Source organism: Ovis canadensis, chromosome 6 (assembly GCF_042477335.2).
Source record: "Ovis canadensis isolate MfBH-ARS-UI-01 breed Bighorn chromosome 6, ARS-UI_OviCan_v2, whole genome shotgun sequence".
In the NCBI taxonomy this organism is placed as follows: Eukaryota; Metazoa; Chordata; class Mammalia; order Artiodactyla; family Bovidae; genus Ovis; species Ovis canadensis.
Genome location: NC_091250.1, coordinates 114,420,356 through 114,546,250, shown reverse-complemented (window position 1 = coordinate 114,546,250; position 125,895 = coordinate 114,420,356). Strand labels below are relative to the sequence as shown.

Sequence of the window (125,895 nt, the reverse complement as noted above, 5' to 3'; positions counted from 1 at the left end):
TTTTCTTTTATTTTTTCCCCCAGGTTAACTTGGCATTTTATTTCATTTTGCAATTGAGATATAGTTGACATATAACATTGCATTAGGGGTGTGTATGTGTGTGTGTGTGCACTTAGTTGCTCAATCATGTCCAGCTCCTTGTGACCCATGGACTCTAGCCCTCCAGACCCCTCTGTCCACAGGTATACAACATAACAATTTGATACATGTGTATATTGCAAAATGGTCACCACAATCATTTTAGTTCACATCCATCACGGCACAGTTACAAGATTTTTTCTCATGATGAGAACTTTCAAAATCTACTCTCTCAGCAACTTTCAAATATGCAATAAAGAGAAGTGAAATGGCATTTACAAGGTCATCAGTATATACAGAATGGCAGTGCTGGGTCCAGAGTGCAGGGTTTTGAGTCCTATTTTGTTATTCATAACAGCACACTAAAGTTTTTTTTTTTTTTCCTTATAAAAATTAACCCTAGGACTTCCCTGGTGGTCCAGTGGTTAAGAATCCGCCTGCAATGCAGGAAATACAGGTTTTATACCTGGTCAGGGAACTAAGATTCCACAGGCCACGGGGCAACTAAGCTCATGCTCCACAGCTACTGAGCCTGCGGGAAACGGACCCTGTATTCTGCAACAAGAGAAGCCTCTGCAGTGAGAAGCCCACACATCACAGCTAGAGAGTAGCCGCTGCTCACCATAGCTAGAGAAAACCCGCATGCAGAAACAAGGACCCGGTGCAGCCAAAAATTAATAAATAAAATTTAAAAAACTGGCCCCAGTGCTCAGGCTTCCAAGGATTGCTATTATAAACTTAGAGAATACCCTGTCTTTTGCCTTCCTAGCAGTCTTCATCTTTCTGTGTTTTGGTTTAACATCTGTACCGATGGTAATTGATAAGCATCATGAAAACAGAGACAGACCATATTTGTCCTAATTTCTTTCTTTCTCACCCAGCACATGGAAAATATTGTGTCAAGAAGTCACTAGATTAGGTTCAAAGGTATAAAAGGTGGCAAGAATTGTAATCAGATAAGACATTTGTGCAAAATGAAACTATTTGGAGTTTTTTCCTAGTCATTTTCCTTATGAAATAACAGGGTGATGTGCATGCTAGTTTATAAATTGTCTTGTTTTATGGCTTAACCACAAATTATGAAAGATTTCTCATATTAGTAAATATCAAAAATAAGCAATACAATGTTACTGACTATAGTCAGCATGTTGTACTTTGTACCCCCATGACTTATTCACTAGAAGTTTGTGTCTTTGGACCACCCTCATTTGCCCACCTCCCGCCTCTGGCAACCAACAATCTGTTTTCCGTATCTGTGAATCTGGGTGTTTTCGGTTTTGATTTGGTTTGGTTTTTTAGATTCCACCTGTATGTGAGATCATATGATATTTGTCTTTCTCTGTCTGACTTATTTCACTAAGCATAATGTCTTTAAGTGGATATGTTTACACACACACACACACACACACACACACACACGGTTTTCTTTATCCATTCATCTGTCTTGGTTGTTTCCATGTATTGGCTACTGTAAACAATGCTGCAGTGAGCGTGGGGGTGAAACCCACGTACCTTTCTCATGCAGAGCAATTTAGTTCCATCTCAGCTTTCTAGTCCCGAAAACCATAGTCCCAAAGATGCTGAATGGGTCTCGTTGTTGTTCCGTCTCTAAGTTGTGTCCGATTCTTTGCAACCCCATGGACTGCAGCACACCAGGCTTCCCTGTCCTTCACTATCTTCCCGGAGCTTTCTCAAACTCATGTCCATTGAGTCGGTGATGCCATCCAACCATCTCATCCTCTGTTGCCCCCTTCTCCTCCTGCCTTCAATCTTTCCCAGCATCAGAATATTTTCCAATGAACTGACTCTTTGCATCAGGTGGCCAAAGTATTGGAGCTTCAGCATCAGTCCTTCCAATAATACTCAGGGTTGATTGGAATGGGTGTGGAACTCTGCTATTAAGCAAAATAATGTGCTTCCCATGTAGCTTATTTTAAAATTACTTTAAAGTTATGATAAATTAAAAAAAAAATTTTAAATCTTTGCTGTAGCTGTTGACAGTTTTTAGTAGTCTCAGTTTCCCACTCTTGATATTATGCTGTATCCAATATATTCCCAGTGGCTAAGGTTCCCTCACACCAGGCCAGTTCCCTTGTGTGTTAGTTGCTCAGTCATGTCTGAGTCTTTGTGAGCACCACCAGGCTCCTCTGTCCCTGGGATTTCCCAGGGACTAGAATGCTAGAGTGGGTAGCCATTGACTTCTCCAAGGAATCTTCCCAACCCAGGGATCAAACCCTGGTCTTCTGCATTGCAAGCAGATTGCCATCTGAGTCACCAGGGAAACCTCCTGAAATAAAAACCTCCTTACATGCTACTTCATGCTAGAAGCAAATTGCCAGAGACAAGAAGGAGCAACTCTTCAGAGGAGGCTGAGGTTGGGGAGAAGACAAGTATTAATAGATTTACAAATTGACAAAGCCAAAGACAGCAGAAGAGAATTCATTTCACTTTTCCAGGGTATGTAATGATTATCCACGGAGCAGGCAATGGCACCCCACTCCAGTACTCTTGCCTGGAAAATCCCATGGACGGAGGAGCCTGGTGGGCTGCAGTCCATGGGGTCACTAAGAGTCAAACATGGCTAAGTGACTTCACTTTCACTTTTCACTTTCATGCATTGGAAAAGGAAATGGCAACCCACTCCAGTGTTCTTGCCTGTAGAATCCCAAGGACAGGGGAGCCTGGTGGGCTGCCATCTATGGGGTCACACAGAGTCAGACACGACTGAGGTGACAGCAGCAGCAGCAGCAGCAATGATTATCCACACATTCTATCTGCCGTGGCTGCTCTATCAGAGTCAGCTGTTGCTGCTTAGTGGCTTAAACAACAGTCATTTCTTCTACTCAAGAGTCAATAATTTGTGGGACTTCCCTGGTGCAGTGGATAGGAATTCACCTGCCAATGCAGAGGACACAGGTTCAATCCTTGGTCTAGGAGGATCCCACATGCTGCAAGGCAACTAAGCCTGTGCACCAAACTACTGAGCCCGTGCTCCACAACGAGAGAAGCCACCACAATGAAAAGCAACTAGAGAGTAGCCCTTGCTAGCTGCGTCTAGAGAAAGCCCATATGCACCAACAAGGACCCAGTGCAGCCAAAAATGAATTAATTACTTTAAAAAAAAAAAGAGTTTATATTTTGGCCCTTCCCTGGTGGCTCAGATTGTAAAGAATCCACCTGCCAATGCAGGAGACTTGGGTTCGATCCCCGGGTTGGGAAGATCCCCTGGAGAAGGAAATGGCTACTCACTCCGGTATTCTTGCCTAGAGAATTCTGTAGACAGAGGCGCCTGGTGGGCTACAGTCCAGGGAGTCGAAAAGAGTCAGCCACGACTGAGTGCCTTTCATACTTTGGGTAGGATACTCTGCCTCTGTTCATGACGTGTGAACTGGGGAAGCTCAGCCAGGGCTGGGAAACAGTGCTGTCTCTTGGCTGTGGTTCAGCCAGGCCCGAGCCTAAGGGTTTGGGTTCCTCTCCACATTAGCCACGCCAACAGCTGCTCGGACTATCTCACCGTGGGGTTGTGGGTGTCCAGGGCAAGCATCTTGAGAAAACCATAAGGAAGTGAGTGATGTTTTTATGATCTAGTTTTAGGAGTCACACAGCTTCACTTCTGCTGAACTGTCTTTATTGAGGAAGTGGCAAAGGTTCGCCTGGTTTCAAGAGAGAGTGGACACAGACTCTTACTTTTTAAAAACAAAAAAAAAGGAAGAAAGAAAGTTTACTGCATCCAGGGAAAACAAGAACAACTTCTTATTTAAAGAACTCCAGACTCTAACTCGGCAGTCCCCAAGCTTTTTGGCACCAGGGACTGGTTTTGTGAGAGACAATAGGGGTTTTCCTGGTGGCTCACTTGGTCAAGAACCCGCCTGCCAGTGGAGAAGACATAAAGAAATGTGGGTTCAACCCCTGGGCCAGGAAGATCCCCTGGAGGAGGGAATGGCTACCCACTCTAGTACTCTTGCCTGGAAAATCCCATGGATGGAGGAGCCTGGTGGTCTACAGACCATGGGGTGGCAAAGAGTTGGACAAGACTGAGCGACTAACATTAATTTTTCTATGGATGGAGGTTGGGGGGATGGTTTGGGGATGATTCAAGTGCATTAGTTAGTGTGCCCTTTATTTCTATTATTACATCAGTTCCACCTCATACTATCAGGCATTAGATCCTGGAGGTTGGGGACTCCTCCTCTAACTCTTAACAGAGTGTGGCCAAGTGCTTGAAGAATGCAAGAGACAGCTACTGTTGTAGCCATTTTGGAAAATGCAATCTGCCACAGACGCCTCGAAGTGCTCCGTGTCGTGTGTCTTGGGTCAGAGCTGCAGGCCATCTGTTCTCAGTAAAGTTCCTCTTGGAGGGCTGAGGCAAAGCGATGGCACGCTGCCCAGCCCGGGTTGTCAGTTATAATGGCATAAATTCCATGGTACCAGCTAAGTCTTCCTGGTGACATTGAAAAGACTTCAGAGCATAAACGTGGTTGAAGCTTATAACAATGGCCTATTCTTCCAGAGATTCTCATTCAGATCTACGGTGGGATCCAGGAGTCTGAATTTTTTTAAGGACAGAAAGTTTTTCTTTCTTTAATTTTTATTGGAATATAGTTGCTTTACAGTTAGTTTCTACACTACACCAAAATGAATCAGCCATATGTGTATATATATATATCCCTTCCCTTTTGGATTTCTTTTCCATTCTGGTCCCACAGAGCATTAAGGACAGTTCCCTCTGCTGTACAATAGGTTCTTATAGTTATCTGCTTCGTGCATGATAAGTGTATATGTCAAACCCAATCTCCCAATTTCTCCCACCCACCCCCTTTCCCCTTGGTGTCCATACATTTGTTTTCTACATCTGTGTCTCTATTTATCCTTTGCAAAGAGGCTCATCTGTACCCTTTTTCTAGATTCCAGATATATGTGTTAATATGCAATATTGGTTTTTCTCTTTCTGACTTACCTCACGCTGTATGACGGTCTCTAGGGAAAAGGACCACACGTTTTCCTTATTCAGGCTGTCCCTCTGCTGTGAGACCAGTACCCTTCCCAGTCGACAGTCACTGAAGGAGCCCAGATGTGGTAACTCAGGTACAGACCATGCTTACAGCACTGGGGTTGAAGTTCTGAGCTAGGGTACCCTGTTTTACCCTCTGCTTCCTTTCTCAGTCCTCTCCACTTAAGTTTTCTTTTCCATTTCTGCTCTGAGTCCTATGTCCTGGCAATCTGGTTCTCTCTGTAGGGACAAAACCTCTATTCTATTCTGTTTTACTCCTATTCTATTCTATCCTATCCTATCCTATCTTGGGAACAGGGCAGAACACAGTATTGTCGTTGCTCAGTGGCTGAGTCGTGTTAGCCACTTGCAATCCCATGGACTGCAGCACGTCAGGCTTCCCGGTCCCTCTATAACAAGTCATTTTTTGCATTTCCCACAATCTCATCCTCCCTTTAATCAGTCTAATTTTCTCCACCCTCTACAGGATGTCGAGGTTTTCATTCTAGAACGGCTGCTTTCTGCTCTGAATTGCTGGGGGGCTTCTCCTGGGGGAGGTATTTTTGCAGTACTCTAGTAGAGAATGTCCCTAAAGACTTCTGAGCTGGAGCCCGGTCCAGATCATCTTACCACCTGATGAAGGTGACCCCCAAGCTTTGTTCTTACTTTCTTCTGTCTCAAGCTTTCACAGAACCTCTGCTTCAGACCTAGAAGTTAAGTTCCATTCCGCCACAAATTTCCATGTGGCAGCAGGTTCTAAAACTGTTACCACTAATTTTTTCCAATATTTCTTATTGAGGTAAAATACACATAAAATTCACCACTTTAAAGTGCACTGTTCAGCAGTATTAAGTACATTCACACTGTGGTACAGCCATCACATCGCCCACCTCCAGAACTCTCTCCATCCTGTAAAACTGAAACTCTGTACCCAAGTTACATTCCCACCAACTGTGCCCAAGGGTTTTCTTTTCTCCACATCCTCACCGAAGCTTATTGTTTCCTCTCTTTCCGACTGATCTGATGTGTGTGAGGTGATGTCTCATCGTGGCTTTGATCGGGATGTCCCTGATGATTAGTGTTGTGGAGCACCTTCTCACGTTGGCCATCTGTGTGCCTGCTCTGAAAAAAAAAAGTCTATTCAAGTTCTCTGCCCATTTTTTTAACTGAGTTGTTTTTCTCCTTCCAGATACAATGAGTTCGGAATCTTTCAGTCTGGCCTAGAACAACCCAGGAATGATGGGTGTGGTAGCACTCCCTATTTGGTGGGTGGGCCACTTCCTATTCGGAAAAGGCAATGGCACCCCACTCCAGTACTCTTGCCTGGAAAATCCCATGGATGGAGGAGCCTGGTGGGCTGCGGTCCATGGGGTCGCTAAGAGTCGGTCACGACTGAGCGACTTCACTTTCACTTTTCACTTTCATGCAATGGAGAAGGAAATGGCAACCTACTCCAGTGTTCTTGCCTGGACAATCCCAGGGACAGGGGAGCCTGGTGGGCTGCCGTCTCTGGGGTCGCACAGAGTCAGACACAACTGAAGCGACTTAGCAGGAGCAACAGCCACTTCCTATTTGGCATGTTCAATTTCAGATAATACTGTTTGGTTGTTGTTGTTCAGTCGCCCAGTCATGTGAGATGCTTTGAGACCCCATGGACTGCAGCATGCCAGGCATCCCTGTCCTTCACCATCACCCAAAGTTTGCCCAAGTTCAGGTCCATCACATCGGTGATACCATCCAGCCATCTCATCCTCTGACACCCTCTTCTCCTTCTGCCCTCAATCTTTCCCAGCATCAGGGTCTCTTCCAACGAGTCGGCTCTTCTCATCAGGTGGTCGAAGAACTGGAGCTTCAGCATCAGTCCTTCCAATGAGTATTCAGGGTTGATTTCCCTAAAGATTGACTTGTTTGATCAACTGGTTACTTACATTTAAAACCACACCGCTTATCTTCTTCTCATTCCTCTAGATGTGTCTGATGAAGATACATTAATACTTTTAAAACCTCTGATGATTTGTTCAAACCAAGAAATGACTTTCTTTCCCCTAAATCTGAAAACAAAAGTATTTCTTCCAGGACAAAAGAGGACTCTTCCCTATGAATTTACAATTTTTACTGACAACAAATATAGAAATTTCTGGTGACTAAAATCAGCCATTTTTCAAGGTTTCCAGCTTTCAAAAGCATGTAGGTCCAAACTCTGAAAGGCACAATCAAGAAAAGCTAAACACTAATGGATTTAACTGAGGGATGTGAAAAAAGGGAAGAAATTCACGATAATTTGTTTTCCAGCATAAGCAGCCAGCTGGAAGGGAGAGCCACTAAGCAAAACGGAGATTGGAGTAGGGTGAGAAAAGAGTTTCAAGAACAGGAATACTGCAAGTTCTTTGGGGACTTGTTGAGTTTGAGGTGAAACATCCAAGGGGAGTCAAGAGAGCAGATGTCAAGAGTTTATCAGTCAAAGGAGAGACTCAGGAGAGAAACACAAATTTAGGGTTCCATGACACTTGAAGCCACGGGAATGAATGAGATCAGCAAGGAAGAGGGAAAAGAGAAGAGGAGGGTTGAGGGCCAGCACTGAAGAACTCCAAGATTGGGAAATCAGCTGGAAAAGGAAAGGATAGGGACTCCCTGGCAGTCCTTGGTTAAGACTTCACCTTCCAATGTAGGGGGTGTGGGCTTGATCCCTGTCAGGGAGCTAGGATCCCATATACCTTGAGGCCAAAAAGCCAAAATATAAAACAGAAGCAATATGTAATAAATTCAGTAAAGACTTTTAAAATGGTCTACATCAAAAAAAAAATCTAAAAACAAAAGGAAAGTTTAGCAAAACTCAGAAGAAACAGCTTGTGTAAAGAGAGAGTAAAACCAAGGAAGATAAAAAAGGAGAGTGTTTCAAAAGTGAGAAACCAAATAATATGCAGACACTCAGTTTGAGTAGGTGGTGCCAGTGGTAAAGAACACTCCTGCCAACACAGAAGACATAAAGAGACACGGGTTCAATCCCTGGGTCAGGAAGATCCCCTGGCAAAGGAAATGGCAACCTACTCTGGTATTCTTGCCTGGAAAATCCCTTGGGCAGAGGAGCCTGGAGGGCTACAGTCCTAGGGTTGCAAAGAGTCGGACACCACTGAAGCAACATAGCACGCACACAGACCTTTTGGAGAGCTTCTCTCATTTTGCAGGAGCCTGGGAAAGGACAGAAAATTATTTCCCCTGGAGCTGGCTATGGAAGGGTAAACATCTTGGGGTAGTGAAAGTGCTGGATCTTTCCTTTGTACATGTTGAGGGTGATAAAGCCCAGAACAATGAATGGGGCAAGGGGAGGAGGTAGGAGGGAGACAACGAGAGGACTAAACCGAAGAAAACGTCCCTTGGGTCCCTCAAATGAACTCAGCTTTGTTGGCGTGGCTCACTGTCAAGCCCCAAGGGCCCACGCTACCGAATAATCACTTGCAAAAGACTGATTGCTCAGTTATCTGCATTTCTTTAGAAATAAACTATCATCATTCTGGCATTTTACAGGATATGGCTGTCATCTCAACCTTGGGTCATTTTTTAAAGACGTGCTGACCTGCATTGCTTTCTCAGAGCTTCAGCCAAGAATATCATTCATGGCAGGATGGGAGGCGGGGGATGGACGGAGGCAGGCTCTGTCCACCTTCCCGGCAGTGTGATCAGGAATCTCACAGAAAGGATCCTGTCTTCTTCATTTCTTTACCCTCTTTGGAGCTTCGCAGATAGCTTGGCATGCAGGAAGCACTCCACAAATAATTCATTCAGCAAGTATTTACAGAGTGCCTATGATGTGCCTCTCTGTGCCTCAGTTTTTGAGCTCACAAAATGAGGATAATATTAGTACCTACTTCACAGGGCTGATGTAAAGATATAATGAAAAAATATATATAAAATGCTTAGAAGAGAATCGAACACATGGCTGTTCAGTTGCTAAGTCATGTCCAACTGTGCAATCCCGTGAACTGCAGCACACCAGGCCACTCTGTCCTTTATTATCTCCTGGAGCTTGCTCCAATTCATGTTCATTGGTAATGCCATCCAACCATCTCATCTTCTGTTGCCCCCTTCTGCTCCTGCCTTCAATCTTTCCCAGCATCAGGGTCTTTTCCAATGAGTCAGCTCTTGGCATCAAGTGGCAAAAGTACTGGAGCTTCAGCTTCAGCATCAGTCCGGTTCGGTTCAGTTGCTCAGTCGTGTCCGACTCTTTGTGACCCCATGAATCGCAGCATGCCAGGCCTCCCTGTCCATCACCATCTCCCGGAGTTCACTCAGATTCACATCCATCGAGTCTGTGGTGCCATCCAGCCATCTCACCCTCAGTCGTCCCCTTCTCCTCCTGCCTCCAATCCCTCCAAGCATCAGAGTCTTTTCCAATGAGTCAACTCTTCGCATGAGGTGGCCAAAGTACTGGAGCTTCAGCTTTAGCATCATTCCTTCCAAAGAAATCCCAGGGTTGATCTCCTTCAGAATGGACTGGTTGGATCTCCTTGCAGTCCAAGGGACTCTCAAGAGTCTTCTCCAACACCACAGTCCAAAAGCATCCATTCTTTGGTGCTCAGCCTTCTTCACAGTCCAACTCTCACATCCATACATGACCACAGGAAAAACCATAGCCTTGACTAGATGGACCTTAGTTGGCAAAGTAATGTCTCTGCTTTTGAATATACTCTCTAGGTTGGTCATAACTTTTCTTCCAAGGAGTAAGCGTCTTTTAATTTCATGGCTGCAGTCACCATCTGCAGTGATTTTGGAGCCCCCCAAAATAAAGTCTGACACTGTTTCTACTGTTTTCCCACCTATTTCCCATGAAGTGATGGGACCAGATGCCATGGTCTTCATTTTCTGAATGTTGAGCTTCAAGCCAACTTTTTCACTCTCCTCTTTCACTTTCATCAAGAGGCTTTTTAGCTCCTCTTCACTTTCTGCCATAAGAGTGGTGTCATCTGCATATCTGAAGTTATTGATATTTCTCCCGGCAATCTTGATTCCAGCTTGCGCTTCCTCCAGCCCAGTGTTTCTCATGATGTACTCTGCATAGAAGTTAAGCATGGTGACAATATACAGCCTTGACGTACTCCTTTTGGAATACAGTCTGTTGTATTTGGAAGCAGTCTGTTGTTCCATGTCCAGTTCTAACTGTTGCTTCCTGACCTGCACACAGATTTCTCAAGAGGCAGGTCAGGTGGTCTGGTATTCCCATCTCTCTCAGAATTTTCCAGTTTATTGTGATCCACACAGTCAAAGGCTTTGGCATAGTCAATAAAGCAGAAATAGATGTTTTTCTGGAACTCACTTGCTTTTTCCATGATCTAGCCGATGTTGGCAATTTGATTTCTGGCTCCTCTGCCTTTTCTAAAACCAGCTTGAACATCAGGGAGTTCACAGTTCACGTATTGCTGAAGCCTGGCTTGGAGAATTTTGAGCATTACTTTACTGGCATGTGAGATGAGTGCAATTGTGCAGTAGTTTGAGCATTCTTTTGCATTGCCTTTCTTTGGGATTGGAATGAAAACTGACCTTTTCCAGCATCAGTCCTTCCAGTGAATATTCAGTGTTGATTTCCTAATGCCCAAGAAAAGTTAGTCGCCTTTGTTATCATTCTTGTCATTTGCCAAGCATTATTTGAAGCTCTGGGGACACAGTAGGTTAAAAAAAAAAAAAAGACTCTATCATCATGGAGCTTAAACTCAAATCTGCCGTTATAGAATGAGCAAATAACCTTTCCAACAATTTCTGTACAGGAATGTTTCCCTTTGTTCTTTCTCTAGATCTCTGCTCACTCCCTCCAAGTTCCCCTGTGGTTCAGATAGTAAAGAGTCTGCCTGCAATGCTGGAGACTCAGGTTCAATCCCTGGGTAGGGAAGACCCTCTGAAGACAGAAATTGCAGTCTACTCCAGTATTTCTGCCTGGAAAATCCCATGGATGGAGGAGCCTGGCAAGCTACAGTCCACGGGGTCACAAAAAGTCAGACACGACTGAGCAACTAACACACACATACTGCTCACTCCGTACAAGTTCTCCCATCTCTACTCATTAAAAAACAGAAGAAAACAAAGCAGAAATTTCCTGTGAGACTCTCAAATGAGTGATTTCTCTGGAATGGAAGGATTTGTTTTGGCGGCATGGCAAGGGGCCAGTCACTCTATGAAACTGGAGGGAATGCCCCACTCTAGGAGCACCCGCAGTGATGGGCTCCCCTCCGCTCAGCCAATGTGCCCTGAGTGTATTCTGTGGACAGGGGACATGGCATCTGCTCTCAAGGGCTCAGACAGGAGCGCAGCCTGGTCACCACTGCCTCGGCCTAAGCTGTCTGCCCTGCCAGAATTCAAACAGGTTTTCCAATATAGGATGAACTTGTGCCGTCTGTAGTCAACCTGCATGAAGACTGCAGAAATCCTGATTTCCCAAACCCCACCTTGCAAGAAAATACTCAGAGGCGTAAGCAGGGTGGGTAGGGAGGGGAGAGGGAAGCTGCACTTTAGCACACTTACTGGTGATTCGGAGACATGCCGAAGTGTGAATATTGCTGCTTATTGGGTTAGTGGAAGTTTGACTCTGCTCTGTGGTTAGTCTCATTAACTGTAGGCTTTGCATGCTAAGTCCCTTTAGCCATGTCTGACTCTTTGTGACCCCATGGACTCTAGCTCGCCAGCCTCCTCTGTTCATGAGATTCTCCAGGCAAGAATATTGGAGTGGGTGCCATGCCCCTCTCAGGGGATCTTCAAGACCCAGGAATTGAACCCAAGTCTTTTACACCTCCTGCATTGGCAGGCAAGTTCTTTACCACTAGCATCACCTGTGAAGCCATTCTGTATGCTTAATCCCAGGTTACTTCAATTTCTGAGCTCTCAAGTCTTGGGTGAATTACATGAGTGTTCAGTTCAGTTCAGTTCAGTCGCTCAGTCATGTCCACCTCTTTGCGACCTCATGCACTGCATCAAGCCAGGCTTCCCTGTCCATCACCAACTCCCAGAGCTTACTCAAACCCATGTCCATTGCATCAGTGATGCCATCCAACCATCTCATCCTCTGTCGTCCCCTTCTCCTCCCTCCCTCAATCTTTCCCAGCATCAGGGTCTTTCAAATGAGTCAGTTCTTTGCTTCAGCTGGCCAAAGTATTGGAGTTTCAACTTCAACATCTGTCCTTCCAATGAATATTTAGGACCAATTTCCTTTAGGATGGACTGGTTGGATCTCCTTGCTGTTCATGAATGTTAGTTCTGTTTATGACAGCTACCCTGCTTTTGGTTTTTCAAAGCACCTTACCAGACGATAATTTTAAAATGTCACTTCATTCATCAACATCCAAAGAAAAGTTTTGAGATTTCATTTTTTTTGCAGATCATAAAGATGACTGTATTCACCGTCATTCCAACTTCTCCCATCTTTCTTAGTTCCTTATTCATGCACAACAAAATTTTCCTATACTTACTGGTTTAAAATAACAATCATCATGTATTCTACCTCATGGTTTCTACGAGTCAGGAATTCAGGCAGCATCAATGTGAACAGCTTATCTTTGCTCCATCATATCTGATATCTTATTGAAAGACTCTAAGGCCAGGATCTGGAACAATGTGAAGTTCATTCATTCGCGTATCTGGTAGTTGATGCTGGCTTGTTGACTGAGGGCTTTGTGACTGTTGGCCAGAGCACCCACATGTGGCCTCTCCATATAGCTTGGTCTTCATCAAAATACGGTGGGGCTTTCCTGATGGCTCAGATGATAAAGAATCCTCCTTCAGTGCAGGAGACCTGGGTTTGATCCCTGGGTTGGGAAGATTCCCTGGAGCAGGGAATGGCTACCCACTGCAATATTCTTGCTGGGAGAATCCCATGGACCAAGGAGCCTGGCGGGCTACAAGCCATGGGATAGCAAAGAGTCAGACATGCCTGAGTGACCAATAATTTCACTTTTGCAGGGATAAGCACGGAGGGTGAGACAATCATTTATATGACTGAGCTTGGAAGACACGTGGCATCACTTCCACTGCTGCTCCACAGGTTGAGCAGCCACAAGCCTCTATCCAGATTCAAAGAGAGGGACATAGACCCCTACGTGTGAGATGAGATTATCAGTCACATAGTGTGAGAAGATTATGACAAGCCTGTGGATTTTTATCTTTGGGAAATGTGATCTGCTATGTGCATGTACTTGGTAACAGGAACTTGTGATAAGATCCTTTCACCTTATGTCAATAAACTTATCCTTGAGCACTGACACATAATTAACGAGGTTTGTTGCTATTCAGTCGCTCAGTCATGTCCGGCTCTTTGCGACCCCATGGATTGCAGCACACCAGGATTCCCTGTCCTTCACCATCTCCCGGAGCTTGCTCAAACTCATGTCCATTAAGTAGGTGATGCCATCCAACCATCTCATCCTCTGTCATCCCCTTCTTCTGAGGTTAGACCCCACAGAGGTTAAAACTCTTCCAGTGTGATACTAGAGCATCCTGCTTGCATGTACCACATGGAACTAGAATTGCCCTTCTGTCGGTCTTCCCTGAGAAAATGACCTAGACTCAGGAATTCTGTCCTGCTCACTTCTGCATTCTCAGAGCTCTGTGATGCCAGCTACATGCCTGGCGTTGATCGTCCCACCAGTGCTGGCTGACCCAAAAAGCTGACCAAGCACGTCCCAAGTGAAAAAAGAAGTGAAAGTGTTAGCTGCTCAGTTGTGTCCTACTCTTTCTGACCCCATGAACAGTAGCCCCCCAGGCTCCTCTGTCCACAGAATTCTCCAGGCAAGAATACTGGAGTGGGTAGCCATTCCCTTCTCCGAGGGATCTTCCAGACCCAGGGATCAAACTCAAGTCTCCCGAATTGCAGGCAGATTCTTTATCCTCTGAGTCACCAGCCCAAGCACATACCCAGGGACCAAGCAAATCAGGGACACACACAGAGAAAAGAAAGGGAACAAGGTATTTTTCACCATTTGTCTAAGATTTGGCAAATTAAAAATGCATTTGAATTTCTGCACATATAAATGCTGGGTCATTTCAAAAAGTAAACATTTATTTTGAACTAGATTTGGTAAGACAGAGAAACCATGATCTTTTCAGGGCTCAAGAGCTTGCAAGATTCCATCTGCAGCTCCGTTTCTTCACTATGGTGTGGTTACTTCCCCCCCATCCATCCCTACAGGCGAGATGCCGTGGAGGGGATGGCATTCTCATCACTGCTCCTTTCCTTTAATCCCTCCTACCATCACACGCACAAGGCCTTCTGGCTGGATTATGCTTTTCTAAAACACTGGCAGCTATTGCAAGGAATTATTGAATTTAATGGACAGGGAGAAAAAAAGAAATGATTAAAACGTGTATAAATTTATAAACCAAGACACATAAAATACTTTTTAAAAAAAGTAGAGGTTGTACCTACTGGGATTTATTTTGTACTTTAGATTTTGTCAGAAACACAAATCTTCAAGATAGATTGACAAAAATGCAAACAAAACACAAAGCCAGGAGGAGCATACAGCCATCGTATATAAGCCATTGTGTCTTTATACAGGGAGACAGTATAACTGGGGGTCCAGAGAGGGAAAGGAGACTGACTTTTCACACTGCACTCTTCTATCGCTTTTGAATTGTGTATATTATCTTTCCAAGTAAATGACACAATATTTAGAAAGAAAAATAACCGAAAGGGACAGTAACTGAAGAGAAACAGGATTCACTTAATCAGCAGAACCAACCAAACAAGGCTTGTCAGCAAGAAAGTAGTGCCTGGGTCAACAAGACACAGAGGAAATACTGGACAATTTGACATCCTTGAGATGAGAGGCAAGACAGAAGGCCGGGGTGGGGGAGGATTTAGGAGGAAGCTGTGCAGAGAAATGGCAACCCACTCCAGTATTCATGCCTGGAAAATCCCATGGACTGAGGAGCCTAGTGGGCTACAGTCCATGGGGTCGCAAGGAGTCAGACATGACTGAGCAACTTCACTTCACTGTGCAGAAGTCATAGAACGAAACCATGTAAGGGAGACGGTCCAGCCCCGAGGTTGCGGGGCGGGGGTGGCGGGCGTATGTCGTATTAACGGAAAGAAATACACAGCACGCTGAAGGTAGCAGGTCCAGAAAAGCTGAAGGTAGCAGGTCCAGAAAAGCTTCTCAAGGAAGCTGACAATTGAACTGAAATCTAGAAGATGATTAAGAATCAACCAGCCAAGAGGGACGGGAAGGGCAGTGCAGACAGTGAGTGAAAGAGCATGTGCAAAGGCAACGTGTGCAGAGAGCACAGACGCAGTTCACACTCAGAGCCCACACACCCGCTGCCACCAGGGAATTCAGATTTAGCAATCAGAATGTTCACTCCTCCCTCTGCCCAAGAGAAACCCTCCTCCACAGAGCTAAACTGTGGTGGGGAGCTGGCACCAATTATGTATCAGGGGAGAACATCTGATATAAATTGTGTGAGTGATAGTCACTCAGCCACGTCCAACTCTTTGTGACCCCATGGACAGCAGCCTGCCAGGCTCCTCTGTCCATGGGATTCTCCAGGCAAGAATACTGGAGTGGGTTGCCATTTCCTTCTCCAGGGGATCTTCCTGACCCAGGGACTGAACCTGGATCTTCCACATTGCATAACGCCTATGATTTTCTCTATTTACTCACTGGTATATCTAGCATAGGAGAGAGAAGGAGAAGAGGGTGGCAGAGGATGAGACGGTTTGATAGCATCACCGATTCAATGGACATGAACTTGGGTGAACTCTGGGAGATATTGAGAGACAGGGAAGCCTGGCGTGCTGCAGTCCATGGGGTTGCAAAGAGTTGGAGACGACTTAGTGACTGAACAACAACATATCTAGTATTATTACCTCCATTTGAAACTAAAGCACAGATAAGAGAATCAACTTCTCTGTCCTAGATTATGCAGTTAGTGAGTAAAGGGTATTTGGGGGCACTCATTCAGGTGTACAGGTATGATTTCATCCAGGCACAGACTTCAATTCCTTTAGCTCTAGGCAATCCTCTCCCATTGGTTCAGTTTTCTCTCTGTATCTCAGAAAAACTGACAGAGTTTTGTGCTGAAGAGTCAACAAACAACCATTTAAAAGATATTCCTGAAGGCCTGATGCATGAGACAGGGTGCTCAGGGCTGGTGCACTGGGATGACCTTGAGGGATGGGATGGGGAGGGAGGTTGGAGGGGGGTTCAGGATGGGAAACACATGTACACCCTTGACTGATTCATGTCAATGTATGGCAGAAACCACTACAATATTGTAAAGTAAATAGCCTCCAATTAAAATAAATTAATTAATTAAAAAATATTCCTGGAGACTTATAGTTAAAATCAAGAAACTGGGAAAAGGGTCATCATAAAAAAGAAGAGAGTTCAGTGAATTTCTAGATGTAGAGTAGATGAGAAAGTGGTAGTTGAAGAAAAACTAGGGGAAGCTATATTCTAGAATGCTTGTCTTCTACGAAGCTAAAGAGTGGTGGGAGATGCTCTTTCCCGTAAAATCCTGAAGACTGTTTCAGAAATATTGAAAACAATGGGAGATGGGATTAAGACATGCACTGTCATCAGAAGCAATAGCTGAATGAAATAACATGAGATTTTCCTAGTGCTGAAGGAATGAGGTTTTAGAGTGAAAGGAACCACGCAGGACCCAGCACAATGAAGGGGGGAATAGCTACAGCTAGACACCTGAGGTTACAAAACTTCAGAAACATAAGCATCAAAAAGAAAATTCTAAAAGCTTCCAAAGACACATTGCTTCCAAGGAATAAGTACTAGGTTGACATCTCAGTCACATCAAATAGTAGAAGACCATGGAGCAATGCCTTCAAAATTCCAAAGGATATTTGTAAACAAGAGTGCATATAACATACAAACTTGGCTTTAAAATAATAGTAAATGAACACTCATGAATCTTCCACTTCACTGAAGACACTATAAACCAGGCCCTGTGACACACCTGCCAGCTCCACCATGGTCCTGCTCTTTCTTTCCCCACCAGAGATAATCTGAATTTTGCACTAATCATTTTCTTTATTTCTATTATAATTTCACCGCATATGTGAGTTGGCCCATAAGGAAAACTGCACCGAAGAACTGATGTTTTTGAACTGTGATGTTGGAAAATACTTGACAGCCCCTTGGAAATCAGTCCTTGGAAGCATGGAAGGACTGATGTTGAAGCTGAAGAAGCTCCAATACTTTGGAGCTGATGTGAAGATGAGCCATCTGATGAGAACTGACTCATTGGAAAAGACCTTGAAGCTGGGAAAGGTTGAAGGCAGGAGGGACGACAGAGGATGAGATGGTTGGTTGGCATCATCAACTCAGTGGACATGAGTTTGAGCAAACTCCAGGAGTTGGTGATGGACAGGGAAGCCTGGTGTGCTGCAGCCCGTGGGATCACAGAGTCGGACACAACTGAGCGACTGAACTGAACTGATGTGTATTTTGCTGACCGATATAAATTTTGGTTTGGAAATATTACTATAAAACATACATTCATTATGTGAAATTTCTATAAATATCTTCTTATCATGTGTACTCTTTTGACGTGCTTTTTCCATGTGTTTTTGAGCTCACCCGTGTGGGTGTTGACCTCTGAGGTTTACCTACTTTCACTGCATTATAATATATTTGTCTCATAGTACTTAAATGATACTATCTTGCTTTTGGCTCGTTGCCTGGTAGATTTTTATCTCTCCCTTGACTTTTAAAGTCTCTGTGTATTATGTTCCTGCAAATCTTGATGAGAACATGTGGTTAGATTTATCAGTTTATTTTAAATGTCTGATCTGATCTTTTTTGTGTTATAATTGAGGTATTTAAAGTGAGTAATACGTCTGAGGGAGGGGGGAATCTGCCATCTTATTTTCTGCTTTCTATTTCTCTCTCTTTCTTTTCCTTCCTTCTTGTCTTCTTTTGGCTTCTGTCTCTCCTTGCATCTCATTCCTCCTTCCCATTTAGGACTTTTCTTTTAATTTATAATGTGATAATTTATTACATGTCTTTTCCAGTATTCTGGCCTAGAGAATTCCACGGACTGTATAGTCCATGGGGTCGAAAAGAGTCAGACACGACTGAGTGACTTTCACTTTCACCTCACTTTTTCCCATAAATAGCTCAATTACATTCTCCGTGTATTTAACAGTTCCATCTGGGGCAGCTCATACCATACAGGGCAAAGCTGCAGTTTCTATTTTTCATTTGTGACTTGTTCCCATTAGAGGAGGTGTTTCCTCTTTTGCTCCATCCCTGGCTCCTTCCTCAACTCACCATGACAAGGCACATATAGCTCAGATGCATCCATATTGTTTTAAGTAAGGAGAGAAATATAAAGAAAAAGAGGATCTGGTCCCTCCCCTCAAGGGGCTTATTATTTAGCTTGGGAAGAGAAGACTAAGACGCATAGAGCAAATGGAAAACAGCCCAGAAGACACACTAATGAAGTGCTGGAGCAGATGTCGTCTCCGTGTGCTGGGGGTTGGCGGGGCGGGGGGAGAGATGGAGCTGTGTATTAGTGGGCTGAGGTTATAGGAGGGGGTCCTCTCCTGGCTCACCTACTCATTGACTTGCACCTTCAAGGGGACTTTTCTTCATCTTTTATCCTCAGAGTTCCTGCAGCTTCAATTTCTAAGGGGAATTTATTTTAAATGTAGTTATAAGTCTAACTGAACTATGAGGTATGAAGGAAAGAAAAAAATTTTTTTTCAGATGTAGAAAGACTCAAAAAATGAACTTGCCAGACTTCTTGTCTTAGGAAGTCCCATTCAGTGTGATCGAGCTAAATGAGAGCGTGAACCATGAAAAAGGATGACTTAGACTCTGAAACCTCCTGAGAAGAACTAAAGGAAAGATTCGAGTGAATAGAAACACAGCAGGTCTAGAAAACAACTGGGTTGGCTGAGCGCCAGAGAACTGATGCTTTCAAACTGTGGGGCTGGAGAAGGCTCTTGAGAGTCCCTTGGACTGCAAGGAGATTGAACTAATCAATTCTAAAGGAGATCAACCCGGACTGTTCATTGAGGGGACTGATGCTGAAGCTGAAGCTCCAATACTTCGGCCACTTTATCCAAAAAGCCGACTCACTAGAAAAGACCCTGATGCTGGGAAAGATTGAAGGCAGGAGGAGAAGGGGGCAACAGAGGACGAGATGGTTTGATGGCATCACTGACTCAATGGACATGAGTTTGAACAAACTCTGGGAGATGGTGAAAGACAGGGATGCCTGGCAAGCTGTAGTCCATGAGGTCGCAAAGAGTCAGCCTGACTTAGAAACTGAACTACAAGAACAAACGAGAACAACTGGTCCAAATTGGAACAAGAAGATGGAAGGTTTTAGGAAGGAGCCCTCCAGGTACAACAGAATTCCCAAGATTTGAAACTGGCATTGAGAAGGTGATTAAAGTGCATAAGAAATACAGGAATAGAAAATTCAGAGGAAAAAAATCCTGACTCTTCAGTTAACTAACTCTGTGACTTTTTGCTAGTTGCTTAACTTTTCTACCTGGCAGTTTCAAAACTCATAATACGAGGTTAATTATAGTCCGTCTTTATAGAGCTGTCATGAGAACTAAGTTAGTAATTGCACAGTAACTACAAAAGAGCCCAGCAATTAATAAGGGTGCATTAAATGCATAAAGAAAAATGAAGTTTGGCTCTGCCCTTAAAAAGTAATATAGTCATAATAATGTTAATATTGCTTTAAAAAACTATTTAGATACAACAATTGGGCAATATACACATTTCTGAATTATGGGCACATAATAGGATGTAAGTTGTATCAGTTTCAAAAATGGAAAAGTAAAAACAGAAAGGACAGAAGCTGGGAAACAGAAATGGGAAGGAAGGCAGGAGGGTATGGTCATGACAAGACTCCTCTCACAAAAGGCAAAATTGGGAAATACGGTCACAAGTAGAGAAAACCAAAAACAAAGGTCTACATACAGCATTTAAAGTCACGAAGGAAGGACTTCCCTGGTGGTCCAGAGGCTGAGAATCTGCCTGCCGGTGCAGGGGTCACAGGTTCAATCCCTGGTCCAGGAAGATTTCACATGCCAAGGGGCAGCTAAGCCTGTGTGCCACAACTACTGAGCCCGTGTGCCACAGCTGCTGAAGTCCATGCGCCCTAGAGCCCGTGCTCCACAGAGAAGCCACCACAATGCCCACGCACCACAGGAGAACGGCCCCCATGTGCTGCAACTAGGGAAAACCCACTTGCAGCAAAGAAGACCCACCGCATCCTCCTCCTCATCATCAGTTCAGTTGCTCAGTCATGTCCGACTCTTTGTGACCCCATGAACCACAGCATGCCAGGCCCCCCTGTCCATCACCAACTCCCGGAGCTTACCCAAACTCATGTCCATTGAGTTGGTGATGCCATCCAACCATCTCATCCTCTGTCACCCTCTTCTCCTCCCGCCCTCAATCTTTCCGAGCATCAGGGTCTTTTCAAATGAGTCAGTTCTCTGCATCAGGTGGCCAAAGTATTGGAGTTTCAGCTTCAACATCAGTCCTTCCAGTGAATAATCAGGACCGATGATCTCCTTTAGGATGGATTGGTTGGATCTCCTTGCAGTCCAAAGGACTCTCAAGAGTCTTCTCCAACACCACAGTTCAACCACAGCCATTAATAAAAAATTTTTAAATAAAGTTATGAAGCAATGAATGCAGAAATTTAAAATAGTCCTGATGCTATATCGAGAGTGGAGAGAAGAAGGAAACTGGGAATGTGTAATCCTCCATCATGCAGCAAGCCAGAGATAATGTCTAAAATTATTAACCAAGAAAGAGTAGTATATTTATGAGAGATATGAAGATAAGCCCCAAAAAACTAAAAACAGAAACAAAAATGATTGAGATAACATGATTTTGCTCTATGGAACAAGATTGCATCAACTGAAGGGTGGAACAGAAAGCTGCTACTTCTCTGGTTATAAAAACCTTCTGTATCATTTGGAAAAGTTCAGTTATTTGTATGATCTTCACTAGTGGCTCAGTGGTAAAGAATCCACCTGCCAATGCAGGAGATGCCGGCTTAATCCCTGGGTCAGGAAGATCCCCTGGAGAAGGAAATGGCAGCCCACTCCAGTATTCCTGCGTGGAAAATTCCATGGACAGAGGAACCTGGCAGGCTACAGTTCATGGAGTCACAAAAGATTTGGACACTACTTAGCCACTGAACAAAAAAAGTTCACTTTGAAAAAAAATGAAAATGTTTTTGAAAATATATATTTACAATTTTTCTTGTAACAATTTTGCAGTTGTCAGATTCTTAAGTGGTTACTGTAATTTGTTATCATTAGCATCTGAAACTGTTCTCAAATTCCTTCTTTTTTTCCTTTGGAAAGATGTATATGTATATATATGGCTGAGTCCTTTTACTATTCACGTGACACTATCACATTGTCAATTGGCTATATCCCAATACAAAATAAAAAGATCAAAAGCAAAAAAGATAGAGACTTTTATTCAAGCCAACCTGAGGGTTATAATCCAGAAGATAGTCTTTCTTTCTTTGTTTTCAATACAGTTCCAGTTTGGGGAGGCTTTTTTTTTTTTTTTTGGTTGTTTTTTGCTTTTTTTTATGACTCCTTGAAGATTAAATTTCTCTCTGATGCTGGAAGGAGGTTTTGATGTTGAACAAATATTGGTAAGTTTGAAGGGGTACAAATTACTAGCTTTCCCAGTGAGTCCTCAAGCTGCAGTCTCTCCATTTTAGTTATTTATTCCCTTGGTCTCTTGTTCAAGAGCTGGCAGATTTGCACAAAATTAAAGCTTTCTAAACCCTCTAGAAACTTCCACCACAGCTGTCATTTCTCTTATATGCGTCAGTTTTCTTTCTTGGTTGAGATGGGGAGGAAGTTAAGAAGAATCAAAGAATCAAGGTTTCCTTGATACTGGGAAGGAGGTTCAAGATCTTGCAAGGGTCCTCGGACTCAGTAACAAAGCTGGGTCTTTGCACATCTGAGCGCAAAGGGACGCCAGTGAAACCAAGGACACGGCTCAGTTCCCGGGTTCCTACTGAGCCATCACAGGGACCAAGGACACACTGGGGCAGTTGCACCTCCTCTTCAGTGTGCTTCTGCCAAGTGCCAGGCAAGCCTGTGATAAAAGACATTTTCACCTGTTGAGATAGAAGGAAGTCATTCTGGCTATGCATGAGTTAACTTGAATTTTATGCTAAGATATCCTGTTTGTGGCCTATCAAGGATACACCACCGTACATCTGTTTTAATTAGTATAGAAAAGGGCACGCTAATCAGAAGTAAAGAATGTCTGTGTGAAAAATATAGAGGGTGGGATGATTTGGGAGAATGGCATTGAAATGTATACTATCACGTAAGAAACGAATCACCAGTCTATGTTTGATACAGGATACAGGATGCTTGGGGCTGGTGCACGGGGATGATTCAGAGAGATGATATGGGGTGGGAGGTGGGAGGGGGATTCAGGATTGGGAACTCATGTACACCCGTGGCTGATTCATGTCAATGTATGGCAAAACCAATACAGTATTGTAAAGCAAAATGAAGTAAAAATAAAAAAAATAAATAAATAAAATGCCGCTCTTCCTGGAATTCCAGTGCTGGTCCTGCTTTGAGGATAAGATTTCCTTCCTAGGTGGCAAGGCCACACTGACTGGCTGTATATGTACTGATCAATGTGGGTGATTTTTTGGGAAATCTTGAAGACATGTATGGGTTTCTCTGGTGGCTCAGATGGTAAAGAATCTGCCTGCAATGTGGATGACCTGGGTTCTGTCCCTGGGTTGGGAAGATCTGCTGGAGGAGGGCATGGTAACCCACTCCAGTATTCTCGCCTGGAGAATCCCCGTGGACGGAGGAGCCTGGTGGGCTATGGTCCACAGGGTCACAAAGAGTCAGACACAACTGAGTGCCAACGCACCGCACGGATATGTATTCCCAGGTTGGTTTGTTTTTGTTTGTTTTCTTTGTTTTTGTTTTGTTTGTCTGGGCTGAGTCTTCTTGGCTGCACAAGGGCTTTCTTTAGTTGTGGTGAGTAGGGGGGGGCGGCTTCTCTCTAGTTGCAGTGGTCGGGCTTCTCACTGCGGTGGCTTCTCATGTTTCAGAGTATGGGCTTTAGGGCACATGGGCTCAGTAGTTTGGCTCACAGACTTACTTGCCCTGATGCATGTGGGATCTTCTTGGACCAGGGATCAAACCCGTGTCCCCTGCACTAGCGGACAGATTCTTAACCGCTGGACCACCAGGGAAGTCCCATTTAATGTTCTTTGTTCTGACAAGATACAAAATTGTGCTGGAAACCATGCTTTTCTGGAGCAGCATCTCAGAGCTCTCTGGGAAACTGACTTCTGGGCTAGTCTGTAGTTGGGCTCAGATAAAACTCTTTTGGGATTGTTCATTGATTATTTTCATTGACACTGTTCTACCACAGGTAGAATCTTTGCAGCTTCCACTTCAGTGAGTCTGGAGGAGTCCCATCATTTGATATGATTTTTGTCCACCCTGAGCCACACACCCACTTCCTATTTCAGACAAGGCCAGTACACAGTTTTAAAAAAGATGAGATGAAAAGAGATCACAACCTTATCCAAGTCCCTGGTTCTAGACATTAGGAAGGGCTGTTAAAACCCCTGTCTCAGTCTCTTGTTTCTTATTTTTTATGTTTGCTTGGGGAAAGGCGAGGGGGAGTTGGGTAAGTAAGTGGGTTCTGTTACCTGCAGCCTATACACGGCCTCTCCCTAAGGAGAGTTGCTACATTTCATGAAGAAAGTTGGGCCTGTCTACAAGTCTACAGCCACTGAGTATGGAGACCGGATTCCCCCAAGAAAGGGAGAGTTGTCTTCTAGCTATAGAAGGACAGGCATTTAACCTGCAGTTGGAGCCCCTCAATAAGATACAGGGAAACAGATGTCACAACCTCTTCTATAGCACTTCCTCATTTATCATAAAACCATGTTCTCAATTGCAACCTTCTGGAAATGTATATCCACCAGATATAAACTGACAGATTGCTGGCATGAGCTGGGGTGAATGCATATCTAAGCACAGAAATATATTTCCACAGAAACTGGTTTTGTAATATTGATCTTCTCCTCATTGGTACATATATACAATGGAATATTATTCAGTCATTAAAAAGAATGAAATAATGCCTTTAGCATGAGCTTCCCTGGAAGCTCAGCTGGTAAAGAATCTGCCAGCAATGCCGGAGACCCTGGTTAAATCCCTGGGTCGGGAAGATCCGCCAAAGAAGGAATATGCTACCCACTTCAGTATTCTTGAGTTTCCCTGGTAGCTCAGCTGATAAAGAATCCACCTGCAATGCAGGAAACCTGGGTTCAGTCCCTGGGTTGGGAAGATCCCTCAGAGAAGGGAAAGGCTACCCACTCCAGTATTCTGGCCTGGAGAATTCCATGAATTGTATAGCAGCCCATGGGGTCACAAAGAGTCTGACACGACCAAGCAACTTTCACTAATGCCATTAGCAGCAACATGGACGAACCTAGACAGCATCATATTGACACTGTCTGAAGTAAGTCAGACAGAGAAGGTGAAATATCATATGACATCCCTTAAATGAGAAATCTAAAAAGAAATGATGCAAATGAACTTACTTACAAAACAGAAAGAGATTCACAGACTTAGAAAATGAACTTATGGTTGCCAGAGGGACAGGATAGGTTAGGGACTTTGGGAAGGGCATGTACACACCACTATATTTGAAATGGATAACCAACAAGAGCTATTGTATAGCACGAGGAACTCTGCTCAACGTTATGTGCCAGCCTGGATGGGAGGGAGGTTTGGGGGAGAATGGATGCATATATATGTATGGCTGAGCCCCTTTGCTGTTCACTTGAAACTACCAAAACATTGTTATTGGCTATATCCCAATACAAAATAATTTTTGGTGTTAAAAAAATTAAAATTAAAAAAATTTTAATAATAAAAAGCTATTTTGATTTTTTTAAATATATTCTTCATTTCCTTTAACAAGCGTGTTGTGAATCATCTGGTATTTATTTATTCATTTTCCTTCCCCAGGAAAGGAATAATTATGTGAGCTGGACCCCTCTCTGAGCTGCACTAACTGTGCCGGCCAGTTCCTCCTCAGTCAGAGGTCACAGACTCTTAGTCTTCTCTCCACAGGAAGCTTAATCATTTGTATGCTATAACTAAAAAACAAGAACTCATAAACCAAAAGAATCTTTGGGATGTCTTTTTAGGACAAAATATGACTGCTCCTGGAGAGCTGCCATGATTTCGAACAATGTTTATAACAATGAGCCCAGAGTAAAGCAAAGGAAACCAAGATTCATTTACACATGCCCTGAGAAAGCCCTGAGAAAGAGAAACGCTTTGCCCTCATTCACATCTGAAACTGCTCAATTTTTCTATGAAATTTTTTATATAGTGGTCAATTTTCTGGCTAGAGGAATATGAATTTCAGTTTCAAAAGAAACTGACCCTCTGCTTGCTATGAATGATAGCTTCAATTATTCCAGATGCTGATTAGAAAATGGCATTCAGTACAGAACATAGCTCCAACTATTTTCTTTTTAAGAACGAAAAAGATTTCTAACTCACAGCTTTTTAAAATTTGACAGATGATTCACATATAAAATTCACCCTTTCAGAGTACAGTTCAGTGACTTTTGGCGTGTTCACAAAATTGTTCAGAGGTGTAGCTTGTGCTAGATGTCAGTTCCTCTCCACATGAGTACAACATAAATGAACGAAGAAACGAGAAACCAGAAACTAAAGAAGCTGGTTATCTACAGGGGATGGGCAGGTAAAGAAGGTGGGAGGGGGAAGGGAATAGGGCAGCAGAGATGAAGTGGGATAACCCTTTTCTGGGTAACCACATCAAAGTGGACAGGAAAGAAAAGCAATAACCTACATAACTTTGGATACCCGTGCTTTGACCTGAACCTGTAAAGCTAAAAACAAAAGAACTGTACACAGCTGAAGTCTAGTTGGTACATTGGCTGCTCACAGAAGTATGGGTTAGCAATTCTGAAAGCATCCTGTGTACATACTAGGAGTGAACAAATAAGTAAATATATTGTAGAAACCGAGAGCTCACTTTTTCATTGTCTGAAAAAGAACTTAAAATAAGACAAGGGGGAAAGCTAGAATTAAACCTCATGGAATTGGATTAGAATTAGAAGTATCAGTATGAAGTCATGGTTTTGATGGATAATGATGGATGGATGTACATGTATACAGATTCATTCATGTGTATAAGTGAATATACATATATCTCCTCTCTTTACTAAAGGACCCTAAAAGCAATGAGAATCCAACAGCCATAAGCTTGCCTAAAACAGATCTTTTCTAAATACCATTCTCCAGTGAAAGAACCTAGGGCTTCTTGAAGAAGAGGTTAATTCCGCACAGATACTCTTCAAACAAGCCAGTCATGAAAACCAAGAGAAACCTGGGGCGCTTCTCCAGTTAGCCAACCCAATAGTTGAGGCATTCTCTACAGAGTTTGTCGTATGTTGCTTTGTCAAACAAGACTAGGTTATTGAGCTTGTCACAAACTCTGCCTTCAGACTTCTTTTTGGCCTGGCCCCTGGATTTGTTCACTGGGTCTTTGTCTTTCTTGGCCGACTTTCCAGCATCTTTCTTCCTCTTGTCACCTTTGAGTGGCAGAGTGAAGCTGAAAGAGCAGATGCTACCTCTGCCACCTTGCTAAGATGTTGGTCCAAAAGGCTAGTCTTCTAATTTTAGAGGTAAGGAACCCAAAGGTTACATTTTGAGTTGACTTCCAGAGGCCTCACAGCTATCAAGGTGCACAACCAGGATTTTATTCCACATCCGCTCAGCTACAAACATGTCTAATTTCTACACGTGATGTTACTACATCACATCCAATTTCTATATAACATTTTTTTTTTACACTTGAGCTTCTTCTTTTTGAAATAGCTTCATAACATTTTGATTTCTGATTCATAATTTAAGCCTTTCAGATGTGAGAGTGGCCAGTCTTTTCACTCCCTCTGAGGTTGTGTGGAATGGCAGATCTTTCTCCCTAGAGCAGACTGTAAGGTGAAAATGTGGGGCGGGATAAAGCGTAGACCTCAGTGGACAAAGACTACAGTCCCACGTCAGCCAATTCCTAGCTGCCACTTAACATTGCTGTGACTCAGTTTCCTTGCCAGTTAAATGGAGGTGACAATCATACCTACCCCACAGAATTGTGTGTGTGTGTGTTCAGCTGCTCAGCCATGTTCAATTCTTTGGGACCTCATGGATGATAGCCCACCAGGCTCCTCTGTTTATGGGATTCTCCAGGCAAGAATACCGGAGTGGGTTGCCATTTCCTCCCCCAGGGGTTCTTCTCAAGCTAGGGATTGAACCCTCATCTCCTGCATCTCCGGCACTGCAGGTGGATTCTTTACCACTGGGCTGCCATACAATTTTACATACAGAATTGTGAGGAAAATTCAATAAATCAACACATAAAAAGCTTTTAGAGGACCTCCCTGGTGGTCCAGTGGCCAAGACTCTGTGCTCTCACTGCCGGAGGCCCAGGTTTGATCCCTAATCAGGGAACTAGACCCACATGCTGCAACTAAAAGCTCACATGTGTCAACTACAAGTTGTCATTTGCCATCTGCCTCTGCAGGAATTCCTTGTGACTCAGCTGGTAAAGAATCTGCACGCAATGCAGGAGACCTAGGTTTGATCCCTGGGTTGGGAAAATGCCCTGGAGAAGGGAAAGGCTACCCACTCCGGTATTCTGGCCCGGAGAATTCCATGGGTCCATGGGGTCGCAAAGAGTCGAACATGACTGAGCGACTTTCACTTCGCTGCAAAGAGTCGAACATGGCTGAGCGACTTTCACTTCGCTTCGCTTCACTTCTGCGGGAACTGATTTCTGTGCTGCTGCGGCTCTTGACCTTCAACACGCCCTGAAGGGAATTCAGGAGTGGGGCACTCTGTGTTGGCAGAGTCAGGTCTTCAGAGAGTTAAATATTTTCGGGAACTGATTTTCTGAGCCCAATCCTTGCATTTCCTCGTCTCTAGAAAAGTACTAAATCCCTTCATGGGGGACATCAGCTCCTTGTGACTAGAAGAAAACTTTTGCCAATCAGGCAAAAACTTTTGCCTGATTGAATGAACTCCCCCTTCATCAAAACCACATGTATACCGACTGTCCCCCCATCACTGTGGAGCAGCTTCTCAGCACTATCTGAGGTGCTATCTCCTGGGCTACAGTCCTCATTTTGCCCCAAAGAAAACTTAACTAGCAACTCTCACGTTGTGCATCTTTTTAAGCTGACACATACCACCACTAAAGATCCCACATGACCCAATGCAACCAAATCCAAAATAAATAAATACTTAAATTAAAAAAAAATTTTTTTTCGTACAGTGCCTCAAGTATTCCCACATGGCTCAGTGGTAAAGAACCCGCCTGCCAATGCAGGAGACACAGTTTCGATCCCTGGGTGGGGAAGATCCCCTCGGAGAGGAAATGGTAACCCACTCCGGTATTCTTGCCAGGGAAATCTCATGGACAGAGGAGCCTGATGGGCTACAGTTCATGGGGTTGCAAAGAGTCAGACACGACTTAGCAACTAAATAATAACAACAATAAGGGAAAACAAATGAGTCCAAAGAGGCAGAAGAAAACAAGCAGTGTATGATTAGATACAGAATTCCCGATAGCTTGTTTTCTCTTAACACTACCGAAGCTCCCCAGTTTAAAAATGGCAATAAATACACACTAAATCTTATTTATTGAGTTAAAGGGTAAAATTTTAAAATTGCTAAGTTCTGCCTGGCAGGGAAAATCAATCAAATTATATAATGAATCAAATCTGTTTTCACCTTTAAAAGATATGAGTGTACGTGATAAAAGGTAGGAGAAGGAACACTTTTTTTTCTTTTAATAGTTTCAGTTTGTAGGAAAAAGAAACATACTTCGAAAATTCTTCTGCCTGGATTTCACTGGCCAATAAAAAACCGCTGAGTATGTACTTTGACTACAACAAACTGCAATTGAATACACTTCTTTCCTGAGTCTTTCACTTCTAGTGAGATTCTCTAAGCCACAAGACACAGCTGCCCAGAACCTATTTCTTAACTGTAAGTACTTTGAAATGAAGCATTTCTTTAAAACTTATCTCAGCACTTAACAAAGAAAGTTCTTTTTAAAAGTATTTGATTTCCTTGTTTCTATTTCTCAACTATAGAGAAATGTTTTAATTTGAGGTTCAGCAGAAGGACCAACGTTTTCTTGTCTAATTGTTTTTTAACTGTAGTAAATTGAGTCATATTCAACATGTGCTAAGCATGTGTGAGGTGCCGCACTTTTCATAAGGTAGTCTTGAACTACTGCTTTCAGCAGGAAACATATATTAGTCTTTGTGTCTATAATTGGGTCATGAATTTCACTGTTTATTTCATACATAGGTATGTTTACTTGTGCTGGTCTAATGTCTTTGTATTTTGTAAACATTTTGCTTGGTTTTTGAAACTTGAGTTTTGAAACTATTCTACTTGAAAACAGAAGATGAAATTTTGCAGTTTTAGCTAAATTATGAGAATAATGAACGAACGAGAATAAATCTTGAGAATCCTTGAATGTGAATTTTTGGTAAGAAAGTAAGGAAAACAGACTAGAATGCTTCAAACTTAAATTCTAGTGCTTTATTTATATGTGTAAAGAAAGAGACCATTTCTCACTATACATTTGTGAGCTTTCAAGATGAGAAGTTATGAGATGAAAATGCTTCCATCCAAGTAAAAAAAAAATTTAACATGGATAAACACCAGAAAGAAGAGGAAAATTGAAGTGATATATTGTTTAATATTAATGAATTAGTGTAGTGTATTAATACTATTAGAAAGATAAGGGGCTATCCTTTTCAAGATAAGGGGCTATTCTTAGAACGATGACGTGTTCCAAGACTGGAAAGACAGGTATAATATTAATTGTGACTATTAATGAATGAAATGAGGACGTTTAAATGGTGAACCAAATCCTGCAAGGTTTCTAGCCATTGAGATCACCCCATGAAAGGAGTCTTTTGCAGACAGGAGTCCCAGTCTCTCTTCCAAGCCTCTCCACCAAGATCCTCACTTCAATTCCTCCCGCCTCCATTCTACCTTTTTTCCTGAGTGGCCCCCATCAATTCTTTCATCACTCACTCTGCTCTGTGGGATCAAAGTTGGCAAGAAATGCAACAACCGTGTAGTCACTCAGTGTTGGGCAGAGTTGCTGATCATGGGAAGGGAACTACAAACTCTCTTGAACCTCCGCTACATTAAACACAGACACTTCACACATTGGGCACCCAGCAGTGTTTGCTAAAGTGGGTTCGATCTGCAGGTATGTTTGAATTTGTTTTCAGTTCTGCTGGGTCTTCACTGCAGCACACGAGCTCTCCTTGTGGTTTGGAGCATGGACTTGTGTGATTGCAAGGTGGATTCCTAACCATCAGACCACCAGGGAAGCCCTATGTCAGCAGTTATTCTTTTTATTTTTTAAATTTTTACTTATCTATGGCTGAGTTGGGTCTTTGTTGCTGCACAGGTTTTCCCTAGTTGTGGCAAGCAGGGACTACCCTCTAGTCGTGGTACACGAGCTTCTCATTCCAGTAGCTTCTCTTGAGGAGCTCTAGGGTGCGCGGGCTTCCATAGTTGCCGCATGGGCTTAGCTGCCCCTTGGCATGTGGAATCTTCTTGGACCACGGATCAAACCCGGGTCCCCTACATTGACAGGTGGATTCTTAACCACTAGACCACCAGGGAAATCCTACAGTTATTCTTAACAGACGAGAAATAAAAACGCCCAGAGATGTGGGTTAGAAGTGTCCCTGGTAAAGTCACTGATGCTCCATTTTCCTGAGATGCACGGGCACACAGCCCAGGGGTGAGCGGGGCTAGGTCAGCCTGTGCTCCTTGACCAGCTGGAGGCCCTGGCATGACTGCATCTACCTGAAGAAGAGGAAGGCATTTTTTTTCAGATTCTCACCAAGGTGGGTCTATGAAGAAGGGCTACATTACTCTACATGACAGCACCCTACGGCAAATGGGGCAGCAGGCCTGGAGGGTCTCAGTCAGATTCCTGGACCTCAGCCCAGCCCACCTAAATCACAATCTCCGGAGATAGTGCCCAAGAATCTACATCATAAACAGCCTCTCCGAGCGGCTTTTACGCACTGAAGCACTGAAGAACACTGAACGGAGGAGACAGGCTTATAGACAAGGTCCCAGAAATTCTTAGGAACGTTGCCAGGCACTAAAGTGATTTCAGGGAAGTTGTCTTTTGTTATCTTGCCCTCAACTCCTGCTGTTGATCTTTAACCTTGAGGGGTTACAGTTAAACACCGTCAGGGACTTAATGCCTGAAGCAACGAAATTTGCAGTTGTTTGGATGTTTTGTGTTTGTTTTTCTTTTATATTTTATTGCAACCTAAAGGATCCCTAGCGGAAAAGGCAATGGCACCCCAATCCAGTACTCTTGCCTGGAGAATCCCAGGGACAGGGGAGCCTGGTGGGCTGCCGTCTATGGGGTCACACAGAGTCGGACACGACTGAAGCGACTTAGCGGTAGCAGCAGCAAAGGATCCCTAGACTTGTGAAATGCTATTTAAGCCTCAGAGAAGCAAGCGTGTTTGTTTTCTCTCCCACTTGATGACTATCAGAGAGTTGAGTAAGAACTTGAATAAGTTCTTGAGTAACAACTCTCATGTGAGAAGATGCAAGATCTTTTACAGGATAAGCTACATTGGTCAAAAAAGAAGTCTGGGATGCTGGTTCTTACTGCTGTCTGCTCTGAGCCAGGCTGGATGGAGCAAGCTTCCCCACTGCTATAGGAAACCTTCCCGAGAAATGAAATTTGAAACCTCCTGGGGCCCCCACTCTCTGCTTGCTTCTCTGTGCTGAAGTCCACAGGTGCACCTGGGGCCTCACCATTTTTCATATTCAAAAGAGGAAGTCAAAAGAAATGAAAGAAACAGAAACCAACCAGAACTTTGACTTTGGGACTAAAAACTGTTTAGGCTCCTGTAAACTTTCCAACAAACTAACTGGCAGTCAGCACACAGCTGCTGGCTACAAAATATTCATATTACCATTGGTGGACTTCAAAAGCACTCAGAGGATGCTCCAGTCTCTGCTTTCAGGGCTAACAGGAGCCAATCTGAATACACAAATACATGTAGTATATACTGAGTGAAGACAGTCAAAGGAAGGAAAGGATGGCTAGATAATTGCAGGCAAGTTTTTATTCTGAAATCTTCAGAAGATTATAATTAAATATTCATATAATGATATTAAAAATCACAGCATAAGTTTTCCCCATGGCTCAGTGGCAAAGAATCCACCTGTAAAGCAGGAGACACAGGAGATGCAGGTTCGATCCCTGGGTTGGGAAGATCCCTTGGAGGAGGAAATGGCAACCCACTCCAGTATTCTTGCCTGGAAAATTCCACAGACAGAGGAGACTGGTGGGCTACAGTCCACAAGGTCACAAAGACTCAGAAGCAACTGAGCATGAGACAGTCAAACAGACAAACAAACATGTTTTTCCTGAAAGAGAACATGAGAAGCATATCAATTCATTCATTCATTCCTGAGTTTCATGAAATTCATGAATGCTAACTGTTTCCAGGCATTGGCTAGGGTCTAAGGAGGAAAACATTCAGACAGCTATAGGATAATCGGTGCAAACCTATACATTATTTTTTGGTCACTGCATTTTCTCTTTGTTTCCAAAATGGGTATTTCTTGCTTTGATTATAAAAGGAATAACTGCTAATTGTAAAACAAAGCTTTTTTCAGACAATGTACAAAATCACAAAGGTAGTTAAAAATATCTATCAACCAGGAACCTAGTGACAACCCCACTCTGCCCAGTTCTCTGTGCTGAAGAGAGAAAACGTGCAACATTTTGTATAGCCTTTCCTGGTTGTTTTGTTCTGATATGTGAAGATGAAAAGGAAAGGTAAAAGAAAGTTCAAACATACTTTAAAAAAAAAAAAAAAGCATTTCCTGCAATGCCTCTTCTTCCCAGGCCCCAGAAACGGGAAGCCATCATTCAAAAGGATGGTTTCTGTCATGTGAGTACTGAGGTTTGGAATGTGGGCTGCCTAGCAGTCTAAGGAGTTTGGGAAAGAACTGCCACTGCTTAAGTGGTTTCCAAGGATGAGCGCTAGACTGTGTCTGATGCACCCCAGCTGTAGTCAGGACGACACACTGAGACTAGTACCAGGCACACTAATGGGCACCTACTATGAGCCAGGCCCTCCACTGAGATTTGGAGATACGTCAGCAGACAAAGCCCACAAATATTCCCTGCCCTGGTAGAGCTTACATGCAGGATTGGGAGCTTCCTTTTCCTAAAATCAAGACAATTATTGTTAAAAAAAAAAAAAAAAGGTGTGCAACAGAAATGGCATGACTGCAGTTTGTTGGAGAAGGCAATGGCACCCCACTCCAGTACTCCACTCCAGTACTCTTGCCTAGAAAATCCATGGGCGGAGAAGCCTGGTAGGCTGCAGTCCATGGGGTCGCTTAGAGTCGGACACGACTAAGCAACTTCACTTTCACTTTTCACTTTCATGCATTGGAGAAGGAAATGGCAACCCACTCCAGGGTTCTTGCCTGGAGAATCCCAGGGACGGGGAAGCCTAGTGGGCTGCTGTCTATGGGGTCGCACAGAGTCAGACACGGCTGAAGCGACTTAGCATCAGCAGTAGCAGTAGCAGCAGCAGTTTGTTTACTTTTTTGTCATGAATCCACAGAAGGAGTTTGTTTTGAAAGCTGTGGTTGCTTCTTGTGATAAAAAAAAAAAAATAGACGTGGGCAGGAAGTAGAATCTGAGGCCAGCCTGTGTGTGTGCTGTGCTAAATCGCTTCAGCCGTGTGTGACTCTTTGCCACCCCATGGGCCGTAGCCTGCCTGGCTCCTCTGTCCATGGGATTCTCCAGGCAAGAATACTGCAGTGGGTTGCCATGCCCTCCTCCAGGGGATCTTCCTTACCTAGGGATCAAATCTGGGTCTCCTATATTGGCAGGCAGGTTCTTTACCAAAGTCATGCCGTCTGGGAAGCCCGCTAAAGGGGTGCTAAAGTCAGCAGGGCCAGGAGTAGGGTGCTGGTGATGATATTTCTGTCTGTCTTACTTCCTGATCAGAAGTGAGCTGATCAGTCTACTCATCTGATGAAAACTTTAAAAAATGTATTATAAATGCCTGGTGAGGCTGGGTGACTCCTGCAGACAGAGCGACACGGGGCCAGGAAGGAGTGGGGCCCCAACCTCTGTCTCTGAGACAGGGACCAGCCCGAGTCCTGGCCTCGATACCCTCCCCGCGGCCTTGAAGGTGCAACCGCCTGGAGCCAGCCTGGCCCTGATGGCCTCTGACCCTGCCCTCTGGCTCCCCGTTGGCTGCCCCCGGCGGAAAAAGGTCAAAGTCTGGCCCCAGCAGAGAAGAAAGCCGGGTGCACAACCCACATCCTGGAAGGCCGAGTGTGGGTGCCTTGTGAACACCGCACGCCGCGGGCACTCTCCATCCTGAGAGGCGAGCAGTCACCCAGGGGAGAACCCCACCCCGCCCTCCGCCCCGCCTTGCCTCCCCGCGGAGACCACACCTCCCGCGGGCACTGGAAAGGCAGGCGAGCGAGTTCTCAGCCCTAAAGGGCAAGGCCGAGACTCTTGCTGGGCAGAGATGGTTTGATAACTTGGTTCTGCCTAACGAGGACCTACCCGTCGGAACACACTCTGTCCTGCCCTTGTTACGGCCCCCCCTTGACCCTCCTCCCTGCAAGGGAGCCAGAGCCCAGGCAGAGAGGTAAGTTCACTTCGTTCTCTCGCCTGATGAACCTGCCCTTGAAGACAGACACCTCCTCCCTACACAAAGAGACCCACAAATAACACACGCCCACCACCACCAACACCAACACCATCCCTTCCTGCTTTTTGTTCACTTGCTAGAACCTTCTTTCGAATTGTTTCCTGAGAGATCCACAGTGGTTAGCATCTCTCTTTCATTGTAAAAAAGCAGTAAAAAGTCATTATGGCACACTGAAAAAAATAAAAAAACAAAATAAAAAGCCACCTTAATGTATATAAAAAATACAAACCTAGTAAATTTTAAATAAGCTTCACCTATTCTGAATGCATTTGACAGTGCTTTATACAAAAAAAAAAAAAAAGAAAGAAAGAAATTCTTTAGGATGGTTCCTAAGAATTATAAGGGGGAAAAGCAACCAGAGTTCAGAAATATTACAGCTATATTTACACCATATACTACTAGGATTTAGAAATATATATTTTTTACAGCTTTTGTGATAGATTGCTTTTGTATTTTTCGCTCTAAGTCCTATGGGGGCTTTTCCTTTTCCCATATTCTCTTTCATATTCTGTTTTTTATTTTTTGGAAATAATTTTAGCCTTATGAAAAGTATTGCAAAGTAACACATAGAAAGACAAGCAATAACAAATGTTGGCCACGACAGAAACTGCAAACAAAACCCAACCTTTTTGGAAAATAGTTTGAAGTAGTTGGAAACACTAAACATGGCTTTGATGGTATAGTGGTGAGCATAGCTACTTTCCAAAATGCTAAACATAAGTTAGCATTTTGACCCAGCAATTCTACTTTGAGATATGCCCAAGAGAAATGAAAATACATGTCCTCACAAAAACCTGTGTGGTAGGCAGATAGTAACAGGAGCATTATTCATAGTAACAAAAAAGTAGAAACAACCTCAATATCCATTCACTGATGAATGGATAAACACAAAATGGTCTATCCACGTAATGGAATATTATTCAGCAGTTTAAAAAAAGTACTAATACATGTTGTGACAAGACTGAGCCTTGAAAACATTGTGCTAACTAAAGGACATCAGTCACAAAAGATCATATATTCTCTGATTCCATTTATATGAAATGACTAGAATAAGCAAAGCAATAGAGACAAAAAGCACATTAGATGTTGTTTGGAGGTGGAGGAGGCAAGAGGAAAGAGGAGTAACTGATAATGGATGTGGGTTTTCTTTAGAGGGTGTGCGTGAACATATTTCACAATTAGATTATGGTGGTGGTTGGGCAACTATAAATAGGCTAAAACCACTGAACTGTATCCATTTGGAATGAGTGAATTCTATAGTATGTAAAATGATCAGTCCAGTGGTTAAGAAGACTCTGCATTTCCACTGTGGTGGGGCTGGGGGGGACAGGGTGTGCAAGTTCAATCCCTGGTGGGGGAACTAGGATACGGCATGCTCCACAGGGCAGCCAAAAAAAAAAAAAAATACTGCTGGCTACTATATTGTATGTAAAATGAGTGTAAAATATATCTCAATAAAATATTTTTAAAATAACACACAGAGTCCCCATACAGCCCTCACCTGGCTTTCCCAGTTAATATTTTACAAACCATAGTATAAATATCGAAACCAGGAAATTGATGTTGGCAAACTACTATCAACTAATTAACCTATGGATCTATCTTATCCAAGTGTTACCAGTTGTCCCACTCACATCCTGAGAAAGAGAAAGCAGCGCCTGCCACCTTGGAACTTGAGCGCGTGAGCTAGACTTTGGTCAGCTGTGAGCTGGCCTGGCACGCACACCAGGATGTTGGGTTTCTGGAGGGGTGGTTTGGAGATATAATTGACAGATAACATTATATTAGTTTCACTTGTACAACATAATGATTTGACATGTGTATATGTTGTGAAATGATTATCACAGTAAATCATTAACATCCATCACCACACAGTTACAAGTTTTTTCCTTGAGATGAGAACTTTTAAGACTTATTCTCTTAGAAACTTTGAAATATGCAATACATGTTAGTAATGATAGTCACCATGCTGTATATCACTTCCCAAGACTTATTTATTTTAAAACTGCAATTTTATACTGGTAGATAGAATAGCTTGTTGTTACTTCACCCATTTCACCCACACCCCACCCCTTACCTCTGACAACCCCCAACCTGCTCTTCATATACATAGTTTGGTTTGCTTATTTTAGATTCCAGGTATAAGCGAGATCATACTGTGTGTGTCTTGCTCTGTCTGACTTATTTCACTTAGTGTAATGATAGCTCAGTTGGTAAAAAATCCGCCTGCAATGCGGGAGACCTGGGTTTGATCCCTGGGTTGGGAAGATCCCCTGGAGAAGTGAAAGGCTGCCCATTCCAGTATTCTGGCCTGGAGAATTCCATGGATTGTATACCATAGGGTCGCGAAGAGTCAGACACGATCTTTCACTTAATGCCTTAAAGAATCAGACACGATCTTTCACTTAATGCCTTTAAGGTCCATTCATATTGTCCTTCACGCTGAGTCCTGATGCTCTCCTCTAGCACATGAACAATTTCACAGAGCATCAACATCAGCTAAGACCATGAGGGATCAAATAAAAATACTAGCACTCCATAATCAAATTTGAACACAGATGAACTTTAAACATTATCCAAGCCATAAAATATCAAACACTTCCCTTTCTTGAATAATATGAGCGATTGCTGTTTCTTTGCCTACTGCATAGTTAGACATGCTCTAGTCACCCCTACTCCATAGATGAGATTTCTTAATCTATCCAGTCATAGCATTGTCTCCACTTTTTGGAACACATCAGTATGTCCCACTACTGACAACTACTAACTTTGGTCACTTGACTGAGATAGTGTCTGCCAGCTTATCCATTGGAGAGTTGCAATTTTTCCCTTTGTAATTAGTCAGCAGCCTGTGGGGTAATACTTTGAGATCATGCAAATGTGTTGTTTCTCATCATACTTTCGAAGTCTAGAACTAGCGTCTACCCATGGGCCTCGCCTATAACAATTATCACTGTTGCTGTGCTTAGTTGCTCAGTCGTGTCTGACTCTTTGTGACCCCATGGACTGTAGCCTGCCAGGCTCCTCCATCCATGGGAATTCTCCAGGCCAGAACGCTGGAGTGGGTTGTCAGGCCCTCCACCAGGGGATTTTCCCAAACCAGGGATCGAACCCAGGTCTCCCACATTGCAGGTGGATCTGAGCCATCAGGGAAGCCCAAGAATACTCGAGTGGGTATCCTATCCCTTCTCCAGGGGAACTTCCTGGCCCAGGAATCGAATGGGGTTCTCCTGCCTTGCAGGCAGATTCTTTACCAGCTGAGCTTCCAGGGAAGCCCCAATTATTACTGTAGCATTTGCCAAATGATAATTTTATATGTCCATCACTCCTTCTTTATTAATTAATGGGAAATCTACCAAAAGAAAGCACTATCCCTTCTCCCTCATTTTAAAATTTATTCTTTTATTTTTATCAGTACTTGCATGTGTCCTAAGTCGCTTCAGTCGTGTCCAACTCTTTGCAACCCCGTGGACTGTAGCCCTCCAGGCTTCTCTGTTCATGGGATTTTCCAGGCAAGAATACTGGAGTGATTTGCCATTTCCTCCTTCAGGGAATCTTCCTAACCCAGGAATCGAACCAGCCATCTCTTATTGGCAGGCATGTTGTTATTTATTTATTTATTTTATAATTTATTTATTTTAATTGGAGGCTAATTACTTTACAATATTGTATTGGTTTTGCCATACATCAAAGGTTTTTATTTTTACCACTAGCGCCACCTCAGTGTAGAATTATGGATAGTTACTTTGCCTATAAGTTATAACCCAATATTGACATTGTTTGGTTACTCATACTGTCCCAGATTTAGCTATTGGAAGAGCTCTGAGGCCCTGTCTCTAGTCCAATTTTGAAGTTTTTCACCTTGTGATTCCACAGGATGTTCCAGGCTTATCTTGTACTTTACCTGCCCCAGTCCTGGAATCAGCCATTTCTCCAATAAACTCAGGCTCTTTTTTTTAAATTGGAAAATGGCATCTAGAAACCAAGATTTGGGCACAAGATATGTTCATTGACAGTGGGCTGTTTTTGCTTCTAGGTCCTCTCAACAGAGAGGGCTAGGAAATATTCATGTATTCATACATATGCACAAACTTCCCTGGTGGCTCAGCGGTAAAGAATTCACCCGCCAATGCAGGAGATGTGGGGGTTTTGATCCCTGGGTAGAAAAGATCCCCTGGAGGAGGAAATGATAACCCACTCCAGTACGCTTGCCTGGAGAATCCCATGGACAGAGGAACCTGGTGGACTATAATCCATGGGGTCGTGAAAAGCTGAACACGACTTAGCAACAAAACAACGAATAACAACATACACACACATTTCTGTGTGTGTGTGTGTGTGTGTGTGTGTGTGTGTGTAAAGCTGTTATTTGTTGCCTCGGTGGCTTCCTAAGTGCTTGTCTTGAACTTTGACAGGGTTACTGCCCATTTCTAAGTTCTAAGCGACTGTACTAAGTCGCTTCATTTGTGTCTGACTCTGTGTGACCCATGGACTGTAGCCCACCAGGCTCTTCCGTCCTTGGGATTCTCCAGGCAAGAATACTGGAGTGGGTTTCCATGCCCTCCTCCAGGGGCTCTTCCCGACCCAGGGATTGAACCCATGTCTCTTATGTCTTCTGCGTTGGCAGGCATGTTCTTTATCACTGAGTCACCTGGGAAGCCCTCTTATTGTATAACTATAATCCTTTAATTGAAGTTTAGAAAAATATATGTTTGTATACTGCACTCACCAATGGAAAGGGAAATACCTAGAGCTATTTCTGGTGGTAGAAATGTCTAACAGGTATGAACATTTAGAAGAACATTTTACAGCTTCTTCTGTCTAAAAAATAAAATAAAAATAAACTCGTTTTATTCTCATCCAAAAACACTGAGTATTCTTCACATGAGGCTGTTGCTAGGACTCAGGGGACAATTTATAATGATAGATCTGGCTAATTTACAATTAGCTCCACTGGATCATAGAAAAAGTAAGAAAGTTCCAGAAAAACATCTACTTCTGCTTTATTGATTATGCCAAAGCCTTTGTGTGGATTACAACAATCTTAAAGAGATGGGAATAACAGACCACCATACCTGCCTCCTGAAAAATCTGTATACAGGTCAAGAAGCAAGAGTTAGAACCGGACATGAAACAATAGACTGGTTCCAAACTGGGAAAGGAATATGTCAGGGCTGTATACTGTCACTCTGCTTATTTAAAGTATATGCAGAGTATGTCATGTGAAATGCCAGGCTGGATAAAGCATAAGCTAGAATCAAGATTGCTGGGAGAAAGATCAATAACCTCAGATATGCAGATGACACCACCTTTATGGCAGAAAGCGAAGAAGAAATAAAGAGCCTCTTGATGAAAGTGAAAGAGGAGAGTGAAAAACCTGGCTTAAAACTCAACATTCAGAAAACTAAGATCATGGCATCTGGTCCCATCACCTCATGGCAAATAGATGGGGAAACAAGAAAAACAGAGACAGACTTTCTCTTCTTGGGCTTCAAAATCACTGCAAATGGTGACTGCAGCCATGAAATTAAAAGATGCTTGCTCCTTGAAAGAAAAGCTATGACCAACATAGACAGCATATTAAAAAGCAGAGATATTACTTTGCAGACAAAGGTCCATCTAGTCAAAGCTGTGGCTTTTCCAGTAGTAATGTATGGATGTGAGAGTTGGACCATAAGGAAAGCTGAGCACCGAAGAACTGATGCTTCTGAACTGTATTGGAGAAAACTCTTGAGAGTCCCTTGGACTGCAATGAGATCAAGCCAGTCAATCCTAAAGGAAATCAATCCTGAATATTCATTGGAAAGACTGATGCTGAAGCTGAAACTCCAATACTTTGGCCACCTGATGTGAAGAGGGGACTCACTGGAAAAGACCCTGATGCTGCGAAGGATTGTAGGCAAGAGGAGAAGGGGACGACAGAGGATGAGATGGTTGGACAGCATCACCAACTTGATGGGCATGAGTTTGAGCAAGCTCCGGGAGTTGGTGATGGACAGGGAAGCTTGGCATGCTGCAGTCCATGGAGTCACAAAGTGTCGGACACAACTGAACAACTGAGCTGACGATGAAGCCTGGGCAGATTTAGGCATGTTTGGATCATTGCTGATACACTGTCCCTGTGTGGATAAATATCCAGGGTGTTGCCCTGTGTTATGTACTGCTCTCCTTTTTTTGTTATGGGCACTACCCAACTATCCAGCTTATCTCAGACATGACTGAGTAGTGAAATCTAGAAAAGAAACCAGTGAACTCAAGAAATAGAAAAAGTAATATAGAACAACTGAGGTAATTTGCTTGTTTTTGAAACTGCCCTATGAGGAAAACAATACAAGAAAGCAAAGAGTATAATCATATTTCCTGAGTATCCAGAAGCACTGTATTTTCAATTTTAGTGTTTTTCTTTTGTCCTGATTCTGAAGTGGAAATGTATTACATCTCACTGTCTAACACACTGTGAGTGAATTAAGCATATAACAAGTGCTTAGTTCAAGAAGACAATGAAAAGTACCTCCTATGAGCCTAATGCTTAATGTGATGATAACAGAATAAATGGGAAGAGAGGGTTCCAGTTTCCAGTTCTCAAGGAGATCACGACAAACCAATGGCAATGCTACAATGCAGTCAGTGCTCTGAAGGAGCAGGCTCTTTAGCTGAGAGCAAAGGAAGGAACAGGGCCTGTAGAGTGAGCCAGAGAAGGGTTTGAATTTCACAATTTACTTAAAGTCTCAGAGCCTCCATTTCCTCATCAACTCAGTACTTAGCAGGGGCTATTGTAACATGAGGTGGACAGTGTGAGTCTAGTACAGTGCCTGATATAGGGTGACATCTCAGTAAATATTAACTGATACTTTTGCCAAGAATTATTTGTGGAAATGATCAAAAGAAATTTCCTTGCTGCATTTTTGTACATTTTAGCCACTCCCCTTTATACGAGTCTGATTTTTTTAATTGTTCATTAAATTCATCCTTGGACTTTATCTTACTTAATGCTCTCAATGAGTATATAAGGTGGATAGGTCAGACACCACTTCCATTTCACAGTTGAGTAGGAGGAAATTTAAATGGCTAGTTAAATGACTAGGCTGATCAAAGACTAGTCCAAGATCACATAGTTTAGAAAAAGAGAATTTGAGCAAAGATATTCTCACTTCCTGGTATTCCCTGGTAGCTCAGCTGGTAAAGAATCTTCCTGCATTGCAGGAGACCCCGGTTCAATTCCTGGGTTGAGAAGATCTCCTGGAGAAGGGAAAGGCTACCCACTCCAGTATTCTGGCCTGGGGAATTCCATGGACAGAAGAGCCTAGCGGGCTACAGTCCATGGGGTCACAAAGAGCCGGACATGACTGAGTAACTAAGCGCAGCACAGCACATTCTCACTCCAAATCAAATCAGGGACTTTCCTGGCAGTCCAATGGTTAGGACTTTGCCTTCCAATGCAGGGGATGCAAGAGAGATCACTGGTTGGGGAGGGAGCTAAGATCCCATATGCCTGGTGACCAAAACATAAAACAGAAACAATACAATTCAATAAAGACTTTTAAAAATGGTTCACATCAAAAAAAATTTTTTTTAATCAAATCAATATTTAATTACCCCACACTGCCTCTCAGGATGGAGAGAAATTAGGACAAACCTAACAAAATGTACTTCATAATAAGCTTTGCTTGGGCACGCTGTCTTTGCTTGCCCCCTAACAAGGCTTCAGGTAAATTTCAGGTGAAAGATCAACTTGGATGCAGGAAGATTGGAGAGGATTACTGTCATCATATCCCTGGAGAAAGGATAGGCTACCCACTCCAGCATTCTTGGATTTCCTTGGTGGCTTGGATCGTAAAGAACCTGCCTGCAATGTGGGAGACCTGGGTTTGAGCCCTGGGTTGGGAATACCCCCTGGAGAAGGGATAGGGAACCCACTCCAGTGTTCTTGCCTAGAGAACCCATGGACAGAGGAGCCTGGTGTGCTACTGTCCACGGGGTCACAAAAAGTCAGACACAACTGAGTGACTAACACTTTGCCTTTTGACTGTGCTATTGTGGTTTATACATATTTGACTTTCATTCCTGTTCAGGGTACAGAGCTCCTAAAACCTTTGGAATTTATTAAGTGATAAAAGTGATAAAGGTGTCTTGTTATTCATAACAAGCTCCTCTCAACTACAGAGTTTATGCTAATGAAGGAACTTTTGGAAAACCCTTGAGGATGGGGGCTGGTTGCCAGGGGAACCAACCTGTGATTGTTGTTGTTGTTGTTCAGTCATGTCCGACTCTTTGCAGCTCCGTGGACTGCAGCACACCAGGCTTCCCTGTCATTTACAGTCTCCTGGAGTTTGCTCAAACTCATGTCCATTGAGTTGGCGATGCCATCCAACCATATCATCCTGTGCCACCCCCTTCTCCTCTTGCCTTCAATCTTACCCAGCATCAAGGTCTTTTCCAATGAGTCGGCTCCTCACATCAGGTGGTCAAAGTTTGGAGTTTCAGCTTCAGCATCAGTTCTTCTAATGAATATTCAGGATTGATTTCCTTTAGGATTTACTAGGGGTGGAACGTTCAGCCCCACCTCCCAGACTTCGAGGCAGGGAGGGGAGAAGAGTTTGGAGACTGAATTCAATCACCAATGGCCAATTATTTCATCAATTACGCCTATGCAATGAAGCCTCCATAAAACCCCAAAAGGACAGAGTTCAGAGAGTTTGGGGGTTTGTGTGCTGGGAGAGTGACGCACCCCAAACTCCACAGGCTCTGAAGCTCCCCTTAGATATCTTTTCATCTGAGTGTCCATCTGTATCCTTTAATACCCTTTGTAGTATATCAATAATATAATAGTACACTGTTTTCCTGAGTTCTGTGAACCACTTCAGCAAATTAATGGAAATGAAGAGGGGATCATGGGAACCTTTGATCTACCTGGTCAGAAGCACAGGTGAGGACTTTCCTGGTGGCTCACTGGATTGGAAGTTTGCCTGCCAATGCAGCGGCACATGTGTTTGATCCCTGGTCTTGGAAGGTTCCACATGCTGTGGGATGTGCGCTACAACGACTGAGCCCAGGCACTATAGCCCTTGAGCAGCAACCGCTGAGCTCAGGTGCTGCAAAACTACTGAAGCCCGTGTGCCTAGAGCCTGCGCTCCTCAGCAAGGGAAGCCGTCGAAATGAGAAGCCGGTGCACCCCAGTGAAGAGCGGCCTCTGCTTGTTGCAACCTGAGAAAGCCCGCGTGCAGTGAAGAAGACCCTGTACAGCCAAAACATTTAAAAATGAATAAATGAAAGAAATGCTTTAAAAAGAGGCACAGGTAACAACGTGGATGTACAGTGGATATCTGAAGTAGGAGAGGGAGGGCAGTCCTATGGGACTGAGCCTTTAATACGTGGAATCTGACACTGTTTGCAGGTGGCAGTGTCAGAATTGAGCTGAATTGCCCTGTACGGGCAGGCTCCCCAAGGTGACCGTACTCTTGCTTTCTCTGTTCATCCTCTGCTTGACCTGTCCCGTGTCACCTACATTCTACTCAGATGACTGACCTTCCCCAATCAGTAGATGCCTGCGTCCTTGCCAGCGACCCCAGCTATTAATTGTTCTAGGTTTTAGATCAGAACATCTCCACCCTGAGAGCTTATCAAAAGTGAAAGTGAAGTCGCTCAGTCGAGTCTGACTCTTTTCAACCCTGTGGACTGTAGCCCGCCAGGCTCCTCTGTCCATGGGATTCTCCAGGCTAGAGTACTGGAGTGGGCTGCCATTTCCTTCTCCAGGGCATCTTCCTGACCCAGGGATCAAACCCGGGTCTCCTGCACTGCAGGCAGATGCTTTATCCTCTGAGCCAGTGAATAGCTGTGCTCTTCTGCTGCTTTCCCTGACAACCAGTGAGCCACCCTGATCTCAATCCCACCTACAACTGGTAACCTCTCCCTCCCCCCAGGAGTGAAGACTGGTGGGCTGTCACTCCAGGGCCTTGCTTCAGATGGTCTTCCCTGGTGACATATTAGAGAAGAATTCTCCTGCCAATGTAGGGAACATGGGTTTGATCCCTGGTCCAGGAAGATTCCACACGTGGTGGAGCAACTGGGACCATGCCCCACAACTTCCAAGCCTGTGCTCCGGAGCCCTCTAGAACCCATGAGCCACAATTACTGAAGCCCATGCACTCTGGAACCTGTTGCTGAGTTGCTAAGTCGTGTCCAACTCAGTGACCCCATGGGCTGCAGCACCCCAGGCTCCTCTGTCCATGGAACTTTTTCAAGCAAGAATACTGGAGTGGGTTGCCATTTCCTTCTCCAGCGGATCTTCCCAACCCAGGGATCAAGCCCAGGTCTCTGGCATCTGCTGCATTGGCAGACAGATTCTTTACCGCTAGCGCCACTTGGGAAGCTATCTGTCTCCCAGAGTTTGCTCAAATTCGTGTCCACTGAGTCGGTGATGCTATCTCACCATCTCATCCTCTGCTGCCTCTCCTAGAACCTGTACAAGAGAAAGCTCATGCAGCAAAGAAGATCCAGTGCAACTGAGAGTAATAAATAAAATTTTTTAAATGTGAGATCCCTCTATCCATGAAGTTGAGGCAGGATGTAGATAGAACCCTCCCCCGCACCCCACCCCGACCCCCTCCTCCGGCCCACAGGGTAAATCTCAGGGTAAAATTCACTCTCTGTGGACAGAAACCCCATGACAAGAGTTAAGGGAGGAGGCCAGGCCCTGCCCAGACCACATATTTCTCATTCTTGAAGTCAGAAGACCTCCTGTAGACTGAAACTCCAAGATAACAATAGCAGGACAATTAAGGGAGGACTCTGGGCCCTGCCCAGACCACATATTTCTTGTTATCAAAATCAGATCCCCAACCACACATGCACAGAAAGGTCCCCTGGTGGTCAAAGGCTAATGATGCCAAGGGATGCTCTACCCTTTTGCCTTTTTGGTAGAATCCATTTTGGCTAAGAGATAAGAGATACATGCACACACGGGAGGATCCTGTGATATACCAAATATAGACTGTGAACCAGGCAAACCAAAATGATTGGCCAAGGAAACCCAGAAGAAATGCCACATGAAACTGTTCAGACTGCCACAAGAGCAAAACTCAGTGACTCTCTCTCTCTGAGTCCCCCGCCTTGAGTCTATCCACACGTACTGTGCTCTCTTCCTCCTAATAATCACTTCATTTGTTTCACCACTTTCTGTCTTTGTGGGAATTCTTTTTTGCAAAGCCAGGAAGCCAGGGTCTTGTCACTGACCATAGGTCTAGTGGTTAGGATCTGGTGCTCTCGTCACTGTGACCCAGACTCAATCTCTGGCCGGTGAGCCCAAACCCCACTTCAAGCTGCTGCAGACTGAGGCCCCCCGAGATCAGATCTGGTATGGCAACTCAGGAATTTGGAAAGTCAAGATAAACCACGGGCTTCGCCCAGCTGTCACTTACAGCCCCTGACTTTTACTCCTGCCTTCTTTCTCTCATCTCCTCTTCACTTTCTTTTCAAGATTCAAATAATGCTTGGGTGACAGTTGATGCTGTCCTCTGGGACAAGGTGGACACGCAATTTCCAACCATGCAGGAGCCTGAAAGGCCTCTGTCTCTCCCTTGTTCTCACCATCTCTCTCTCACTGTCCTGTGTGAAACCCTCCACTACAGTTTTCTTTTCCACTTTACTCCCACAACTAGTTCTCTTTCTCACTCCTTATCTCCTTCTTATATATCCTTCTTCTAGGGAAGGATTTCTTGGATATCATTCCTAAGCTGCATCCCAGCCACTCTCACACTCTGTGCTGTCTGTGTCGGACAAAATCATCAGATGATTCTTAATTCTATCTCAGCTGCCAGGAAGACAGAGAAAAGGATTTGGGGGTTCTTCTGTTGTCTAGTTTCTCACCTCACTCAACGCCCAGAAATCTACTCTGAGAATTTTTTTGCCTGCTGGGCCTCAAAGCTTGAGCCCCATGCCGTCTTCCATAGTGCTCAACTCTAATCTCTCCAAGTTTCTTCTTTGCATCTATTGGACCCCTTCATTCCAGGCCTTGGTAGCCTACACATTCTTCTAGGGACAGCCTATTGGACTGGCTACTACCCAGAAGCCCAAATCATAATCTTTGCAGATGCTCAGTAATGAGGAATACACCCCCGCATGGGAAGACTTATCATAGGACATAAGCTCTACAGACAAGGGATCCCTCCTAAGGAAAGTCCTGGCAACCAGTTTATACTTAGCTTGAAAGCACTTCTCTAATTGCTGTGTGGGGTGTTCTGCATGTGGTATTACAGAGGCCAGAGATATCTGGTCAGAAATCAGTGGGAGAGAAGAGGATGCTTGAAATACCATTAGGTCCAAAGAGAAACCCCTTCAGGTTAAAACCTGGTAAAAGTTTCCGGGATGATGGATTCCATCCTAGGAGCACTGTCTTGTTCTCAGTTGCAGGTTACTCAACATGGGAGGATCCCCCTCCAAGTCAGAAAAAAACGTCTCTGGAGTGTATCCTTAAGAACTGGAAATTCTTTAAAACTGAAGGGTTAAAGAAGGAGAAACTTAAATTCTACTGTAGCAGTGCCCAGACTTTGTTTAAGTTGGGAAATGGAGAAAAATGGCCTGAAAATGGGTCTCTAAATTATAATAACCTTCTGCAATTGCATCTTTATTGCCACCAGATGAGAAAGTAGAGTGACATTTCCTATATTCAGGCTTTCACAGTCCTTTACCAAAATCCTACCCTATGTGGCTCCTGTAATTTAAAACCTGGAGAACCAGAAGACTCTCCCAACACTTTAGACGATCCCCTTCTAAGCTCTCTGATCTCTCAAGGTGGAAAAACCTAGCATATCCTCCTCCTGACAGTATTCCCACTTAGCCAGTCCACCCCTCATATCAGGCAGAAACTCCCAAAATTACAACTGGGCACACGAACGCCCATGCCCCAGCTCACAGATGTGGCCTTTGGGGTATTTAATAAGACCAAGCTCAGGAGGAAGAGAGAACCCAACATGGGAAAAGACAGGCCAGGGCTCGTGCAAAACTGATAGCTGTTGCTCTCAGTCATGCTTTGTGGCCTCAGGGGGGCCAAGAAAGCTCAACTATTCATCTAGAAATAAGACCAACAAGAGAAAATGCTACAAATGCAAGTCAACTGGCCACTGTGCCCAAGACTGCCAGAAAGAACCTCTCCACCCGGGCTATGCCCAGAGAGCAGACAAACAGGTCATCGGAAGCGGGACTGCCCCCAGTCCTGAAGGGGAAGGGGGACTTTGGCTCCTGAGATGGCCATGCTGGACAACTGTTGTGGCCCTGGGGATTCTGGCAGCTCCCCCCAGTGAGATGCTAATCTCCATCAAGGATCCCTGGGTAGTCCTTGACTCCCATAGCAAAAAAGAAAATTGATTACTTAATTGATACAGGAGCCACTTGACTTTATCTTAATTTTTCACACTGGACCTCTCTCCTCCAAAAGCTGTACTGTGACTGGTGTCGATGGAAATCCTTGCACTCATTATTTTACTGGGCATTTCACTTGCCAATTTAAACCGGTGGATTTTGCATGCCTTTCTAGTTGTGCTTCAGTGTCCTACCCCATCCTTAGGAGAGATCTTCTGAGCTCCCCTGGGTCCATACTCACGTCAGGAGGCCCTGAGCAGGCTTTTATCTTGACTCTGACTAAGATAGACCAGCTGCAAGGGCCTATTCCCAGCCATATCCTACGGGCAGTAGACCCTTATCGAGATAAAGGAACCGTTGCAAGAGCAGTAAAGGCCCAACCTGTAAGAATGAGCCTTAGGCCAGAACCTGGCTATACGATAAAGCTGGAAGGGAAGAAGAGTTTACAACCCCTCATGGATAAATTCCTAAAAGCTGACTCCATAAGTCAGGTTATTTGCCTTTTTACTTTAGTTCTGCAAATCCTCCCCTTCTGTTCTATAAAAGAAACTGGCATCCAGACCCTGCCAAGATGGTTATTTTGAGACATTAGTCAACTATCCTCTCGGTCAGTCGGCTTTCCAAATAAAGTCGCATTCCTTGCCTCAACATCTCATCTCCTGGATTTATTGGCCTGTTGTGCTGCAAGCAAAGTGAGCTTGGACTCATTAACAGGCAGGTGTGAGTTAAGTTTTATTTGGGGCAAATGAGGTCTATAGCCTGAGAGACAGCTTCTCAGATAGCTCTGAGGAACTGCTCTGAGGTCAGAGGGGAGGTCGGTATGTATATGATTTTAGTGAAGAGGACACGTGCCACCAAGCATGCATTTGGGCAGAAGGTTGCTGCAGGTCACATGGAGCAGTTGTCTCCGTTAATGATTTTTGTTCTTTTCTAGATATGAGACGATGTGAGAGACTGGGCTCATAAAATCTTGTCTCAAAAATATCTAACTCTCTGAAGGCCTGTTCCCTAGAGCACAGAGTGCTTCATTCCTAATTTCCTTTCAGGAACTCCTTTCGGGGCGTGTTGAAAGTCAGCAACTGGAGTGGTTAATGACTTAGTTCTTGTGGCACCAGATAATGAGTGACACTTTTTAGTTGGCATGGCTTTGCAGGTGGCACAGTGGTAAAGAATCTACCTGCCAATGCAGGAGACGCAGGAAACAAGGGTTTGATCCCTGCGTCAGGACAATCCCCTGGAGGAGGAAATGGCAAACCACTCCAGTGTTCTTGCCTGGGGAATCCCACGGCCAGAGGAGCCTGGTGGGCTATAGTCTATGCGGTCACAAAGTCAGACACGACTGTGCACACACAAGTGCCATTTACACAGGTTTCCTCATCTGTTTCCCTGTCTTGTGTGGAGACCAGATAGCTGTTTAAAACAGTACTTACAAGCCTGTCTCATTCCCTAACTCCAAGAGAAGCATCTGTTCCTTTAACCGATTCAGTGAATCCCTTCCTCCAGGAGCCTCTGTAGAAACAGGTTCTTCCAAGATCAGCCAGCAACTTGATCTAAACTGCCTCACTTGCCTGTGAAGCACAGTCCCTGAAAACAGGCTTCCAAGAGCAACCTCCGGACTACTGACACCGAGTTTTTCCTTTCAGATCACACCTGCCTAAGGCCCTGCATCGAAAATGCAAGCTGCACCTTCTCCAGTGGTCATTGTAACTCAGCCCGGAGTTGCAAGCGGTCCAGTACCTCAAAACTCCAACTGGCAGACGGGCATGTGTGACTGTTTCAGCGACTGTGGTGTCTGTAAGTGCTGGGATAACCTGTAACTGACTCAGAAGTGAATTTTAACCTTGTTGTTGTCCAGTCACTAAGTTGTATATAACTCTTGGTGACCCCATGGACTGTAGCATGCCAGGGTCCTCTGTCCTCCACAATTTCCCAGAGTTCACTCATATCTTTCCTTCATTTCTCCCTTATGGTGTAATAAAAGTTCCCCTCTCATTCCTGCCTGTCAGGCAGTGCTTTGCTAACAGAAAAATCCTGTACCAGTTGTAGGTTCGTTCTTCTTCACCCTTCAAAGGATAGTCTTACTAAAAAGTAAGTAAAAGTAAAAAGTAAAAAAAAGTTCTGGAGTTAAGATAACTGTTTAAAAAAAAAGCCAATGATTTGAACAATGAACAGGCTTGGCCTAATTATTATAAATAGACCATACATTATATTAGAAGAGACATTTAAAGTTTAACTTGTTTAAAAAGAAAAAAGACTGCTTTTGTTACACATCAATTAAACTCATTACAGTTACACTGTGGCCCGTACACAAGGGTTCATTTTCATCCATGGTTTCAGCATGAGCTCACATAAGCATTCTTTTTATTTATACATTTAGAATTGTTATACAGACAAGAATAAAGAACTCTGAAGGCAATTAACTGCTCAGCGGGTAAAATATCTCTAACTCTGCTTCATCTTCTGTTTTGTTTCATTTTATGAGATCTAAGTAAACCTGAGAGAAGAAAAGTTTGGGCTAAGATGTGCATGTCAGAGAGAACAAATGCTTAGTTCTCAACACCAAGCAAGAAACAAACCTGCCTACAAAATTAAAAAATGAAACAAATTTTACTCTGAGGTTTTTTTGTTCATTTGTTTCTTATTTTCACCTGTTTCAAATCTACGCAGTGTTCTGAGACAGGGAAGGAAAACCTTTTAACCTTTAACTTGGCAGAAGAATTAAAATTTGGAATGGGGTTGATAATTACATTGAAAAGCGTAGAGGGAAAGAATCACCTGGGACATGGAACCACTGAGCCTGTTGCTTTGCTCTCCTTGTCCTGCTGTATGACCCGGGCTGATGACTTGTACTTCTCAGGAGGTTAGTTCAGCATCTGCAAATCATAGTGATCATGAAACCACAGTAATAAAACCTTCTAAAGAGGAATATTCTAATCCTCCAAACCCTAGGACTATTACTTGAATAAGTGAATTACAAGTTCTAATATGAGCTTAAAACCTTCACATAGAATATCTTAAATCACAGATTTGACCAAATCATTCTCCCTTCTTAAAATATTTCAGAGGTTCCTCATGACTTCCATGACCCCCTCTGAACACTCATACTTCCAAATCATCCAGTCCCCACCCTGCCTTGGATCCAGCTTCATCCCCATTCTTCCCCATCCCTGGTTCCAGCCACGTTATGTGTAACCAGCCATTTGCTAAGACAAACCAAGTTATCTAAAGAGGCTCTTTCCCCTTTCCTCAATCTATAAAATTCCTAATCATCATTACATATTCAGATCAAGCAATAGCATCTTCCCAGAGCACTGAAGGCCCCATTTCTGTGAGTGACACCTTGGCATCTTGAGTAGGTTCCTGTTGGAGAACTTTTCACATTATTTGACCTCACTCCTGGACTTCAGACAGAGGCATTGTGGGTAGTGAGGATAACCTCTGGAACAGGGCCGGGTTTCAGTGAGTCATTCAATACATGGAAGAAGGCAGTACCGGGGGAGGTGGGGGGAAGCTGATGTGATGCTGAACAGAAGCAGTGAGGATGGCCTTGGCAGCAGACTAAGGCCCCAGGGTTTGGAACCCTGACAAAGGCCCCAGGGTTTGGAACTCCCATCCATGAGCACACCCTAACTCTCAACCATGGTGGAGGGCAGAATGGAGTAATTTGTACCTCTGATGTCACGCATCCAGGTCTCTGCGGCACATTTTGCTTCACGTGCCTTGCGTGTCAAGTTGCATCTGATATGAATGAATGCTGTCTGTGCGGAACAAGTGTTGCAATGAGGACCCTCTACAGGACTCGATATGGCATTCCGGTGAATCTTTTACAATATTGTATCATTCGAATATGCACCCACATTCAAAATAATTGTGATAAACATGGAGGCCATTTGATGGTATCTGTCAACTGAATGGGGGCTTCCCAGGTGGCGCTAGTAGTAAAGAAAGAGGCAGATGAAGGAGACGTAAGAGACGTGGGTTTGATCCCTGGGTGGGAAAGATCCCCTGGAGGAGAACACAGCCACCCACTCCAGTACTCTTGCCTGGAGAATCCCATGGACATAGGAGCCTGGCAGGCTACAGCCCACAGGGTCACAAAGCGTAGGACACAGCTGAAGCAACTTAGCAGGCCCACAGGCATCAACTAAATTTGGTTGGTAGGAGTCTCCTGGCATTTCATTCTATTTTTGTAGCAATAGATCCTCTGGTTATGTGACCTCCGTCTACATTTCTGTGAAAACCGTAGAAAACAAACGACTCTCATATTTGCAATGTATGTCATACAGTGGAAGAGGATTGTTCAGGGCCATGCATGTATTATGCCTCAAGTATATTACATGTTACATCACAAAACCTTGCACCATCTCTGTAAAGTAAGTAGGTCTATCACACTTCACAGGTGAGAAACGTTCTAAAAGGTAGAATAACTCAGGCAAAGATATGCACATAAAGGAGTCATTACTCAACTTTTCATCCCTGCACATTCCATTACACCATGCTAAGTCACGTCACTGGCGTAGGACTCTCTGTGGCCCTGTGCACTGTAGCCCACAAGGGCTCTGTCCATGGGACCCTGTCCATGGGATTCTCCAGGCAAGAATACTGGAGTGGGTTGCCATGCCCTCCTCCAGGGGATCTTCCTGACCCAAGGATCGAACCAGCGTCTTATGTTTCCTGCATTGGCGGGCAGGTTCTTTAGCACTAACGCCACCTGGGATGACCCCTTCATTACACCATAAGCTTCACTTACGTAACAGAAGATTTTAGTGCTCTCCAGAAACAGAAGCAAAAGGAGATGGAGATGATGTGAATACAGATATATAAAGAGAGCAAGAAATTTTAAGGAATTGCCTCATCACATTGTGGGGACTGGTAAGTCCAAAAAGCAAGATAAGCTGACAGGCTGGGAAGAGTTGCGGAGTCCAAAGGCAGGCTGCCGGCAGCATTCCTTCTTGCTCAGGGGAGATCGCTCTTTCTCTATTAAGGCCTTCAACAATTAGGTGAGGCCCACCCACATTCTGGATGGTTACTCTAAGTTTACTGATATAAGCCTTAAATTCATCTGAAATATTACCCTCACAGAAACATCCAGAATAACATTTGACTGAATATGTGGGTACTATGGCCTAGCCACATTGACACATAAAATTAACCATCACAGAAGAAATAAATAGAATATTTAAGGAACTAATTTTACTCCGTTGAAACTATTTTATTTTTTTTGCTTAAAATGTTTGTTAGATTTTTAATCATAAAAATACTACATGTATAGGTAATGTTATGACAAATTCAAACACAGAGATATGAAAAATGAAAATTTAATTGCTTTATGCCCAATTCCACTACTCAGTGATAAATTTTATTAATACCGATGATTTGCTGTGCATCCTCCCATAAGGCTTTACCTCTTAGTGGTAAAGAATCTGCCTGCCAGTGCAGGAGACACAAGAGACACCAGTTTGATCCCTGGATTGGGAATATTCCCTGGAGTACGAAATGGAAACCCACTCTAGTAACCTTGCCTGGGAAATTCCATGAGCAGGGGAGCCTGATGGGCTATAGTCCATGGGGTCACAAAGAGTAAGACACAACAGAGCACTCAGTCTTTGGGCTTTTGGTTTCCTCTAAGGCATATAACGGGGAGCAGGCAATGGCACCCCACTCCAGTACTCTTGCCTGGAAAATCCCATGGGCGGAGGAGCCTGGTGGGCTGCAGTCCATGGGGTTGCTAAGAGTCGGACACGACTGAGCGACTTCACTTTCCCTTTTCACTTTCATGCATTGGAGAAGGAAATGGCAACCCACTCCAGTGTTCTTGCCTGGAGAATCCCAGGGACGGGGGAGCCTGGGGGCTACCATCTATGGGGTCGCACAGAGTCAGACATAAGCGACTTAGCAGCAGCAGCAAGGCATATAAACAGATAGATAGATAGACAGACTAGATGAAGCTACAGCTATAGCTGTAGAGCTAGACGTATGTGATTTGGGATTTACAGGGCTCTTTTATTCTGTTTCTATGTTTTAATGAGTTCATACTATACTGTAACCTGTTTTTTTTTCCACTTAATATAGAGTAGACCCCCTTTATGTCCGTAATATAGATTCTTCTTCATGTCTGCATAGTATTCCATCATATAGATTATTTACTTAATCACTTTCTTATTGATGAAAGCTTAAACAACGTTGCAGTTGTACATATATGATTTTGTACACACGCTGGTATTTTTGTAGAATCAGTTCAGTCCCTCAGTTGTGTCCGACTCTTTGCAACCCCATGAATTGCAGCACGCCAGGCCTCCCTGTCCATCACCAACTCCCAGAGTTCACTCAGACACTGATCTCCAGTAGCGTGTTGGGCACCTACTGACCTGGGGAGTTCCTCTTTCAGTGTCCTATCATTTTGCCTTTTCATACTGTTCATGGGGTTCTCAAGGCAAGAATACTGAAGTGGTTTGCCATTCCCTTCTCCAGTGGACCATATTCTGTCAGCCCTCTCCATCATGACCTGTCTGTCTTGGGTGGCCCCATGGGCATGGCTTAGTTTCATTGTTTTTGTAGGGTAGTGTACTGTTAATAGATTTGATTGATAGATCACAGGATATGCACATTCAAAATCTGAAAGGTACTATCTACTCACATAACTTTTGTAATCTTTCCTTCTTTTCCCCTTCTTCCCAAAGTAACCACAAATACGCTTTCTGTCACGGTAGATTAGTTTTCATTTTCTGCCATTTTATATAACAGAACTACATAGTGTGTGGGCTTCCCTGGTAGCTCAGCTGATAAAGAATCCGCCTACAGTGCAGGAGATCCCAGTTCAATTCCTGGGTCAGGAAGATCAGCTGAAGAAGGCATAAGCTACCCACTCCAGTATTTTTGGGCTTTTCTGGTGGCTCAGCTGGTAAAGAATCTGCCTGCAATGCAGAAGACTTGGATTCAATCCCTGGGTTGGGAAGGTCCCTTGGAGAAGGAAACAGCTACCCACTCCAGTATACAGTCCATGGGGTTGTAAAGAGTTGGACAGGACTGAACGACTTTCACTTTTCACCACACACTGTGTGCTATTTTATGCAGCTTCTTTCACTCAGTATGATTTTTTGAGGATTCATCAAGTTGTTGTGTACACCTAAAATGTGTTAAGAAGGCAGATCTCATGTTAAGTATTTTTAACCCCCCAAAAAGTTAGAAAAAAAAGAGAAAATATTTGAATGGCAAATAAGTACAAAAAAGATGTTCAACATCATCAGTCACTAGAGAAATGCAAATGAAAACCATAGCGAGGTACTGCCAGACACCTATTGGGACAGCTAAAATAAACAGATGAACTCACACCAAGTGTTAGCTTATATGGAGGAACTGAAACCCTCGTGCACTGATGGTTGGAGTGTAAAATATAGTTTCTTAAAAAGTTAAACATAGACCTGCTTTTTGGCCCAGCCATTCTGCTCCTAGATATCTACCCTGCAAAAATATATATCTGTATCAAGACTTGTACACAAATGTTTAGCGTAGTTTTGCTTGCAATAGCCAAAAACTAAAAAAAACAACCCAAATGCCCCCCAGCAGGTGAATGAATAAACAAATTGTGGTCTATCCATGTAATAGGATACTACTCAACAAAAAAAAGGAATGAACTATTGATACAATTTGGATGAATCTCAAGATAAATATAATATTAAGTTGCGGGTAAAAATTTCAGGATCATCACTAAAAGGATAAAAATTAGTTGTGGAACATCTGAAAGTACTAGACGAGGACTTCGCTGATGGTCCAGTGGTTAAGACTTCACTTTCCAACGTAGGGTGGGGCATTCAATCTCTGCTCAAGGAGCCAAGATCCCACCTGTCTCAAGGCCAAAGAAACAAACATGAAACGGAAGCAATAACGTAACAAATTCAATAAAGGCTTTAAAAACAGTCCCCATCAAAAAAAAAAAAAAAAACTACTAAAGGGAACAAAGGGCTTCCCTAGTGGCTCAGAAGGTAAAGAAACTGCCTGCAATGGGGGAGACCTGGGTTCAATCCCTGGGCTGGGAAGATCCCCTGGAGGAGGGCATGGCAACCCACTCCAGTATTCTTGCCTCCACGGGGTCGCAAAGAGTCCAACACGACTGAGTGACTAAGCATAGCACAGCAAAGGGAACAAAAGGAACCAGGAAAGGTCTATTCAGCCAAAAAAAAAAAAAAAAAAGGAAAATTAACATTTGATGAATAGGAAACATAAAACAATTTGCCTATCTCATCGGTGGGAATGATTTAGATGTCTCTGCTGTGCTAAAATGTCTTTACCTCTTATTATTTCTCTTAGCGCTTTTGTGGTGAGTCCTTGGGAGCCTGCCCTGTTATGCAGTGGGTAAATAGCTCCCCACTTATCTCACCCCTCTTCTTCCCTGGGGCCCCGAAACCCGCATGAGGCTGTCTGTTAAACAGCTCTGCACTGTGTCCCAGGCAAGGCCACAGCTGGCCAGCCACTGAAGCTGGCTTCGGTTAACCTCCCATCTTTCATTCCCCAGCCTGTTCCTTCCTCCTATCTGATCGCACAGGTTTTGGTTTGGGGTTTATCTAATGCAGTGCCCCTGACTAAGTTTCATGCTTCTGAGTTCTGTTTTACTTTCTCCATCAACATAATCCCATCTGCTTCATTTTTTTTTTTTAATTTCTGAAGATCTCTGGCTTACTAAGTTCCCCTAGCCCTATTTTCTAGTGCAGCTTGAATGTTATTTAACAAAGCTCTGCAAGCACATAATTGTTAAAATTATCTAATTTACAAGGTTTGTTGAGAAAAATAATAGTCCCCAAACTTCTATTCCCTATTTCCTCTTTCCCAGAGCTGTTTACCTCCATCTCTAAATTGTAGACTGATATTGCTACCTTTTGACTGTTCAGTTGGGGGCGTTGTCTATGGGCCTCCCATTGTGGAAGATGAGAATTTAGTTCTGTTTTCTCCCCCTTCTGCACCACGGACATGCACCCTACCCCCATCCCACTGCCTCCAATATGTGAAGTGAAAGCTGCTCAGTCTTGTCCAACTCTTTGCAACCCCATGGACTATACAGCCTACAGAATTCTCCAGGCCAGAATATTGGAGTGGGTAGCATTTCCTTTCTCCAAGGGATCTTCCCAATCCAGGGATCAAACCCAGGTCTCCCACATTGTAGGTGGATTCTTTACCAGCTGAGCCACAAGGGAAGCCCCCTTCCAATATGATTATATATAATTTTGGCTAAGTCCATATTTAGCATTTACATTATGACACCTATATTTGCTCTTCAGAGCTGAGTTGAATTGTGTAATGAACAATGATTGTCTTTTCTGCTAAACTTAGTTTTTCCTACTATTAATAACTTTTGACTTTTTCATTAGGAGTTTCCCATTTACTTAGAAGTAATCCAATCCCAAACTCTTTCCAGTTTTCTAAATCTCTTCCCTAAACATCAGACAGACATTATATCATCTTCATCTTCTTGATGAAATCACTCCAAGACCCTGCCATCTCCATCGTCATGACCCGGGGATTCCTTTAACCAATCCTGCATGTTAGGCTCTGGTTTCTTATACCCCACATCCTCTTCTTTCTTAGTTTGCTTCTTCATTCTGGTGGGGGCACCCTCTAGGAGCTTCCTGATACAAGGAAGGGTATAGAAGAAAAGAATTTTGAGATTTTACTTCCTGAAACCGTTTATCTTACCTTCCTTTGATAGTTTGTTGGATATTTTCTTTTTTTTTTTCAATCTTTTACCTCTCTTTAATCTTTTACCTCTTTTGCCTCATGGACTCTTTTTCCTTTTTAAATTTTATGCATTTAATTTCGGGGGCGCTGTGTTGGGTCTCTGTTCCTGCGAAGGCTTTTCTCCGGTTGCAGTACATGGGGGCTCTGCAGGGTGCGGGCTTCTCATTGCAGTAGCTTCTCTTGCTGCAGGGAACGGGCTCTAGGGACAATGGACTTCAGCAGCTGTGGCACGTGGACTCAGTAATTGTGGCTCCTGGGGTCTGGAGTGTGGGCTCAATAGTTGTACGGGGCTTAGTTGCTCCATAGCATGTGGGATCTTCCCAGACCAGGGATCCAACCTGGGTCTTCTGCACTGGCAGGCAGGTTCTTTACCACTGAGCCACAGGGAAGCCCCTGGTTGGATATCTTCTATTTTATATATTATAAAGTACAGGAAAACATTTGATGTGATAAAAAGAGACAGGAGTTATATGGAGACATCAACTAACATTTCCTGAATGTATCCATCCAAACTTCAAATTCAAAGGCTCAGCGCCTTCTGCTTCTCTTCAAAATGTCTTGAAAACCCACAAGTCTTTATTTCCACATAGGTGGGTTTTTACATTCTGTTTCTTTTCTATTTTCCAACAGGGATCCATTTGTGACGACTACATGGTGACCCTTTTCTGTCCTCTGTGCTCTCTTTGCCAAATCAAGAGAGACATCAACAGAAGGAGAGCCAATCGCACTTTCTAAAAAAAGAATCAATGGTAAGTCCCAGAATCTGTGAATGTTTAGGAATGTAATAAAGGGCTTTGTAAATGAAGCATTATTTTGAACAATAATTCAATAATAGCAATTCTTTAAGTCTTTCAAATGTTATCTTAATATAAAGATAGATTTTGATTTCTTCTTATGAAGAAGATAGCCGTACTGGCTTGTTAAAGCTACTATGACAAAATCTCCTGAACAGGTTAAACATCAGGAACTTATGTCTCACAGTTCTAGAGAGAGAATATGTTTTGGTCTTTCTTCTTATTAGGACAGTAATCCCATCAAAGGGACCTCATCTAAACCTTGGGGACTTCATGATCTCATCTAAACCTTATTACCTCCCAAAGGCTGCATATCCTAATACCATCCCAGTTTGGGAAGTGAGACACAAACATTCAGCTCATAACTCTGTATTTTGAAACTGTATTTTTATAAATAAAGGGATGACTTTTCTAGACTTCTCAGAATTCTGGTGGTCTAATGAAAACATCACTTGCAAAAGCATATATATATATAATTATATATATATATAATACAAGAGTGTGGTGAGATACGAAAGTAGTGGAAAACACGCTCCCTCCTAATACAAACCAGCTGACAAAAGAAAATGGTAAATAATTATAAACTAGTACAGCAAATGAAAATTATGTTCTGTAATATTTGGATTGATTGTGGCATAAAGCATATCAATACTTGAGGTGAGGTTAAACAGAAAAGTCCTATTGGAGATGGTGGAATTTGAAAGAGGTGAAATACTATATAGAATATTTGGAAATGTTATGTAGAATGTCATCATCTCAAATTCAATCAAGTCATTTTTCAACTCACTCTTTCAAGATTCTCAGAATTAGCTATTGAGGATGTAGTAAAGTAGAAATCAACCTGATTTGGACAATCTTCTATAGAACATATCTTGAGTATGGGAAGAAAACATTAATTTTCCCATTCTTTGCAAAAATTCCACTTCTTTTCTCAAGTGAATGAGAATTCTGCATAGGTTAACAAACATAACTCTTGGAAGGTACTTTTTTAAATAGTCACGCATTTAGCAAATAATGTCTCAAGTACCTAGTACCGTGCAGGACACTGTTAGGGGATTTGCGGGAACAAAAGGATATAAGTTGTCCTCTTGTCCTTTGAGGCTTTATACTCCAAAGAACGGCATTGATAAAATGCAAACTTTGACCAGTGCCTTTAGTCAAAGTGCTATTTTATGCTCAGAGGAAGAAAAGGTGGTATTCTGTGAGATGTACCAGTGAAAGTTTCTTGAAAGAAGTGGTTTTTGATTCTGAAGAGGAAGTGAGCATCAGGGTCTCAAGAGGAAATAGGTGGCACTCAAGCTGTGGGAATAGAAGGATTTAACGAAACCACCTGCAGGGTGGGCGGGAGGCACAGGGACAAGCGGGGTGGGTGGGAGGAGACAGAAGATGGGAACCACAACCACCCCTGGGCCTCTGGAGGAGGGGAGGGAGCAGTGACTAGAACCCCGAAGGAGAAAGCTGTATGATGGCTGCCCCGAGAGGACCTGAGCAGCTGGGGCAGCCCTACAGGAAGAGTCACCGGGGAAGGCGCCCTGACCTCACATTCTGACATCCTTCTGGGCTTCCCATTGGCTGAACCCACCAGAAAGGCAGAGACAAGGGTGGTATTGCTGGGGTACACAGGTCAGCCTCCCAGAGCACGAGGCAGGGTGGACAAGGGTAGAAATAGATCAGATGGGACCAACAGAAGATTTCTGACTCAGGATGGGATTTTAATGAAGAGAAAAGGGTGTTGCCTCTCAAGAGCAACATGAGTGAAACCTGAGTGCTGTGCTGTGATAAGGCGCTTCAGTCATGCCTGATTCTTTGTGACCCTATAGACCGTAGCCCACCAGGCTCCTCTGTCCATGGGATTCCCCTGGCAAGAATATTGAAGTGGGTAGCCATGCTCTCCTCCAGGGTATCTTCCCAACCCAGGGATTGAACCTTCGTCTCCTACGGCTACTGCACTGCAGATGGATGCTTTCTGGTTGAGCCACCAGGGAAGCCCAATGATACTGCAGAGGCAAAAAGAGGAAAAACATATTTATGAGTTTAGGTTCCTCTTGGCAGGAACATAAAAGGGGGAAAATAATGAGAAATGAAATATTTTACTGCAGCGTCATGAATATTAGGCTAATGATCTGGGCTTTTATTTGGTAAGCACTGGGGAGTTATTTGGGGGCTTCCCAGGTGACCCTAGTGATAAAGAATCTTCCCACCAACGCAGGAGACATAAGAGACATGGGTCCAGTCCCTGAGTCGGGAAGATCCCCTGGAGAAGGGCACGGCAACCTACTCCAGTATTCTTGCCTGGGGAATCCCAAGGACAGAGGAGTCTGTTGGGCAACTACGGTCCATAGGGTTGTAAAGATTTGGACACGACTAAAGCAACTTAGCATGCAGGCAGGGGAATTATTTTAGGTTGTAAGTAAAGGAGTAACATAGGTAGAGTTATGTTTGAGAAAAATTAACCTGGTAATGTTATGTACACAGACTGGACAGGGTAAGGTCAGAAGCAAAGAGGTGGCATTTCAACACTGCTTAAATAAACACATGAGACAATTTGGATAAAATATTAAGAGCTACCCACACATACATAAATCCTGGCATCTGAGCTTTTTTTTTTGACTTCAAGGAAATTATTTCTCTGAATTTTTAAGCTGGTATGCTGTAGAAATATCTTGGTGGTCCTGACTCTTGCTCATCAGCTTGGACCCTGTGTTATTCATTGACAATAAAACTTTAGATCTCCAAATATCTGTAATGGGAGAATCAAAAGATAAAGATCAATGAATAATGTGATTTATGTTGTAAACAGACTGAGGCAGAGAGGTACAAGAACCAACTAAAAAGGGAGAATATACAAATTTCCCAGAAGCACAGAATTTTAAATAATTAATGAAGGTATGCCTCCCCATAAGGAAAGAAAGCATTATTTCCCACCTCTTAAGTATGGGTTTGCATAGTGACTTTCAAAGTGTACAGTATGAAAGGGGGAGGGGTGGGGAGGCGAGAATAACCTTGGAAGACTAACCAGGTGGAAAAGCCTGACAAAATTACTTTAGCCAGTTATCATCATCGGTGGTGTCCTGTTGATAGCACATACCCCTGAAATGATGTGATGAAACTGGTGCTTCACCTCTGTGGTCTTCCTCTCAACACCCCACAACTCCATTCTAACCACCAGAAAAACATTAGACAAAAAACTGAGGCCCATTCTGCAAAATACAAAAATTAAGGCAGATTCTCCTCAAAACTGTCAAGGTCATCAGAAACAAGAAATGTCCAGTCACAGTTTAGAGGAGCCTGCTGCTGCTGCTGCTGCTGCTGCTAAGTCGCTTCAGTCGTGTCCGACTCTGTGCGACCCCATAGACAGCAGCCCACCAGGCTCCCCCGTCCCTGGGATTCTCCAGGCAAGAACACTCGAGTGGGTTGCCATTTCCTTTTCCAACGCATGAAAGTGAAAAGGGAAAGTGAAGTCGCTCAGCCGTGTCCGACCCTCAGCGACCCCATGGACTGCAGCCCACCAGGCTCCTCCATCCATGGGATTTTCCAGGCAAGAGTAACTCATTATGTTTCCTTAGGCACGACTGAGTGACTTCACTGAGTGGGGTGCCATCTCCTTCTCCAATGCATGAAAGTGAAAAGTGAAAGTGAAGTTGCTCAGTTGTGCCTAAGGAAACATAATGAGTAAAGGTAATATGCTCTCTGAATGGAATCTTGGAACAGCAAAGGGACATTATGTAAAAACTGAGCAATCTGAATAAAGAACAGGCTTTGATTAAATAATCTATCAACACTGGTTCATTAGCTGTGACACACCTACCATAGTAAGATGCTAGCCAGTCAGGAAACTGGTACAGGTATATGGAAACTCTCTTGCAACTTTTTTATAAATCTAAAATGATTCTAAAATTAAATCTTTGTTAAAAATTAAAAAGTAGATTGAGAAAATTTAACCATATTTTTTGTTTGTCCCTCGTAGGTGAAGAGCTCCCTTTCCCCTTTTTTTCTGTGGTCTCTCTCCTGACCCGGTGAAGAGCTCTTCCTGAAGCAACTAAAATCAACACCTCTTCAGCTTTTCCACTTTCTGCAAGTGAAATAAAATTGATATTTTTAATCACAATCAGTGGGGTTTAAAAAAAAACTGAACTTTTATTTCAAAGGAGTGTTATCCCTTAGTTTTGCTAAATGGTCCAGCGTAGTTTCTCCTTGCTATTAAGTTTTCCACCTTATAAATTCTGTATTACATTTTAAAACATAATCAAATAAAAGATTTTACTAGCATGACTCTTTACAGTTCTTTGCTGTCAATAAAATGTCTTTATGTCATTAGTCAATTCCAAGGGTCAATATCATAATTTTGTTCTCGTAGTTTGTTTTCCTAACAGGAGATTTTGGCCCACAGCAATTCCGCTCTCTTTCATCTAAGAAGTTTAAGAGAGAGAGAAAAAGACTATGGACAACTCTTCTAAGAAAGTGGTCCCCAACCTTTTTGAACCAGGGACCGGTTCCATGGAAGACAATTTTGCCATGAAGGAGGGCTGGGGGCAGGGGTGGGGTGGGGTGGGGTGGGTGGAGGAGAGAGAGGGAAGGATGATTCAAGCACATTACATTAATTGTGCACTTTATTTCTATTATTATTACATCAGCTCCACCTCAGATCATCAGGCATTACATTCCAGAGGTTGGGGACTCCTGTTCTAAGACACTCACAGTACATTTAACCAACGCTTTCCCTCCTTTTCATGCTACCTACAAGCAGTATTAATGCTGACAAAGCAATAATGCACTAAGCTCTGCTTCCCAACTGCATACCTGATGGTTTCATTGTTGTGTTATTAATTTTCTCTTTTGCAAATGAGGTATCAAAGCAGGTAATAAAAATTCAATTGTCAAATTCAGTATGATTCAATTTTGGTTAAAAACTGATAGATCAATGTGTGAAGTCATCATTTCTTTTTTTCACATTTCTCATCCTGTTTATCCTCTGCAACATTTTGCTCTGCTGAAAATCTCACTTCCTAATTTCCTTTCTTTCTCCCCCTACACTTCTGAGTCCATTTCATTTGTTGGGGTGGAGGGTGGGGGAAGGCAACCTTCAGACTAGTAGAAATAGCTACTGTAAGTAGAAATATCTATTAGCAGAAACATCTACTGTAAATAAATATTTCACTATAAGTATATTGTGAAATTTCAGTGAGAAAAAATGTAAAACCACCTGGAACTTAATAGGCACTCAAACTTGAGTCCTTTGCCCCCTTTTTTCACTTGCCTTTTTTCACTTGTGTAGGTGTTTTGCAAGGTTCTTTCCTGGGTCCATTCCTTTCACACCTCCTAGTCTTCTTGGAATCATCTACTCTCATAGCTTCAGATGCCTCCTATACACCAAGGAGGACTGTATTTCTAGTTCTTCTCTTACTATTGATCAGAATGTCTCTTCCACTGCTTACAAAACAAGTGCTTCTTGGTCCCCTACCCATTCTCTACCCAACAGGTCAAACGACTTCACTACCCAGGTTTTCAAGGTAAGAAATCTAGATATCAGTGAAACCTAGATTGTCTCATCACACCCTTCTCCCTTCTCACATCTACTCAGACACCAACTTCGGTCACTTAAACTCCACTTGATAACCCTAGTGGACGATCTTGTTTGTTCCTGTATCTGCAGTGCCTAGAAAAATGCCTGACACCTAGTAGATACATATGCAAATCGCTTGGGCCACCTGATACCAAGAACTGACTCACTGGAAAAGACCCTGATGCTGGGAAAGATTGAGGGCGGAAGGAGAAGGGACAACAGAGGATGAGATGGTTGGATGGCATCACTGACTCAATGGACATGAGTTTGAGCAGCCTCCAGGAGTTGGTGATGGACAGGGAAGCCTGGCATGCTGCAGTCCATGGAGTCACAGAGTCGGACATGACTGAGCAACTGAACTGAAGAGATCGTTTATTGAATGAATTGATCTGTCCTCTCCTCTTTGTCAGAGAAGGCAATGGCTCCCCACTCCAGTACTCTTGCCTGGAAAATCCCATGGATGGAGGGGCCTGGTGAGCTGCAGCTCATGGGGTCGCTAAGAGTTGGGCACAACTGAGCAACTTCACTTTCACCTTTCACTTTCATGCATTGGAGAAGGAAATGGCAACCCACTCCGGTGTTCTTGCCTGGAGAATCCCAGGGATGGGGGAGCCTGGTGGGCTACCGTCTATGGGGTCGCACAGAGTTGGACACAACTGAAGTGACTTAGCAGCAGTAGCAGCAGCTCCTGTTTGTCTCCACTGCCAAGAATGTAGTCCAAGCCCGTATTACATCTTTTGAGAATCATGTTTATAGCTCCTGAATTAGTTTCTTGGCCTCTAGTAACTCCAGCTCCCATTGCTTTCTCCCCAGTCCATCCTGTACACTGCTTGCCATGAAAAAATTGTAAACATCCTAAAAATCCTAAAAAACTTTCCCTGATCCTTCACGACGTAGCCTCAATCTACCTCTTTAGCCTATTCCACCACCATCATCATGTTTTCCCTCTCCAAATTTCCTGTTTTCCCTACTTCAAACACGCATACTTATTTCAAATTTCCAATTCCAAATGCTCGATGTTTAAAATATATCAATTGACTTTTAAAAATATATCTATCTGGTTGTGCTGGGTCTTGGTTTCAGCGCTTGGGATCTTCACTGTGGCACACAGGATCTATTGTTGCACTGTGGAGTCTTCTCCAGTTGTAGCACCGGACTCAGTAGTTGCAGCATGTAGGCTCAGTTGCCCTATGACACATGGGTTCTTAGTTCCTGGACCAGGAATCAAACCTGCAACCCCGCATTGGAAGGCAGATTTGTAACCACTGGACCACCAGGGAAGTCCTGAAAGCAACTGACTTTTGTATATTAACCTCATATCCTGCAACTTTGCTATAACTGCTTGTTAGTTGCAAGAATTTTTTCTTCTGGTTCCTTGAGATTTTCTACATAGATAATCATGTCAACTGTGAACAGAGATAATTTTATTTCTTCCTTCCCAGTTCAGTTCAGTAGCTCAGTCATGTCCACTCTTTGTGACCCCATAGACTGCAGCATACCAAGCTTCCTTGTCCATCACCAACTCCCAGAACTTGCTCAAACTCATGTCCATTGAGTTGGTGATGCCATCCAACCATCTCATCCTGTGTCGTCCCCTTCTCCTCCTGCCTTCAATCTTTCCTAGCATCAGGGTCTTTTCCAAGGAGTCACTGCTATGCATCAGGTGGTCAAAGTATTGGAGTTTCAGCTTCAGCATCAGTCCTTCCAATGAATATTCAGGACTGATTTCCTTTAGGATTGACTGGTTTGATCTCCTTGCAGTCCAAAAGACTCTCAAGAGTTTTTTCCAACACCACAGTTCAAAAGCATTAATTCTTCAGAACTTTCTTTATGTCCAAATCTCACATCCATACATGACTACTGGAAAAACCATAGCTTTGGCTATACGGACCTTTGTCAGCAAAGTAACATCTCCATTTTTTAATATGCTGTCTGGGTTGGTCATAGCTTTTCTTGCAAGGAGCAAATGTCTTTAATTTCATGGCTGCAGTCACTATCTGTGGCCAATCTGTATTTAAAGGCTAACTTTCTTTTCTGGTCTTACGGCATCACCCAGGACTTATAATACAATGTCCAATAAGAGTGGTGAGGGAATTCCCTGGTAGTCCAGTAGTTAGGACTCTGTGCTTTCGGTGCCAAGGGTGCAGGTTCAATTACTGGTGGGGGATTCCACAAGCCCCTGGGCATGGCCAAAAGAATTGGAGTGGTGAGAGTGGACAGCTTTGCCTTATTCCTGATTTTAGGGAAAAGAATGTAGCAATCTAGTTTCTCACCATTATAATCTTAGCTATAGGGTTTATGTACATCAGTTCAGTTCAGTCGCTCAGCCGTGTCCGACTCTGCAACCCCATGAATCGCAGCATGCCAGGCCTCCCTGTCCATCACCAACTCCCGGAGTTCACTCAGACTCACGTCCATCGAGTCAGTGATGCCATCCAGCCATCTCATCCTCGGTCGTCCCCTTCTCCTCCTGCCCCCAGTCCCTCCCAGCATCAGAGTCTTTTCCAATGAGTCAACTCTTTGCATGAGGTGGCCAAAGTAGTGTACTGGAGTTTCAGCTTTAGCATCATTCCTTTTGTACATATTCTTTATTAAATTGAGGAAATTCCTCTGTATTCCTAGCTTGTTGAAATTTATCATGAATAGGTGTTGGGTTTTATAAAAATGCTTTTTCTGTACTTACTGGTATGATCAAAGAACTTTTCTTCTATAGCTTATGGATGTGATGAAGTACATTAATTGATTTTTTAATGTTGAACAATTTATACACCTGGAATAAATCCCACTTGGCCATGGCATATAATTCTTTTTATGTATTGCTGGATTTGACTCACTAATATTTTGTTAAGAATTTTTGCATCTATGTTCATGATAGATACAGAACTGCACTTTTCCTTTCTTATAATATCTTTATCTGGCTTTGGTGGAAGGATGATGCTTGCCTTAAAAAAAAAAATAAATGAAGAAGTGTTCTCATGCTTCTATTTTCTGAGATTGTAGAGAATTGGTATGATTTCTTCCTTAAATGTTTGATAAAATTCACTAGTGAACTCATCTAGGCCCAGTGCTTTCTGTTATGGAAGGTTATTAATTATTGATTTAAAAAATTTAATAGTTATCAGCCTATTCAGATTATTTCTTGTGAGAATTGGTAGATATCGCTCATAGAATTGGTCCATATCATCTAAGTTATCAAATTTATCAGCATAGAGCTATTCATCCTTAATTATTCCTCTAATCTTCATAGGATCCGTAGTGATGACCCTTTTATTTCTGATATTAGTAATTTTTGTCTTCTCTTTTTATCTTAGTCTGGCTAGAGTCAATCATTTTATTCATTTTTTCAAAGAAACAGGCTTTGATTTCATTGATTTTCTATTAACGTCCTGTTTCCAAGTTTCACTATTTACACTCTACTCTGATTTTTCTTATTTCATCCCTTCTGCTTACTTTGGATTTAATTTTTTTTCTAGTTTCCTCTTGTGGAAGCTTATTTAGATCTTTCTTCTTTCCTAATACATGCACTGCATCCCACAAATTTTGATAAGTTGTATTTTCATTTAGTTCAAAATATTTTCAAATTCTTGAGATTTCTTCTTTAATCTGCATGTTATTTAGAAGTATGTTGTTTAATCTCCAAGTTTTAGGGAAATTTCCAGCTATGTTTATTTTCAGTTTCATTTCATTGTGGTCAGAGAGCATACATTTTATTTCTATTTTTTTTAACTTGTTGTGTTTTATGACCCAGGATATGGTCTACTCTGGTGAATGTTCTATGTGAGCTTGAGTGTACTATCGTTGTATGTAGTTTAGAAATATCAGATTAGATCCAGTTGATTGATGGTGCTGTTGAGTTCAAATACGTACTTAGTAACTTTCTGCCTGCTCAATCTGTCCACGGCTGACAGAATGGTGGTGAAGTTTTCAAGTACAGTGGATTCATCTATTTCTCCTTGCAGTTTCATCAGTTTTTGCCTCACATTTTTTGTTGTTGATTAAAAATATTGATTCCATTTTCCCCATCCTTTCTTAGTGTATCAATTATATATATTTCTAAAATTTTATAGTTCTGAAATTTCAATCTCTCTGATTACACTACCCATCTGTCCTTGACACCTTCAGTTTCAGTTCAGTCGCTCAGTTGTGTCCGACTCTTTGTGACCCCATGAAATCACAGCACGCCAGCCTCCCTGTCCATCACCAACTCCCAGAGTTCACTCAGACTCACGTCCATTGAGTCAGTGATGCCATCCAGCCATCTCATCCTGTTGTCCTCTTTTCCTCCTGCCCCCAATCCCTCCCAGCATCAGAGTCTTTTCCAATAAGTCAACTCTTGACATGTTGTCTAAAAAAAAATTGTTTAGTTGCTAAGTCATGTCACAAGTAGGCTAACAGGGACTGCAAATATCCAGCTGGCTTTTCCCCAGGTCAGATAAGGCCTTGGTAGAGTAATTTCCTTCAGAGGGCAGGCCTTTGTCATGGAAAATGATCTGGAAGTATTTCAAAATAGTCGCTTTCTCCTCCCCTGAAACACAAGGGGATCCCTCATCTTAATCATGAGAACTTCCTGGAGTACCAGGGGGTTTTAACTGTCCTGCCAATCCAAACTTATTGCTATTATTTCAACCCCATGGGCTGCAGCCCACCAGACTCCTCTGTCCATGGGATTTCCCAGGCAAGAATACTGGAGTGGGCTGCCATTTCCCTCTTCAGGGGATCTTCCCAAAGCAGGGATCTAACGCACATCTCCCGCATTGCAGGCATTCTTTACCACTGAGCCTCCACAGAAGCCCTAGTCCATAGTTAGCCTCCAGTAATTTCTCAAAGTTACCATCTCACTATTCACCAGTTACTGGCTCCAGCTGGTCTGCTCCTGGTAAGCTGACCTTTACTGTGACTCTATTTTTCCAGTTTTGGGGGTGGTGGTGTGCCCTGTGACCTCAATTCTCTGGTGGACCTAAGAAAAGGAATTGATTTTTTTCCACCTGTTAAGCCGTCTCTTGCTGTGAGGATGGAGGGACTACTTGAGCTCCTTACATGTTTGAGTTGAAACTGGTAGTTGCCTACAGACTCTTTTGTAAAAGTCCTTCCCCATGTTCTCTATGAAGGGAGGCTGGAATGATTCTGAGGAGTCTTTGCTGATCCTTCTCTGCTAAATAAAAAATTCCCCACTGTGTGCTCTCAGACTTGGTACAAGTATTTCAAGTGCTGACTCTTGGCTCTGTGACTGTGAATACCTAGGGAAGAGGCTTTTTGGCTTATCTTTTCATTTCTTGCCTACGGGACAAATAATTGTCTGCAGAAGCAAAAGGGAAAAGGAACAAAAGACTATTCACTAATTAAAAACAAAAGTACTACTTTTATTTGGCTCACTTCTCCATTTATTAGAATAACCACCTGTGGAGAGGCACAAAGCACTTATTTTTACATGACTACAAAGTTATCACAAATCCCAAACTCCTTAGCCACAGATATGTCACTTACTCTGTTTAAAGAAAAAGCTTTCAAAACATCTGAGTTAGCTTGATACACAGAGACCCTGAATAAATGGGAACTACATATTTTTTAAATGCTTGTACTTCCTGCTCTAATAATGTCTTCTTTAAATAAAATCCAGCATAAAAGGGATTGAACGATGCAAGGTCATGATGCAAATGTTTCTGAGAGATAGTGAAATGAATCCGTACAACATGGGAAAGGTGTAGTGTGCACAGACGGCCTGCAGGAGTCACTGAGCCATCTGGGCCTCCATGGCTTGAGCTGTCCATTCTGGTGCTGTCTGGCTAATTTTCTCCAGCAGGTTATTCACTTGGAAACACAGTGACTGGATCTGTTTGTCCCATGTTGGCAGGGCTTCTCGTGCTAGAGAAAAAAGGAATAATGTACAAAGCTGAAGTTACTCCTTTGCGACCGTAGTGAATGTGAGTTAGAAGACAAAATACAGAAACGCTGATTTTTAAAAGTTTAATACGAAACTCTTGGCCGATAAAATTAAGCTAATTAAGCAACAGTTAAGAAAAGTACTCCAGTCACTGGCACAGAATATAAAACAAAACAAAAATATACAAAATAAAACCAATCAAACCACCTCAGCCACAACAGTAAGATGACTTCACTGAAGTTAAAGCACTGAAGTGCTTGTCTCACTCAGTTTATACCTTAAGATCCCCTGAAGGAGGGACAGCCTACCCACTCCAGGATTCTTGGGCTTCCCTGGTGGCTCAGTTGGTAAAAAATCTGCCGGCAACGCAGGAGACCTGGGTTTGATCCTTGGATTGGGAAGATCCCCTGGAGAAGGGAAAGGCTACCCACGCCAGTATTCTGGCCTAGAGAATTCCATGGAGTGTATAGTCTGTGGGGTCACAAAGAGTTCGACAGGACTGAGCGACTTTCACTTTCTTTCACTTTATACCTTCATAAGACACTGCCACCTACTGGGGAAAGTAAGCCTATTTACCTACTCCACGCTGTCTCTACTGGACTCTAAAGAATATTTTAATATTTAAACTCCAAACAAAAAACCTCATGATCTAGCAGGCTTTTCTCTGCACAGCAATCTGCAGTTAGAAATGAAAAACTAGGGAGGGAGCAGCTCCATCCAAAACAGCATCAACATTTACAAATTTGGGCACAGAATTAATGACGGGAAAAAAAACTATAAAATCTGACTAAAGGACATAAAATAACTTGAGCAGATACAAACCACATTTCCAGCTGGAAAGATGTAATATCTTAAAAATATCAGTCCTTTTCTATTAATACATAAATTTAAAGAAATTTCCAAGACAATCCCCCCTTTCTCTGTTTTGCTTCCTGAACAAGATAAAATTACTGAAGTTAATATGGAAAAACTGATGTTTGAGAATAGCCAAGATAATTTTGAAAATTAAAAACAGGGGAAGGATTATAGTACATCTACACAACTAAGTATTACTCAGCCTTAGAAAGGAATGAAGTACTGACTACATGTTATAACATGAGTGAAACTTGAAAACACTACATTACGTGAAAGAAGCTGAAAGGTCACATATTGCATGGTTTCATTCATATCAAATATCCACAACAGGTAAATCCATAGAAACAACAGAAATTAGCTGCCAGGGGCTGGAGAGAGAGAGGTATGAGGAGTAAGTGCTTAAGGGGCATGGGGCTTCTTTTTGAGAAGATAAAACTATTCTGGAACCAGGCAGAGATGGTGGCTGTACAACACTGGAAACATACTAAATGATACGGAATGATTAATCTCACAGATGTGAATCTTGACTCAATTAAAAAATAGTAGTGGAGGGACAGGGTCTGCTCTATCAAGAGCAAACTCTCTTATAAATTACGCAATATTGTTACAGATCCATGGAACAGAAAGACATCCAAACTAATTTGTGAAACGTGTGTGCGTGCTAAGTCGCTTCAGTTGTGTCTGACTCTTTGCAGCTCTACGGACTGCAGCCCGCCAGGCTCCTCTGCCCATGGGATTCTCCGGGCAAGAATACTGGAGTAGGTTGCCTTGCCCTACTCCACGGGATCTTCCTGACCCAGGGATCAAGCCCACGTCTCTTACATTTCCTGCACTGGCAGTCGGGTTCTTTACAACTAGCACCACATGAAACCTAATACACTTCAAAGATCAGAAAGGATGCTTTATTTAATAAATGATACTCATATAATTGGCAATCTATCTTTAAAAAAAAACAGCTAGACTATGATTTAAAATTATACACAAAAATGAACTACAGACTGAATTTGTAAATATAAAATAATAAATAAAATATTAAAGAAACTTTAAATATTAATTTAACCCCAAAATGAAGGAGACTTTCTTACTCAATACAGAAAACACAAAAGTCATAAAATTAAAAATGGACATATTTGGCTGCAAAAAAAACTTTTAAATGTGTCTGGGGTTAGGGTTTATGGTACACATTGCCTAACAGAAACACAACTGATAGAATGAGAAAAGTATCTGTAACATTGATATAGGAAAGGTATGGAGAAGAAAGGAAGGAAATATGTAAGAAAAAATAACAATTCACAGACGAGAAAATGCTAATGACCAACACATGGAAAGATTTAAACTTCACCAGTGCCAAGGAAATGTACAGTAAGACAATAATGCAGTATTTCCCCCCAACAACAGGCAAAAGATGAAAAAAAAAGAATATCCAATTGTTAAAGCTTCATTTCTCATGTTGGTGGACGCGTAAATGGCTATAGCTTTCTGAGTAGCTATTAATCAAAATACATATATCCTCTGAAACATCAAAGTATGCAACTTCTGAGACTTCATTCTAGAGAACTAAGTGTCCCAGGATTTAAAGATTTGCACAAGGAAACCACCTGAATGTCTAGCAACAGGTGAACAGTTGAACTCCATGAAATAACCACACAACTATTAAAACAAATAAATTAGATTTTATATCTAGTGACTTGAAAATATGTTCATGGTACATTAACTTAAAAAAAAAAAACACTTTGTAGAATACTATGTACTTTAAGGCAGGATGCCATTTTTTAAAGTCCCTACCTTTTTTTACTTCTCTATATAAGCATGCAGAAAGACAGACAAGATTTCAGACTGATACTAGTTGTGCCAGACAGGTGGGGTTAGAGGAATGCAAGAGACAGTGAAAAGATATTAGAGACTCTTCCTTTAGTCACTGGTGTAATATTTACTTCTTAATAAGAGCAGATTTACCATTGTAATTTTTTTAATCTAAGAAAATTAGAAAGGAAAATATTCCATATTCTATCAAGTTGGCAGACATTAATTTAAATTGTTCTTTTACTTGGTGACCCCTCTGCTATACTATTGATCATATACTGTATTTGTTAATTCAATAATTATTTATTTCCCACTTACAATAGGCAGGGCATTGGAAAAGATGTTGGACATATGGAGAACAAGAAACACTTAATATTGATCACTAGGAAGCTGAGCTTGGTAACAGAAACAGGCATTTAGACAAAGAGCTACAGAAATGGAAATAATTATGATTAATGCTAGCAAGAAATTCAGGGTGACAAGAACATATAACTTAGAGCTACTCCTAAACTGAGGAGTCAGGAAAATCATTATTGATTAACGCTGTTGAAACTAAGACATGGGGACCAATAGAAGATGACTGGAGAGGCTAGCTGTGGAGGGATGGCTATTCTGGAATGTCTGATATGGGAAGGAACCTACAGTGATGGAGAAAACAAAAAGACCTGTGGGCTGGACTGGAAAGAGAAATTCATAAAGGGTCATGCACGATCTTTTGGAGACTTTGCAGAATTTTACTCTACAAGCAATGGGGAAACCATTCAACCAGCATGTAATGGAATAGACACTGAATCATTTGGTTTTTATTTCTTTTTTCTGCCTGTTTGCATTTTTCAAAGATCATGATCACTCTGGCTATAGCAGGGTAATGGGACTAGAAAGAAGCAATTGCAGACATGAAGAAAAACTTAAGAGGCTATTTCTTAAGCCCAAAAGAGGGTACAGGAACTTAGAATAGAGTGGTCACAGGAACAAATGAAGCAAAGTATGTGGATTCTAGATACACATAAGACAGAAAGTTGAAAGGATTCCGGGCAGCAAAGAAAAGAAGGGGTCAAGGATAAGGGTGCTGGAGAAGGTGAATGCTCTAGTTCTGGATAGCTGGTTGGTTGTTCTGAGAGGCAGGCAGGGAGGGGAAATGGTCAATGTGGTTTTGGATATGTTCCTTCTGAGATGCCCACGAAGCAGTCAGGTGGGAAACACCTATTTGTCAATTAGAGCCGCTGAGTCTGGGATTCAGAAGGGAGACTTACACTAGAAATCTAAGTATTATCTGCACAGAGATGGATCAATAGGAGTAAATGAGAGGGTACCAGGTTACTAGGGTAACTCAGCAGAGCAAGAAGAAAAGGCCAAGGAGTAAGTCCTAAGCAGCCCCAATATTTAAATGTAAAGCACTACAGAGTCTACAGAGATGGCTGGGAAGAACACCTGGAGAAAAAGGCGGAGAAGCAGGAGAACATGGTGAAGGAGATGGACAGAAGTCAAGGGGGTGGCGGGCAATCAAAAAGGAGTAAATGGTCAACCCTATGCGATATGATGCAAAGCCAAGATGAAGCCTGAAAGATAAAAGGATTTTTACTAAAACAGAAGAGACCCGAGTATGTTTAAATATTGATAGAAAAAAGCCAACAAAGGGGGGGGGGAGGATGAAAATGGACAAAATAATTGCTAAGCTCAAGTTCTTTAAAAAGATTTCTGTTGGGGGTAGGGAGTGGCAGAGTTCGGAGAAGGGATCCCAAGTGGAAGAACTAGAAAGAGAGATGGAAACCATCTCCAGCATAACATGAAAGAAGAAAAAGACAAAATTCAATCTATATTTAACATTTAGGAGTTTATAAATCTGATAAAGAAGTTAAGGTAATTTCATATGAACAGCTTTTTTTTTCTTCTCTCTATGAACAGGAAATGCAGTTTTCTCCTGGGTGAAGGAGGACAAAAGTCGGAGATTTAGGAAACTGAGATCAGAACCAGTCACAGCAGAGTAGGGAAAAAGAGTGGGCTAGAGAAATGTACGAAGAATCCCAGGCAGTGTGGAGAACCGAGGACCCTGGATTTGCAGCGCTATCAATCAATCTGGGACTCTTGACTCTTGTCCAGCAACCCTAGTTTAGCTACTCAAGGACAGGCCTGGAAAAGGCCGAAGGATGGGGTCATTCAAGGTGAAGACCTGCTGGACAGCAGGAACAAAGTTAGTAGGCAAGTGGTCTGGGGCCTCTGCAAAAGAGTAACTGAAATGATGAACCATGAACTCTAAGCTGGATAGGAAGAACAGCAAAACTAAAAAGGGAGACGTCCCTGGAGGTCCTGTGGTTAAGACTCTACTCCCAATGCAGGGGACCCGGGTTCAATCCCTGGTCAGGGAACTAGATCCCACATGCCGTAACTAAAGAGTTCCTATGCTGCAACTTAGGAAAAAAAAAAAGATCCTGCATGTCACAACGAGGCACAGCCAAATACAAACAACTTTTTAAAATAATAAGATAAAGTAAAAGACTTTTAAAGGGCTAGGACGACAGGAGGAAAGTGAAAGTCACAGACGGAAGGCTCCAGCACGGTCAAGGAAGAGGTGAAGCAGATGTACCCGAGAGAGACCACTAGAAAGGCTGGGGAAAGGCCATGGCCAGAGTCGGGTATTTCAAGTCACAACTGTCCAAGCAGAATGGTTCTGGTACAGTAAGGTCCAGGGCACAAGTGAGGTGGCAAGAGGGGCTGAGGAGGCATTAAGACAAACGAGATCTACTTATCCGTCTGCCTCCATCAGTTTAGTGAGCTGTTGAATAGGAAATGCAACTGTCCTTTCTACACACCCATTACATGGTACAGTCAATAAATGTTTGGTGAGTAAATGAATGAATACAGCAATCCCAGTTTCAATTTTTCCTCCTTGCGTTCAGACTGCAAGGAGACCGAACTAGTCAATCCTAAAGAAAAGCTCCAATACTTTAACCACCTGATGCATAGAAGTGACTCCCTGGAAAAGACCCTGATGCTGGGAAAGACTGAAGGCAGGAGAAGGGGATGATAGTGAATGAGATGGTTGGATGGCATCACCAACTCAATGGACATGAGTTTGAACAAGCTCCTGCTCATGGTGAAGGATGGGAAGCCTGGCATGCTGCAGTCCATGGGGTCACAAAGAGTCGGACCCGACTGAGTGATTGAACAACAACAACAACAATTTCTCTAGGAAGTAAGTTCATTCCAGTAGTAAGATTCTGCGTCAAAGGAAAATGCTTGGCAATTGCTCACTCAGCATGTTTTAATCACAAATACACAATACTGTCATTTCATCATGCTATAACCAAGCAAAACTTCTTACTTTCAAAATGAACTATCCCATCAATCTGATCAATAAATCCATTCATACGTCCTTCTGTGATCATTTGTGATGCTATCTTTTCTGCCTGTTTAAAAAAAAAAACAAAACTCTTAGACATTTTAATTATCACATCGAGTTATTCACACATGCTCATCAACAGAACTGAAAGCTTTTGGGTTAGCTGACCATCACTAAGCCTTATGTATGTGTTCATCTGCCGTTTGTTACAAGAGCAAATCTTGTAAGTCTGCCTATTTAATTCCCCAATTCTTTCTGGGTACAATCCATTCTTTTACGCTAACTGGGATCTGTTTCTCTTGTAAGATTTTGAACAAGCACCTAGCCCTCTTAGCAATTTTTCCTCTCTGCTCAAAATCAAACTCACAATTTTTCTTCTCTCTGGGATCCACACCTCAAAAAAATCCCTAGCTTTTCTTATTCCATTTCAGTTCAGTTTTCACATTATCACCCCCAAAACTATTTAAGACAGTAGTTTTTTTGAAGGAAAAACTGAAAGGAAGAAGAGTGTTCAAATTTAACAGGGAAATGAAAGGATTTAAAAGACAATTAAAGGGGAGCAGAAAGTCCTCTGATTCCTAAAGACATACTTCATGTTTACTGTCTATTAAGGAAACTGGATTGTAAGTCATAGTAATTCTGATCATGTTCATAATCAACCCTAATTCACTCCCGAACAGACTGTGACTAGCATTTACTGCTAAAAATATATTCACTTCCCTTAGTCTCAGCAAGGAAGTTATGCCTCAAAGCCTAAGAAGCAAGCATCTATTAATGGGAACTAAAGCTTTGGTTCCAAAATGGTTCCACTGCCTCCATTGTGTATGAAATGCATACATGTAAAGGAACCGTGTTAGTGAAATTTTAATTCAGTATTTTCTACCAGATAAAGGAGACATGACCATAACTGCATGACTTTAAGGTCTACAAGTTAGTAAAAGTAAGGTTGATTGCTTGCTTTATCTAAAATTAACAGAGTGTTCTGTAGATGACACCTGAAATACCCTCTAAATAATACTGGCACTTTTCTGGAATTTACACATAGCCAACCAAATCATGACTAAGAATGAAATCAACTCCCTAATAACGCAGCCAACTTCTTAAGTTAAATCCACCACAGAAGTTACAATAGAATAGCTTATAGTATTACCATAGTCATTAAAGGGCAGGAAAAAGAACTGAGGCAAATGGTAGTTAAAAATCAGAAACCACTTTGAAGTGGATTTGAACAGATACGAAACAAAGATATTCTTACAAAATGGGAGTCATAACCTGGAACCCCTTTAAGATTTCCATTCTAGGTCACTTTACCATGAATTACAACTTAAAAAAAATCCAAAACCAAAGACAATTAATTCCATTATAGTACTATTTTAACACTCAAATAATTTACTTCCATTTATCTGAGGCTTTTTATTTATGTTTTTATTGTATACATACAATGTATACAATATTTACCGATTATAGCCATCCCTCAATATCAGCCCTGGGGGGTTGGTTCCATGAGGGCCCTGGCTACCAAAATCCACTGAGGCTCCAGACCCTTACATAAAATGGAGTAGTACAATGAATACAGCTGGCCCCCTCCATATCCACAAATTTTTCATCCACAGTTCTTGAGGTCCAGCTGTATGTATTTTATTTTCTCTTTATATCAATGATTTAGTCTCTTAACTTCCTTTTTATGTATTGGAAATAAGAAAATACCTTAGCTGCAGGAATCTCTAAAAGGGCTCCAAGTTCTTCAAAAGTAATATTATTATATAATTTGCTTGCAGACAATAAATTGTGTTCAATAACAGCTCTGTCCAAGATGCTAGAACCTTAAATATAAATAAGAAAGTTATAATTTTGAAACTAGGTTTACACTCTTAAAAAACACGTCTTTAAAAAAAAAAATTTCCAGACATGTAATAATTCATAATCATTGTCTTTATTCTTATCAACATTTTAAAAGCAACCAAGATACCCTAATTGGTACATTTGGAATCATACAATTAAATAAAAATAACATTTAGAAGATGACTGGCAAGTAGCTACTTATTAGCTGAACAGATTTAGTCCTCTGGATTTGGGCTTTTGCTTCCTTGGACTAGTTAGCAGCTTCATTGCCTTCTCTTCTCTTGCTATAAGCACAGATTTCATCAGCAAGCAGCAGCAAAACACTCATGCAATCATGCTTACAGCTTGATAAGTAAAAACATACAGAGCAATGGGAATGTCTCTATTTCTCTGGGCACTGCACAAGTACTGTCCTGAGGCAAATGTGAGAAGTGTTTGGATGGCAAGATCCCTTCGTGAGATCTCAGGCATAGGATCTTCCCCTAAGAAAGATAAAACAGGGCCTGACAGAGTTCTGGACCTAAGGTCCCATCCTGAAAGTGTTAGACTGTTGGGCTCACCCAATTCTTTTTTTCCCTTTTATTGAGATATAATTAACATGTAACATTGTATTCATTTAAGGTATATAACAGTGAGTTGATATATGTATATACTGTGAAATGATCATCACCAGTTTAGTTAACTAGCATCATCACCTCACAGTTATAATTTTTTTCTTGCGATGAGGACTTTTAAGATTGACTCTCTTAGCCACTTTCCAATATAAAGACCTAAATAAATAGGAAAATATAGAAGATTTAATATTGTTCACTCCCCAAATTGATCTACAGGCTCGGTGCGGTCCCTAACAAAATCCCATCTGGCTTCTTCACAGAGACTGACAAACTCATCTTAAAATTCACATGGAAACTCAAAGGACCCAGAGGAGCCAAAACAATTCTGAAAAAGAACAAAGCTGAAAGGCTCAAAATTTCTGATTTTCTGATTTTACTACTGAGACACAGTAATCAAGACCGGGGAATTCTGGTGTGAAGACAGACATATAGAATAACGGAATAGAATTTGGAGTCCAGAAATAAAGTCACATTTACAGTCAACTGATTGCCACCAAAGATGCCAAGGTAATTCAGTGGGGAAATAAAGAGTCCAACAAATGGTGCTAGGACAGCTGAATATTCACAGGCAAAGTAAAGTTGGACCCCTACTTCACACCACATACAAAAATTAATTTAACATTAATCAAAGACCTAAATATAAGTGCTGCAATTATAAAACTTATAGAAGAAAACAGAGCAACTTTTCATGACCCTGAATTAGGCAACAGCCTTTTAGATACAACACTTAAAGTACAAACAACAAAAGAAAAAACATAAATTGGATAAAAATTAATTAATAACTTTTGGGTCTCAAAAGATACCATCAACAGTGAAGAAACAACACATACAATGGGAGAAGACATTTATCTGGCAATGATAACATCTAGAATATATAAGAATTCACACAATTTAATAATAAAAAAACCAAATAACCCAATTTAAAAGTGGTCAATAAGCACATGAAAAGGTGTTCAACATCATTAAGCCCTCAGGGAAATGCAAGTCAAAACCATAACAAGATACCACACTTCATACCCACTAGGATGACTAGTGGGTATGAAGACAATCAAAAAGACAGATAATAACAACTGTGGGAGAAAACATGGAGAAAATGGAACCCTCACACACAGGAAGGTAAACTGCGGCGGTCATTTTGGAAAACAGTCTGGCAGCTCCTCAAAAGAATAAATATAGTTACCATGCAGCTGTTGCTATTCAGGTGCCCAGTCATGTCCAACTCTTTATGACCCCATGGACTGCAGCATACCTCTTTACCAGCTGATGGACATTTAGGGTGTTTAATGCTGTTGTGAACATTCATGTAAGAGTGTTTGTACAGACATTAGCTACCATATGACCCAGTAATTCCACTCCTAGATATATATCCAAGAGAATCAAAAATTAAAAAAAATAAAAAACCTATGTCCGTACAAAAACTTTTACATGAATGTTCACAACAGAACCTAACTGTCCATCAACTGATGAAATAAAATGAGGTAACACAATGTTATCTGGCAATAAAAGCGAATGAAGTACTGATGTACACTACAACACAGATGAACCGTGGAAACATCAAGGTAAGTGAAAGAAGCCAGTCACAACAGATCACACACTGTATGGTTCCGTTTATATGAAATGATCAGAATAGGCAAATCTACAGAGCAGAAAACAGCTTAGCAGTAACACTGTAAAACCCTGGGAATATGCTAAAACCGCTGAATTGTAAGAGTAACAACACTGTGTCTCAAGAGTGCTAGCCTAGGGGTTGTAATGACAATAAACAAAGATGGTCACGAAAAATAAATAAAGTAACAAAGGCTAAAATGGAAGAAGAAGACAAAATACCTGTCCTATATACACAGTCTCCTGTGAGAAATTTGAAAATCATTTGCATTCTCAGAGATCCTAGTTAGAATCCCTCATTTTAGAAGAGTAATCTGATTTTATTTTTTCTTTCTCTGGCCAGAAAGCACAAAGTCAAATCTGAAGTTTAACTATATCAGTTCTGGAAACTTTTTCTTATTTATTTAGCTTTTATCAGATAACTTCCTGCAAAATAATTTATTAAAGTTGCTCAGAATACACAGGAGACAAGAAATCTTAAAATTAAAAAAGAAAAAGAAGAATAGCAATGGTCAAAACACACCCATTACAGGTGGGCTACAAGTTTAATTTTTTAAACTTTCTAGCAGCCTATCAAATTAAGAAAATCAATCAGTTTATCAACTCACATTATTTAAATTAAATCAAGTGCTTGGAGAATTACAACTAATCCTAAGACTGAAATGGAATTTTTCTCACTATCTTCATAAAGAATATTCTATAGAATAAATTATCTCCTTTAGACAGAAAGATAATTATTTCTTAATGTACAATTAAATAAAAGAAATTCAATAGATCAATATAATTGCTTCAGTAAATCTGGGATCTAGGGCAGTGACTGGTGAGGTATATATACCTTTTTGCCAAATCTTATATAAATAATTGTATACAGCTAGATTCTCTTCAATATGGGATGACAGTGAGTCCAAGGCAATGAGTTTGACAGATCTGCATGTCTGTCTTGACCTTTTCCATATTTCTAGTGATCTACATCTGTATTTTTAGTCATGTGTGCTACTGTTATAAGCTACCTTAAAATCTCTATAGATGAACATACATAAAATTATTGATGTTATGAACAAGCATCTATTAAAAAATCTTTCCCAGCAAAGATAGTCTGACTTAAGCAAATAGTAGGAAACATAACACCAAGTTCTATTCTTATTGGAAACACTTACCCCTTAATAAGCTTGCACAAGCTACTGTGCCAAATTTTGCTCTGTCTAGAACAGGACTGAGTAATTATGCTGTCACAAACTGATGTTTAAAATTCATTAAGGTACTTACCAAATGGTTTGAGTTTTTAAAAAATCAGGTGCTATAAGCCTAGCCTATAATTCTTCTGCCTTTTCAGTTTCCAAAAAATATTCCAAAAAATGCTTTCCAATAGGTCTACCCTTATATTTCAAACTCATATCCATGTATGATATTCATCTTCAGTCAATATTCATTTTTTATCAAGCATTAGATAAAAATATTACAGAAAGATATCAAGACTCTTCAAATTTAAAATATGTTCCACTAGTGTGACCCGAATGTTCACTACCACATACTTATAAGAAGCAGTCATTACCATCAGCTGTAGTTGCTTTCTGGTGAGGCATCAGCATGGCAGCAAATTCTTGAAGTTGATTTCCTCTGATGATCCTATCTAGGTACATTTTCTCTAGGATCCCATAAGCAGCAAGCTGCTGGCACCTTTCATCCTTAAAAAGAGTAGCTAGCATCCGAGAACGCTGCTGTCCTAAGGGAAACAAATGAGCATCAAATATTCTCACTCTTCTTTCAGTGAAAAACAATCTTTCTTAGGACCCAATTTTTGCCTACTAAAATATACAGTTGATCCTCATCATTTGTAGTAGCTATGTCCTATAAAGTCACTGCCAACACTGAATTAGTGAATACTCAACTGCTGCTCCTACGGTTGACACAGGATTAGGTTCCTATGAGCTCCTGGTCACAGCATTTTTGTCAGCTGGTCAACATGTAATCTCGTCTCGTGTGTTTGTTTAAAGGCACCTTAATTTATGGCTTACACTATAAACTCATGTGAAAGAACTTATCTAACTTACCACATGTACATTCTCCATAAGACACATCACAGACTTGCCACACTTGAGAACACAATACTATGACACTATGCTTGGGGACCATTTAAAAACAGCAAAACCATCAACAAATGTGTGAAAATGTGAAGAGTATCAAATAGACCACAAAAAAGGACATTTGTTTATAGTAGGAGAGCTGAAACAATGTAGAACATCACCTTGTTCGACACCAGCTGGAAACAATATAAATAAGTAGAGGGGCTCAAATTTTTTGCTGCTCTGCACATGTCTGCAAATGACTGTAAAAGCACCTCAAGTATTGATTTGGGAGGGGGTGACAAATTTTAGCAAGTAGGTAGATTCACCTACATGGAATCTGTGAATAATAAGGATCATCTCTATATTCATCTGTGAAGACTATGATACACAATCATTCTCTCAGTAGCCAACAGGGCCTGGTTCCAAGACTCCCTCATAAATACCAAAACCTGCCAATGCAAAAGTCACTTAAGTAAAATGATGCTCTATTTACACCACCTTCATATATCCTCTCATATTTTAGATCATCTCCAGATTATGTATAATACAATGTACATTGTAATGTAATGTAATACAATGTAAATGTAAATACAATGTAAATGTTATATAAATAGTTCTGGCTGGCAAATTCAAGTTTTGCTTTTGGAACGTTCTAAAAAATTTTTCCCGAAATATTTTTAATCCATGGGTGGTTGAATTTGCAGATGCAGAACCCATGGATATGGAGAACCAGTCATATGCCAAAATGTTACAAATGGTTCAAATTACAGCTAACTGCTATTTTCTTCTTCTTGCTTATTTATATTTCTGTAACAAACATGCATCCTTCTGGTAATAATAAACAACTGATGAAAGATGAACAAACATTTCTCAGATGGAAAACTTGATTTTCATAGTCTCAATTTACATCTTCGAGTACCTTTAAGTGATGGAAATTCACATGATAACTGATGATATTAAAAAGTGAACTAATGGAAATAAAATTATGAACAGACTTTTTCTTTTTAAATTTATTTTTAGCTCTATATATTCAAAGAGCCTAAATGACAATGACATCCAGCATCACTGAGCATATCTAGTATCCTGATCTTGCTAACCTCATTAAGAGGAACTAGAAATCCTTAAAAAATAGCTGATTTCATGTCTGGGGCAGGGAAAAAAACAAAAGGACCCTAAGGCATCTTCTTATACTATATATTGGGCAAGTACTCAAGGACTAACAGGGGGACCATGTCAAAAAGACATAATTTGGTCATATTTGGGACAACTTGAGCATCAAGAAGAATCACAACCATAATTTATTGTAACACACAAATGAAATTTAAAAACTGAGTCAAATATGTAAGAATATTCATAGCAGTACTATTACTAATAGCCAATGACAAGGCAATAGGATAAACAATGTGGTATAGTCACAGAATGGGATACCACATAACAACAAAAATGAAGAAAATACCTCTAACAATGTGGATAAATATCTAAAGTTGAGCAAAAGAAGAAAGACAAGAGTATATATACTACATGACTTCATTTATATAAACATAAGAAGCAGGCAAAATTAATATATACTAATGACCACTCTTAGGGGTTGGGGGTTAGGGATAGAGATTAGGAGAAAGCAGGACAGAGGCTTTCATGGTGCTGGTAATATTTTGCTTCTTTTTCTGAGCACTGACTATATGGTGGCTTTCACTTGTGACAATTCACTGAAGTGTATACTTTTGATATGTACAGTTTTCTGCGTGTACATGTTTTCCGTGCACACGCGTTTCTGTATGTACAGTTTTGTGTGCTTCTACATGCAGAAGAATAAGCACAGAAAAAGTTCACAGTGATATTTGGGAAAAAAAGGAACAAAGAATGAATAATTCACCATTTTTCATTTTCATTTTATACTACATGCAATGAGTGATCCAGCAAGGATTATTAACAGATATTAAATTATGGAAAGGAATTTGGAAAACAGAATTGTTGTGGTGTCAAAGCAGCACCCCATGAATTGCTTACAAAATACAGAGAGGACAATGTACCTTTACAATGGAGTTTCTGCCTTAATTAAATGAACAAACTCAGCATCACTAACAGTGGGACAATGTAGCAGTATGTGCTGACATGATTCAACAGCAAGTATATAGTATCATTATAAGGTATTCTTGCTAGAAAAAAAATTAACCTGAATCTAATATAACCTTTGGGTGTAACTTCTATTTTATAAGGAATCTATGGGATTAAGGAATAAATTAACTATATACATCATAGATACATGATATATATATGACAGATACATATATATATCTCAAAGAGGGCTTCCCAGATGGTACAGTGTAAAGAATCCACCAAGCAGGAGACGCAAGAGACACAAGTTCAATCTCTAGGTAGGAAAGATCCCCAGGAGGAGGAAATGGCAATTCCTTCCAATATTCTTGCCTAGAAAATTCCATGGACGGAGGAATCTGGTGGGCTATAGTCCATGGTGTCACAAAGAGTCAGACATGACTGTGTGACTAAGCACAGTACATATCATATAGATCAAAAAATCTAGGATAAAGGATATTCTTTATAATAACATCAAAGTCAGTATTTTCTTTTTTTTGAACAGGAATGTAAGATTCATCGGTGGGCAAGAGGAAGGAGGCAACCGCGCCAAGGCTCTCATAAGGGCAGGGCCCCTCATTTGTCCAGAGGGCCACCATCAGGGTTGTATACATAATATGTGACCCCTCGCCATCTGGGATGAGCTGCTTTTCTGCCACCATGCTTTCAAGTTCATCTGCACTAAACTTAGTAAACGCCCAGTTCTTGGAGATGTAGATCTTCTAGTGGCCAGGGAATTTGAACTTGGCCCCAAGGAGGGTCTCAATCACAGGCTCCATGTTCTGCAGCTCAGTGCGGATGGACATTATGACTTGGCCAATGTGGACCCTGGCCAGTGTGCCCAGGGCTTTCCAAAGGGACCATGCATACCTGTCTGGAGCCTAGACTGGGGACAGCATGCTAGTCATGAATGTCCACTGGAAAGAGCTGTATCCAAGGTCCCTTAGGGCAACCTGTACAAGCAACAGGCTGCATACACTACCGAGGAGGCTGCTGTTTGCAGCCACTGCACACTGGGCCCCCATGGGGAAAAGAGCACAGTCGGCTTAATTGGCTGCAAAAGTTGTTTTTTTTTTAAGTGAGGAAACTATATACAATGTTGTATGTGAACTATACCACAATAAAGTTGGGGGTAGGGGGAATGAGGAAACTCTTCTAGACTAAAAGAATCTAAAGAATCATAATCACCAAATAACACACATAAAATTCCTCCTTATTTAAGATGAAAAAGGCAGGTATAAAAGATATCCTTGAGCTAACTGAAGCAGTGATAATACGGACCAGCTGCTAAATTCTACAGTGTTAACTTTTTTAGGGATGATAATGGTATTACAGTTACACAGAAAAAAATGTTTCTATTCTTAGGAAATACATCATGATATATGAAGGAGTGTCATGATGGCCCTCAAATTACTTTAAAATGATACATCAAAATGTGTGTGTGTGTGCACGTGTGTGCATGCATGAGTGTGGGTGTGAGAAAGAGAGACAATGAGAGAATGCAAATATAACAAAAAGCCAGGAAATTTTAGGAAAGAGTAATGAAGAGTAAGAAGATCTGCTAAGACACTATAAAGATAAAGCTATAATAATTTGAAAAGCATAGTATTAATATATTCAGAAATACACAGGCTAATTAATGGAACAGAATACTATGTCCAGAAATCTATTATAATGTGCTTCAAAGCAACAGGGAGAAAAGGGATTCACAATTCAATAAAGAATGCCAACTCAAATAACTAGCCATTTAGAAAAACAAGCATGGACGTCTCTGATGGTCCCAGGGTTAGGATTCCATACTTCCACTAAAGAGGATATGGATTCAATTCCTGGTCAGGAACTAAGAAGCCATGTGGTATGTCCAAAAAAGTCACTTATGTTTATATGTAACAAATCTATTATTGTTACTTTTAAATGAATTAGTAAATATTTTTAAATTACTCACTTCAATTTCTAATACACTAAACAGCAGACATACTCTACATAAACAAAAGCTCTCTAGGGTTCTCAATTTTTCAGAGTCTAAATCACTGCAAATGGTGATTGCAGCCACAAAATTAAAAGACGCTTACTCCTTAGAAGGAAAGTTATGACCAACCTAGACAGCATATTAAAAAGCAGAGACATTACTTTGTCAACAAAGGTCCAGCTAGTCAAGGCTATGGTTTTTCCAGTGGTCATGTATGGAGATGAGAGCTGGACCATAAAGAAGGCTAAGCGCCAAAGAATTGAAGCTTTTGAACTGTGGTGTTGGAGAAGACTCTTGAGAGTCCCCTGGACTGCAAGGAGATCCAACCAGTCCATCCTAAAGGAGATCAGTCCTGGGTGTTCATTGGAAGGACTGATGTTGAAGCTGAAACTCCAATACTTTGGCCACCTGATGGGAAGAGCTGACTCATTTGAAAAGACCTTGATGCTGGGAAAGATTGAGGGCAGGAGAAGAAGGGGATGACAGAGGATGAGATGGTTGGATGGCATCACTGACTCAATGGACATGAGTTTGGGTAAACTCCAAGAGTTGGTGATGGACAGGGAGGCCTGGCGTCCTGCGGTTCACGGGGTCGCAAAGAGTCGGACACGACTGAGTGACTGAACTGAACTAAACTGAAAGATCAGAGGATTCAAGAACTTAAAGTACCAGAAGAAAACATGAAGAAATCTAAAATATGTAATTTCAGAATAGGAAAGACCTTTTAAGCAAGTCAATATAACCCCAAAGCTATAAAAGATTAAAATATTTAACTATATAGAAATCTAAAGTTTCTGAGTGGCAAAAATTAAAAAATAAATAAAGCCAAAAAAGAGATAATAAACTGGGAGAAAAACTTGTTAATTTCTTATATATGTGAACAGTTTTTATAAGAAAAAGATAAAAAATGGCTAATGAACATAAACAGACTAATCTACTCCAAAAAAATGGGTTTTTCAATAATGATTTTTTTTTAAATTTTTTTTAACACATGAAAAGATGCTCAAAAGCATTCATAGTAAATGAAATGCAAATTAAAACTAGAATGAAATATTACCTTTCTTCTACCAGGTTAGTAAGGATAAAAAAATTTGGAAATGTGTGTGTGAATAACTAGGTACATCGGAAAAGACCTTGATGCTGGGAAAGACTGAAGGCAAAAGGAGAAGAGGGCGGCAGAGGATGAGATGGTTAGACAGTATCACTAATCCAATGGACATGAACTTGAGTAAACTCCAAGAGATAGTGAAGGACAAGGAAGCATGGCTTGCTGCAGTCCATGGGGTCACAAAAAGTCAGACACAACTAAGCAACTGAACAACACAACAACAATTAGGTACACACAGACATTATTGTTTACAGGGTAACGTTAAAAGGCAACTTTAATTTCTATCAAAATTTTAAATGTATGCACCCTTAGATTCAAGAATTTAACCTATACATACACGTATAATCACTACAGCATCGTAATTGGCTAATTATGATAAAGCCAAAGGATAGAAAATAAAAAAGAATGAGTTTTATGAGTTATATAAAGACCACTGTGATGGACAGCCACATAAAAAAAGCACCCTGCAAAAGTGTGTATATCATCTTATAATTTGTGTATAAAAAGGAGGATACACACTTATATACTGAAAGAGATAGAAGAAATCAGTAATAGTTCTTCAGAGTAGAAAGTGGTACCATTTTATGTACTGTCTTTTCAGTAACAAAAATAAATAAGATCACTGCTTTATACAGAATGAAATGTGTAGTCTGAATATGTCATTAGGGTCTCAACTAAACACAGTTCAAAAACAAACATTATAAAATGATTTAGAAACACCATGGCTTAGAATTATCAGCATTTCTTCTCAATGCCCTTTCCTGCTTTATAAGTTGAATGATTTACATGCTGTAGTTTAGTAAAAAGGACAAAGAACAGTTTACTACTTATATTTACTGGAGAAAAAGATAAGTGCCAGGTCTAAAACTGAGGCTTCAAGATTAAAAATTTTTAAAAATCCCCAAAGCAGTACATTAATTTTATTACCATTTCTAGATTTTAATTTTCATTTCCCTTTGTGTAATTCTCAATTTAATATCCATTTTGTTCAGTGATATTTTAGCAGAACTAACCTTCAGATTATCTCTTAACAATTCCTAATATCTGTGGGTAAGAGGCTGGTAAATACATATTTTCAAAATGTCTTAAGTTAGCAACCTACTCTTACTGCTTAAATGTTTTAATTAAATTTATCATAACTGTATTAATAAGACATTCTCTTGAAGAACAGTTTCTCACCAAATTCTCAAATAGCAGTGAAAGTCACTCCATCGTGTCTGATTCTTTGCGACCCCATGGACTATACAGTCCATGCAATTCTCCAGGCCAGAATACTGGAGTGGGTAGCCTTTCCCTTCTCCAGGGGATCTTCCCAACCCAGGGATCAAACCCAGGTCTCCCGCATTACAGGTGGATTCTTTACCAACTGAGACACTAGGGAAGCCCAAGAATATTAGAGTGGGTAGCCTATCCCTTCTCCAGCGGATAGCAACGAACCTAAAATTATTAAGCAAAGATAGCTTTCTACTCATTAAAGCATAAATGATTTGTTTACCTGCTGACGCTAAGATGGTACAGTGCAGAGCATGTTTTAAGGCCTCTAGTCTTTCACTTTCATGTACTATTGTCTTGTAAGAGAGTTCATTGTACCTTTGTGCAGCTTCAATGAATTTTCTTCTATAATCAAGAACACGTGCATAGCATACCTTTAAGAGGGAAAACGTTTCAATTAGGAGGAAGAATTAAAAAGCAAAAGAAAAGAGAATTTCTAATGTATAACAACAGCATTTATCAGATATTCTGGAGCACCTTAATATTGTGGGATTCTCCAACACAAAATTAATTCCAAACCAGTTCATCAGTTACCTTATAATGTATCTGTAACTGTTCATTGGTTGATTCATTCTGAAGCAACGATGCCCGATTTATGTAAGCCTCTGCCTGGACTGGATCATCGTCCTCCAGATATAGCCGAGCAATCTTCAGATAGGTCTCCAGTTTATAATCAACATTGTACTGTCTAGGTGATAACAGAAAGACACAGAATGACTACTTCACCAAGAAAATTTTTAGGGGTGGTAGAAAATAAGTTATGTTTTCCTGATATGTACACATATATTCTGTTACTATAAGGGACTCAAACTTTTTACTGCATTGGAAAAACACAGAGAAGCTAAAAAACATTTCCAAATACATTTTACTGAATTTTCATTATTTTTGTCATTATTCATATCTATTTTAGCTTCTTCTAATCCTCAGATAATCTCACAAATCAAAGATCTTTAAAAAAATTTTAAAAGCCCAGTTCAAGGACATATCATGTACCACCACCAAAAGAACTATGGATATGTACATCCATTCTGGACAATTTGGCAGTATGCTCTCCAACCATTCTTTGAATCCTTTAAAATGCATATACTCTTCACCTACTGTATTCTACCTCTAAAAAATAAATCCCCCCCAAAATCATGCATGTGCACACATATATGTGTAGAGAATATTCATTTGTAAAGTTATTCATAAATATCCATAATAGGAAAAAAATGGAAATCACCCATAATGGTATTTATGGTAATTAATTAAGTTGCGATATATAAAGATGACAGACACTACACAATTACATATATATAAAATAATTATATACAGTGTCATTATAATAATTATTTTTGATAATAGTCATAAGTTTTCAGTAAATGAACAAAAGGATAAAAAAGTACACAAAAACACTATCAAAATGTATTTCCATATACATACATCAAGAGAGGAATCGCAATTATCTCTCGGAGTGATGATACAGGTAGTTTTCATTTTTCTTCTTATCCCAAAGGTCACATTTATACGCAAGAAATGCATAACTGAAGACCTTATATAATTCAAAACTCACATAATTCAATATTTACCCTTACAGAAAAGTTAATTCTACTTATCACCAAAGTGGTGTTACCATGTGGCAAGAACAGAGTTTACAATTGACTTGGCCCTAACTTTGAAACTAATTCTTCAAAAAATTTTATATATATCAATTCAAAATTTTCCATAAGTCATATATTATTAATATTTTCTATTATCTCTATTCACAACTCATATTTACATATATTGCTATAAACAGCACCGTATTTTTCTGCATTTTCATTTCTTATGCCAAGTATATCTATTACTTTCATAATCAGAATGAATCCTTTTTTAGGGAAACAAGCTCTCAATAATTTATCCAAATCACTTTAACTTGTTTAGAAAACCATAGAAATTTCAGTTCTTGGTATTCTCATACATAATGTTACAGTACTCTCAAAACGTTAATAACCACCACTGCAAAGAACAGTATTCACGTCAACTACCAATGAAAAATAAATCATTTGCTCTGTACTAACGAGACACTGCTCCAGACAGCATAAGACTAAAGCGATTAAGAAAGCCCTCAGCCTTTTCAGAGGCTTCCATGGAGGTTCAGATGGTAAAGAATCTGCCTACAATGCAGGAGACCTAAGTTCGATCCACGGGTCAGGAAGACCCCCTGGAGAAGGGAATGGCAACCCGTTCCAGTATTCTTGCCTGGAGAATTCTCTGGACAGAGGAGCCTGGCGGGCTTCAGTCTATAGGGTCGCAAAGAGTCAGACACAACTGAGAAACTAACACTTTACCTTTTTCAGCCTTTTCAAACTATCAAAGGAAAAAACTGAATTAACAAGAAGCCTTAGAAAACAAAAGTCAACATCTATATATAAAGGCATTTTTATATACTGACTGTTTTTTCAAGGGGCATCATTTCACACAAAAGGCAAGATACCTGAAGTAGTATTTGCCTCATGATCACACATACTAAGGAAGACAAAATAAGAATCCCTTATTCATCTGGTGAAAGAGTAGAGAAGTAACTGAAAATATTTTGTCATTTAGTTCGTATTTTTATAGTTGCCAACTGAAAAAGGAAGTATATTCAATAATACAACCAAGAGTTTCACAACTTTCATCTTTCTTATACAATATAAAGAACTATAAATTTTTTTAGAATCATATCAAAGGCAAGACTGGCTGAATAAGAGTTACAAACTATCATCTTAATTTTTCTAATCATTCTTCCATCTCATTTTCTCTAGTATCTCAAATCCAAAAATCCACTGAACTCACTGTGACCCCCAAACCACTGATCCTATTACATTGTTACTGTATTTTTCTCCTTAAAAGCCTCACTTTCCTCCTGACCTCACTTGACCCCTATGGCCAATCATTACAATCACTGAATTGCGTATGCACTCGTCTGCCTTGTTCCTCTCATGCTGTTGTACTTGTTGGGCAAAATCAAAATGCTGGTTAAATTGGAGAGTCCATCCACTCCTTTCTTCCAACCATGTAGCTGAACTCCGATGGAGAAAAACAGCCGACCAATCTGCTAGATCTCATTTTACAGACTACGACTGTTAAACGAGCCTTAATGCTGCCAAGTATACTGTCCATCTTTAGTCTATTTACTATCCCGCTCTCCTAGAGAATTTTTCTGATATTCTTGTATCTCTTCAACCTCACTACTCCCACCCCTATCAGCTGATGACTCTGACTCCAACTTTGCTAAGGATACTGAAATAATCAAAGAGTATTTACACAAGCTCCACCGCCGTATTACTAACATCTGCACCATATACTCTGTGTCCCTGGCTGTTAGGGTAGATCACTGGGGACTAGTCTGCCCACCAGGGACTATTCGGCAATGTCTACATTTTTGATAGTCACAACTAGAAGTAGTGGTGCCACTGGCATCCAAGAAGTAGAGGCCCCTGGTGCTGCTACACGTCTGCATATAACTAGCACAGCCCCCCCAACAGGGAACTATCCAATCTAAAGTGCCAACAGCGCCAAGGTTGAAAAACTCTGCCAAGTATGAACTATCAGATGGCCTATCTGAAGCCTATCCCTCCACTGGATTCCTTCCCCTCTCTTCTACTCCTGCAAGAATCCCCTCCATTACTCCCCAAGATCAGAGTTTTGCCTTCCAGTGAATCATGGAAAAAAACAATCTCTACCTAACGTCTACTGTCATCTTCTACCCTACTTTTCCGCTCCCTTTGATGAACACTTCCCTGAGGATTTGCCCATGCTCACCAGCTCCAATTCTTCTCTTCCCTCTCTTGTAAACAACTCCAGTCGGGCTTTCGCTCTCACCATTTCACCAAACCACCTTCCGTCAAGACCACCAATGATCTCCACATCACTCACTCTTATGGTTAACCTTCAACTCCTCATCTTACGTGACCATCAACACCGCATTGACCACTTGCTCCTTCCTGATACACTTTCCTCGTTTGGCTCCGCAGATACCACACTCCACATTCTCCTGGTTTCCCTCTTACCTCAGTGGACAATCCTCCTCTCCTGCCCTGACCTCTTAATGTCAGAATACCCAGTACTCAGTCCCCTTCTCTACCTCTATGCCCTGCCTCAGAGATCTCATCCAGCCTAATGGCTTTAAATTCCATTTATATACCAATGGTTCCCACAGGCGTCAATACATCTCTAGTCCAGACCTCTCTTCTAAACTCCAGACTAACAAATTCAACTCTCTACTAGGTATTTCTACTTGGTTATCACATGTCCAAAACAGAACTCTTGATCTTCCCTCAAAACCTGTTCTCTACCATTCAGTAGATGGCAACTCTGTTTTTCCAGTTGCTCAAACCAAAACTCAGGACTACTTCTCTTGGCTCTTTTTCTTATATCCAAGCTGTCAAGAAATCCTTAGCTTTACCTTAGAAACATATTCAAAGTCCAACATTTCTCACAATCTGTCTCACCTACAGTAGTGCATAAACCTCTCAGCTAATGTCCCTACTTCTATCACTGCATGCCTACAGTTCATTCTCAACCCAGTAGTTAGAATGACTCTAAAATATGCCAGGCACTTCCCTCGTGGTCCAGTGATTAAGAATGCATCCTCCAATGCAGGGGACGTGGGTCTGATCCCTGGTCAGGGAACCAGGAATCCCACATGCTGTGGGGCAACTAAGTCTGTGCAACGTAACTACTGAGCCCACGTATCACAACTAGAGAAGCCCAGAAGCCAAAACAGAGAGCCTGTGTGCCATGACTAGGACCTGACGCAGCCAAGTAAATAAATGTTTTTTTAAAAAATGAAACATAACTCAGATCACGTCAGTCCTCTGTACAAAATCCCTCAAAGGCTTTTCACAGTTTCACTTAGAAAAATGCCAAAGGCCTTACAATGACTGACAAGACTCCACGTACTCTGGTCCCCGGTCCGCTCTGATCTCACCCTCTGTCACTTTCCCCTTTGCTCACTCCACCCACAGTGGTCTCCTTGGTCTTCTTAAAACACTCTGAGCAAGCTCCCATCTTACAGCCTTTGCACTAGCCATCCTCTCCAAGAGGATCTATTGACACTCTTCTCTCAGGGAGTGCACAGCCTCTCCGTTACCCCCTTCAAGTGTTTAGAAAGGTGGTATCAGGACCACCCTACCACTCTAATCACCCTGTTTAGTAACACATCCTGCCCCCCACTTTATCCCCTTTCTCTATAGCCCTTATCACCTTCTAACATGGGACAAAATTTATCTATTTATTCATTAAATTGTTCATTATCTGTTTCCTGTTCTAAAACGGAAGAAGAAAGTAAGTGAACAGTTACACATATCCATCCAATATCCACTATTTACTATACTTTTGTCCTGTTTCCAAAGGAATTCCCACCAACACTTGGGCTGCATTTCTCCAATCTTCTTCTTTTTCATATATGGATGCAAGATGCTGTCTTATGGAAGCAACCTGAAATAGGAAGTAGATGGGTTAAATTATTTCTATTGATATTAGTAACTAATTGAAATAAATAGAATGATAGTCTATCATGACAATGCTCTTATTCAACACACTCTACAGACAAGTAAATAGTAAAAGTTTACCTTTACTACTCAAATTTCTTTTGTGAACTTTGCAGTCATAAAATATCAAAACAGTGAACGAACACATTTCTGTAATGCGGATTATGGCAATAATTTAAATATTAAGTTTTGCTTTTGTGTCACTGCACATATAATGCTGGAGTTCTCCTATGTTCTCAGCCTAATTAACAATTTATTGATTTTTAAAAATAATCTAGGGCTTCCCTGGAAGTCTGGTGGTAAAGAATCTGCCTGCCAATGCAGGGGACACGGGTTTGATCCCTGGGTCAGGAAGAATTCCACTTCCTGAGGAGCAACTAAGCCCATGAGCCACAACTACTGAGCCTGTGTGCCGAGAGCCTGCACTCTGCAACAAGAGAAGCCACTGCAATGAGAAGCCCTCACATTGCGACTAGAGAGTGGCCCCTGGTCCCCACAACTACAGAAAAGCCTGCGCAGCAATAAAGACCCAGCACAGTCCTAAGTAAATACATAAATAACTTTCAAAAATAAAATAGTCTAAAAAGTAGTATTTGGTTCACAAAAGCAAATTATAGTATATAAGCAAATGTCAGCTGGACTTAAAGTATCATAATACTTATTTGATCTTATATTGTAAAATGCTGTTTGGCACACTATTTTGTAGAAATAAAATTGAATGATTATCTCCTTTAAAAATTTAATGGTATCTCTCAAAATAATTGCTGCTATCTCAGGTTTAAAAATCACCACTCTTAATAGCCAATACTTTACAATATTAACTATAAATGGGATATAACCCGTAAAACTTGTGAATCACTCTACCATACACCTGAAACTTATAATCAACAATCAACAATACTTTAAAAAAAAGAAAACATAATAAACAAATTCCTAAAAATAAAACAAAAATCACTGCTCTAGGTATTTACCTGCTCCTCAAAGGAAATGACTCTAGGCTGGATCTTTTCCAAGGTGAAATGATAGATTTCTTTGGCTGTGCTATCAGGCAGGTTAGGGAGATGGGTGCAGAAATCAGTCAGCAATTGGCGAGAGATCACGAGGCTGACATTCTCATTTACCACTTGTTAAAAAAAAGTAAAGGATAAGAAAAACATGAATAATCTGTATATTTTCACTAAGCAATCAATTTTCACCTAAAATTAATACTAAAATATATTAGTGTACCTTTCAAAGCATTACTTACTGATCTCCATACTCCTATGACCTTATATTACAGAACCAGTTTTTCTTATTCTCACTTAACAACTACACCAAAACATTAAAAATACCTAGTGCCACCTGGTGAAGGCAATGGCACCCCACTCCAGTACTTCTGCCTGGAAAATCCCATGGATGGAGGAGCCTGGTATGCTGCAGTCCACGGGGTCGCTAAGAGTCGGACACGACTGAGCGACTTCACTTTCACTTTTCACTTTCATGCATTGGAGAAGGAAATAGCAACCCACTCCAGTGTTCTTGCCTGGAGAATCTCAGGGACGGGGGAGCCTGGTGGGCTGCCGTCTATGGGGTCGCACAGAGTCGGACACGACTGAAGTGGCTTAGCAGCAGTAGCAGCAGTAGTAGTGCCACCTGGGAAGCACTTTAAATACCACAACTTTTCTAAGAATCAGAAATGGCTGAGAAAAGTTAACAGTTGAGAATTTTATGTTATTCCTTTCTCTTCTTTTGGACTTCCCTGGTGGCTCAGATGGTAAAGTGTCTGTCTACAATGCAGAAGACCCGGGTTCGATCGCTGGGTTGGGAAGATGCCCTGGAGAAGGAAATGGCAATCCACTCCAGTACTATTGCCTAGAAAATCCCATGGACAGAGGAGCCTAGTAGGCTACAGTCCATGGAGTCTCAAAGAGTCAGACACTTTAAATACCACAACTTTTCTAAGAATCAGAAATGGCTGAGAAAAAGTTAACAGTTGAGAATTTTATGTTATTCCTTTCTCTTCTTTATATTTCTACAAAGTGAAGGCACAGAAGTACCTATATTTTTATTTACATCCTTATAGCCCATGTAGCTATAGAAAAAAAAAAGCTAAAGAAGAAACAGTGAAACAATTTTCATTCAGTTTAAATAAAGTGAGTAGAGACAGTTACTGCCACTTGTACTTTACCAACAAAAACAACAAATAAGAACTTAGGTGAGTACTAGGAAATTTCCTGGTTGTCCAGTGGTCAGGAAGCCATGATTTCACAGGAGTGGGCATGGGTTTGATCCCTGTCAGTGAACTAAGATCCATATGCTGAACTAAGATCCTGTATGCTGCATGGTGAAGCCAAAAAAGAAAAGAACAAAAAAATTTTAATAAATAGAGGCTTAAAAAAAAAAGTCATTTTCTACTATAAAAAAAAAAAGAACTTAGGTCAGCACAGATGTATGGATGGGTTTCCCTGGTGGCTCAGAGGTCAAGAATCTGCCTGCCAATGCAGAAGACGCAGGTTTGAGCCTTGAGTCGGGAAGATCCCTGGAGAAGGAAATGGCAACCCACTCCTGTATTCTTGCTTGGGGAATCCCCTGGACAGAGGAGCCTGGAGGGTTACAGTTCACAGGGTTGCAAAGAGTTGGACAGGACTTAGCGACAAAACAACAAGATGTATAAACATATTTTATGCCTTTGCTTGCAAACATTTATGCTGTATTATTATACATGATAAAGGATAAAAACTCTGAAGCCACACTGCTTACAAACCCTCCTGATTATATGCCCTCAGGCAAGAGACTTATTTCCCTGTGCTTCTCTTTCCTCTTTTGTGAAGTTAAGTTCACAGAAGAAACCTGTGAAGAAGGTTGCTGTGAAACTTAAATGCAATTTACCTAAAGTGCTTTAAGCAATACCTGGCACATATCACTCAACAAATGTCAGTTATTATTATCGCTTTAATTACATTTTTAAAAGATGCATCATGTTTGTAAACCACTTCTTAGATAAATTAAGTTTAAATCAGTAGTTACTAGGGAAATAAACGATGGTTCAAAAACTATTCAGCTGATGCAAATGATTGTAACAGTAGACTGCTTTTTTTTGGGGGGTTCACTGGATTCAAAGTTTATAAAAAGCACTACTGTTTTACTACTAAGTGCAGTGGCCTTTAAAAAGCTATGAGTTTTTCTGAAACCACTGCCAGTTTGTTTCACATTGCAAGCCCGAGTTATCTGAGGCAGTAACTGACAGGCTGTGTAACTAATCAGTTTACAGTGTATTAATTGGAATTGGACGATACCAGATGTGACGGAGAACAGTTTCATTACAAATGCCATTAGGCACCTATAACTATTAAAAGTCTAGGCTCTGCCACAGACTAATGAAATGTCCTTGGGGAAAAAAATTACTTAATCCTGAGACTCATTTTATAATATATTATATAGGGCTAGCGAAGACTCTTGAAAGTCCCTTGGACTGCAAGGAGAGCCAACCAGTCCATTCTGAAGGAGATCAGCCCTGGGATTTCTTTGGAAGGAACGATGCTGAAGCTGAAACTCCAGTACTTTGGCCACCTCATGCGAAGAGTTGACTCACTGGAAAAGACTCTGATGCTGGGAGGGATTGGGGGCAGGAGAAGGGGACGACTGAGGATGAGATGGCTGGATGGCATCACTGACTCGATGGACGTGAGTCTGAGTGAACTGAGGGAGTTGGTGATGGACAGGGAGGCCTGGCGTGCTTGCGACTCATGGGGTCGCAAAGAGTCAGACACGACTGAGCGACTGAACTGAACTGAACTCACACCTATATTGTTAATCACAGGGTTACAAAACAGAGCCTGTGTGACGCATGTGCGTGAAAGCATACTGTAACTAAAGCACCATCAAGTATCATTAATACTGTGAACTCAGAATAAATTCCAGCCTGAATCCTGAGTAATTTTCAAAATAACTGGGTATGTTTGAAGTAAGGGAATAGGGAAGAATATCTTAAAAGAATGGAAATTTCTAGTTCCCATTCAAAAGAAATGTTCTTAACAACAGCTAATTCTTCTCTAGCACTTATCATATGCCAGGTACTGTTGTAAGCAGTTTATTATGGATATTAACTCATTTAATTTTCCAACAATTCTACAGGGTAGTTATCATATCCCCATTTTATAGACAAGGAAATAAGGAGGCATAGAGAGGTTATATAATCTACCCAAGATCTCACAGCTAATAAAAGAGCAGACCAGGATTTGAATCCCGACTATTCTCTGTCATTTGCTATACTGCCTCTCAGCAGTTATTATATTAATAACTATGCAAAACCACATATGTAAACGTAACAACGTCTTCACAGTTGATTGAAAAACAAATATCAAGTGGCACGTAGTTTAAATTCTAAAATCAATCAAGCTCAATGCATATTTCATTTACTTGCAATGTAAATTATATTGACAATTTAATCTAAAACAAGGCTTGAGCAAGCTTTTAAGTCTTAACTTGGTAATATAAGGCAAACATGGAATTTTTCTTCCACTTACTTGATTCCACAAAAGCTTTTAAAGCTTCTAGTTGTTCTGCCCCAGATAACTGAATAGCTTTTTCCAGGATCTGACGATACCTAAAATAATACAGAGAAAAAATGTGTGTTTAGAAGTCACCTATATAGACTATGGGCTTCCCAGGTGGCTCACTAATAAAGAATCTGTCTGCCAATGCAAGAGATACAGGACACACGAGTTTGATTCCTGGCTCAGGAAGATCCCCTGGAGGAAATGGCAATCCACTCCAACATTTTGCCTAAATAATTCCATGGATAAAGGAGCCTGGAGGGCTGTAGTCCATGGGGTCGCACACTGAGCAACTGAGCATGAGCATATAATCTAATACTAACTTTGATGTTTATTTCTATTTACCCTGGTTTCTTTCATTGTGCTCTAGTTTGTGGCTTTCTTTATAGTAGTACACTACAGATTTTTTTTTAAGTTTTCAGTGCATCATAAGAAACATTAAACCTATAATTCAAAGTGCCACTTCTAATTTTCTTTACAGTATACCACAATTTTTAAAGTTTTCATGTCCATCACAAAAAGACTAAGTTACTGGATCTAAGATGCCACTTTTTCTTTAAAGTTTCAGTTCTGAATTTAAAACATCAATTTTCTTTCAAGTGCCTCAAAAGGTAAACTATATATCCTTCACTAATGTACACACAAGGACATTATTTGAAGTGACCCAGAACCTTTTCCTTAAGGCCCTAATGAATATAGGATTACCAACAACAGGGTAATGTTGACTGGCAATGAAGCCAAATACTAGAGATCAAGTGTCTTAGTGTGTACAGAACACACCCTACCAAGCCAAATGTACTGACTGAACGTCCTTCATGCTGTCAGGCAGTGCCCGTTACTTCTTTACTTGCATTCGCTTCTAACAACTATTCTAATATTCATGATCACAAAAATTCAAAGCAGCATTCTAAAAATGAGGGGGTAATGCTAAAAACAAGACTGATAAGAATTATTAAGCGATAGCAAATTGCTTCCTAACCTGTCAACTCCATCAGGACAAGGATTTTTTGTTTTGTTTACTCCTATGTGGAGGAGGGCATGGCAACCCACTCTAATATTCTTGCCTGGAGAATCCCCATGGACAGAGGAGCCTGGTGGGCTATAGTCCATGGGGTCACAGAGGGTCAAACATGACTGAGCAACTAAGTGTAGCACATATAATGCCTAGAACAGTACTTGGCACATCATAAGCACTCAAAGATACAACGGTATTAAAACATTTTATTTCTTAAATTGAGTGGTTGATACATAGGTATTATACTATTCTTAACCCTCTTTATTTGTCTCAATCATAATATTTATTAAAAGCACTCATTAATGCTTTTTAAAAACCTAATTGCAATTATTCAAAACAGTATCCAGAATATAGTCAAGAAACAAAAACACACAAATAGAACCCAAATTCTTTCAAATTTATGACTTCTATTTGTAAGGCACATCCTCAAGCTACAGTTCAGCACTCACTGATTCTTATCTGATATTCTCACAAGCTTGACTGTCTGATTTCTCAAAACTGCAATGAATCAAACTGGCTTTATAAAGCAGGTATACTGACAGAAAAGACAGCCAACTCCAAAAGAAAAGTCAAACTAGTCTAAGAAAGAAAGGAAATACTATTAAGCTTTAAAATAAAAATTGCTAAATTTGAGGGATAAAATACAGTCATCCAATAACTTATTCAGACGGAATCTCATTTTCAGGAGTTCCCTGGTGCCCTACTAGTTAGGATTCCAGGCTTTCACTGCCATGGTCCGGGGTTCAATCCCTGGTCAAGGAACTGAGATCCCACACACAAAAAAGCTCATTCTCTCTGTATATATACATATACACACACTCATATGCACATCGATTTTTTTCCCTATCTACATTTATACATACACTTTATTGCCCTGGGCATGATTTTACTTAATACATTCATTGGTTTATGATTTCTTTTTTAGATTAGCTTATTTTTCATACAAATTAAATCAAGACTATGGCTAAACCCTCTTATTCTTAAATCCCAGTTATCTTATACTAATAATATTATATTCAAAGATGACAATGTCTCACTTATAAAAATTTGCTAATAACTTAAGTTTTAATATACAGTTTCACAACTTATCAATCAACTAATCTATATTGAGAACATCAAAAAAATTTTTAAAAATCTAAAACAATGGAAAGATGGAAAAATGCCTGATGTGGAGTGATACATGACAAGTACCATATATTTTTCCTTTAAAAAAAAAATACTATGGAGGAAAAGAAATTTAGTTAATTAAGGCAATCTTGTATCTGTCCCATACATTTATCATCAACAAATGTTTATCAAGCACCTATCACTTATGTGAATTAAAGTTCAGTATATCAATTTCTGATTTCTTGGTGCTTGAAGGGATTTGGAGGTCAATAAAACACATACACGTGAAAATGTACCACAGTCACTATATATGCTCAAAACGAGTATAACAGGTATGTATTCACAGATCTTTCTGTTTATAATATTGGTGAACTAGAGATTGGACCACAATTACCTCCAAAAAAACATAGAAAGTTGAAAGAAATGAAAAAAAAAATTTAACAGCATAAAATCCTAACAAGAAAGGGTAATCAGAAGAGACTAAGGGCACAAAGAGGTTCACAGCTTCTGCCTGAAAGCATTTGCTGATTGTGGAAGGATGTCTGAGAGGCAGAGGCGCGCCTGGGGGGAGAAGGGAGTGGGCTAGCTCTGGGGTGTTCTGCTGTCTGCTGGAAACACGGCAAGCTGCAATTTCTGGCCAACTAATAAAAACTAGAACAGGAGTCTGAGGGGTTTTATGTGCCAGAGGAAGAAACACTCACACTTTGCAAGTAAGGTTACAAATTCTATTCTAAGGATCATCTGGTAGGAAGACCAGTAAATCTGGAAACCTTGGTCCTAGACTCCTAGTACTGTCAGGTACCTGGCAGAAGGAAATGAAATTCCTCCCTGAAAGGTAATGTCATAGGTCTCCAGTTGTTTCTAAAAATACATTTTAAAATAATTTGCCCAACAAAAAACATTACAAGGTATATGACAATATTAATAATACGCTGAGATGCTCAGGCACGTCTGACTCTTTGCGACCCCACAGACTGCATGCAGCCCACCAGACTCCCCAGTCCATGGGATTTTCCAGGCAAAGATACTGGAGTGGGCTGCCGTTTCCTTCTCCAGCAGATCTTCCCGACCCAGGGATCAAACCTGGGTCTCCTGTACCACAGGCAGATTCGTTACCAACTAAGCCATCAGGGAAACCACTATGACAATATTACCTGGAATCAACAGAAACAACAGACAACAGCAAAAAACAGGGACTCCAGATACTGGTGTTATCAGAAAGACTGAAACACACTTATGCTTATCAGGTTTATAGAGAAAAAAAACAAGCTTTTAAAGTTTCAGCAAGAAACTCAGTTCAGTTCAGTTCAGTTCAGTCACTCTTTGTGTCCGACTCTGTGTGACCCCATGAACCACAGCATGCCAGGCCTCCCTGTCCATCATCAACTCCCAGAGTCCACCCAAACCCATGTCCATTGAGTCAGTGATGCCATCCAACCATCTCATCCTCTGTCGTCCCCTTCTCCTCCTGCCCTCAATCTTTCCCAAAACCTTGCTTCTATCCCCAGTCCCATCCACAACTGGGTGTTGTTTTTGCTTTGGCTCCATCCCTTCATTCTTTCTAGATTTATTTCTCCACTGAACTCCAGTAGCATATTAGGCACCTACTGACCTGGAGAGTTCATCTTTCAGTGTCCTATCTTTTTGCCTTTTCGTACTGTTCGTGGGGTTCTCAAGGCAAGAATACTGAAGTGGTTTGCCATTCCCTTCTCCAGTGGACCACATTCTGTCAGACCTCTCCACCATGACCCATCTGTCTTGGGTGGCTCCACACGGCATGGCTTAGTTTTGAGTTAGACAAGGCTATGGTCCGTGTGATCAGATTGGCTAGTTGTCTTTATAAAAAGTTCATTTGAAAAAAAAAAATCACCAAAACTATGTAACTAAGAAGTAATGTCACCAAAACTTAAAACTCAGTTGAGTTCTTCCCAGTGGACTAGACACTCTTGAAGAACTGGTAAACTAGAAAGCAGGTCGGAAGAACTTATCCAGAATAAAGCACTGAAACGGAAAGTACAGAAGACAGAGTAAAGGGCAGAGGGGTCACAGTAATACGGCCTGACAAGGGTTTCCCTGGGGTCCTAGAGGAGAAAACAGAATATGATAGAGGCAACATTTACAGATAGCGAGCTGAAAAACCTCTAAGACAATGAAATAATCCAATCCTTTGATTCAAGAAATGCAAGGAAGCTTAACCAGGATAATGCCATAGAGCATTTACAAAAATTGGCCCCAATTCTTTTACTCTCTCTATGTGCCTTTGCAATGTGACTTTTTGTAGGTCTTTGCATCAAGAGGTAGAGTTTATCTCCCCACCCTCTGATCTGAGCTTGTTTTGACCAGTAGAAGGCAGCAGAAGTAACATGCCTGTTCCAAGGACAGACTTCAAGAGAATTTGTGTTTATCTTTATCTCCTGGAACCTGACTTTGCCACATGAATTAGTCCAGGCCAACTTACTGGATGGGGCTTCCCTGGTGGCTCAGATGGTAAAGAATCGGCCTGCAATGCAAGAGACCTGACTTTGATCTTTGGGTTGGGAAGATCCCCTGGAGAAGAGAATGGCTTCCCACTTCAGTATGCTTGCCTGGAGAATTCCATGGACAGAGGAGCCTGGCGGGCTGCAGCCCATGGGGTTACATAGAGTTGGACCCAACTGAGCAACTTTCACTTGCACAATCTTTTGGATAATAAGGTTAAGTAGCCTAGTCAGCGCCACTGCCCCAGCCAACTCAGAGAAGCAGAGTTGCCTACCTGATCTGATACACGTGGAGCCCCTGTGGAACCAAGACCATGTGGAGAAGGGAAGAATCAACCAGCTGGGCCCAGCTCAAACTGCCAACAACGCAACTGTGAGCTAAATAAATGACTCTCGTTTTAAGCCTCAAAGTTCTGGGGTGGTTTATTTCACAGCAAAACTTAATTGACACAGATGAGCAAAATCAAATCCACAGACTCATCATAATGAAGTTGCACAAAATTAAAGACAAAATCTTACAGCTAAGCACTAATATAATTTAGAAGAGAAATAATTTTCTAATGAGGTTAATCTGTAAGCATTTTAAATATCTGAACTTAGTGGTAAGTGGGAAACATGGGAGAAGAAGATATCCCAGGCAAAAATAAAAAAAGTCAATATCTGAAAAGGCGTCCAGTTTGCTGAAATATAAAACCAAAAGGTAGGTGTGTTTCGAGTTAAGGGCATTGAGCCAAGCAGACAGACTGTATTCTGGCTTTGTCACTAGCTATGCGACCTTGGAGCAAAGGATTTCACCTGTTTTCTCATATGTAATGTAAATAATATCTGGGGCTTCCCTGGTGACTCAGATACTACAGAATCTGCCTGCAATGCAGGTGACCTGGGTTCAATTCCTCGGTCGGGAAGACCCTCCAGAGAAGGGGATGGCTACCCACTCTAGTATTCTTGCCTGGAAATTTCAAGGACAGAGGAGCGAGCCTGGCGGGCTACAGTCCATGGGCCACAAAGAGTCAGACACGACTGAGCAACTACCACCACCATCACCAATGTAAATAATATCATTTACTGTTTAAGATTAAAATGTAATTAAAGTTATGCTTGGCATATGGCAAACACTAGACTTTACAGAACACCTGTCTTTCAGATCACTGAAATTTGTATGTGGGAATAACAGAGAACCAGAGAATCTGCATTAGAAGGGGTCTTTGAGGCTATGTAACCTGCCTGTGGGGCATGTGTGTGTATAGTGTATGTAATGTGTATAGTCTGTCATGGACAGAGGACTCTGGCAGGCTACAGTGCACAGGGTCGCAGAGAGTTGGACATGACTGAGCGTATTTTTTGACAATCTATTCTACTGTATTATCAGAAAGCTCTGATCCAAAATCTCCCTCTGTGAGGCAGAAAAGTCTTATTTTCTTTTCTGCAAAACAACCTTTTTTATAGTCATGGCAACTAAAAGAGCCCCCATTCTCTTCTTTCTCCAGGTTAACAGTTTTCTTGTAAAATGCAATGTTTAGATTTCAAAGGCCTGATATCTTCCTCTGGGTACCCTCCATCTCACAGAACTGGGGGTGGGGTGGGCAGGGTCATATCTGTATAACATTGACTCAGCAAAGACCTTTAATCCATGACCTCAAACCTGCCTCAGAGAAGTAACAATCTAGCTGGAAAAGCAGAGAAGTTAAAAGACAAAACAGTGACGCGCTATCCTAGAGGTAAACACAGGATGCCACTGGGCAGAAGGAGAGCAGATAACCGAGTCCTCGACGTGATAATGGTTGTTCCCAGAAGGCTTTATGGAAGAAGTAACATCTGAACTGAATTCTGAAGAGCCACACAGGTTTTAGCCAAGTGAATAAGCTAGCACAACAAATGCCCTCTCTCAAGGATTTCCTCTTATGAAACTTATATGAGATTATCAACACAATGCATACGTACAAAAGCAGCATATATAATCTGCAAAATTGCTTCTCACATGGCCGATTTTTTGTATCAATTTTAAACTGCAATATTATTTCACAGTTATGGGAAAGTATTTCTAATTGAAGTTTTGACAAGAAAAGCAGTGTAGTCTGGTGGGTTAAAAATTAGCTTTTTGGAGTACAGAAACCTGGTTTCAAATATAAACTCTACACCTTTCCAGCTATTCACTGAGTCGAGCAATATTTATTGAATAACTACTCATAGATATTCTGTAAATTGCTGGTAATTCAGCAATATTTCAAAAAGGAATTTATTCCATTATTTCTTAATATGGACTCCTCTGTTGCATGCATGCGTGCTAAGTCGGTTCAGTCATGACCGACTCTGTGTGACCCCATGGACAGCAGCCCACCAAGTTCCTCTGCCCACAGAATTCTCCAGGCAAGAATACTGGAATGGGTTGCCATTTCCTTCTCCACCTTTGTTACTCCGCTCCTAATACAAACCCTAAAACCACTGGTATAAGAGTATTTCTCTCATAGAGCATGTAGCTGGCAGAACTGTTTTCTTGTGAAAATAAATATGACACATTCTTGCCCGGACAGGACCAGATATGTACCTACAGGCAAGGCCAAAACTTTCCTTAAGAAGCACTGGCTAGTAGTTATCAAGTACTTTATTCCATTTAACCTTCACAATAATCGGTGCACTAGACTCTTACAATAATAGCATCCAATTACTGCCTCCCCCTAACCCCGCCCCTCTGCAAGGTAACCTGGCCACTAGAGGTAGATTGCATTTCCTCTAGCCTTGAATCCAGCCTGGTCTTGGGACTTACTCTGACCAGTGCTTGAGACCAGATGTTGTGAGACTTCCAAGGGTAGCCTTAAGAGGACTTGCCAGCTTCTTCTTTCACCCCCTTGAAACCTTCCTAAGGCCCTGAATGAGTGACAGTGTGCAGAAAGAGAGACCCAGCCAACAGCTACATGTGTATGCAAGTCCATTTTAGCCCTACCAACCCCAGCTGAGCTGCCAGATGACTGCACTTGCATGACAAGACCAGCAAAACGATCTACTTGATCTAAAGCATATTGAGAAATTACACTTCTTTTACACCACTAAGTTTTTTATTTGCTACAGAGCAGTAAATAACTGACGCACCGAATAAGGCAGATACTATCGTTTATCCGCAATTCAGAGCTGAGGAAGTAAATGCTTAGCTTAAGTTTCAGAATTCTGCAAATACGTGAAAACTATATCTCTTCTGATAACTAAAACACTTATCTTTTTTTTAACAAAACAAAAAGGAAAGCAAACATGGAAAAAAAATATGTGAGTTTTACTTTCATCCAAATCTATCAAAATTACATGCAAAAAGAATTGAGCAGTGAGACATATTCAATTTATTTCCAACCCAGGGATTAAGTCAATACGTACTTACCAGCTTCTTAATAATAATAAGGAGGACAATCCTGTGGCTCTAAGTGTCAGGTACTGTTCTAGGTGCATATACACACTCTATTTTGTCCTCAGACAGAATAATTATCTTATAATTATCCCATCTTCCTGAGAGGGAAATTGCCCCACAAAGTAGTTAAGCCCAATAGCACTGCTAAATTTCCCAATGATATACTGGATTACATTTACTAGCAGACAAAATATATTACAGCCTACATAAAACAAAGTCAATGTTTCAATGGCCAGGTTAAAACAGGTGTAGCCTGTTAAAATGGATCAACCTGATCTTAGCTGTCAAATGTAAATAGGATCAATTTGAGAGGCACACTTGAAACAGAATGCATGTTAATTACCAAAAAAAAAATTTAGTGCTGTGAAATCTACAAAGAGGAAACAGACATCTATCTATCTCCCTGTCTATCTAGATGTAATTAACACTGTTGAATAACTGTCTGCAGGGCAGGCACAAATCACAAATTTAAGTTGGCGTGGACTTAACCCTTCTACATAAATTCCGACAAAATTTCTAATCATGTTTAAAATTCTGCAAACATCACTACTCTAGACATCCTGACCCACGTTGTGGTGACATTCCTCCATGCCCTCCTTCAGAGTTGGTGGCAGGGAGAGAGAGTACCCAAAACACAACCCACAGAAGATGGTTCAAGTAGTTCTGGACGTCATGATAGCGGCCATACCTGAGCAGCCCCCGTCAGCCTCAAGAAGCCATCTCCGCGGAAAACTCTAAACCAAGGTTCCAGATTACAAATGGCCCTCAGTCAAAGAGAAAAAACGGGCGCAGCAAAGGCAAACAGAGGCCAGAATTCGGTGTGAGAGGCCGGCCAGCGAAGGGAAGGGGCGCCAGGGTAGGTTTAGAAGGCCATGGGCGCAGTCGTCCCACAGACCGCGCTTCCAGAATCTTTAGAGAACGGAAAGGATGCCATCAAGGGCTGAAAAAGTTGACAGCCACTCCAGATCTATGGTCCTGAGCGCTCCCTGCACAAGGTCCCCTCCAGTTTTCTGCTGCTCCCAACATCTGCCTCCACGACCGACCTCAGGCCCGCCCCCTTCATCTTCAGGCCCGCTCCTAGCTTCACATCCGAAAGCCGCCGTCAATCCAAGGAGAACAAGTCTCTGGCTTGCCTCTCCACCTCCCAGGCTCCCGGGAAATACTCACTTGCCCGCCAGATCTTTATGAGAGCCGCTCGAATTCATGAGCTGGGCCAAATCCTGTCGCACGGCTGCCGCCATCTTTCTCCCAGCTCGGCGGAGGCTGCGGGGCCTCTCGCGGCCGAAAGAAACCGAGTGTAGTCCTCCAGAGTGCGGCTAGAGGGAACCCGAGATGCCACAGAGTAGCGCCTGTGTAGGCCAGACCGCCGAGCCTGCGTTAGGTCCGCCCCCAAGGTTGATTGACGCGAAGCTCCACTCCTCAAATCCTAGGCCCGCCCGGGCTTCTCTTACAGGCTCGGGCTCACGCGCTCCCACTTCGGATTGGCGGATGAACTCCAAGGGACTGTGTCGCTTGTGCAACCCCAGTAAGTGCCCGATTCGCAAAACTTCGGGGTTTTCGTCAAGTTCCGTATCTCATATCTGTAGTTTACCATCCCTTGTTCTTTAAGGCTGCACTTAAACTACCCGTGGTAAAGAACGAGGTTTTTTGTTTGTTTGTTTACAATTCACTACAGACCGGTACTTTTGTAAAGTACAATAAAAAATGTCCCCATTCCGTTCCTACTCTGCGTCTGTATATAGATTGATCATACATCTCAGTTTATCCAGGACAGTACCATTTTCCATCTGTCATCCTGGAGTAATTGTTAATAACATGCCCTTTCACTCTGGAAACTGTTCCATTTAGATGACAAATTATATTATAGCCTTACTTTGATACGTAATTGTATTTATGTATTTATATAGGAGTGCAAATTTCTGCAGCCTTGCCTACAAAGGATGTTAAACTTGAATTTCTGCCATTTTATATGTGAAAAAGAACATGTTCCTTATTTGGGGAAGGGGAAAGAAAAGTCCAGAACAAAGAAATCCTTTGAGAAAGTACTGTGGCAATTTGTTGTCGTTGTTCCGTCTCTCAGTCGTGTCCAAAACTTTGCGACCCCATGGACTGCGGCAAGCCAGGCTTTCCTGTCCTTCACTATCAGTTCAGATGTCCCTCCATAGTTAAAAACTTAGTGAGATCTCCATGCCTGGCAACTGTGAGTCTGGATATTTAGTTTCCTTTTGCCTAGGACAAAGGAAAGGATGGTTTTGGAGTGTCAACCAGCAGTCTCCACTACCGTTTGTCCCTCTGATCATAATACAGTATCTGTGTGTATCCTTCCTACAGTAGGACACTCAACCCTAAAGAAGAGAGTTCAAGTTCCCACTCAGTTTCTGTATCAGCTTAAAATCCAGGATGTCTGATAATGTACAACCCTCTCCAAAAGTTTGGATGTAATTGTTCATGGTCCAGACACATATACACTATAGAAGAAATTATCGGCCTCAGGCCCAAACATGTAATACAAAACAATAGAGGAGCAAGGACAGAAGCAATAGGATAACTACAGTTCCAGAAAAGTAAGAGTGTGAAACACAGTAGTTACTTGTCCACAGCAATGGTAGAATCCTGCCCAGGAATTATGAACACCCACTACCGTTGTTATATCTGCATGGTGGTGAGACACCATGGTTAGTACTGCATTTTGAGAGGATAATTGCATTGTTCATTGTATTTGGTGGACCCCAGCTTTGCCTTCTCGGAGAAGGCAATGGCACCCCACTCCAGTACTCTTGCCTGGCAAATCCACTGGACGGAGGAGCCTGGTAGGCTACAGTCCACGAGCAGTCTCTAAGAGTCCGACACGACTGAGCAACTTCACTTTCACTTTTCACTTTCATGCATTGGAGAAGGAAATGGCAACCCACTCCGGTGTTCTTGCCTGGAGAATCCCAGGGATGGGGGAGCCTGGTGGGCTGCCGTCTATGGGGTCGCACAGAGTTGGACACGACTGAAGTGACTTAGCAGCAGCAGCAGCTTTGCCTTCTAAATACAAGTTAACTGGATGTTGGAGGGTATTCCCTCTCTGCTGCTGCTGCTGCTAAATTACTTCAGTCGTGTCCTACTCTGTGCGACCCCAGAGATGGCAGCCCACCAGGCTCCCCCATCCCCGGGATTCTCCAGGCAAGAACACTGGAGTGGGTTGCCATTTCCTTCTCCAATGCATGAAAGTGAAAAGTGAGTGAAGTCACTCAGTCGTGTCCGACTCCCAGTGACCCCATGGACTGCAGCCCACCAGGCTCCTCCATCCAAGGGATTTGCCAGGCAAGAGTACTGGAGTGGGGTGCCATTGCCTTCTCCATTCCCTCTCTAGAGGAACGCTTTAGGACTTGAACAGTTGAGGGCATTTGTAGTCCTGGTTTTTCAGTGGGATTTTTTTTAACATAACTTTATTGAATATTCAGTAAACTCTGCTTCCTTTACAGACAGTTTCAGGTGCCAATAAACATACTCAAAGTTGTTTTTGAAGTGAGGTGTTAATTGCTCAGTCATGTCCAGCTCTCTGCGATCCCATGGACTGTAGCCCATGGGGCTCCTCTGTCCATGGTATTCTCTAGGCAAGAATACTAGACTGGGTTTCCATTTCCTCCTCCAGGGGATCTTCCCGACTCAGGGACTGAACCCAGGTCTCTTGCATGGTAGACAAATTCTTTAATGTCTGAGCCACCAAGGAAGCTCCTAAAGGTTTTTTTTAGAAGTAGTCATTAAATCTGCCCTATATCCTGACTTCCATATGCAACCCGTTCTTAACATCTTAATGATGATATCCTTGAAATCATCTGAAAGAATAAGCTTAAGTGAGAAGAGAACTCTGTTAATAGTTTGATTTTTGCTTCAGTGTATCTTTCCTTTCTGTTGTTTTTTGTTTATGTGTGTTTGCCAAAAAAAAAATCACATTGGGCTCTGAGAAATCTCTAAGCCAAGTTTTCTCTCCTGTAATTTAGGGTTACACAAGTCGTCAACTTTTTCAACTTAGTGAAGCTCCAGAATTTCCAGACATTCTGTTCTCTATCTACCCTGACTTCAAACTTTACATGTAGTACCTTATGCATGCTTGCTCAGTTACCCCTGACTCTTTGCGGCCCCATGGGCTGTAGCTCTCCAGGCTCCTCCTTGCCCTGGAATTTTCCAAGCAAGAAATACTGGAGTGGGGTTTCATTTACTACTCTAGGGGATCTTTCTAACCCAGTGATTGAACTTGAATCTCTTGTGTCTCTGGAACTGGCAGGCAGATTCTTTCCCACTAGCGCCACCTGGGAAACTCTTGTAATACCTTGCTGAAAAATAAAAGCAGCAGCCACATACATAAAGTAGCTCTTTTCAAAATATCTCCACTAGACCTACAAGCTAGTGAGGGAGGTTCTCTGCCTTTCTAGTTACTGTAGGCAACAGTTTTACTAAAACTTTTTGATGTGACAAAGCCTCCCTTTCCAGACTATTACGCATGCTCAACTATTACGCTCAACTATTACGCATGTAGTATTCTAAGAGAATACGACATAGTTTTAGGTTTGGTTATAGCAGTGAGAAAAACAATTGGGTGGCAATGAGAATTTTTCCCTCCCTTATTTCAGTTGCTTAACAAGAAACTAGCTGGGCATCTCTGAGTTATGGGAAGTGCACAAATCTTAGTTCTTTTAACTAGGTCAAACCTTGGGTCCCAGTCCCAACTTAACTGAGTCAAAACTGTCATGTTGACAAAATTCCTCTAGTAATCGTTGCACATTAAATTTGAGTAGCACTGCTTTAGCAGATGTCACTACTAGTAGAGCTCTTCTCACTAACCCCTTATTTAATAAGGCCATTTCCTTGGTCAGACATCTCCTGTTTTCACATAATCAGCTCTTAGTAGATGGTCTCTTCCTCCTTACAGTTTCCCTACAGATATGCAAAGAAGGCTATCCTAGGGTCCTTTTCCTGGCACATCTTCCACTCTGCGTCTTGTGTGCCCAGCTCAAATATGCCTTGCTGTAGAAGTAATAATAATAATTTTAAAAAAAGAATAGGTGAGTGCATATGTTCTGCTGTTTTCTGAGCACTAGTTCCTACTCTGAATCTGTTCCATATGTTCTTGATGCTATTATCAATATTGTTCTAGAGTTATCTTGTGTTTCCCAGACTACTCCCTGAATCAGCCATTTCTCCAAGAAGGCCTTGTTCCTTTAAAAAAAAAAAATCTTTAAAAAATTTTATTTTTATTTTTTTTAACACCAAAAACATTTTGTATTGGGGTATGGCAGACTAATAATGTTGTGATAGTTTCAGGTGAACACCCTTTTATGTTTGAAAATAAATTTTCTTAGATATAATCAACCTTGGCTCACTTTTCTTTAGACTGTTAAGTGTGATACTCTATTTTCCTGGGGAATAAAGCATTGCTGAAAAATGCCTCATGAGAGTCTAATTTTCTTTTCTTGTAAATGACCTACTTTTTTTTTTTTTACCTAGATTTCCCCCAATTTATTTTCTTCTCACATTAAGTAGTTTTACTAGACTATGTGTTGTTTTTTGTCATTCTGGGTCATTCTCAGGTACACAGTGTGCTCTTTTAATACCTAGTTTCAATTTTTTTTCAACATCATTTTCTTTCATTATAATTTCTTGTACTTGCTGTATTCCCTTGGTTTCTTTCTTCAGAAACTACTATATCTATATGTTAAATCTGAAGATCTACCTATCTTTAATACTATCTACCTTTCTTCAAAATCTTTTTATTCTTATTTTAAAAAATTTCCTCCTTTTCACTCTCTCTGTCTCTTAAGGCATTATTTGTTATTTTAATTTACTCCTGGTTTCCTCCTAGTTTAGTCTTCATTTCAAAAATTATATTTTTATTTCTAATTCTTTCCCAAGTTCCACCATTCATTCTGGGTGTTTCTAATTTTATGGTGTTACCCCAGTATGTCCTCTGTTGTTTTTTTTTTTCAATTTCACTCATGAAAAAAGTGTATGAAGGCTTAAAAAAATATAGCATCTTCTTTTCAGTTTGACTACTGATTACCTTCCCCAACATGAGTTTGAGCAAGCTCTGGGAGTTGGTAAAGGACAGGGAAGCCTGATGTGTTGAAGTCCATGGGGTCACAAAGAGTTGGACACAGCTGAGCGACTGAACTGAAATACCTTCCCTCTTCTGACATTCACTATCAAACACTGTTTCTTCAGTAATATATGAGAATATGTTTTCATGTTTCCTTCCTTTTAGACATGTTAGTACCCCCATTGCCTCTTTGTGGCGGTAGTTTAGTTACTCAGTCATATCCGACTCTTATGACCCCATGGACTATAGTCTACCAGGCTCCTCTGTCCATGGGTTTCTCCAGGCAAGAATACTGAAGTGGGTTGCTATGGCCTCCTCCAGGGGATCTTCCTGACCCAGAGATCAAACTCAAGTCTCATGCATTGCAGGCAGATTCTTAACTGGCGGAGCCACCAGGGAAGCCCTCATTGCCTCTTTATTACACCTGAAGAAGTGGGACTCTTAAAATTTTATTTCTACCCTCTTCAGTCCTAGTGGAAACCTTCAGATCATAGAGTATTTATTTCTGCCCCTTCCACTTCCATTACATTCCTAGGTTTCACTGAGAAAAGTTGGTACTTTTATTCTATTCCACCAAATATTTTGTTTTCCTTTGCACTGTTTCTTCTATTCAAGGAATCCTTAATTTACCACGTGTGTTATAATTCCCAGTCACATTGTCATTATTCACTTGAACTACTATATAAATTTGAAGTGAATTACTCACCAAATTTCCTCTCTCTTCGTCTTCCTTGTCTTGTTATGAGGTCTCTGTTCCCGATTGTTTCGTTGTTTGGTAGTGTTTACTCTGAAGTGGTCCCCCAGATATGGTGCCTGAGTAACAAACTTGTGAATCTGTACACATTCATAAATATCTATCATCCTGACGTTTAAATGGAATTTGAGCTGAGTTGCTGTCCTTTTCCCTCAGTGATCTGTAAATGGTATTCCACACAGTCTTCTAGCTTCCAGGATTTCAGGTAAGACCAGTGCAGTGGCGGATATGTAGGAGACGTAAGAGATGTGGGTTCAGTCCCCGGGGCGGGAAGATCCCCTGTAGGAGGGCACAGCAACGCACTCCAGTATTCTTGCCAGGAGAGTCTCATGGACAGAGGAGCCTGGCGGGCTACGGTCCATGGGGTTGCAAAGAGTCAGACACGACTGAGCATGCATGCGTGCTCCAATGCAGTGGTTTCGCTCTCTCTCTTTCCTGCTCCCTCTCTTTTTCTTTCTCCTTCCTTTACTCCCTCCCTCCTCCATTCTCTATCTGCCCTTTTTTTCTCTTTCTTTATTCTCTTTGAGAGACTAAATAGGCAAACAGGCAGTGGCAAGACCATATATTAAAATAAAACTCTTGACCCACAGTCTACAGCATCTGGACCAAGAAATCAATTCACCATCTGCATCAACCATTACAGGATCCGAACAGCAGCTCCTATAGCCTTCAGTCCCAAATAGTCACCACTTGATCAATAACTACCAGACTCCTGAATTTTTGCTCCCAGTTGTAACTTCAGTTCAATCCAGTCGCTCAGTAGTGTCCGACTCTTTGCGACCCCATGGACTGCAGCACACCACGCCTCTCTGTTCATCACCAACTCCCAGAGCTTGCTCAAGCTCATGTCCATGGAGTCGGTGATGCCATCTAACCAACTCATCCTCTGTCATCCCCGTCTCCTGCTGCCTTCAGTCTTTCCTAGGATCAGAGTCTTTTCCAATGAGTCAGTTCTTCGCAAAAGGTGGCCAAGGTATTGGAACCTCAGCTATAACTTAAGACCAACCAAGGAAAACTAAATATGCACCCCCTAACGATTCACATGATACCTCCCTTCAAGTTAGGCTGCTGGCAGCCTCCTCATGTCCACAGCCTCTTGTCAGGGCACACCTGAATTCCCTTTTTTCCACTGTAAAGATGCCTGCCTTTGACTCAGACACAAGTGATGGTGACCACCTCCTTGCTATAGAAAGCTCTGAATAAATAGCTTTTGCTTATTGTCATTTGGTTGCTCCCTGTCTGTTTCCACACTTTCTTCCTCCGTTTTCTTCCCAGTACCTTGTCTCCCTCTCCCCCATCCCTTATCCGCCTCATTGTTCTTCTTTCTTTTTTCATCTTTTTGTAGGAAACTTGTTCTTTCCACTTGGAAGCTTTTAAAATCTTTTCTTAACAGGAATTTCCCTCAAATGTGCTTGGGTGTGTCTTTTCCCACTGATCTTAGTTTAAACTCAGCAACCTCTTTTATCTGTAAATGCAAATCTGTTTTTAGGTGAGGGAAATTTTCTAGTATCATCTGTTTAATATTACGTCTCTTTTTTTTTTATCATTTTCTTTCTTTCCTTCTGAAACTGCAACTAGTCAAAAATGACAGATCTCTTGGGTATCTCTTCAAAGTGATTTGCCTTTTTCATTGTAATTTCTCTCCTTATATTTTTGTTTTGTTTTGAGTTCTCTCTTCCACTTTTTTGGCCACTTAGCAAGATTCAGTTTTCCTTCAATATATCTTCGATGTTATATTTTTAAAATCATGATTTTCATGTGGATAGTTGTATAAAAGTGTTATAACTGCTTTATTTATAATGGTGCCAAGGACAGAAATGGTATGGACCTAACGAAAGCAGAAGATGTTAAGAAGATGTGGCAAGAATGCACAGAAGAACTATACAAAAAGATCTTCATGACCCAGATAACCACAGTGGTGTGATCACTCACCTAGAGCCAGACATCCTGGAATGTGAAGTCAAGTGGGCCTTAGGAAGCATCACTACAAACAAAGCTAGTGGAGGTGATGGAGTTCCAACTGAGTTATTTCAGATCCTAAAAGATGATGCTGTGAAAGTGTTGCACTCAATATGCCAGCAAATTTGGAGAACTCAGCAGTGACCACAGGACTGGAAAAGATCAGTTTTCATTTCAATCTTACAGAAAGGCAAAAACAAAGAATGTTGAAACTACCTCACAATTGCACTCATCACACATGCTAGCAAAGTAATGCTGAAAATTTTCCAAGCTAGGCTTCAACAGTATGTGAACCAAGAAGTTCCAGATGTTCAAGCTGGATTTAGAAAAGGCAGAGGAACCAGAGATAAAATGGCCAACATCCACTGGATCATAGAAAAAGCAAGAGAGTTCCAAAAATTATCTACTTCTGCTTCATTGACTACTCTAAGCCTTTGACTGTGTGGATCACAACAAACTGTGGCAAATTCTTCAAGAGATGGGAATTTCTTATCTGCCTTACCTACCTACCTCCTATGAAACCTGTATGCAGGTCAAGAAGCAACAATTAGAACTGGACATGGAACAATGGACGGGTTCCAAATTGGGAAAGGAGTACATCAAGGCTGCATATTGTCCCCCTGCTTATTTAACTTATATGCAGAGAACATCATGCAAAATGCCAGGCTGGATGAAGCACAAGCTGGAATCAAGATTGCCGGGAGAAATATCAGTAACTTCAGATAGGCAGATGACACCACACTTATGGCAGAAAGTGAAGATGAACTCAAGAATCTCTTGATGAAAGTGAAAGAGGAGAGTGAAAAGGTTGGCTTAAAGCTCAACATTCAGAAAAAGAAGATCATGGCTTCTGGTCCTATCACTTCATGGGAAATAGATGGGGAAACAGTGGAAACAGTAGCTGACTTTATTTTGGGGGGCTCCAAAATCACTGCAGATGGTGATTACAGCCATGAAATTAAAAGATGCTTACTCTTTGGAAGGAAAGTTATGACCAACCTAGACAGCATATTAAAAAGCAGAGACATTACTTTGCCAGCAAAGGTCTGTCTAGTCAAGTCTATGGTTTCCCCAGTAGTCATGTATGGATGTGAGAGTTGGACTATAAGGAAAGCTGAGCATCAAAGAATTGATGCTTTTGAACTGTGGTGTTGGAGAAGCCGCTTGAGAGTCCCTTGGACTGCAAGGAGATCAAACCAGTCAATCCTGAATATTCACTGGAGGGACTGATGCTGAAACTGAAGCTGCAATACTTTTGCCACCTGATGTGAAGAGTTAACTCATTAGAAAAGACCCTGATGCTGGGGAAGATTGAAGGCAGGAGGAGAGGGGGATGACAGAGGATGAGATGGTTGGATGGCATCACTGACTCAATGGACATGAGTTGGAGCAAACTCTGGGAGTTGGTAATGGACAGGGAAGCCTGGCGTGCTGCAGTCCATGGGGTCAAAAAGTCCACATGACTGAGGGACTGAACAATGACAACAGGTGAAAACAAAAAACATATCATCAAGAAAGTGGGTAAACAAAGTGTGGTATATTCATTCAATACAATACTACTCAGCATTGAAAAGGAAAACTACAGATATACGCAACAACATAAATGAATATCAGAAACAATATGCTGAGTGAAAGAAGCCAGACAGTAAAAAAAAAAAAATGCATGTAATACGGTTCCATCTATATGAAGTTCTGAATTAGGAAAAGCTAATCTATGATAATAGAGAATCAGAAACTGCTTAAAAAGAAGAAAGTGGAGAAGGGTAGGAATTTACTGGGAGATAACAAGAGGTGTAAGTGATGGAAATGTTCCATATGTTGGTAGGTGTGTGGGTTACATGAAGTGTATGGATTTATCAAGTTTTATCAGACTGTACACTTAAGATCTGTGCATTTCACTAAGTGTTAAACCTTAATGTTAAAAGGGAACAAAATCATGCTTTTTGTTCCGTAATCTTGTGTGTATGTATTGAATTTAGCCTTCTTGGGTGCTTTTATGAGTTTTATGTGTTTTTATGTTTATGGTTTAAGTTGTCTTAAGTTGTCTTCTGCCTTCTCTCGTGGTTTCAAAGGCTATGCTCTTAGAACCTTTGAGGAAGAGACGTTCTAACACAACTGTGTGGCCTCCCCAAAGGTCCTCTGATACAGATCCTCTAAACAATAGTGCCAGGGTAGGTTTTATCGTTCCACCATGAGGTCCATAGATGTTCACAGGCTACACTGTCTTTATTATCCAGTTGTTCCAATCTTCTTTGCTTTCTGTCTCTATACTCACTGTAACCTGAGGCTTCATTTGTGCCACCTAACGCCTGCCATGTCTGTCTGCTGGTTCCCCTGTGTTTCAAGCGGAGTCATATCGTTGAAAGTGGGTGAAAGAGATGTGCTAGCCTGATTGTTTTTTGTAAACCACCCAGTATGCAGAACTGTGTGCTTTGTATTATGTAATCACTCAAAAAATACCTGTTGAGTAGAGAACACAGCTGGATACAGACTTCCCTGGTGGCCCAGTGGTTAAGACTTTGTCTTCCAATGCAAAGGGTGTGGGTTCTATCCCTGGTTGGGGAGGTAAGATCCCACATGTGTGGTGGCCAAAAAAAACAAAACATAAAACAGAGACAATAATATTGTAACAAATTCAATAAAGACTTTTAAAATGGTCCACGTCAAAAAATCTTTTCAAAAAGAACATAGTTGGATAAATAGGAGACCCAGAGAATCCCAGCATCATAGAATGTGCTAGTGTTTCAATCGAAGTCTCCCTTCTCTGGGGGCATTACAAACAAGGCGTAGACAACTCCAAAGCTGAGTAGGAACTCATGTTGGGAAGGTGAAGAGGATGATCCGAATCTGCCACCAACCGTGGCAGCAACCAGAAGCAGATATTCAACATGTGTTGTAAAGCAAGAGGTCTGTGGGCTACCAAGACAAATAGGAAGGGGTGGGTTGAGAGAGTAAGCAGGATTGTCCTTGGAAAAACTGTGTAAGCTTTGTGGTCCAACAATAGAGACCCTCAGACCCCCTTAATAAAGTAACACCTGGAGGACTTCCAGCTTCTGTTCAGCTGGAGAGAGCTGGAAAAAACATTGCTCCCTCCATACAACAGTAATCTAAGTAACCTAAAGAATCGTAGATTTTATTAAGCCACTCAAAGAGCTGAGGACATAGAGCAACTCATGACCTGAAATCTCGGGAAAGACAGGTGCCTCTAAATGCAGAGGGGATGCAGGCACCGTGTCACCTGTGGGAGAGTGTGGGCAAGAAGATGGGGCAGCCATACAGAGAGGAAGGTAGAATTCTGCTGAATGTTTAAATACATTGCTAATCACTAAGTGCAGACTAGGGCTTCCTAGATGGCATTAGTGGTAGAGAACCTGCCTGCCAATGCAGGAAACATAAGAGGTATGGGTTCGACCCCTGGTTAAGGAAGACCCCCTGGAGTAGGAAATGACAACCCACTCCAGTATTCTTGCCTGGAAAATCTCATTGACAAAGGAGCCTGGAGGGCTACAGTCCATGGGGTTGCAAAGAGTTGGACACGATGAAGCAACTCAGCACGCAGAGACAAGTGCAGGTTGGCATGCTTGTAGAACCCCGTGGGAACCACAATCATATAAAGAGTTCATATCCACTCACAGGCTCTTCTCCAGGGACCACCACTGAGCAGCCAAGACAAAGACTGGGGGCAGAGTGGAAGGTAAGGGAAAGACTTCTGTGTCCTTCAGGCCTAGCGGAGAGGCGTGGCTGCCATTGCAGGAAAAGCAGGGAGAAACCCAGACCCTCCTCCTGCAAGGAACAAAGACTTAAACTGATGGGAGAAGGCAGCAAACCCAGTTGTTCTCCAGGGGACAGGTAAAGCCCTACTGCAGCTGGAAAAATGGGAAAAATGAAACAAACAAAAAATCCCCAAAGCGTAATCCCCAAAGCAAAACTTCTAATCCTGAAGAGTGGCCTGGAAACTGTCTAATGCTCAAGAAAGGGTCAAGACCCAGAGACACAGAGCCTGCCTGAGAATGAACCTGGAACAGGACCACAGAGAAACTGTCTTCCTTCCCCATCACCACAAGCAGTCTAGTAAGCACCAAATAGCAAGCAGGTTACTGCTGGAAAAAGTGCATGACCTTAGAGGGACTCCTCTGAGTGGTAAAAGCACAGAAAGCCTAAAGGCTGAAAGTGGAACAGTAACACTGATGGGAAAAAAAAAAAAACAAACCTTTAGAAAAGCAGCCCCAACTCTAAGCAGAAAATAACTTTAGAGGAATTTGAAAATGATGATGCACTGGAGGTAACCATAGCAACACTAAAACCCAAGCCCAGCTCAACTCCTGACTAGAATAACTCAAACTCTTACACTAACAGCTTAGCAGAAAAAGATGTGTGCTCATTTCCAGGCATATATAATATTTACCTCCATCTCTCCAGTTCACAGCTTCCCTGGTGGCTCAATGGTAAAGAATGTGCCTGCCAATGCAGGAGATGTGGGTTTGATCCCTGGGTTGGGGAACATCCCCTGGAGTAGGAAATGAAAATGCACTCTAGTATTCTTGCCTGCAAAATTCTGTGGAGAGAGGAGCCTGGCGGGCTTCAGTCCATGGGAGCACAGACAGTCAGACACAACTGCACGACTAAGCGCAGCACCGAAGGGTCACAAATTACGTGATTCAGAAGACAATGGAGTGATATGTTGGAGTGATAAAAGGGAAGGTGTCTGGACCTTACATTTTAATGGTTTTCCCTTCAGCTGTACCTTTTCTTTGGGGATAGTTCAATAAACACTATCATTCTAAGAAAACAGAAATGAAAACCCACTGCTACCCCATAACATCCTCACACCCATCTACGCATTGACTTTTCCTTTAATTTACCCCAGCAGCGGTGGATGATGGAACCATTCAGTAATGGTTTCTAAGATTTAACTCAGGGCTTGGGGAGAGCAGAGGAAATTACACGTGTGTGACGTGGCAACCCTAACACTGGTACTGTGCTCAGGGAAGGTAGGCCTTTCTTCATTTCCTAAGGCAGGTCATGGTCGGTCTGGGCAGGAGCCTGCAAGCGCTTTCTGTTAAGAGTCAAATTGTATTTTAGATATTGTGAGTCACATTGTCGTCTTTGCTGCTGCTCCTTCGTCTTTGGCTTCCTTTCCCCCTTTTCCCTTCTTCTTCCATTTACAAGTGTAAAAACAGAGAAACATTCTTAGCTTGTGGGCCATTGAAAAAAGGCCGAATGTGCCCTGTGAGACAATTTAATTTGCCAACCCTGCTCTAGGCCATTTACTGTAACTCCATTTCCTTTTGATAGTGAATGGTTTAAGATGACATATGCAGTCCAGGTCTGGCCAGTGCATCGTGATGGGAAGTCTTCCAGGGAACAAGCTGAACCTTGCAAATAAAAAGTGGTGCAGGGGAAGAAATCTCTCTCCCCTGTGGTTAATATTTGTGTGTTGTGTGTGTTATGTCTGTGTATGGTACTAGGTGATAGCCACTGGAAGGCAAACCTGTGAATTAAAACCTTGAGAACTGTGGTATGGCAAGGAGGAATGAGCCAGGAAGTTTAAGGATATCTTTTCTTTACTGCATTATCCCAGAGAAGTCTGCTGCTGCTGCTGCTAAGTCGCTTCAGTCGTGTCCAACTCTGTGCGACCCCATAGACAGCAGCCCATGAGGCTCCCCCGTCCCTGGGATTCTCCAGGCAAGAACACTGGAGTGGGTTGCCATTTCCTTCTCCAATGCATGAAAGTGAAAAGTGAAAGTGAAGACGCTCAGTCGTATCCAGCTCTCAACGACCCCATGGACTGCAGCCTACCAGGCTCCTCCGTCCATGGGATTTTCCAGGCAAAAGTACTGGAGTGGGGTGCCATTGCCTTCTCCGAAGAGAAGTCCATTTCTCTGCTATTTATTTTATTAGCTGTGCAGACAGTTCATGGTGGTCCAATGGTTGGGACTCCAGACTCCCAATGCAGGGGCCTGGGTTTGATCCCTGATCTGGAAGCTGGGTCCCACATGCCGCAACTAAAGACCCCTAGTAACTATGACACAGTACAGCCAGATAAATAAATAATACATAGGGGTAACCCATAAGGACCTGCATATAGCACTGGGAACTCTGCTCAATGTTATGTGGCACCTTGGACGCAAGGGGAGTTTGGGGGAGAATGGATACATGTATATATAGGGCTGAGTCCTTTTGCTGTCTATCTGAAACTATCACAACATTGTTAATTGGCTATATGCCAATACAAAATTAAAAGTTAAAAAAAATGAATGAAATATATAAGCTACTTTTCCTTGGGCTTTCTGTGGCTTGCGACTGAAAGCAGAGTAGTTACTATAGTCAGTAAGTTACAACTATGTAGCAGATAGCTTTGTGGGTAGCTTTGTGAGTTCACAGGCTCCAGGCCAGGGCAGGTCTAGAAGTTTTACAGAGGAAGAACAAAGAATAACAGTTTCACTGGAATAAGGAGGTTGATTCTGTGTAAGCACTGCAATTTACAAAAGAGGGAAGGGTCATTTGTCTTCGTCAAAGAAAGGGGGTGTTTTCATGAAGATTATAAAGTGTGAAGTGCTCTGACCTCCTCCCATGCTACACCTGTTTAGGCTGATGTACACTGCATCTTCGCATTTACCTCTGCCGGTTGGAATCCACGCTCCCAATTCGTCATTTCCTCTTTGTATTAGAATTTGTAATACATCCATACCCTTTGCAGTACCTCTCACTAGAGTACAAAGAAATATATACCCTCCATCTCATTGATGTTGGGCTTGGTTGTAAGACTTGTTTTGGCCAATCGAACGTAAGCAGAAGTGACTGTGTGCCCGTTGATTAAAGGGGAGTGTTAGTTGCTCAAGTTGTGTCAGACTCTGTGTGACCCCATGGATTGTAGACCCCGCTGGGCTCCTTTGTCCGTGAAATTCTCCAGGCAAGAATACTGGAGTGGGTAACCATTCCCTTCTCCAGGGGATGGTCCCAAGCCAGGGATCTCCTGAATTGCAGCCAGATTCTTTACCATCTGAGCCACCAAGTTAAAGCAGAGGGGTAACCTTTAAAAGGATACCATGTTTCCATTCTATTTTGTTGTGTTCCTGTGATCCATTAGGAGAAGAGTGTTGGGCCCAGAATTAAAATATATGGAACAGATGGAAGCCCAACCAAAAGCCTAGGTTCCCACCTGGCCTACCTGAGACCAGCGATCTAGGCTAAACCAGGAAACAAATAAATGCTTGTGATTATAAGCCATGAGCAATTTTAACATATTTTATAATTACAATGAAAAGCAAAGCCTTCCCTGGGTTGTTCTGAAAGTGAAAGTCGCTCAGTCATGTCTGTCTCTTTGCAACCCCTTGGACTAGATAATCCATGGACTTCTCCAGGCCAGAACACTGGAGTGGGTAGCCATTCCCTTCTCCAGGGGATCTTCCCAAAGCAGGGATCGAACCCAGGTCTCCCTCATTGCAGACAGGTTCTTTACCACCTGAGCCACAATTCTAGTGGTTAAGAATTCCCCTGCCAATGCAGGGAACATCAGTTTGGTCCCTGGTCCGAGAAGATTCCACACGCTGAGGGGCAACTAAGCCCGTGCTCCACAACTAGAGAGGTCACTGCAGTGAGAAGCCACACATCTCAACTAAAGAGAAGCCCCCACTTGCCACAACTAGAGAAAAGCTCATGCACAGCAACAAAGACCCAGCGCAGCCAAAAATAAATAAATAAACATTGAATACTTAAAGACGTCAACTAAAAAAAGCCTCAGTTTTTAGTCTTTCTGGAGGCAGACATTTTCTTTTCCCAACTAGATGGAAAGGGGAAATATTCCTTCAAACTCATTAAAGTCTCTGTGAATGTATGTTAATTGCTCAGTCATGTCCAATCTGTGCAACCCCATGGACTGTAGCCTGCCAGTCTCCTTTGTCCTTAGGGTTTCCCAGGCAAGAATACTGGAGTGGGTTGCCATTCCCTTCTCCAGGGGATCTTCCCGACCCAGGGTCTGCTGCATTGCAGGCAGATTCTTTACCATTTGAGCCACCAGGGAAGCCTGGAACTCTGTGTCCAAGTCCGAATAAACAAGGCTGAGAAAGAAGAAGCACTTCCCCCTCTCTGTGTGAGCCCTTCTTTCAAGTTCCCATATCCTGTCTCAAGAAGTGCCTCCCAGGATGGCTGATATTAGCAATATCTACTTCCTCCAAGGGAAAACCCCATTCCTAACCACAGGGATGGTTATAACCTGAACAGGGCAACAACCTCAGAACATAATAGAGGAGCCCCTACTTCTATCCTTTGTAGTAGAAAAACAAAAATGACTAATATGGAGGCAAAGGAATCATAAAGCCAGAGGAAATGTAAATGAACTTTACTTGATATCAACAGATGATTTTAGTGGTTGGTTTTGTTTTTTAGGTGGTTTGACATTATTAATCACATCCTGCACCATAAGTGAAAAAGCTTGGCATGTGTTCAAAGTGATACTGATACTGAGTCTGAGTTGCTTCAGTCATGTCCAACTCTTCGCGACCCCTATGGACTGTAGCCCACCAGGCTCCTCTGTCCATGGGATTCTCCAGGCAAGAATACTGGAGTGGGTTGTCATGTGCTCCTCCAGGGAATCTTTCTGACCCAGGGATCGAACCTACAGCTCCTATGACTCCATTGTAGGCGGATTCTTTACTGCTGAGCTACCAGGGAATCCCTGATACTGATCTGCTGCTGCTGCCACTACTAAGTCGCTTCAGTCGTGTCCGACTCTGTGCGACCCCATAGATGGCAGCCCACCAGGCTCCCCCTTCCCTGGGATTCTCCAGGCAAGAACACTGGAGTGGGTTGCCATTGCCTTCTCTGATACTGATCTACATTCCCTTATTCCAAACCCTTGGGTAGCGATGTGTTTTGGAATTGAGGATATTTTGAATTTTAGAAAGCAAGTGCACAAATTTTAAGAACTTTTTTTTTTTCTCCTTTTAACACCAACTTTAATGGATAATTTACACATGTGTTATAATAAAACACATCCATTGTAAGTATACTCAATGAGTTTAGGCCATGGTATATGCCCTTATACAACCAAGACCACAATTAAGGTCAAACACATTTCCATCACCTCAGGAAGTTTCTTCCAAACTCTTTAGCCTTTATCAAATTCCATAATCAAACACATTCATATTTCTGCACTGACACATAGGTATATTCACATGAGATGTTCTAGAGAACATTAATACCTTATTGTCATATTGCTCTTACTACTAAATGAGTTTGCCATAAGCTTCCAGAAACTTTTCAGTTTTCAAAACATTTTGGATTTTAAAATTGTTGATAAGGAGTTTGTGTATCTATTATAAAAAGTTATGTGATAATGAAAAAGAAATAAAAGTGATAATTACACCTATATAGATTTACACATGATGGTTGCTTTATAGAGACATCCTCAATTTATGAAAATGGACCCAAGAGCAAAAAACTTCTAAATAATCTTTTGGAAATGAATATAAAGAAAATTTTATTAACTTGTGTGTACTTTGTATCTAGCAGTATATCTGGCACATAATAGGTGTCCAGTAATACATTTTGTTTTTTTTTCATCTAAGCAACTCATACCTCTACACCATCCTTTAATTTTTTTTGTTTTAATATCTTCCTGAGAAAAAATCTCTTAGTTTTTTTCCTGTTACTTTTTGCCTGTCACTTCCTGTAAAGCTGTTCTGTCTAGTGCTGTAGTCATCAGCCATGTGTGGCTATTTATTAAATTAATGACAATGAAATGAAATGAAAATTCACACTAGCCATGTTTCCTTTGCATGCAGCCACAGGTGACAAGTGGCTACTATCAGATGGTGTGGATACAGAACAGTTCTGCCATGGCAGAAAGTTCCACAGGATAGAGTGCTCCCTCCTCTGTTCACCACTTCATTCTCACTGCCTTGCTGAGTGTTTGGCATTTGGTAGATGATCAACAAATACTTGCTAAATAAATGCTTTTAGTCCATCTGGAAAAGTCCTGAGGCAAATATAAACAAAATTTCCCTTTTGTTCGAACAGTGGTTCTTAGGGGCTAAGAATGCTCTCCTTGAAAAAAGTAAAAAGTTAGATTTATTTTAGGCTGTATTGTAGCTTTGGTTATTACTAGTTTTTCAGTCATGGTGCTCACCACATGCCAGGTACTGGTACATGTGCTTTACACATAATACCTTATTAATCTTCGTGACAACCTTGTGATGATACTTTTATTTCCAATTTATAGATAAGGAAGCGGAGGTGCAAGAGGAAAGTAACTTGCTTAGGTTCAC

General features: G+C 41.7%; 2 protein-coding genes and 1 non-coding gene across 4 annotated transcripts; 1 reads left to right on the top strand and 2 right to left on the bottom strand.

Moving 5' to 3' along the window:
• Positions 1 to 28,701: 28,701 nt before the first annotated feature.
• PLAC8 (placenta associated 8) lies at positions 28,702 to 63,066 on the top strand. Its single transcript, XM_069594558.1, has 5 exons — positions 28,702 to 29,147; positions 49,918 to 50,068; positions 51,965 to 52,089; positions 58,634 to 58,752; positions 62,765 to 63,066. The coding sequence occupies exons 2-4, from the start codon at positions 49,948 to 49,950 to the stop codon at positions 58,736 to 58,738; spliced, it is 351 nt and encodes a 116-aa protein (XP_069450659.1). The 5' UTR covers positions 28,702 to 29,147; positions 49,918 to 49,947; the 3' UTR covers positions 58,739 to 58,752; positions 62,765 to 63,066.
• A 6,652-nt stretch (positions 63,067 to 69,718) lies between these two features.
• On the bottom strand, positions 69,719 to 108,310 carry COPS4 (COP9 signalosome subunit 4). Of its 2 annotated transcripts, XM_069594543.1 has the most exons (10): positions 108,000 to 108,310; positions 98,810 to 98,889; positions 95,276 to 95,427; positions 94,148 to 94,251; positions 89,344 to 89,497; positions 89,033 to 89,183; positions 81,853 to 82,023; positions 77,947 to 78,062; positions 76,222 to 76,306; positions 69,719 to 70,222 (listed from the first exon to the last, which is right to left on the bottom strand). In XM_069594543.1, exons 1-10 carry the CDS (start codon positions 108,071 to 108,073, stop codon positions 70,089 to 70,091), a joined length of 1,221 nt encoding a protein of 406 aa, XP_069450644.1. In that variant the 5' UTR covers positions 108,074 to 108,310; the 3' UTR covers positions 69,719 to 70,088. The 2 variants fall into 2 exon arrangements, with proteins under 2 accessions (XP_069450644.1, XP_069450645.1); XM_069594544.1 differs by lacking the exon at positions 76,222 to 76,306 and having other exon boundaries at positions 108,000 to 108,238.
• On the bottom strand, positions 85,386 to 85,520 carry LOC138443022 (small nucleolar RNA SNORA70). The gene has a single exon (XR_011257951.1). It is a non-coding gene; the product is annotated as a small nucleolar RNA SNORA70 (small nucleolar RNA).
• Positions 108,311 to 125,895: the final 17,585 nt, after the last annotated feature.

What these genes read in the sequence shown, in the direction of transcription:
- PLAC8 (XM_069594558.1), top strand. Translation starts at nt 49,948, where the DNA reads ATGCAAGCTGCACCTTCTCCAGTGGTCATTGTAACTCAGCCCGGAGTT. An exon ending in TTTCAGCGACTGTGGTGTCT is followed by an intron (nt 50,069 to 51,964) that starts GTAAGTGCTGGG and finishes TCACGCATCCAG; the next exon opens with GTCTCTGCGGCACATTTTGC. An exon ending in GGACTCGATATGGCATTCCG is followed by an intron (nt 52,090 to 58,633) that starts GTGAATCTTTTA and finishes ATTTTCCAACAG; the next exon opens with GGATCCATTTGTGACGACTA.
- COPS4 (XM_069594543.1), bottom strand. Translation starts at nt 108,073, where the DNA reads ATGGCGGCAGCCGTGCGACAGGATTTGGCCCAGCTCATGAATTCGAGC. An exon ending in CCTTTGGAAACAGGACAAAA is followed by an intron (nt 89,498 to 94,147) that starts GTATAGTAAATA and finishes GTTATCACCTAG; the next exon opens with ACAGTACAATGTTGATTATA. An exon ending in GAAAGCAACTACAGCTGATG is followed by an intron (nt 78,063 to 81,852) that starts GTAATGACTGCT and finishes TTTATATTTAAG; the next exon opens with GTTCTAGCATCTTGGACAGA.